Below are 109753 nucleotides of genomic sequence, written 5' to 3' on the forward strand. Positions count from 1 at the left end.
CAGCAATAACTAACTGATATAGTGTGTTTGCCTAAAATTTCAGTGCTTGGGGATGACCCATGCTTTCTCCAACTGAAATGATGGACAAATTACTGTAGTTCAAGCCCCACTGATATAATAGTCAACAGCCTGGAAAGGTCGTTTGAAATCCCCATTCAAGATAAACTACCCTTTAATTGTTCCCTGAATATAACCTGTGCATCCCTGCCTTTGTATCTTTGTACATTGCATTTCTCCCTCCTGGAATATCCTTCCCTCCCTCCTCTGCCTATTTGAATCATACCAGATCCCCCAAACACCTACTTAAAACCAGCTTTTTCTGAATGACCTATGGCTGCTCTCTGCCTACAGAAGCCTCTTCGGCCTATTAACTCTTAGGATATTTTTTCTCTGAGCCACAAATTGGATACTCAACATACACTGCCTTATTTGGTTACTCTTTCTTCCTTTCTTCTTCCTCTCCCCCCCCATCTTTGTCCCTTCCTTCCTTCCTTTCTCTTTCTGTTTCTCTAACAAATACATACACATTCACACACACATGTGATAAAGCACATATGGAAAAAAGTTAAAAATTGTTTGAATATAGGTATAGGTTTGTGGTGGTTTTAAAATACCTCCATGGATTCTTGACAGTCCTTCCAAAAAGCATAGCCTTAGGGCACCTGGGTGGCTCAGATGATTGAGCATCTGCTTTTGGCTTGGCTCATGATCTCCAGTCCTGAGATCGAGCCCCATGTCAGGTTCTGGGTCCAGTGGGGAGTCTGCTTCTCCTTCTCCCTCTGCCTCTCCTGCGCTTGCTTGCTTGCTCTCTGTACCTCTCTGTCTCAATAAATAAACTCTTTAAAAGCAAAACAAAAAGCACAGCCTGATTTCCTTCCTCTTGAGTGTGAGCTGGACTTAGTGATTCATTTTTAACAAATAGAATAGGGTGGAAATGATAGTGTGTAGACTAGACCACAGAAGGCACTGCATCTTCCATCTTGGTCTCTGTCTCTTGGATCACTCAATCTGGGGGAAGCCAGCTGCCATGTTGTGAGGACACTCAAGTGTTGCTGTGGAGAGGCCCCCGTTGTTAGGAGCTCATGCCAACTGACTCCTGTTTCTTATCTATGGTTGTATATTAAGCTAGATTCAAGTTTCTGGAGAGACTGACTCATCTTCCATTTCTCTTATCCCCAAGCCTTGCATTATACCTTGAAAAGGGTAGTTACAGAGCTTTTCACTAAAGACATTAATATTCATAGTTTGACTGACCTTGGAGGGCTAATTGTTAGGTATCATCACTAATAATAAATCCAGAGGGGAAGAAAGTTAGAAGTTAAAGGCTTCCAGACCTGAATGTATTGAAGGTTACCCTACTCTACTATAATGGCCACTGGGAAAATAAGCCCTGTGTTAAGATTGGCCTGATGTCCCATTCCCAGATCAGCTATGCTCTCTCCCTCCTTCAAATGTCCATACCTCTTTATCTGTATTTGTCCTGGATGACCTCACCCGACTTACCTTGTGTGATAGCCAGCCATGCTCCTGCTTGTCCCCCCACCCAAAATGCTCCACCATTCCAGACAGAAGATGCTAAGATCAGAGGCTACCCTCTAATTCCAAATCTCTAGCTATCCCTCCACAGTATTTTAAATGCCCTAATTCAGGACCTTATCACTTATATGGAGGACTACAAAATCTTATAACCAGCCTTCCTGCTTCTAGCCTTGTCTCTCTCTCCCTCATCTTTCAACCAGTTAGCAATACACAACATGGAATTCAATTCAAAGGGAAAACCCAATCAGGCATTCTCCTCCTAGAGAAGAAGGGGGGAGGACCTCAAAAGCTCCCCTCATCTATGGAATAAAGGCCAAGGTCCTAGGTCTGGCATGCATGGCCTAGTAAGATCTGCCCCAGCCTACCTCTATGGACCCTGCTCCTTTCGTACCAGCCCCAAACTGTATTCCAACAGGAGAGCATGGCTAGTGCATCATTATCCATGCTAGGCTGCTTCTTCCTCAGCTGTACTTCCCCACCCCCTTCTTCCCTAGTTGTCTCATTTGGCCTAGACCAGCCCAGCCTGGTCTTCCCTCTTGCCCACCCACTTTTTCCCACTTCCTTCAGGGACTGCCTTGATGACTGTCTTTGCAACATTGCATTGTGATTCGCTGATTAAGTGGAAGTTTCCTGAGAACAAGGACTGGGTTGCTGACATCTTCATATGTGCAGAACTTACCCAAGCACCCAGCATATAGAAGTACTAAAAAATTGGTGAATGGATGGATGGAGCAGGAATCGGCCTGAAACGGTGGCCTGAAGCACACCAGTTTATTACTGACCTATCTAGATGTAGCCTTGACCTAGGGAACCAATGTCTTCATTGAACCCCTCCTGGTATGATCTTGTCTTCCAGGATTAGATAGGATTAAGTTGGCTGGGGTTCAGTCCCAACTGTTATATTTAGGCATCTACTCGCCATTCATGGTGCCAGGCCCATCTTGGACAGGTGAAGACTCACTTAAATGTCACATGATGGCAGCTGACATTCACTGAGCACTTACTATGTACCAGGTACCATTCTTTTTTTTTTTTTTTTAAAGATTTTATTTATTAATGAAAGACAGAGAGAGGCAGAGACACAGAGGGAGAAGCAGGCTCCATGGAGGGAGCCCAATGTGGGACTCAATCCTGGGACTCCAGGATCACGCCCTGAGCCGAAGGCAGATATTTAAGTGCTGAGCCACCCAGGTGTCCCACCAGGTACTGTTCTAAGTGCTTTGCATTCATTCATTCATTCAACTCACACAGCAGTCTGATGGGGATGCATCCTCTTAGTATCTCCATTTTACAGATGAGGGTTAATAACTTTTCTAAGATCACGCAGCAATTAAAAATAGGATCTGCATGCAAACCCAGGCAGCCTGGCTCCAGAGACAGTCACCATTACCATCTCCTCGTGTCTGCCACGTTTTGTGTTTTCCAGGGGCCCTTCTTACATTTCATAGTTCTCTCTCCCAAGAGGGAAGGAGAGGTAAGGGCTAAGAAGAGAATGTTACTGCTTGATTTTCTATTTATTTGGTTTACCTTCATTTCCTCATGATTATCTAATGATACATACTTAGCCTAGACAAGGCCCATCTTTTCTTATTTGTCTGTACACACTTACCCATGAAGATCACTCACTTTTCTCACTCACATTCAAGTGATTAGCCAAGAACCATATGATGCAAATGGTTTTTCTCTTTGCAAGCTGTCTGTGTTTCCCAGTGCACTGAAAACCACACTACTGCTTCCTCTTTGCATTTGTAGCAAGAACACAGCTTTTGCCGCTCAGTGTCTGAGCAACTTCAGTGACACCACAAGGAAAGGTCTGTCCTGGCCCAAATGGCACACATCCCACGTGTGGCATCTTTCTTTCTTTTTCTGAGTAAGTGTCATCATTCTGCCGGTCTCTTATCCCAGGAGCTAGTCAACAGGAGGCTGTTGGGTGGCAGAGCAGGACAATTTGGTATTTACAGGAAAAACTATGCCACTCATCTCTGGTGTCGGCAATAATTTTTGACTTTCTGATAGAAGTTGCATGGTTTACCTCGGCATCCTTGAGTTCTAGGGTGGTGCAATGCTTGGTTGAGTCTGTGAACCCATGGATTTTTACAGATGTGTGTTGCTAGATCTGCCAGTTTTGCTGGCCCTGCCTCAACCTTATCTCCCTGGGCTAACCCATCGCTGGCACCAGTGAGGGCTCAGCTCCCCAGCCTGAGAGGTGACCTTGTGTTTTGTCTGATGTGTTTGCCTTGAGGATGTGGCTGGATGGAAGGGAAAGTTCTGAGAGCCCTTAGTAGTTTTAGGTTAAGCTAACAGAAGGTTCTGGATCTCCCTGGGAGCTGAATTGCGAATCAGCTTGAGGGATTGAGAAGGGCCAAGAAGATTTGCCGGACTCTGCTAAAGGGCATCCAGAGGGGTCTTAGCTGGCCCAGGAGCAGGGTGGAGGTAGACAGGAGAACACATGGCCTGGGCTAGAAATGGAATTGTTCCAGAGCAAGTAGCAGGTACTGTTTTGGTGCTGTGCACGCCTTAGCATCTGGTGAGGACTATGGATCCCACCTTAGAATAATTTTTTAAATGCCTAAAATAAAATGCATGGGATTATAGGGGAAATCCATCATACTGGAATGCAATCATCAAAATAGTTTTAAATAGTGATGTAGTCATTTATTTGCTTCTTTACAAATTCCATAACAAGATCTAGACGTGGTCTGTTAACCACCAAACTTCCAGGGAATAAGGGATATGAATCATATTTCAAGATATCTGCAACAACTATAGTGTGATGTGAAAATACCTATGGCTTTTTGTCCACAATCAGGACTGAAGGAAATACTAAATTTTCATTAAGACTAATGAAAAATAAAGATGTAGGGGGGGGGGGTTTCCCCTCTACATTTATGAGCCATAAATTCCCCTCGAATTTATGGGCCTTTTAATCCCGTGTGTGGCTCAGGTTAAGAACTTCTGTCAAGGGCAGCCCCGGTGGCGCAGCGGTTTAGCACCGCCTGCAGCCCAGGGTGTCATCCTGGAGACCCGAGATCGAGTCCCATGTCGGGCTCCCTGCATGGAGCCTGTTTCTCCCTCTGCCTGTGTCTCTGCCTCTCTCTCTCTGAATAAATAAATAAAAAATCTTAAAAAAAAAAAAAAAAAAAAGAACTTCTGTCAAGACTAAATTGAATCGGTGTGGGGACTCAAGTGACTGGAAAGGTAGGGGAACTAAACGAATTTATCATCAGCGTGGCCAGAGCTGTGGCTAACGCTAAAGAGGCGACAGCCTCCAGCCCAACATTGGCTCGAATTGAACTGGGCTTGTGTCTCAGCAGACATTAGATCATGTGAGATAAGGATCCGATCTAGGGCCTGATAGGGTGAGAAGTGGCCTGCAGGGTTAGTTAGGAGGACTGGTTAGTTGCTGGGTGAGGGATGCCCACCAGACTGGCTTGGCAAGCACTGATGGCCTGGAGGATTGGTGGGATCTTCACTGGCTGGTACATTCCTATTTGTCCTGTTCACTATTGAGTGTGAGTCTGTCTGTCTCTCTCTTTCTTTCTCTCTTTCTCTTTCTTTCTTCCTCTTTCTTTCTTCCTGTCTTTCTTTTTTTCTTTGAATATGATTCTTAAGTGCACGTGTTTTGTGTATTTGGACTGTGTGTTTGGCTTGTGTATAGGGGAAAGCAGGGTGTATTGTGCAATAAATCAGACACTGCAAAGTCTCTCTCTCTCTCTCTTTTTTTTTAATTCTGGTGAGCAGGCTAGAAGGCTTGGGTGAAGGCAAGTTGTAACCAGGTTCAAAAAAAGAAAGCTGGAAGCTTTTCCTTAACCCACATAAACAATTATCCAAACTGAGGCATGTATTTATTTCTTCTAGGTTCTGACTCACCCTAAAGCACTAATTTTGTATAGAACCACAGTTTTTATGTGAAGAGCTCATAAATCAGGAAGTGACTTGAAAGGACTTTGGAAGCCTGCTGTCTTTCCTTACAAACATGGAGGGAAATTATAAATAAGGGAGGAACTTAAATGCTGATCAATTGATGGGTTACATTGTTTAGCAAAGGTGTACTTTGTTAATTTTTTTTAAATTTTTATTTATTTATGATAATCACACAGGGAGAGAGAGAGAGGCAGAGACACAGGCAGAGGGAGAAGCAGGCTCCATGCACCAGAAGCCCGACGTGGGATTTGATCCCGGGTCTCCAGGATCGTGCCCTGGGCCAAAGGCAGGCGCCAAACTGCTGCGCCACCCAGGGATCCCAATTTTTTTTAAATAAACATAAAGACTGATTAATTTTGCTAGAACATGGTGCTGGAAGAGGTTAATATTATGGGTAAATGAGCTCTTGGACTTAGGCCTCAGCTTTGCCTTCCTGATCTGGATCTGTCACCCCTCACGCTGACTAGCTGCCCTATATGTAAAAACCACTAATGTGAGAGGGTGCTAGGGGGGACCGATTTTTTTTTTTAATTTTACCATGACTGTATTCGTAGAAGAAAATGTTTTTGGTTAGAAGCTCTCTCAGCCTTCAAGGGCATAGGGATTTTGTAAGTGTAAAGAAAGAGATGTTGCTTGTTATGTCTGTAGTTCTCCAGGTAGGTTTTGTATGAGATGGAATGATCCGAAGTTGCTATTTTTGTGGATCAAGAAAGGTCAGTTATGGGCCATTTTATATCATCCAACCTTAACAGCTTCCATTTAAATAATATAACAGTAAATTTGGCAACTATTGAGATGCTTGGGTGGCTCAGTGGTTAAGCATCTGCCTTCGGTTCAGCTCGTGTTCCCGGGGTCCTAGGATCGAGTCCTGCATTGGGCTCTCTGCACAGAGCCTGCTTCTCCCTCAGCCTATGTCTCTGCCTCTCTCTGTGTCTCTCATGAATAAATAAATAAAATCTTTAAAGAAAAAAAAAAAGAAAAGAAAAAAAGCCAGTACCACCCGAGAAAAGTGTGGCCCTGGTATGGTGTGTAGGTGCCCAGCATTGTGTCCATCAGTCAGTGAGAATTTGAGCTGCTGTGCAGAGATCTCTAACCCTCTGTCCACTGGAAGAAAAGCAACAGAACAGTCCTCTGAATTATTTTACTTCTTAGGAGGAGGAGAGATAGGTACAACATATCCCATAGGGAATATCTTGACAAAAGATGCTTCAGCATATAGTCCCAATGCATAGCCTTTTGAATTGATCTCTGTCAACCATTCCTTTCCACACCAAAAATACCTATGAAACTTCCACACTGTTGCTTTACTTCTCTGAGGAAGCAGTACCTTCCCCATCCTGTTCTTGACCTCATGCCTCTACTAGGACTTTCCTCTGTTCTTTATCCTGTTGTCATCCACATCTCCCCTCTCAGCTCCTCTTGCCATCTGCCACCCTATTCTGTTTCCCATTTCCACAAAACTTCTTGGAGTCGTTTACCCCTCCTACAGTCACTTCTTATCCTTGAAATCCTCTGCTTCTGGTCTTTTGAAACCTCTTTTCAAAGATCTCCTCCGATATCCTCCTCATCAAGCTGAAAGAACCGTCCCCCCTGCCTTTGGGTCCTTACCCTCATAGCAGCGTCCAGCAAACAGACAAGCCCTTCTGTGGAACATTTTTCCTCCTTTGGCTTCTACGCACCTGTGTCCTGGCCACTCTCCTATCTCCCTTGCTCTTCTTTCTGGGTGTTCCTTATCCTAGCCCCTAAATACAGAGACCCTCTCATAATCTCTCTTTAGCCTTCCCCCTTGTATTCCCTAACACTGCCCAGCACTGGAACTGACCTAATCCACACCCATGGCCCAGAACCCTCTGTGGTTATAAAAAGGTGCTCAGAGGAAGCAGTGAGAAACAATGGAGACAGCCAGGGATTCCACATTTGCAGATTTAGGTTCAAGACCAGCTCAACCAATTACAAGTTTGACATTGCTAAATGTGGGACTATCACAGAATTCTTAAAAAGGATTAGGCCATAGAGATTTTCAAAGGGTTGACTAGACTTGAAAGTATATATATATATATATATATATATACTTTTTAAAAAAAGATTTATTTATTTATTCATTCAGAGAGAGCGAAGAGAGGCAGAGACACAGGCAGAGGGAGAAGAAGGCTCCATGCAGGAAGCCCGATGTGGGACTCGATCCTGGGTCTCCAGGATCACACCCCGGGCTGTAGGCGGCGCTAAACCGCTGCGCCACCGGGGCTGCCCTATATATATACTTTTTAAAAAATATTATTTCCCAGTGTTTGCTGGCTGTCTTTCCTGTTTATGGTATTCAAATTTAGTATTTTCAAAAGCAAATGCAGTATCTTCTCCCTCACCCTTGAACACAGCAGTCTCTTCCTGATACCCTTCTTTCTTTTTTTTTTTAATGAGATTGTATTTATTTATATATTTATTTATTTAGAGAGTGAGTGCGAGGGTGGAGGGGCAGAGGGAGAGGGAGAGAATCCCAAGCAGACTCCAAGCCCAATGCAGACTCCATCTCTCGACTCTGAGATCATGACCTGAACTGAAAGCAAGAGTTGGCCACTTACCTGATTGAGCCCCCCAGGTGCCCCATAATATCCTTATTTCTGTTAACAATATCATTATTCTCTCAGTCAGCCTCACAAAACCTGCCATCATTTTTTATTTCTTCCCGCCTTCCCTTTCTCCATCCACCCCTTCTACTACTTCCAAGCATCTGAGACCCTGAAAAACTCTCTAGATTTTATCTCGATGGTGGCTCTTTGCATTCCGATTATGGTCATCATTTCTCTCCTGGGCTACAATGGTTTTCTGTCACATTAATTTTCCTAAGACTTTTCCAACACTTACAGTGGATTCCCCATCGCCCAATTAGTCAAGTCCAAACTTTTAAACATGACTTCATGGTTTGGGCCCCAAATTCCTATCCAGCCTTACCTCCTTCTATTCATCTTCATGTAACCCTTCCCCTAATCCAGTTTATCACTCCCTAATTGCTAAACAGGTCTTTTGATTCCTAGCCATATAATCATGTCATGAAGTCACCCCACTTAAATCATCATAATTTTTCTGATGCTCCAAATTCCACTTCTCATCCTGCCTGTCTCTTCCATAAACCTTTTGTGTTTCCCTCCCCTAAAAGTGCAATCTCTCCTTCCCTCAGATTCCTTAAAGCACTTTTATAATCTCCCTGACATGGAGATATGACCATCATCCTGCCTTACTAAAATTTTAAAATCATGAAGTCAAAGACTATCCGAAGCTCATTTTCACGTCTTAGTTTCTGAAGCATCAGAAATACAAGTTGTTGAATAAATATTTATCAAATTGGCAAATAAAGCAGTAGAAAATGGAGTGCTAGTTTTCACAATAAAATGTTTCACATGTGGTACCTATCTTTTAAAGTTATGTAAGATGTTGAACAAGTGTTTCCTAGCCACCAAAATAGCATTGTGGTCACATACCCTTAGAAATAGGTTAGTGGTACCTCAGAAACCATATTTCTATAAACATTTTTATTGTGGAATATAACACAAAGGAAAAGGTAATAAAACATAAACATGGAGATTAGCAAATAAGTAAAAAAAGTAAGAACCATGTAGTCACTATCCAGGTCAAGAAATAGAACATTGCTAGGACCCTAGAAGCACCCACCCACTGTGCTGTGTGCCCCATCCAGATTACAACCCTCCCCCCTGATGCACAATCACTGTTCTGACTCCCATGATAACCACTTCCTAGCTTTTCTTCTTTTTTAAGTGATTTTATGTTTGTATTTATTAAATAATGCAGTGTGGTTGTACCTGTATTTAAATATTTATAAAGGACTGGAATCATTCTACATATCATCAAAAAGATTCTCCGTATACTGCTTTCAACACAGTCATCCACGTTACAAACAGTTGTGATCCACTTTCATTTCTGTGTAATATTTCATTTTATGGATGTGCCACAGTTTGTTCTGCTGATGGACATACAAGCAGTCTCAAGATGGGGGATATGATGAACGGTGCTGTTGTGGGTATTCTTTCATACATAGCTTGGTGCACAGTGCACACAGTTCTCTAAGATATATATCTGAGTCTAACCAGCGTTGCCGAAAATGTTTTCAGTTGCCTCTGTTGGATAATTGTTTGGTAAGTAATAAGTTACATTTTTCCTATACATTTCCTATACATTTTTCCTATATGTGCCTCAGTATTAGAAGAGCATAATATAATTACATCACATTAACTGGGATGTATGAATCAGTTGGCGTATTTTAATTATTATTGGAAATGTGTGTGGTTGGTGGGATGTTTTTCAGTTTTGCATTAAACATTCAATAGGCCAGTTTTAGTGGGTTGCCTCAGATGACCACTCACCCTTTCTCCCCATATGTTGTAGGCCCCCCTTCTATCAGAATTTTTTCCATTCCAAAATTCCCATCCCCCACCTTATGGTCTCTGTAACATCATTTTTCCTTTTTCTCCCTTTTTTTTCCCCCTCTACTCTCCTTTACTTGCTGTTCTTGTGGGTTTGCAAAAGTCAGCAGATACCCTGCTTCTTCCCTACCTTCTTATGAGTTCTATTCTGTTCATTCCACAATACCAGCAGTTGCTCCCTGGCTGGGCTGGGGGGTGGGGGGAGGACTCTTCTGATGTCTTTCTCGTCCTCTTCCCCTTCCACTGGGCCCCAGGCCCCTAGTGAGAGATTGGGCTCACTCTCTTTGGCATCTCTGTTATTTGCTCTTTGTTCTTTCTGTGGCACAAACTAGTCTCTTATATCAGCCGGATCCATAAACACATGCCTTTCCATTTCTGCAAGCTGCTTGATTTTGAACACATACACTTCAAAGAAAATGTTGCCAATTTGATCATGTTTTCTCCTTTAAGCCTGATGCTTGAGATTTGTCTCAACAGGAGACAGTCCAGAGCAATCCCAACTGAAAACTTTCAGTCAGAGAAGAACTGAAAGGGACTCTGAGGCCAGATCCTGGTGGACTTGACTGGCTGGCTTTTACAAAGCTTTTCGATAAAGCTGTGGTGGCTCTTGAAGAAAAATGACAAAACAAAAAACCCTCCATGGTATAGAAAGGAAGTGCTGCTGTCTCTCTGGATGCTAATTTTAGCTAGTCCTGCATTTAGACCTGGCCAGGAGCTACAAATAGTTCCAGCCAACTAGCAAGACAAAGAAAGCGCAGCATCAGAGGCAGTGGGTAGATTTGTCTTCTCCGCAATCTCTGAGAGAACTGTCTGACAGGTACCCAGGAATTTGCTGAATTGTCCTAGAAAATAACATAAAAGGTGAATTTCCTTATGTAGTATTGACTTTCAAATAAGTGCCCTTAGACAACACCGGGCGCTAAGTATTAGCAGGTGTAATAGCTCTAATACTGTTGAAGCTAACCTAAGAGGCTAGGAATTATTACAGAAGTTCAAGTCCTAAAAGAGCAGTGAATTCATCAAGCGATCCCACCGTGCCTCAGCCTGAAGGAGACATCGAACATTCGAGTCAATCATAGCTAATAACCTGTGATCTCATTTACTAGAACTCTTAATACAGGGAGCTGCAGAAGGGGGGCACACTGGGGACTGGAACGCAAATCTCTTTTGATTCCCCTTTCTCTCTTTCCTCTTTGCAAGCTAAGCTCAGCCTTGGCCAGAGAGAGGTAACCATCCAGAGAGGACCGCTGTACCGGGCTGAGGGCTACCCCATCAGCATTGGCTGCAACGTAACTGGCTACCAGGGCCCTTCTGAGCAGCATTTCCAGTGGTCTGTTTACCTGCCCAAAGCCCCGACCCAAGAAGTCCAGATCGTGAGCACCGTGGATGCCACCTTCTCTTATGCAGTGTATGCGCAGCGGGTGAGAAGCAAGGGGATCTATGTGGAGAGGGTCCGGGGCAACTCGGTCTTCTTGCACATCGCAAAGCTCCAGTTGAAGGATTCTGGCGAGTATGAGTGTCACACGCCAAACACAGATGAAAGATACTACGGCAATTACAGCGCCAAGACAAGGCTAATTGGTAAGCTGCCTGCCCCCCTGTTCTTGCCAGTGTCCCCCCCACCCCAACACCTTGCAGTGTGACGTGGCTTTCCGTCGTGTCCTTGCTTTGGCAAGAGAGCCCTCATCGCCCTCTGGATATGTTGCAGATGGGGCACAAATCGGTATCTCCCATTCTCTAAATGTTCATCTTTCCAGTCACCTTTGCCCTGGGAATTTAGATGGTGTGTGTGGTCTAGGCCTGTCCACAGCTAGCCACGGGGTGATCGTAGCAACATCAGACAAAACTCTGGGAGTTCTCCCCATGTCATCTCTTCTGGAGGCAGAACGTGAACTTGGTAATATGATCAGTGGTAAGTCACTCGCTTGGAAATGATTATCCACAAACTAGTAATGTCCAACATATTTACATGGAGAGAGAGGGTCATAATCTTTGTAGTTAGCATTTTGTCCCCTTGCCTAGAATATCTTAGCACCTCTTTCTCAGTCTAGCCAACTCCTACCTATACTTGCACCCAGTTTAGGTTTTACTTCTGTGAAATCTGTCCAGATGGTCTCAGTGCATATTCCCCCTCTTTGTTTCCTCTTGATCCTCTATTCACATTGCTATTATTAGCGCTCACCCGGTTGATATGGTATTTGGCTACTTACATGACTCCTACTTCACCCCAAGGAGAACAGTTAGGAGAACATGAGAACAGTTATCTCAGCCCCAAGCACAGTGGCTAGCCCTGAGTAGCTGCTTAATAAATACTTACTGATTGAATCTAAGTGCTGCCTTCCCATAAGCTTGGGCTTGGAGGAAGAACACAATGAGATGGTAGTAGGATGGTTGTCAAAACTTTGGTGAGGGCTGCATTTTGGCTCTGAATGGCAGATTGTAAGGGATTATTGCAGAATTTTACAAAGAATCAGGTTAAGGTGTAAGGAAGTGAAGTGACTTGCTCCAATTCCTGTAGTCAAGTAGGGACAGATTTAGGATCAGAATCTAGGTCTTCTAGCTCCCAGTGCTCTTCCCTTTTAAATACTCTGTGTCTGAACAGCTAAATTGGTCACAACCTATGCTAAAAATGTAAAGTCAGGGTCAATACACCACTGAGCCATTAGTTTTGCCAAGTCCCATGGACTATGTATACAGATGCCAACATTCCTCTTGGTGGTAGGGAAAGCATATGGCTGGTTGAAAAGCAACTAAAAGTATGTGCTTTACGGACGGTGGGTCAGGGCGCCATCCTTATCCAAGGAGGCTTATCTGACAGGTTATTGGGACAGTCAGTTATCATTCCTTTGTTTCCAGTTATTCCAGATACCCTCTCTGCCACCATGAGTTCCCAGACTTTTAATAAGGAGGAGGGTGAATCATTGGAACTTACCTGTGAAGCATCCAAAGCCACAGCTCAGCACACTCACCTCTCTATCACCTGGTACCTGATGCAGGATGGAGAAAGAAGCCAAACTACCAAGATTATTTCCCTCTCCAAAGATTTCACGTTGATCCCTGGGCCCTCATATACAGAGAGGTTTGCGGCTGGTGATGTACTGCTCAACAAGCTTGGAGTCACTACCTTCAGGCTCTCCATAGGGAGGCTCCAGCCCTCAGATCAAGGTCAGCTGTTCTGTGAGGCAACTGAGTGGATTCAGGATCCAGATGAAACCTGGACTTTAATCACGAGAAAGCAGACAGCTCAAACAGCTCTGAGAATCCAACCCACAGGTAAGGATCTTCTCAAGCAATTCATACTATATTGATGGTGGGTGTTTATGGGATATCTTTTGGGTTTTTTCTAATCTTTTGTTGTGTCTAAAAAAGACATTTAGGAAGTTTGAATACATTTTGGTTTTGGCATCTGGGAAGCATAAGTAAGAAGAGGGACATTTGGTTTCAGGCCTGTCCACAGCAGGTTTCCTATGGGATAAGATCTTCTGAATGGTTAGAGATTCCACAAGTCATGCATGAAAATGTTTTGTTATCCTCCTTGCTGAGCCCTGTGTAAGCACTTTATCTGCTTTATCTACTTTATCTATATTACCTAATTTTAAGTCCTTGCTCTATAGGGCAAGTGGTCAACTCCCCATTTTTAAAACAAGGAACCTGAGCCTCAGACATGCAAAAATGCTGGTGAGAGGTAGAGCTGCTGCTCCAAGCAGGTGTGTCTCTCCAAAGCGCCCACACCACAGACACCCAGGCCTCGGAGTAGCTCCAGTTGCTAATGTGGAACTTTGTCTTACTGCCGGGATTTCCTTCCACCTGACCCCATTTCCTGCTTGGGATGGTGTTACTTTTCATGATCCATTGGCATTTTCATCAAAGCAAGTGGGAAGCCTCAGCTGCCATTCCTGGTTTCTCTACACGGGCTATGGTCCAATAGGAAGAGGTTGCAAAAACCATATATTTCCATGCTAAAAGCAGTGATCCATTGGTAGATCATTGAAGATTCTTTCTTTCTTTCTTTCTTTCTTTCTTTCTTTCTTTCTTTCTTTCTTTCTTTCTTTCTTTCTTTCTTTCTTTCTTTCTTTCTTTCTTTCTTTCTTCTTTCCTATATTTATTTGACAGAGAGCACAAGCAGGGGGAGTGGCAGGCAGAGGGAGAGCTCCCCACTGAGCAGGGAGCCTGATCTGGAGCTTGATCCCAGGACTCTGGGATCATGAGAACAATTTTTATTTAAAACAGTCTTCATTTATTCTTACTTATTTATTTCACAAAAATTCTATATATTTAAGGTGCACATAATGTTTTGATATACATAGGCATTTTGCAATGATTACCACAATCAAGCTAATGAACATATCCATCATCTCACATAGTTATTTTTTTTCACATAGTTATTTTTTGTGTGTAGTGGGTGTGTGCTTGTACGTATGGCGAGAACAGTTAAGATTTCTATTCTCAGCAAATTTCAAGAATGAAACACAGTATTATTAACTGTAGTCACCATGCTATACGTTAGATCTATAGAACTCACCTTGCGTAATGGAAACTCTGTACCCTCTGATCAATATCTCCCCCTCCCCCCTCCCCCTAATCCTGGCAACCACAATTCTACACTCTACTTTTATGAGTTCAGCAGTCTTAGATGCCACATATAAGTGAGTTCCTACAGTATTTGTCTTTCTGTGTCTGGCTTATTTCACTTAGCCTAATGTCCTTCAGGGTGATCCATGATGTTGAAATGGCAGGATTTCTTTTCTCTCATAGCTGAATAATATTTCAGTGTGCATATACCACATTTTCTACATTCACCTATTCATCAGTGGACCCTTAGGTTGTTTTCATATCTTTGCTATCATGAATAATAAACATGGGAATGCAGATATCTCTTTGAGATCCTCATTTCACTTCCTTTAGGTATCTACCCGGAAGTGGGATTGCTGGATTATATGGTAGTTCTATTTTTAATTCTTGAGGAAACACCACACAGTTTGTATAGTAAACTGTGCACATCCTCCACGTTCTCACCAACACGTTATTAATTCTTCTAACCCATGAACATGGGATATCTTTCCATTTATTTGTATCTTCTTTAATTTCTTTCATCAATATTTTACAGTTTTCAGTGTCTTTCACCTCCTTGGTTAAATTTATTTCTAAGTATTTTCTTCTTTTGGACATTATTGCAAATGAGTTTTTTTATTGAGATAAAATTAGTTTATGACATTATACAAGTTTCAGGTGTGCAACATTATAATTCGATATTTGATACACTACAAGTGATCACCACCATAAGTCTAATTACAACCCATCACCATACAGTTGAGCCCCTTCACCCATTTTGCCCATTCCCCAGCCACCTTCCCCTCTGGGAACCACCAGTCTGTTCTATGTCTCTATGAATTTATTTTTGTTTTGTTTGTTCATTTGTTTTGGTTTTTAGAGTCCACATATAAGTGAAATCATATGGTATTTGTCTTTCTTTGATTTATTTCACTTAGAATAATACCCTCGAGGCCCATCCATGTTGTTGCAAATGGCAAGATTTCCTTCTTTTTTATGGCCAAGTAGTATTCCTTTATGTGTGTGTGTTTGTGTGTGTGTGTGTGTATATATATACACATATCTATATATATACCACATTTTCTTTCTCCATTCATCCTTTGATGGACACTTACATTATTTCCATATGTTGACTATTATAAATAATGCTGCAGTGAGCATAGGGGTGCATATATCTTCTTGGTGTTTTTGTGTTCTTTGGATAAATACCCAGAAATGGAATAGCTGGATCATATGGTAGTTCTATTTTTAATTTTTTTAAAGATTTTATTTATTTAGGAGAGAGAGAGAGCATGCACACATATAGGAAGAGGAACAGAGTGGGGAGAGAAAGGGACAAGCAGACTCCAATATGGGACTCTGTCTCACAACCCTGAGCAGAAACCAAGAGTTGGACACTTAACATACTGAGCCATTCAGGTACCCTATTTTTATTTAGTTATTTATTTATTTATTTTGAGAAATCTCTATACTGTTTTCAATATTGGCTGCACCAATTTACATTCTTAGTAGCAGTGTAAAAGTGTTCCCTTGTTGCCACATCCTCTCCAACACTTTTTATTTCTTGTCTTTTGGAGAATAGCCATTCTGACAGGTGTGAGGTGATATCTGATTATGGTTTTGACTTACATTTCCCTGAAGATGAGGGGTGTTGAACATCTTTTCATGTGTCTGTTGGCCATCTGTATAGATTGTTTTCATAATGTCTTATTCCCATATTTTGTTGCTAGTATATAGAAATGCAACTGACTTTTTTTTTTTTTTTTGTATGTTGACTTTGTGTCCTGCAACTTTACTAGTATCATTAGTTTTAAGAGTTTTTTGGTGAAGTCTTTCGGGATTTCTTTATATAAGATCACATCATCTGCAAGCAGATAATTTTACTTCATTTTTCTGACTTGAATGCCCTTTATTTTTTTCCCCTAACTAATTGCTCTGGTTACGGCTTCCAGTACTATGTCAGATAGAAGTGGTAAGAGAGGACATCTTTGTCTTTTCCTGATCTTAGAGGAAAAGCTTCCAGCTTTTTATTGTGAAGTGTTATGTTAGCTGAGGACTTGTTATACATCACATCTACTTTCACTTAGGAAAATTCCACTAGATAGTCTTAGCCAAGAAAAGAGAGCAAAGAAATAATAATTTATAGCAATTCAACATATTATAAAATATTTTATATTTTTTATTAAAAAAAGATACATTATACTTCAGACTTCTATGTATACATCTTGCTTAAAGGATTGCATTCAGAAAGCTATACGCTGTTCTTTCTGAATGATTTAAAGAATAATCAAGGACATTTTTGATTCTAAGTATTTCTTTGGTTGAGCTACTCCTCAGAGCTAAACTCCCGCATGAAATTCAATCCCTCTACTGTCCTTACAGGGGGTATTATCTCTCTGTGGTTCTGAAAGGACAGAAGCTGTGGCTTCTCTAAATACCTGTGTTGCTTTTGTTTCCTAGTGAAAGATTTTCAAGTCAACATTTCCGCTGAGAGCACGTTTACTGCAGGGAAATCCTTAGAACTGGTCTGCCTGGTAGTAGGTGGTGGCTGGGACCCACAGCTTCAGGGCGTTTGGTTCTTCAATGGTAAAGAGGTGGCCCGCATGGATGCTGGGGGTGTTCTGGACCTGAAGAGAGGCTACAAAGAGAGAGCAATTCAAGGACAACTCCAGGTTTCAAAGTTAAGCCCCAAGGCTTTCTCTCTCAAGATCTTCTCTGTGGGCCCGGAGGATGAAGGAGCCTACAGATGTACTGTGGCAGAGATGGCAAGAGCTCAGATGGGTTCCTGGCAGGTGCTTCAGAGCAAGCAGTCACCAGATACCCGTGTGCATCTGAGGAAGCCAGCAGGTACGTGAAGTCAGAACAAGATATGACCGGACTGCTCTCAGCTTCCCTCCTTTGTGAGTACAGGATGCCTCCATGGACACAGTGGACTTCTCCTGAAGAGTCAGGTGTCAGCTTGATCACTTTGAGGTGGGATAGAGAAAAGCGACCAAACTAGCTGAAGACCTGAGTCTTATTCCTGGGTCCTTAAGTGGGCTGTGACCGCAGGCCCAATACTTAACTTCTTTAAATCTCAGCTGCCTCAAATATGAAATAATGATGTACAGTTAGATTGTCCTTAAATCCCTTCTTGCTATCTCAGATTCTTATTTGCGATTAGTCCTCATTTTTGTACATTGGGTTTTTCTTCAAGCAGGAAACACCTGTATTAATGAAACCCTCTGTCTTCTCTTTGTTGTCCATGTGATATGAGTACGTGAGAATGACACTTTGCCTCCTTCCTGGGGATTAGACACCTACATTATGCCTCACTGCCCCCCAAACATCTCTCAGATGCCTTTTTCCATCCTCTATTATCTTAACCTGATACAGGGGATGATAGTATGTCTTAATTCTGTATCAAAGCATGACTCAAAACAAGAAATGAAGAGGCAAATGAAAGCAAGCAGACTCTATTCCCTGCATTTTGCTGTAATGTGATATGCCTCTCCAAATGGGTCTGTGTAACTGTAGGCATGAAAGTGGAAGGCCACTGGGCTCTCATTTCAAGTTTGTGAAGGTTGAATGATCTTAAATATGTTTGAACACTCAGTGCTTTTTGTGTGAAGAGAAAACAAACAAATCTACAACTAATATTAGGATGCTCTGGGCTAGGTATTATATTCAAAGTCTAGAAAGATTAATTGCCCAAAAGCACAAAACAAAACCCAACTAAAAATATAGATATCCTTGTTTCACTTGCCCATTGGAGGCATCTTCAAAGATGGATAAATTTCCCTTTCATGTTCTTCTCTGTCACCTCATTTGCTAGCAATGAAGACACACAAGCCAGGAAGTGTGTTGGTGTTCGTTTTCACACTAAACATTTGGTCTAACTTTCTAGGATCCAGGAAGAACTATGTGGGTGGGTTTACATATTTACACAGAGCTAAATCTCTGCTTCATTCATGTCAATCTCTGCTGAAACATATCTGTAAAACTTTCTTAAATTCAGCATATGGGAATTTGTGCCAAACGGATGTAAAAGTGTTTTTTGTGTTGCACAGATCGTAAGCCTATCAGTAGTGTGGTCTTCCAAACCTAAAAATAGTTCTTTGCATAGGCTGGAGTCCAAACTGGGACTAATATGTAGAAACAGAGAAAGTTATTAGCAAATTTATTAAGGATTCTTGTGAGCATTCAGTTTTGAAAGTCAAACCAAAGTATGAGCAGAGTTTTATCATGAAATTCATATTTTATGAATATTTTAAACAGAAGGGGGTACTCACTACCACTGTGAGTGTGTAACTTATACATACTTGATAAGTGTATTACTTCTTATCAAGAGGCAGTAATGACTGTAATGAACTAAGGAAACCTCATTTTTTTTCTTAAAAAAAAAAGATTGATGTTAGTTGAAACTAACCATAATGGTTTATATTCAAGTAGTGAGATTATGAGTAATAATTTCCTCTTTATTTTCTAAACTTCAGTTATGAGTCTATTTTTAACTTGAAAAAAACTGGGATCCCTGGGTGGCGCAGCAGTTTGGCGCCTGCCTTTGGCCCAGGGCACGACCCTGGAGACCCAGGATCGAATCCCACATTGGGTTCCCGGTGCATGGAGCATGCTTCTCCCTCTGCCTGTGTCTCTGCCTCTCTCTCTCTCTCTGTGACTATCATAAATAAATAAATAAATAAATAAATAAATAAATAAATAAATAAATAAATATTAAACAAAAAAAAAGAAAAGAAAAAAACTTAAGTATAATCCTGCCTCCAATACCCAAAATTTGGAAGCAGTTTTGCATATACATATACATAGCATATATAAAATATATATTAAGTATTATTTAAAGAATTATTATTTAATTATTTAATAGTGTTATTAAATATTTTAAAATATTAAATACATACGTCAAACTTATTTCTGGACATTGACCTTCATTCTGCCTTTGTAACTTATATACATATACACATAAAGCAGAAGATAGGACTCCTTCCTCAGCAGGGGAGAACAATTTGCAAATTCATTTAGATCCTATTTAGATTTCTCATCCCAATTCGATTTTGTTTTCTCTCTTTTGTCTTTGAACTACTTCACTTTCACTAAGTGCCTATCATTACAACCAGTACTAATAGCCACCCTTTACTGGTTCTTTCCCTTTCCAGCCCAGCTAAGCCCTTTTGCATGTACTACTTTTAGTTGTCCCAACAATGCAATAAAGCGGGTGCTGTTATTACCTTCATAATATTCAGGAAAGAAAATCAAGGGTCATGGAGGACAACAGTATTGCCCAAAATAAATTCTGACACCCAGGACCTTGACCTTAAACCTAAGATGCATGAGTTACTGAGTGAGTTACACCCACTCTCTGGGTGTCCACAGAGCACCCAGGACAAAGGCTTACACAGGAAGTATCTGTTGAATGAATATTTGCACTTCTATGTGTCTTGCATTTCCCATCTGGGAGCCAGATTTTTATTTTGTAGCTTAACATTATAGTTCAGATATAAGAAGGATCTCCCATCAACCAAATACACACACACACACACACACACACACACACACACATATTTTTTAAAGATTTTATTTATTTATGAGAGACATGCACAGAGAGAGAGAGAGAGAGAGAGAGGCAGAGACACAGGCAGAGGGAGAAGCAGGCTGGACGCAGGGAGCCCGACGTGGGACTTAATCTCAGGTCTCCAGCATCACACCCCAGGCTGAAGGCGGCACTAAACTGCTGCCACCTGGGCTGTCCATATATATATGTTTATAAATATGTATTTTATATATATGAATATGTGATTTGAAAGAGTAATATATCTATATATTACTATCTATCTGTCTATAGGTAATATTTTCCACCAAGTAATTGTTTTTAATGGTAGTATTTTATTTGATGTTGTTGTTATTGTTGTTTTAAATAAACTCTACAACCAACGTGGAGCTCAAACTCATGACTCTGAGATCAAGATGCTCTAAGGACTGAGCCAGCCAGGCGCAATTGGTAGTTTTGAACAAAAATCTAATTACCAATACTCCTCCCTGTTCAAAGCACTTACTAGTTAAGGAAAGATAAGTAGGGAGAGGAACATCAATTCAAAATGTGAAAGACAAAATTCCAAAAAACTAAAAATTTAAATAAATGCTGCTTCCTTACTCTCAGGCTTGTACACCCACCCTAACTCATCTAACAAAATATTACCAGATGTCCCAACTAGATGTTCATAATGAAAGGCTGATTTAACAAATCACTAAAAATAGGCCAAATTATAAATTGTTTAGGTGTAAATAAGTTCTTCTGATATCCTTCTGCTTCCCTTTTTCCACTAGGTAAGTGTTAAGCAAATCTCTTTTCTGGGGGTGGTCCAGCAGTAAAACAGCCTGATCTGATTTATCACAAACTAGTCAAGTCCTAATTAAAGAGATATCACTGTGTTTTAGAAAAATGTTCATTTACTTGAAATACTTTTTTTCTCCTCTCAAATGTAATCCACAGCAAGGAATGTGGTCTTATTTACCAAGAGCAAGCTGCAAGCAGTGTGGGAAGGAGAGGCATTAACCCTTCTCTGCAAGGCAGATGGAGCTGAGAGTCTCTTGTCCGTGGAATGGTGGCACTTCCCACAAGGCCGGACGCAGCAAGAGTTTGTGGCTGGCATGCGGCAGGATGGCACCGTGCAGCTGGGTCCCTCCTCCAAGGGCCACGCAAGGCTGGAGAAAATAGACTGGGCCACATTCCAGCTAGAGATCAGCTCCACCACCATCACAGACAGTGGTGTGTATGAGTGCAGGGTGTCTGAGAGCACCCAGAACCTGGCCAGAGATTGGAGCTGGACTCAGAAGTTGGCAGTCACTGTCAAATCTCTGGGTAGGTGTCAAAGAAATCCTATTCTAAACTTGCATATCATTGGTACCTTCCTTTGCAGTGGGATGCAGTGGAATTTGATTGTGTGTCATCATGAAACCCCGAGTTGTGGCGTGTACACCCCAGGACACAGGGCACAGTCTCTGGCTGCTGCATCTGTCAACTAATCTCTAAAGTTTACTTACCTTGATAAGGATCATCTGTAGGGTGCCACTTGTAGGTGATATTCAAAGCTGAACACAAAAGCCTCTGACTTGAAGTAGATTTAGAGAGGACCTGTGCCCAGTGCCCCTGAGTCTCTTACATCCGGGCTTCTGTAGCTGCAGCCCTGAGATTGCAAAGTCTCTTTGAGCCTATGCAAAAGAGCGACACTGAGCCCATGAGTAGAATTGGGGGGTGGGGGGGGCAGCCACAGAGGTGGCGAGTGCCCCACCCACTCAGTAGTAGCTGCCTAAGCAGCAGGCTGGGGAAACAGAGCCTGTTTGTTGTCATTGCTGAGGATGCTCTTAGAAGAGGATCACCTTTGAAACATTGCGGGCCGGGATGCCTGGGTGGTTCAGCAGTTGAGTGTCTGCCTTTGGCTCAGGGCGTGATCCCAGGGTCCTGGAATCAAGTCTCACATCGGGCTCCCCGCAGGGAGTCTGCTTCTCCCTCTGCCTGTGTCTCTGCCTCTCTTTGTGTCTCTCATGAATAAATAAGTAAAATCTTTTTTTTTTTTTTAAAAGAAAAATTAGAGACAGAATTCAGGACAGATTGGACCGTGAGTCAACTTATACCCCCCAAATATCTGATGTTCCCAATGCATCGTTCAATGTTGAAGAGGGGGTGAGTAGGAAAACTTAGACCCGATAAACATATTGGAAATTGTCTTTCCCACTTTTTTCTGCCCCCAGAGTCGAGTTTACGTGTTAAGCTGATGAGCCGTCAACCCCAAGTGGAATTAGCCCACACCTTTGGCCTGTCCTGCATAGTGGAGGCTGACTACCCCAACCTCGGGATGCTCCTCACTGTGACGTGGCAGTTCCAGCCTGCGACATCTCAAGTCTTTCATCCACTAGTTCGAATCACCCATAATGGCACTATTGAGTGGGAGGATTTCCTATCTCAGTTCCAAAAGAAGACAAAGGTTCTACAGTCATCATTTCATTCCCAACTCCTAGTCCATGATGCCACCGAGGAGGAAGCAGGAGTTTATCAGTGTCAAGTAGAAGTCTACGTCAGAAATTCCCTCTGCACAGGCAGCCCCGCAAGGGCTTCTGCTATCTCTCACTCACTGATGATAGCCGTCAGTTTACCAGGTAAACACCACTTGAAATTAATAGCTGCTTTCGAAAACAAACCCATGTCTCTTTGGGTCAGTTATAGAATTGTTATAGAATTAAAACAGAAAATATCTCCCCCCACCATCACCATGTTTTATACTGTGTACATGTAAAACCACTATCCAGGCTGACATGAAGTTACTGTGCTTGGGAGGGCCATCCTGGTTATTAAAACACTGATCTCCTTCCACACCGACTACTAGTAACTTGCTCCATGCCCCTTCCCCCTAGTCCCCATAAGTCCCACCATCCAGCAACTGAAAGGTACCATTTGGCACAACAGGGGGCTTCTCAGGCCAGTTTTGGTGGGGAGGGAGGCATTCTTTTGGATTGGTCACTGCCTGTGCCTTACTGCCTTACCAGTCATTAAATGTTTGGAACAACTCCCCTAGTGGTATGGATAATGTAAATTCCATTAAAATACATTTATCCTCTTGGTTTAATGTGTTAATGTATAAGAGAGTACAGGATCATAGTCAAATATAGTTTACCTCATCGGTTGGTGAAAGAGCAGAGGGGAAAAAAAAAAAAACCCAAAAAACCAAGACACAACCTGGTCAAAGTCCTGCTGGCTCATGTATCTTCTTTTATCACTTCCATTCTCTTAAGACACAGTGTTCAAGAGCCTTTGAAGTCATTTCCACCTGACAGGCACCAGCGAGCAGCTTAGCTTTGGGCAAGTCACTCAATCTGGTCAACTCTAGGTACTTCTCCCTAAACTGCCACTGGCACTGTAAAGGTGGTGACATATGTAATGTGCCTAGGACAGTACCTGATGCATCCAGCGGATGCTCAGCCATGGTAGCAGCCATTATTCTCTCTGCTGCTGAGCGACACTTTTGGTAAAAGTAATGATGTCCATGTTGATTAACTTATGCCCTCATTGCCTTGTCCTTCTCGTAGTATTTGAAATTGGTGGCCCAATCTTTTCTTCTTAAAACTTCCCTTTTCCTTGGCCTCAGGACACAAGATTATATTGGTTTCCTTCCTAACACTCTAACTGCCCCTTCTCATTCCCTTCTGCAGAATTCTCCTCCTTCACAGATCCATTCCTTTGTGTTTCAGGCTCAGCTTGCTCTCTCCTAATTCTGTACAGTCTCCTGAAGTGGGCTTATTCCTCCTCCTGGTTCAGCCTATATACTGACCACTCTTAAATTCATTATCCTGAAAGGCTTCTCTTCTGATCTCCAGACTCGCTATGGAATTGCCTCCAAGGCAGAGCTACACTCACTAAGTCTGGGTGTAAATGCACCATTCTTATCCTTCCTTTTTTTTTTTTTTTAAAGATTTTATTTATTTGTTTATGAGAGACACAGAGAGAGAGGGGCAAGCAGAGACATAGGTAGAGGGAGAAGCAGGCTCCATGCAGGGAGCCCGATGTGGAACTCGATCCTGGGTCTCCAGGATCACGCCCTGGGCTGAAGGCAGATGCTCAACTGCTGAGCCACCCAGGCATCCCCATTCTTATCCTTCCAAAGCTCCTCCACCTACAGTGTTCTCCACATCCTCACAATCACCAGTGGCCTAGGTGAGAAACCACAAGGCCTGCATATCCAGCTCATCCACACTCTCATAGCATGATCTGCAAGATCCTTTATAACCTGGTATATTTGTGTCTTTCCAGCATCATCTTCTACTTTCCATCTTGAATTTGCACTCCATCCACACTGACCTATACTTGCAGGCCTTCAAACACTCTATGTTCTCTCTCACTTTCAGTCTTCAGTTCAAGTCATATGTTTTGTGTGGAACTCTTTAACCTCTCCTCCACCAGACTAATTCTTATTAACCCTTAAGACTTAGCTTAGAGATTTCTACTCTAGGAAGCCTCCTCATCCCCATCTTTGAGTTAGGCAGTCCTGCTCTGTGCTTGGACGGCCACTTCTGCATACCTCTGTCAAACTTGGAATCAGTAAGCCTCTGTGCCTGTACTAGTCTCCCCCTCTAGACTGTGAACCCACTGTTGAAGGTATCCACAGGGCAGGGAATGCTCTAGCACATAACACAGTGTGTGCTTGTTAACTATTTGTTGGAAGAAGAGGAAAGAGACCCACTGGCAACTTTAAGAAGCGTCTACAAAAGTAGAATCAGGGATGTCAGCAAGAAGTTAGAATAAGCTTTAGAAGGCAGGTTATAACATTCATCCTCCTGCTGGAGTAAAAGGAGGGTTGACTCTATACCTGTACGAGATTCCCACTATTGACTGGCTGCAAAGAGACATACAACTTTAATAGCCCACATACAGCTTCCTTTTGTTTACCTGTGTTTGAAGGCAGATACAAACAAGGACATGTCAAAGAATTGTGAATCAAGGAGTGTTCTAGAGAGTGAGCACACGACAAAGCATTAACAGGGCACTTTTTCTCACTTTGATTTATGAAATGCAACAGAAGAGAAGATGTCTGTGCTTCAAGAGTGAGGCATATCATGTGGAAGAGACTAGTTTTCTGAATGGCACTCCATCCTACCCCACATTCCCTATCCCACTCCTATGGGTAAGGGTAGAACCAGGACCAGTGCCTGGAAGATATGGAGTGGTAAAATTCAACTTGATGTCAGAAAGAATCTCTAGTGGCAGTGATGTCCAAAGATGAAATGGGCTGCTTTGTCAGTTGGTGAGCTGTTCAGAAGCTCAATGGGCAGATAGTGGGTTGCTGGGGAGGGAATTTCCACATCCAATGGACGTAGGAGGCATTGGCCTCATTGACCTCTAATGTCCCTTCTACCTTAAAATTCTATTTTCTAATGAAGTAACAAAAGTCACTGTCACCATTCATATATATATATATATATATTTTACCATTCTTTTAATTTAGAGAGCAAGCTACAAGTGAACTCAAGTAGTCAAGTCCAAGAGATCTCCATTACCTCCAACACTGTCATAGAATGTGGCATCTTGTCCCGGTCCGCTGGAGACCTTCAGTTAGCCATCGTTTGGTACTTCTCTCCCAGTTCCGCTAACACAACCTGGCTGAGGATCCTGCAGATGGACCAGACCAGTGTTGTAAAATATGGGGATGAATTTCACACCCCAGGGAGAAAACAAAAATTCTACCCTGAGAAAGTTTCCCAAGACTTGTTTCAGCTACACATTTTGAACATGGAAGACAGCGATCAAGGCAAATACCTCTGTGCTGTGGAGGAGTGGCTCTTGTCTACAAATGGAACTTGGCACAAGCTTGGAGAAAAGAAGTCTGGTCTGACAGAACTGAAACTCAGGCCCACAGGTAAACCTGGCGAGTATATTCTCACACATCTTTCTATAAGATTGCCATGGCCATCTTCTCTTAGGCAGGTCTTCTCTGCCGTGGTTATGTGAAGGTATAACTATGACCCAAGGTCATAGGAATGGTGTCCACCTACCCAAAGAATGCAGGACCTGGTTGGTCAGCAGAAGAGGCGGGAGTCACTTAAGGTGAATCAATCTGAGGCTTTAAGGAGCTTGGATGGGAACAAGATCTCTTTGATTGGTTTGCTTTTCAGCCTGGCAGCCTGGTCTATGGAGCTACCCAGGGTGTCGTATCTCTAGATCTCTGTAATAACAAGCTATGTCATTCCAGTGGGGCTCTACTGTAATTTGGCAAAGAAAGAGTAATACGAAGCATATTTCTCCCACTGTGAACAGAAACTGTACAACTCTATAGGGATGTGTGGAGAAATTGCTTTTCAACATTTGGCTTCCTAAACATAAGGCGAATAAGAGTAGTTAACTGTTGGAATGGCTTACTGAGGGAGTCTCTACTTCCTCAGGAGATCTTTAAAAATGTAATAGAAGTTCCATCCATTTGCATTGGTCTAGGTGTACTGTGGTCTCAATGTGGGCAGGGTTGATTAGATCTCTCTGTATTAGGTCACCTCCAATGTTGATGAAAATTAAGTGAATGTCACAGCTAAGGTTGGGGAACTGGCTGAGATCCAACAGTACAATGCAAATAAGTTAATCTAGTTTAGTGCTTAAAATTTTATTTTCAATGTAGCATGCGAAAATAAGATTATTATAATGAACATTGCTATGTATTAGACAATTAGAGATACAAAGAGAAATAAGGCACAGTTCTTGCCTTAAGGAGCTTACAATCTGTTGGGGGCGGCAGAGCAAAACAATAGTTTAGCATAGGTCTCTCTTTCTGCTGCTCTGGTTCCCCTTCTCCACATTCTTCAGGCCTTTCTCCCTGCTAAACATGGATGTTCCTCAGGGGCAGATTGTGGGTCCCTTTGTCTTGTTATTCTCTGCTCTCTTCAGAATTTCACACCACCTTGGTTTCAACTACCACCTTCAATGAAATAGTTCTTTATACTTCACCCCTGTCTCCTGAGCTCCAGGTCTTTCTTCCCAACTGCCTGTTGTACATTTCTGTTTGGATGCCCCCCCAAGACCCTCAGACTCAGCATGTCCCAAATTGCATTATCATCCTTGTTATCCCCCAAGACCCCTGCATACTTTTGCACTCTCTGTCTGTGGCTGGCAGCCTTTTCTCCCAGTTGGCCAAGCCAAAACTTGACAGTATATGCAGACCCCTGTAAGGAAGCAGCCACTCCTTAGCTCAACCTAGCAAGTACTTCCCACCCAGAAATGTGAGCTCAGTGATGTCTGAACTTTTAGTCTACCAAGAAGTGCTTAAAATCTTTTTTTGTGACATCATGTAATTTGAGAACGTATGCAAATAATCCATCTTCTTTTCAAATTCTGAGGGTTTCAAACAAAATAGATCTGTGGGTGGGGTATGGCTGTCTGGAGGTGGTCAGCTGTGCACCCCAGTGTAGAGAGTGAGTTAAGGAAGAGGCCCCAGAGAGAGATACCAAGAAGGAGTGGTCAGAATTGCAGGAGAGGCATTTTCTCTGACATCAAAAATGAAGAGGATTTCAAGAAGAAAATGGACTTTAGTGATAAAACCTGCAGAGAAGACAACAAAACTAGAGAGTCTCAAGCTGGGGATTGGGCCCATCCTGAGGATCTTGGCCAGAGCATGGGGATGGAATCGGAAGGCTGATTGCAGTAGAGTTGGGAGGAATTTGAGATGAGGAAACAGAGACAGTATCATATAAACTAATCTTACACATAATTTACCATGAAGGGAAGGAGAGAGTAAAAATGGTAACAACAAGAACAAAATCCAGGATCAGACAAAGTTATTCTCTTAAGGATAGATTAATAAAGGTGTTCGCAGTAGAGTTGAAAATTTAGTGTATACTATAATTTCTTTATTTTGTTAGTAACTCTGGCTTTCATTCAAAATTCTCACCTGCTGGTTAGGAGGGGATATTTTTAAAAAGTAAATGTAAAACTCTGTTTAAAACTTAGTCTAATCCCATAGTTTAAATAGTCTCTCCTTGAGTGTATCCTAACACTTGTGTAAAATGTTCAGTCTCTCAGTAGCCTCCTCTTTCCCTGTGTCTTGAACTGAGATGATATCTGGGTATATGGGAGGAAGGTAATTTGCTAAGAATGAGGGGCAATAGTTTAATACACAACTTGAGGGAAGACCAGAAGTTTTGAATGATCCCTCTGGGAAGTTGAAGGAAGAGTTGACCAGGGAGAGGTAAAGCAGCAGGGCAGAGCACCCACTGAAGCTGGGTGGTTTTGAGGGCAGGTCTGTGGGAGACAAGAGGTAAGGCTGAAGAAGGAAAATGGATTGTTTGATTCATAGCACAGAATATTCTAGCAAATGTGGAAGAAGGACAGGGGTCAAGGAAAAATGTTAAAGATGGAAGACCTGACATCTAAAGATTTTAAGATGGCATCTCCTCAGTGAAGACTAGATTTTTCGGAGGAGGTATCCAATCTAAAATCTAGATTTTTCTCTAATTTACTGCCATTTTATTTCCTAGGAAGTAAGATCCGTGTCTCCAAAGTGTACTGGCCGGGAAATGCTACCGAGCACGGAGAGGTGGCCATCCACTGCAGCATGGAGAGTTTTGGCAGTTTAGCTTCCCTGTTCTCTGTCACGTGGTACCGGAACAGGGAAAATTCTGGAAGGAAGATGCTGGTGCATCTGCAGCATGATGGCTTGCTGGAGTATGGTGAAGAGGGACTCAGGCAGCATCTGTACTGTTACCGTTCATCCCCTACAGACTTTGTCCTGAAGCTTCATCGGGTAGAGATGGAGGATGCTGGACTATACTGGTGCAGGGTGACAGAATGGCAGCTACATGGCAACCCAAGCAAGTGGGTCAACCAAGCATCAGAGGAGTCGCAGCACATGGTACTCAGGGTACTGCCTTCAGGTAACTAGGGGTTAATCTGCCATGGCTCATGGTCAGGAGAATCTTGGTCTCTCCTCTTGTGCTTTCCCTCTCAGCTATATTTTGCTGAAAACAATTCACAACCTAAAGAAAGTGACTTTGCCGTTTCTCTATTGAGAGAAATTTCTCTCTCTCTCTCTCTCTCTCTCTTTCTCTTTCAATAGAGAGAGAAATTACTCTGTTGAGAGTAATTTCCATTTCTCATTAGGACAGACAAGGTCTATGTGAGATTTTGGCATAGACATTTAAATGTCAGGGGCTTCCGACCTTCTTCCCCTGCCCTTCCCCTCCTAAGCAAAAAAGCCATCAACATTGCGTCCCTTTAAATAACAAAATAATATCAAAGCAGCATCCTTACCCCTGGGCTGATTCTCCAGTCTCAGAATACTTCAGAATGAGGGATGGGGGACAGGTGACTTTAAGGTCCATGTGGTTGAACCAGAGTCAACTACACCTAAATGTTCCCCATCTCAAAAACAAAACAAAACCTTTCTCGATGAATAAGTGCCAAGCTTCTTATCTCTCTATTATGTTCAGCAAATCAGCAAATCAGCTTTGATCATGATAGTCATTTGGTGTGCCTCTCCTACTGGCAGCTTGCAAAGCATCAAAGGGAGGGAGTGTGCCCAGTAGAACTCGTTTACAGGGTCCTGCAAGGAGGGTAGCTACTTAAAGACCTTGGCTAAAGAGTGGCCATTCCCTGTGTGGGAAAACCATCCTGCTCAGCTGAGTACGCAGCTACAGGAGGGATGTGAAACAAGTGGTTGTGAAGGAAAGGAGAGCATCCTTCCAGCCAATACAGTGCCAAGCATGTACCAGGCATTCATTAAGCATTTGTTAATGAAGGCAAAAATTTCTCTAGCCAGACCAGTAAATCTTCCCTGGTGATCAGTGTGCTATGCTGACTGATGTTGTATCCAGATCATCTCTGAGTCGCTCCTTTCTGGTGCATTGAAGGAGAGGATGAGAGGTGCACAATAAGCTGAACTTACACTGGAAGGGGATGCTGGAGACGCAGAGGTGTGGTCTGGGTGCCCCACACCAGGAAGGGGAAAAAGGATCAATGAAGGATAACATTCCTAAAACACCAGCTAGCTTTGGTGATACTCCTTCGTGGATGTGAGAGGGAGGGTGCTGCCGGGAATGGGTGGCAACTTCTCTGATGTAGGGTTAGTTGCATCCCAACCCCAGCCAGGCTTCTAGAGTGAAAGTCAGAGTTATCAGATTTTTTCCCTAGGGCCCTGACCATTCTTCAGCAGAAGGTTTCTCCCAAGTGTCCAGAGAGAATTTTTCTTCATATCAGCTTTCCTTCTATTCTGACAATAATGGGAGATCCCACAAACCTGAACATATTCTATGCATGTTTTCTCACTGGAATTCCTGGGCTCTGTGGAATCAGCAGCTTTTGTGGTAGAATAAATAGATAATACATGTTTAAAAAAGTATATATCCTGTGAATAAAAAGCACATCTCCTCTGAGACAGGTGGGATCCTTCACAGCATATCTATACTGTTCATCTTTGTGGAATCCTTATAAACCAGGTGAAAGGTTTTAAAAAAGATAAACTCTGGAAACAAAAACATTAAGAATTCAGTGGTCTTTGTATTCTTTACAGTTGAAGAAGCTTAAAAGCCTGTGCCATGATAAGTTGAGGGTTTTCATTATAAACACAGTTAAGGGGTCCCAGGTAAATCCTCCATCGTAGCATCTCACTTCCTCTACCTGGGTACTCCTTCCTGGTAGTTGTGGAGTTATGGAGGCCATGTGGGGGGATGAAAAAAAATCCCAGGGTTTGGAATCAGACAAGCCTAGGCTCAAGTTCCAGCCCTGCCACCTCCTTACAAGCTTTGAAATTATACCCTGGTCACTTAACTTCTGTGAACCTCAACTTACTCTTAAAATGAGGATCATAATACAAATGTGTATAAAGTATCTAGCGTAGTTCCTAGAATATTAGAAGTGCTCAAGAAATGTGAACTCTCTTCCCCCTTAAGCCTCCAAACATGCGTGTGCACACCTATATTTGTATACTTATAGATAAATCCATGTATGTGACAAAATACTTTATGTTGTTCAACAAGTAACTATGTGAGGATCTAAGAACATAAAAACATGTATTACAGAGTCTTTTCTCAAAGAGCTCAGATTCTGACGGGAGACAGGAAGTCCAAAACAGTAGGTATCATCAAAGAAGTAGCCTCAGGATGCAGCAGGAGGAGCAGAGACCGGGCTGGGATAAACGGCAGAGTGGAGAGGAGATCTGGGAAGTTCTCCAGAGTATGGGGCCTATGAAAAGGAAAAGAACATATTTCAGGAAAAGGAAAGACTATTGAGATGATCAGAAAAGCTGTGGTGCAAGAACGAGAGATGAAGTTAGTGAGATGCGGAGGGTACGGATGTCAAAAGTATCCTGCATGCATAGCTAAGGATGGCGATCTGATTCATGAACGTTATGGAGTGTCAGCAAACAAGTTCAAGCAGAGGAGTGACGTCATGAGATCTGCATTTAGAAAGCTCCCACTGGGAGCTTGTTAATGATGAATTGGTAGGGAGCCAGAGAAAGGAGAACTATCTGAAATTGATAGTAGGAACCCAGGTGAGACAAGATGAAGACCTGAATTAAGGCAATGCATGTGAGGACTGAGAGAACAGGAGGCATTCAGTGTTAGGAGGCATCATCTCCAGATTTAGACACTGATTAGATGTATGTGGAGGGTGCAGGAGCAGAAGGGGGGGAATCAAAGATGAACATCAGATTTCTAGCATGGGTGGATAGTGGGGCACTCACTAAATGAGGTAATATAGGGGAAAGGTCTGAAGAGGAAATTGGTTGAAATTTGAATAAGCTGGACTGGAATTGAGTTTGGAGTATGTGGGAATTATCCAGAGAGATCTACTCAATAGACCTGGAGACTTCCAAGTGAGATCTTTGCCAGAGTTGTAGATTAGAAGGTATCAGCTTATAGGCAGTAATGGTGCCCAATGAGGGATTCCTGAGATATACCACTGTTGATCAGGGGAGTGCAGAAGAAGAGCCTGTGAAGGGGAATGAAAGGAGTAGCCAGGAGGAAGAGGGAGGAGGAAAACCCAGTGTTTAGTAGTATCATAGAAACCAAAGGCAGAGAGGGTATCAAAAAGGAAGGGGAAGCAAATAGGCTCAACTATTACAAAGAAGTCAATCAGGATAAGAATGGGAAAATATCCAGTGGATTTCACACTGTAGGGCAATTGCAGACAAGCAATGAGAAAAGTCAGGCCGCAGTGAGAAAGTAGACATATCAAATACAGATTACGCTTTCAAGAGCTTTGAGGTAAAGACAAGAGAGAAAATAAATGGCAAGAAGTGTCAGTGAAGTTTTGCTTTGTTCTGTTTTTGGTTTGGAGCTGGTATATGTTTGGAGCATGGTTACATTCTGGAGGGGAGAGAGGCAGAGGAGAGGACAAAGAGGAAGATTAGAGGAAGGTAGAACAGCAGTTCAACACTTGCATCAATATATATCACCTCCTGTCTGGAAAGTTCCTTCATGTCATCCTTCTCTGGTCAATGTCTATGAATCTTTCACCTCCCAAATTAACTACCGCCTTCTCAGTGACTGACCTTATTCTCTTAGTCATCACACCTAACATCCATCAGCACAGCCAGACTGTACATTCTGAGAAGGCAAAGACTGAGTGTCTCACTCCCAGCGCAGCACCGTGCCTGGCACATAGAGATGTTCAAGGACTTACTGAATCACAGCATGGTCGCACTTCTCATAAGGACCTGCTCCATGTATTAATAAAGTCTGGGTCAAATATAACATGCTACCAATTCTCACTTCTCCAGTGGTTTTCCACCACCTGTATGTGGCACTTTCAGGTTGGGCTAGTTTAGGACTACCTAATACAACTGTGGAGCATGTGGCTCAAGTGAAGGCAGAAAAGTTAAGAGGAATTTCCCAGGGGTGGGGGTGGGGGTTGGACCTTGCATTTTCTTCTCCATCTTACTTCCTTATCTGTGACTATGCCGAGGTAGGGGCCAGAGATACCTTAGTCTTCTACCTCACCTTCAGAGCCCAGACATAAATGTCTTATTCTAGAGAATTCTCTGATTCATTAATAGGCAAGACTATAAGGCTTCCTGGGGCCTGGATTAGTTGTAATAATATGGTGCTTATTACTATTCCCCAGCTTCTATTTGGGTAAGGATGTACTTAGAAAGTGAACCTTCAAGGGAGATATGTGTCCCTATCACTGAAGTTTCTGGAGAGACGATAGAACTTATCTCTGCTACCCTAGTACCTCCAACAAAGTCTGGCAAGTAGTACATAACAAATGCTTGATGAGAGAATGAGTAAGAGAGTCTTCAGTTGAAACAGGATGCTGACAGGCATTACTCATTCTGGGATGTACTCCTATCAGGTTACCTACCCCTACTTTAAATTTCTGGGCAGGAGCCAAGTCTCTCACATGGCCACACTTGGCATAGTCTGTTGCCAAAGTTTTGGTGGGGGTGGAGGAGGAGTCGGTAGCCCCCTTATTATCCTGTATCTTTCTTCTGCTGAGGTCAGTGTTTCTGAGGTAATATCAAAAAGGAATGCTCCTCGTGGTGTGTTTGGCTGTGGGTGGAAGCAAGTTATAAACTAAACCTTGTGATGAAGTGTTCTCATTACATTTTTGGCTCTGTCTTGCAGACCTTGTACTTTGAGCATTGGGCACTTACTCGGATTGATTCAAAATGCCAAACCTTAATGGTTTTGAATGTCACTAATTCTAATCCAGATATGGGTGAGAGGCAGATGGTGGGAAATGGTGATCGTGGGATCCAGAGCTAACACTGCCCTCCCAGGAGAGGTAATTTAGAAGCACTGGAGCTGACAGTTGCTAGCTGTTGGCCAATTCAGGCCTGTGAAGAGTGCACTTTGCCATCCTTTGATGGCAGATTACTCCAAACAGAGCTGCCTCCTCCCCATTAAGATAGTCAAACTCTCTGGCAGTCCCTTTGTGCTGAAGGTAAGAGTCTCAATGGCAAAAAAAAGCCAAGTACCAGATTACTTTCCACCTTCTGTGTGCCTGCCCCATCTCCTCATTATCACACCATCATCAAACAATGGTGAGACTGAAGTGGACTCTCACCTTCCAGTTTTCTGCCACCCATGACTGGGAAGGGAAGTCAGAGTCTCCTACTAAGTAGTCATTTGACTGATCTCAGTGGATTGTCACCCAGTTGTGGCAACAGAGGGACCAGAGATTTAAGGGGGAATCTTGGCTTGTGGAAGAACATGGCCAAGCATATGGCCCCTGTGTGGGGAATCAGCTTGTTCAGTCATGTTGTCTGTCCCATCTCTTGAGAGAAAGTTGCCTAGGATTTTCCTAACTTGCTTGCTAGCATTCCAACTAATATTCATTTCTTGCTGACTCAACAAATGCACTGGGCATGTTAAATATTATACATTGTCTCATCACAACTCTAGAAATTATTCCTCATTTATTAATGAAGAAACTAATCATTAAGGAGGATAAGGACTGGTCCAATGTCAATAACAGTAAGTTGAAGAGCCCAGTGTGAACCCAGCTCTCTTCAAGATGGTAGTCAATCACTATTGTGCGTATGAGGAGTGTGAAGTGTCAAAGCCAGTACTCTTACCCACCATTCCCTACAGCTTCGTTCTCTTTCCGCATCACCATCTATACCTCCTTCTTATCTACATGCCTTCAAATATATTCAGATAAGAGTTGGGAGACCTATTGTAGTCAAGCAGGCCTTGGAAAGAGGTGTCGGGTAGGAAATGGAGAGATAGGGTGGTAAAGAATTAAAGTCTAGCTTTACCTTTGCCCACCATTTCAAAAACAAAAACCAAATTTCAGCTGGAGAATATAAATGAGACCAGAGAAAATCCAGGCCACAAACCCCTGAAGCACTTTGTGAGTCCTGTTCAGAGCTGCCAGCCTAACGCTCAGGGATGATCTTTACTCTGCTCAGTGATGATGGCAGCCACCCCTGGGTTCCTGTGGGTGGGTTTCACTCACGCATCTAATTCCTTCATCAGTTTCCACTGATGACCTATGGACAAAGTGCTAGACGAGATAAAAAGATGTGTAAGGCATTGTCCTTCAGGAGTTCACAATGTGGGAGTTGGACAAATGTTTAGATTCTTCCTTGACTTCAGCAAAGATATATTCTTCAAGGTGCAAGATGCATCAGCAATGCCCAAAATGGACTTCTTGCAGCCGAGGTTAGTGGAAATGACCTCTAAAGCCGTTTACATCTCTAAGAGTCTATAATCTCATGAAGCCCATAGCTTAACTTCTGAAGAAGAAATTGCTTATGGCATTACAATTTTCCAATAAAATCACAGCTCCTATTAGCATCTGATTTTTCAGAAGAGCCCGGGTTTCAACTATCCTGTCCTAAGTACCTGTAGTTGGAAGACTACATTTAGTCGTTGGCATTGCTCAAAGCATGTGTCTTTCTGCACAAAGAGTCTATAAACCCGGTCCTTTGACTTGTGAGTCTGGGTGCTGCTTCCTAGCTGTGGTGTTGGCAGTCCTGTCCCTTTGCTTCCCTGTCCCCATGCTGGGGAACCGCTCTGGGGCCGCAGGTGCGTGCTTGGCATGTCTGTGTGCTGACGGTGCTTCCCCACGGGCTGCAGCTGCCTGACGGTCGTGTGCCCCAGCTTGCCTTTCTATGGTATCCTCTGCCCATGTGGTTGCAGTCAGTCCGATTCACTTCAGATAGGCAGAAGTTGTCACGCACGTGTGCAGGGCACTGCAGGGGCCACGGAAACACACGACACTGTCAGGCATACTCAGGCACCTGTGATGAAATGAAGGAGATGGGTCAGGGGGAACAGAAGAGGTCTACACCCAGGGACGTGTGAAGAGAGGCTCTGGGAAGACTGTGCCTGAGGCAGGTACGATGACCTTGGGGAGGAAGTGTCTTCTGAGCCGGGTCAGAGGGACCCAGGGGATTAGGGTACAGAGAGTGTGCCTGTTGGAGGCCATGGTATGAGCAACTCAGGAAAGGAGCCCAAAGGTGGGGGGTACCCTGGAGGAGACCCATCTGGAGTGTCAGGAGGGGATGGAGCTGCTCGCTGTGGGTGTGTGTGGGTGTGTGTGTGAGTTGCATGCGTGCACGCGCACTTAAGCAGCAGTGGGAATCATCCCATTAACAATTCAGGACCCGCAGCCGAGTTGAGAACGAGGGTTGAATTCTAGATCTCTTTTCTGAAGAGAGCAGATTAAAGGAGAGGTTTGCTTTTTTTGTTTTTTTCTCTCCTGGCTGTTGGTTTTAAGTAGGTCACGGGAACCCCGGTGGTTGGAACGGGCTGGGTGAGGGCAGCCGAGGCCGGAACAGCGGCATGGCATGCGGGACCTCTGTTTGCCCCACTGCTTCCCCCTTTCTGCCCACGTGTGATTTAAAGCGCCCCCCTCCAGCTCTGCTCTCTGGCCCGCAAGGATGTTACCTGTATCGGCCTGTATCAGTACCCACCCCCCACCCCGACCGCACCTGCACCCCCCACAAGGTGTTTATCCGTTGATCAGGGCAGGTGAGCTGGAGACTCATTATCTTCTTTGTTCCCCTTTCCTTTGCAGAGCCCACATTTCCTTCCAGGGTCTGCTCGTCAACATCTTTACTCTATTTCCTGTGCGCCTGCCCCTGCGTTCTGTTCATTCTTCTGCTCATTTCCCTCCTCTGCGTGCACCAAAAGGCCCGGAAGTTGTCAGCGCTGAGCCTAAAAGCGCAGCAAGAGAAGTCTCTCTGGGTGAGCCTGAAAGGGCCTGGAGACTGGACAACCAACCGGAGGGAAGAGGAAGACAATTGAACCCGGAGAGCTGCCTGCAGCCCTGGGGAAGGTGCGGGCTTTGGAATTGGACTGAGCGGTGGCAGGTGAATGGATCCTGATTGGGTTCTTCTGAGTGTCTGTGGCCTTGGGCAAGTTACCTAGGAATCAGGGGGAATGTTTACTGGGCAAGTACCCGGGGCCCCACACCCCTGACTGTTTCTTCGTGTGTTACCCTCATCTACCCCTGGCATCGTCCCAGGAGCAAGATGATTTATCCTGTTTTTCATTTGCCCACAGAGGTTCTGGCTCCCTGTCTGTAGGGGGACAACCTCCCTCACACAGCCTCTTGGGGTGAGGGTGCTCTCTCCTCTCTCCTCTCTTCTGTCACTGATTCCTGGGAAAACTCTCCGAGTGGTCCAGTCACACTGGCTCTAGGTCATCTTTTGCCCCCCAATAAGAGGCTCAGGAAGGGGCCTGACGTCAGCGAGGCAAAAAGGAATTGGAGATATGCCCTTCATTCACATCAGATCTTTCTCCCAACGCGAGTGTGACTTCCTTCAAAGCAGAAATCTTGCCTTTCCCTCCTCCCATCTATAAGTGCTTCTCAAGAATAAGCTCTGCAGGGACGCCTGGGTGGCTCAGTGGTTGAGCGTCTGCCTTAGGCCCAGGGTGTGATCCTGGAGTCTGAGGGTCGAGTCCTACATCGGGCTCCCTGCATGGAGCCTGCTTCTCCCTCTGCCTGTGTCTCTGCCTCTCTGTGTCTCTCATGAATAAATAAATAAAAATTGTAAATAAATAAGTAAATAAATTGGAATCTCTGAGGGTGAACCCTGGCTTTAGAATATTAAAAAAAAAAAAAAAAAGGAATAGACTCTGCATAGAGGATGCCTAATCAATATTGGTCCTTTGATGAAATTATAAAGCATTTTGTAGTCTGAATCCTTTCTTTCTTTCTTTCTTTCTTTCTTTCTTTCTTTCTTTCTTTCTTTCTTTCTTTCTCTTTCTTTCTTTTCTTTCTTCTTTCTTTCTTCTCTTTTTCCTCTTTTCTCCACTATCATTAGGTCATTGTTAAGGAGAAACTTTTTACAACAGTGCTCTAATCAGCCCCCAAGACCTCCTACCTCCCCTTCCTCCCCACACCAAAAGACCCATCTGGGTCCTGGCTCTTAGCCAATGCCTTATTTTCTTTGATGTACCAGCATTAGGTAGTAGCACAGGGCCTTGTGGTAGTTCTTGGGGAGAGAAGGTGTAACAGTGCCCCTGCCCTCTCCTCCTCCAGCAGGAGCTTGGAGCTCAGGGGAAGCAGTGAGTCAAGTCTGGCTCCTCAGGGCCCCCTGTTCTCAGCCACGAGAGGTCAGGGGGTCTGAGGTTGTGGAGTGTCATGGCTTAAGGCTTTCAACAATTGTCCCCCAGGATATAACAACTGTTCCCACTGGGCCTGAGGTCTCCTCCTCTTTGTTTAAAAAGCTGCTCAGGCCTGGTGGTAGCCAGAATTAGAAATCAGTGCCACCTAACAGACTTGAGAAAACGCATCTATTTATTATCTACGTGACCAACTGTGTGGCTTTAAACCTGGTAGTTTGCATATCCAAGGAGAGCAATTTATTTTTAATTATTTTATCAAGCACACACGTCTTCTTCAAACATAATTAGTTCCTTTGCAAGGCGAGCATTGGTGGCTATGAGAACTCCCCACGTAGACCCTGTAGGTTCCTTATGTTCATCTCCCTTTATAGGCTCATTTGAAATACTCCAAGTGTTTCCTTAAATATGTCAACACATTTGTCTCTTCTCTTTCAGGTAGGGTGGCATATTTTTTAGAAAACAAAGACTTCGGCAGCCCTGGTGGCTCAGCGGTTTAGCGCTGCCTTCGGCCCAGGGCCTGATCCTGCAGACCCAGGATCGAGTCCCAGGTCCGGCTCCCTGCATGGAGCCTGATTCTTCCTCTGCCTGTGTCTCTGCCTCTCTCTCTCTCTCTCTCTCTGTGTGTGTGTGTGTCTCTCATGAATAAATAAATAAAATCTTTAAAAAACAAACAAAAAAGACTTCTTAGAATTATGTCCCCTGCCTTTTTTTTTTTTTTCCAGAAACCTGTGTTTTAATTGGGATTTGAAGGGAAGGGGAGCAGAATTGAGCCCTGTCAGATAATCAGAGCAGATTCTAGTGCTGCCCTCTGCCTGAGGTACTCTTTCCCCGACCTCTTTCCTCTCTCCTCACCTGGGTCCTACCTTTCAGCTCATAGCTCACATGCTACTTGTTGGTGTTTGAGTCCAGCATAGACATTGCACAGAGCAGACACTCAAATATCCAAGTGCCTCACCCAGAGCAGAACATGGGAATGATTATTTCCCAGTGAGCACCTCCTCATGCCCAGAACCAGGACAGATGTGAGGGGTCCAGTGATGATTCAACCAGACACAGCTCCAGTCCCCTGGGGTCATGACTTTGTTTCTTCTGGATGCTATACTTGCATACAGCATGTTAGATGTTCTAAGAAGCTACATTGCACTATGTGGCCCATTATAAATTTTTAGGCAACTAAACCCCAAAGTCATCTTTTCTCTTTTTTGAACTGAATAAAGTTTGTTTTCACCTAAGTCAGTAGACATTTTACATGAAACTTCTTCTCTTTCCAAGTATGTACTTGTTCCATTTCACTTTCTAAAGCTTAGTGGAGAACTTGGCTTTTATTCGATTTAAACTTTTCCATTCTATGTCAGCACCTGGTTTTCCTTTCAGCGTCTTGTGTTTAAAACCCCCTTGGCAACAGAACAAACCTGTCTCGGGAGTTGGCTACCTCTGGCCCACAGGCCAAATGTGGCCCATCACCTGTTTTTGAAAATATGAGTCACTGGAATACAGCCATTCCCGTTTGCCTGCATATTACCTCTGGCTGCTGTCATAATAAAACAGCAGAGGCAAGTGGTTGCCATGGAGACTGTATGCCTGGAATATTTACTATCTGGCCCTTTACAGAAAAAGTTTTCCAACCCTGCTCTGTTTCAGTGGCTAATGTTCTATTTGTCTTAGCCATGCACTGTGTTCCTGGGAAACTTGATTTGACCTATTATATCTGTATCTGTTATATACCTGATTAACTGAAGAATAATCTTAGGTCCTCCAGATTGGTGTCTAGCCCAAGCAACTGTGAAGTGCAAATCCTCTGCCACACTCCTACTAAAGATGGAAAAGTCATCACTCCAGAGGTACTCCTACTCTGTGCAGGATGAGATGATATGCAGATGAATGAGTCATGAATAGGCTGGTTTAGTTCTTTTAGCCTTTTGAGACATGAATAGGAAAACAACTGATGTATGACAGAACATGAATGCAATAGTAGAAAGTCAAGTGCCATAATACTCTCTGACAATTGCACAGAAATTGTTCATCATCTCAGAATTTCAGGGCACCCCCATGCCAAAGGGATTGTTATTCCTGTCCTGCAGGTAAGACACGGATGCTTAGAGGGATTGGGTTGATCCAGGATCATCCAGCCATATGTAGAAGAGTAAAAGCTCTGATTTAGGCCTTCTGACAGCAAATCCTAGAGTCTTCCCACCGGAGACACTATGCTCAAACTTACAGCGATGGGAACATCTAGTGATAATATCCACCTCATGTGGTTGTTATGAGGAAGGAATCAGATACTTATATGGAGATAAGTTTTAAACCATTTCAAGTCACAAGTGAATGTTGGCATAACCAAGTCTTTTTTAGGCCTCACCTGTCTATGCACATAAATTAGCATAATCAAAAATCTTTAAAGATTTTATTTATTTGAGAGAGAATGAGAGCAGGGAGAGGGGCAGAGGGAGAAGCAGATTCCCCACTGAGCACGGAGCCTGATATGGGGCTTGATCCTAGGACCCCTAGATCATGACGCTTAACTGACTGAGCCACCCAGGTGCCCAATGATAATCAAATTCTATAGACTTTCGCCCCAAGCTACTTACACAGGGTGTGGGCCATCTATAAAGCATTCTTCAAGTATTTCTGGAAATTCCATAGGATTCTGGGAATTAATATGAGTTCATAAACAAGTCCGCTCCCATATGGTTTCCTGCTGCTCTGTTCAGATCTATGGGCTCCCACAACCACTGGGATTCTGGATCCTATGATATGTCAAAGCTGGACAGTGTTCACTGGTAAGCAAGGAAAAACACCTCTCATTCTGCCCTCATATTGTACTCTGGATTGCAAACAAATCCAAAATTGCTTGTGCCCCCATATCTCCAAAAATTGTGAAAACAGGTCCTTTAACTTTTGCCGAACACTTCCTTGCTCCATAAGGTCTGGGCACCAGCCAATCTGGGCCCAGTCTGGGAGAAAGATGTCATGCTGTTTGCCTTTCCCCATGCTCAACAACTTGTACGTATTTATCCCAGGCCTCCTGTCTGCCCTGCAGTTGACTCATGCAAATTGTGCTTCCTGGGAGGCCACCCACTCATCAGACAGGTCCAGGGAAGTTTGCATTCTCTGCAGGTTCAGCTGGGACTTCCTGTCATATTGGCTATTAATTTTTACCCCGATTCAGTAAAGTGCTATGGCAATTGAGAAATCAGAGACCACTTCATAGAAGAGATGTCGTGTAAACGAAGCTTCAAAGTCAAGAAATATTTTCACAGGAAAAGCTGGGAGAGAAGTTGTTCCATGAAAAGCAGTTTTTAGAATAGCTTTGATTTGATATAAGTGTTAGATTTATAGAGGGAAGCGATGGGAGATACTAAATATGGAATGGTTAGAATGAGGAGCGGCAAGAGACTAGATCTTGAACATGCACAAAAACTTGGACTTTATTTGGTGGACAATGGTGTGAGCCATCGAATGCTATTTAGCAGGGAAGGAGCAGCTCTCCTTTAGGACAGTTGACAAAGCAGCAGGATAGATGATGGGTAGGGGTTGAGTGAGGGCTGAGGCAGTACCCAGGCAAAGCAGGGCAGCTAACTTTAGGAAACAACCTCCACTTTCCTAATTTGTGTAACAGGGATAAAACTAATTTAGCAAGGTTTGAGGACTGAAGCAAATTATCAAAAAGTTTTAAGGATTACATCAAGCTCATAGAGGTAGCTGATGTATATTTGTTAAATACAATGGCACATGTTTTTCTTTTCTTCAGTTTAATAAATATTTGTTAACCTAATTTTCTATTGGTAAGTGTAGAGGTAAGAGAGTTCTGTCTTTTCAGGATCCCTGGGTGGCTCAGTGGTTTAGTGCCTGCCTTTGGCCCAGGGCGCAATCCTGGAGTCCTGGGATCAAGTCCCGCATCAGGCTCCTGGCTTCTCCCTCTGCCTGTGTCTCTGCCTCTCTCTCTCTCTCTATGTCTATTATAAATAAATAAAATCTTTAAAAGAGAGAGAGAGAGAGTTCTGTCTTTTCACTTAGCTGGCTTTCCATTTGCCTTATCCTTTTTTTTAAGACTTTTTTTTTTTAAAGTAATCTCTACACCCAGTGTGGGGTGCGAACTCACAACCCCAAGATCAAGAGTCACCTGCTCCACTGACTGAGCCATCCAGGCTCCCTTACCTTATCTTTTTATGCTTGCTTTTGTGTTTAATTTACTTGTTAGATATTTGGAGTTCCTACCATGTCATCTTTAAATCTGAAGCTCTTTCTGGATCAGCTCTGACTTCCAATAGAGATACGTTGACTAGAAGCATAATTATCACATTAAACCATTCGCTGAGATGGAAGACTACTTTGGACAGGAGGTGTGAATAAGTTCATATGTCAGAAATAACCAGTAAATGAAAACCCAAATTCATTATGCCTTTATGGTCACAATGGTACAAGATGTTGAAAGTGTATAATTCAATTTTATATGGAGAGATAATCCATTTTCGTGGATTGAAAGCCTCAATACTGTTAAGATGTCAGTTTTCTCCAAATTGTTCTATAGAGTTGATTCAGTAGTTATCCATGGGGGAGGGAGGGCATGGTAGTTGGGCTCTCCAAAGAACATTTGGCAATTTATGGATGCATGGTTTTGTGTGGCATGGCCTGGGGAAGGGGGATTTGTGACTGGCACCTAGTGGATAGAGGCCAGGGATGCTGCTAAACATCCTCCAGTGCACAGGACAGACACCTTTCCCCATGGCATGAATTGCCTGGCCCCAAATTTCAATGGTGTTGAGGATAAGAAACTCTGATTTAACTGAATCCAAATCAAATTTGCAGGCAATTTTAATAATTGACTAGCTCATGCTAATAAATTAAAATATAAATAATCTAGGAAAGACAATATTTAAAAAGAAAAAGTTGGAGGAATCACACTCTTATGTTCCGGGACCTTGTATAAGGCTATAATAATTAAAATAGTGTGTTATAATAGGGGCAGCTGGCTGGCTCAGTCGGTGGAGCATGTGACTCTTGATCTCAAGGTTGTGAGTTTGAGCCCATGTTGGGCATGGAGATTACTTCAAAAATAAATGAATAAAGTCTGATAGTATTAAAAAAAAAAAACCCTAGTGTGTTATAGGTGCAAGTATAAACAAGGAAACCAATGGAAGAGAATAGAGTCCAGAAATACACCTGCATATGTACATTTACCTAATTTCCATTATAGGTGCCATTGCAGTGGGGAAATCATTCCTCTTCCAATAAATGGTGCTGATATAACTGGATAATAGTATGAAGAAAATGACCTTGACATCTACCTCACATTTTATACTACAAAAGAAAAAATTAATTGGACATCACTAAAATAAAACCTTTCTGTTCATCAAAGACATCATTAATAAAGTGATTACACAAGCCATAGATGGTGGGGGAGAGAGTCACAAAACATATCAAATAAAGACTTACATCCAGAATATATACAAAACTCCTATTAATCCATTAAAAAAAAAGAGAGAGAAGGAGCATGAAACTCAATTTAAAAATAGGTAAAAGACTTGAACAGAGATTTTACAAAGGAGAATTATGGGAACAGTCAGTAGTCTTATGTGTCAGTTCAGGCTTCATAAAGCATATGCCAAGATGAAGGGGTCTCCAGAGGGAAATGCCTATGAAGGAAATGGGGATGGAGCAGGAGAAGGTGGGGGGAGAGCCCTGGACTGTGGTGCAGGTTTGATATCTATAAAAGGAAACTGGGAAGGAAGAAGGATTATATAGGAAGAACTTTAAAGTCAGTGCAATTTTGAGATAATCTGGGTCAAGCTGTTGGGAGTCTCTTGAACAAATTTTGGCTGTTGGGAGGAGTTCCTCACTGGGCAGAAATGGCCTAGCTCTAGGATCTCTGCCATGCTTAGTCTTTGACTGGAAACAGCCCTGGGAAAATGTAGCCTCAGCTACATTTAGTGATTGTAGTGTAGTGTAGTGTAGCCTCAGCTACACCAATGAGCATGGTGACAGATATGAAGATCTAGCTGCTGGAAGCTGTCAGTCAGCTATGTTTCCTGCAGAAGTTTCTCTTGAAGCAAGATTTCACAGCACAGCTCTATGCCACAGCATCTGAAAAGATGCTCTGAAAAGATCATTCGTCGGCCAACTGAAAATTAAAACAATGAGCTCCCTCTATCATCATGATGATTAAAATGTAAAAGACAATATCAAATATCAAATGCAGATAAGAATGTAGAGTTACCACAACTTAATACATTATTGGTGGCAGTTTAAATCTGTTCAACTATTTTGTAAAATAGTTTGGTAGGTTCTTTTTAAGATTTTATTTATTTATTCACGAGAGACACAGAGAGAGAGAGGCAGAGACATAGGCAGAGGGAGAAGCAGCCCCCCCCCAGAGGGAACCTGATGCAGGATTCGATCCTGGGACCCCAGGAATCACGACCTGAGCCAAAGGCAGACACTCAACCACTGAGCCATCCAGGCACCCTTAGTTTGGTAATTTTTGAGAAAGTTAAACATATACCTGCCCTATGACCTAGCAATTCCCCTCCTTGCATTTACCCAAGAGAAATGAATACCTATATTCACCAAAAGACACATACCAGAATACTTACAGCCTTATCCATCATTGTTAAATCCTGGAAACAACCCTATTGTCCATTTGTAGGTGAATGGATACAGAGTTTATGTATACTGTGAAATACTACACAGTAATAAAAATGAACAAGCTACTGACATACATGACACCATAGATGAATAGCATAACATTTTTTTCATGAAAAAAGCCAGACATGAAAGGGTATGCTCTATATGATTTGGTTTCTTTGAAGTCCAAGAACCAGCAAAACGAATCTATGGTGACAAAAGTCAGAATAATCATTTCCTCTGGCAGGGGGAGTATTGGCTGGAAAGTAGTACGAAGAACCTTCTGGGGCAACCGAAATTTTTTTTATCTTTATCTAGGTGCTGGTGCTGTAGGTGTATACCTATGCAAATATCGACGAAGCTGTTTTCTTAAGATTGAGCAATTTCTATAGATAACATATAACTTAATAAATGTACAACACAAATATAATAATATATAACTTAAATAACGTATTGTGTATGAATAACCTAAACCTGAGTTTTGAAAAACAGCATCTCTTTTTCAAACCGTGTTTGAGAACCAACTAGATGACCAACGCAGAGTGAGGGATTTTAATGTAGAGGGATATAAGATTTATTTATTTGATAAACATTTTCTGATATTCTGCATGTGCCAAGACGAATGCTAGGAGCTAGGAATGCAGAAATATAATGGACATCATCCATCCCCTCTAAAAGGAAAGGAGAAATGAGTTAATGTTCACTATGTTGAACAGCCATCATGAGTTAGGAGGACTGGATCTTTATGACAAACTTCTGAAGCTGAAATTAAACCATAAACCAGGAAAAAGCAGGTAAGTATCATGTCTTAAGTATCGTGATCAGTAAGTGTCAGAGCTAGTATCTAACCCCAAGTGCATTAACTCCAAAAGCAAGGGTCTTTCTATTGTATTGTTCCTCTAGTTATAAAGACTCTACCATTTCATTTTGAGCAGAGATCTGTTCACACAAGGTGGAACGGGAGGGCCATGGAGAAAAAATAATCATAGGTGCTTGTTTTGTCACAAGCTAAGTGCCAGTTTGCTCTAAAAAGGGGAGATGAATTTGGAGTGGACAACAGGGGACCCCTTTGCACTCTGTGTCCTGATTCCCACCCATTCAACCCAATGCATGTTGATTGCCTGGCCGCTCTGTGCTACCTTATGAGGCCATTCAAATAAGCACATGAGAGCATGTTTGTCATGGGCTCTCATAAGTGAAGGCGATTGCTACAAGTTCTTGACTCTGTCTTTAGGAAATCTCTGTATTGTTTAATGGTCTGGTGGCAGCTATTTGTACCACCCTGCTGGTGGCAGAAAATTGAGGATCTTCTGTTCTTAATAACCCAAGGTGTGACCAGCCCCATTAAGATGGCGCTGATGTCAGAAAGGCCTTTATTACTCTATATGGGCCAAATCCCTTGTAGTCCTAGACCTGACAAATTGGGATGCTGTGCAAAAAAACACCACTATTAAAGCAAAACTGAGGCAGTGTTACAGGAGTCTGAAGTAGCTGGACTTAGCCTTGATACTGAAGAAGGGCTACTGGCTCTGTCCAACGGCAGGTCCTAACACACACACATGCTTTTTTTTTTTTTTAAATCCAAGTCTCGGGTTCAAATTCCTCGCTTGAAACTTTTCTTGACCTAGGGAAGGCATCCATGTAGTCTTAAGTAGAGGGCATTCAAACACAGTAAACCAAGAGACTTCCCAACTGGCAATAGCAGGCTAAATGGGGACTGTGATATTTAGTAATCCTTTCATACAAAAGAAATCGTCAGCACATGAGCCCTTGTGGAAAGTAAGAGGCAGCAAAATAAAATCAAGACCATTAAACTATCTCCTCTTAGGTTTCTCCACTTCAACTTTTTGCTCCTTTTAGGTGGCATGCCCAACAAATACATCTGGTTTCTTAATAGTCAGGAAGGTGAGCTTCAGATTTAGACTTGCCTGCATGCAAATCCTGACATCCATCACTGGCTGTGTCATCTTTGCCAGTTAATCTCCTTTTGCCCCATCTCCCTCGTCCCTAAAAAGGAAGCGATGTCCATTACTTCCTGGAGTCTGTTGGAAGGGTTAAATGAGATATGCACGTACAGGAGTTAGAATTCATGAATGTTAGGTTGTGGTCATTATCATCCTTGATAAGCTGGACATTTTAATCCTTTTTACTTCTGGAAAGAAAACCAGACACCTGCATTTTGTGTTCTAGTTCTTAACATTAATAGTGGACAGAACAGAGTATGGACATGAAATACCAGCAATGGCTTTGCTACAAAACGGGATCATTGTTTGGGTCCACAGACCAAAAGCCTAATTTACAGAAGGGTAAGTATGAAGTTGCAGGGAAGAGTCCTCATCCAAGGCAACGTGGACAGAGGAACATTTGGACAAAATTGTCTAAGTGCTTTATAGTTAAATGAAGAGCCATGGTACTTTAATTCAGGAGTTCCAAGTGAAGATATATAAATATATGAGAATTAGTGGGGAATGAAGTCACCAGAGACTCCTATCCTGAGGTACTTTATACCTGTATTAATTAGCTAATTCAATTTGCATGTAGATTCGAGTGCAAATGGCACATTTGGAAAACAAATGTTATGGTAGATAGCAAATAATTAGCTTCGGAATTTGTTTTAGTCAGCACAGGCTGCCATAACAAAATACATCAACTGGGTGGTTCAAACAACAGAACTTTAGTTTCTCACGGTTCTGGAGACTGAAAGTCCCAAATCAGATGCCAGGCAACTGGCAAGGGCCCTCTTCCCAGCTTGTAGACTGACAACTTCTCGCTACGTCCTCATATGACACACACACAGAGAAACACACTCATACAGAGGAAGAGTCTCTCTGCTATCATAAGGGCACTAATCCTGTCATGAGGGCTTCATCCTCAGGACATTATTTAACCTAATTATCTCCAGATAATGGCCCCCACCTCCAGATACCATCACATTGGGAAGTAGAGCTTCATCACATGAATTTGGGGAGACGCAATTCAGTCCATAGAAGAATTCATAGCATAATTCATGACTTGAACTGTGGTTTGCTCCCTACCTGTGTTCTTCATGCCTGTTAGCATGGTTCAGATGGAGTAAGTTATTTGATATTTCTTATTGTGCATGCACACACCCGGGCAGGGCATACAGCTTAACAGCAAAGCCACTCAAGTGGGCAGAATTTCTTTACCTACCACTTAGCCACGCTCCAGCTCTTCTTCTATCAGACAGAGGAAATTAGGAAAGTGGCAGGAATTGTATCACCCTGAAAAAAAGTGTGAGACTGGAAAGGGCATAAAAGAACCTGGGTGAGTCCTCTTCCACAGCCCTCCTTAACACTGTTTTGGTCTCCCTTGGACTGACAGAGATATGTTGAGGGTTGGCGAGAGGGGTAGTGGGGAAAGTGGGAGAAAAAGAGGAACTGGGAGGGAAGAATCAGGCAATTAGCATATGAGTGAGAAAGCAGAAATAAAAGTCAACAAACCACAGAAAGAAGACCCTCACAGCCCAGGCTCCACCCAAGCTTTTCTCATGGGCCCAGGTGCGGAAGTCCTATCCCCAGCACCAGGCACCAGCAGTGTCTGAAGGAACCTGCTGACCCGGAGAAGGAAGAGGCTGCCTGCTTAGAGGAAAGGAACTTCCAGATGCCGGGAGAGGCAGCCGGGCCCTGAGCCCTGAGGCCAGGCCTCTCTGTCTCCCGGCTACCATGGAGGACGGTAAGCTCTGTCTGCTGTGTGGAGGACTTCTGCTGAGTGAGGTGAAAGTGGTCCAGGAAACAGAGGGTGGGGAAGCTCTAAAGGAGAAGTAAAGAGCTGGGAAGAGCTCCATCTTTTGAAGGGGATGCCCTGGGCTACCCAGGAAGGCTGCCTCAGATCTTCATCAAAAGAGTTATTAACTCTGCTTCTTCTCATTGTCCGACCCTGGCAAATCCCTCACCCAGAATCCGCCAGCCTTCATCCAAATGCACGCAAAGCTGGAGAGAGAAGTGGGCAGGAGGTGGCCGATTAGATAAAAAGTGAGAGGTGACAGGCATTGCCAGGCAAGTGGACAAGACAGGAGATGGTGTGACTGAATGAATCACTAGCCTGGCGCCAGGCGAGGGCCTTTGCCCTGAGGAACCACATCCCCCTGCAGCGTCCAGGCCACTTCCTGTGCTGCTCACCAAGAACAAATCTCCCAGGTTAACCTCACTTCCTCTTCCGCTCAGCTTTGCAGGCTGGTAAACCAAGGGACACGTACAGAGCACACGTGAGCCGTAGCAAGGCTCTGGAACCAGGAGTGACGTGGCCCTCGGGGCTGACCCGGAGGGCCGTCCCTGAATCATGACACCTTGGGCACCACGTTTACCCACAGGAGGCCTCTCCAGGTTGTGCTGAAATGCTTCGCATTTCTCCTGGCTACTGGGAGGGAGTCAAAGGGAGAGGCCTTGTCAAGTGTTTGGTTGACACCGAAGTCAGGAGACAGCATTAATAGGTCAGCTGACAGGAACAAGATTCAAAGAGATCTAGACAGGTTAGAATGATGGATCTCTGCCAACAGGATGAAAGATAGAATCCAGAGTTAAGCTCGGGCAATTAGATGCATCAGGTAAAGGAGAGGCAGGTTCATGCGTGAAAGATGAATGCAGCGGTTCTGGTTGGTTGTACACTTGATATGAATGACTAGCATGACATATTCGTTAGCAAGGAGAGAGAAGTGGTTTTTTTGCTGCTTTATATTGCATGGGTATAGTGGTCATATACGAAATAAAGGAGAGAATTATCCCACAGGATTCTTCATATTGAGTTCCAGTTGAGATGCCTCAAATTAAGCAAACATTCACTGGAAAGTGCTGGTGAGGGGGTCCAGAGGGGACAGAAATGATTGCAGCAGCTGGAGCAGACTCCCCGAGGACTGGGAATTCGAGCAGGTATGGGGAGGATGAGAGAGCCGTATTCAAAAATGTGAAAGTGACATTGAAGAGAAAATTCAATGGATGATGCGGAACTCCAGATTACGAGGAAGTGGAAATTTCAGACAGAAAGGCATATTCCTCCTCAATATACGTTAGAATTAATTGCCATTTTGAGCTACTCTAATAAAGAATTTGCTGTGACTCCAAAGTCCTATGCTGAATCTGTTAGGGATGATGTGGAGGGGACTGGGTGGGCATCCTAGGTACCTTTAGGTCCCTTCCACTCTGAGGTTTCATTTATTTCACTTACCAGATATGTATTGAATTTCTACGTACCGTGGTGAGCAAGTTTCTAGGTCCTGTAGTCCCTGCTTTCTTGACACTTACACATATAATCTATGAGGGCGAGACAGACCATCAACAAGGAAACAGCAACACGCAAATGACATGTTATGCAGAAAGCAAACAGGGTGCTGAGGCAGAGAAGAGCAGGGAAGGATCTCTTTAGATTAAGTAGTCATGGAAACTCTCACTGAGGGGATACTTCAGCTGAGACCCCAAGAGCTAGGGGCGAGGCTTTTTAAAGAACTAGGAAAACACGGCAGGCAGAAAGTACAAGGTGAACAATAGACTTAAGGGGAAGACAAGCCCAGCACAGTGAGGCAAGGAGAGCAGGTCAGGATGGAGGGCACACAGGGGCGGGGAGGACAGTGCAGAAGGTGAGAGAGAGAACCAGACAGGGTCAAGGTCACATGGGCAGCCTCCCCCCGCCCCCCACCTCCCCAGCATGAGCCAGGATGAGGATTTCAACGTTTCTCGAAGTTCAGTGGAGAGCCACCAAAGCATTGTCAGCAAAGAGTAGCAGAATCTGATTCATGTTTTTAAAAGGTTAGTGAGTGGGGCACCTGGGTGGCTCAGTGGGTGAGCATCTGCCTTTGGCTCAGGGTGTGATCCCAGGGTCCTGGGATTGAGTCCTGCATCAGCTTCTCCCTTTGGCTATATCTCTGCCTCTCTCTGTGTATCTCTTATGAATAAATAAATAAAGCCTTAAAAAAAAAACTTAAAAAATAAAATAAAAGGTTAGTGAGTTCTGGAAGACCATTCTAACAGACAGAGGCTGTTCTGCTCCAGCTCCTAGGTTAACTCAGCAAGGAAATGGAAGGGGAGCTAGCCTGAAATCTGCTGGAGTTTGCTCAGCCAAGCCCAAAGCTCCCAGCACCTAGGGAGGCTCACAGCAAAAGTCTTTGGAGTGGATTCTCCATTTTCCACTTGAGAACCTGGGATCTTCCCTAGTGACATTTGTTACTCCTGAGGAAATTCAATTCAGCATGACACCAGAGCACATGCACATGGTCACCGAGGTCCTGAGACTAGGGCATCTGGAACTCGAAAAAGGCAAGGGCTTTAGGGAATGAATGAGAAGGGTCCTTGCTTTCCAATGATATTTGGAATTTGGGTAGACGATAAGGTCAGAATTAAGCAAAATAACTAGTATAGAATTAAGGAAAAAAGGGGAAAAGGTATTCTTGCTATAAGGTTTGGAATGACATACCAAAAAGTGGACAGGAGGAAAAAAGAAAATAAAAGGAAGAATGAATGATAGGAAGATCAGGGTTAAATAGCTGGATTGAGAAGCGAAGGAGTTTATGTTATTTTATTTTAAAGGTTGTATTTATTTATTCATGAGAGACACGGAGAGAGAGAGAGGCAGAGACACAAGCAGAGGGAGAAGCAGGCCCCAGGCAGGGAGCCTGACATGGGACTCGATCCTAGGATCCCAGGATCATGCCCTGGGCTGAAGGCAGGCGCTAAACCACTGAGCCACCCAGAGATCCCCCAAGAAGTGAAGGAGTTTAAGAGGTGCTGTGGTAGAGGTGTGGAGATATGGGTTCTCCAGCTGTTTTTCCACCAACAGGCTAGCAGCATTGCACACTGTACAGAAAAATGGGGAAAAAAAGAAAAGAGCTGCCAATAATCCTGCCATCTTAAATAAGCATGATTATTGTTTGGGTCATTCCTTCCTTATTTTTTCTTATGCATCTGCTCTTAATGTAAAGACATCTGGATTTTTTTTTCAATCAAAGGAGTAACACATGTGAGTTGCACAAAGTAAGAATTGCACCCATCTCCCAACCCAACCTCTCAGAGCCATAGGAATGGAACTCAACAGTGTATTAGTCTTAGAAGTTAATAGTTTCTTGTGGGGCACCTGGGTGGCTCAGTCGGTTAAGCATCTGACCCTTGGTTTTGGCTCAGGTCATGATCTCAAGGTCCCGAGATCCAGCACTGCACCCCCTCACCCCACTTCAAGCCCTGCATGGAGCCTCTCATGTAATCCTGGGCTAGCCCCATGGAGCCTGCTTAAGATTCTCTCTCTCCCTCTCCCTCTGCCCCTCCAGGCATTCCATACACTGAGGGGTTCTCCTCTCTCTCAAAAAAAAGTTAATACTTTGGTAGTTAAGTATTTTTCACATGACCCGGATCATAGTATGTATACAATTTTGTTACTTAACATTATACAAACCATTACTCTTTCTTAGATCTCCTTGGATTAATAACAATTGATGTCATTTTTACTTAAGTTTTAGTTGAAGTTCCATTCAAAGGAAAGGAACAAAGGAAAAGCCTTTCAAAACCATTGAAAAGGGGCACCTGGGTGGCTCACTCCTTGAGCGTCTGCCTTCGACTCAGGGCCTGATCCCAGGGTCCTGGGATTGAGTCCCACATATGGCTCCCCGCAAGGAGCCTGCTTCTCCTTCTGCCTGTGTCTCTGCCTCTCTTTGTGTCTCTCATTAATAAATAAATAAAATCTTAAAAAAAAATCGAAAAAGAGGAAGGTGATGGCTAATAAGCACATGAAAAGGAGCTCAACATCAAAATTCATTAGGAAATTCAAATTAAAACCCAAAGGAGAAACCACTTCACAAGTAGGAGAGTGACTATCATAAAAAAAAAAAAAAAAAAAAAAAAAAGCAGACAATAACAAGTGTTGGTGAGGATGTGCAGGGGCTGGAACCTTCGGATCCTGGCTTCTAAAAAAATAAAATGGTTCAGCCACTTTGGAAAACAGTCTGGCAATTTCTTAAAAAGTGAAACCGAAATTTACTACACAACCAGAAATTCTACTCATAGGTGTGTACCTGAGAGGAATGAAAACAAATATCCATACAAACACTTGTTAATGTTCATAACAACATCCTTCCTCATAACGCCAAAGGGAAAACAACTCAAACGTTTATCAGCTGATGAATGAATACGTTGGAATACTCTCCCCTCTAGTGCAATAAAAAGGATAAAAGATGGATACATGCTACAAAATGAAGGGACCTCAAAAGCATCTTGCCACATGAAGATAGAGGCTGTAGATTACATGCTGTCTATTCCATTTACATGAAATGTCCAGAAAAGGCAAATTTATTAAGACAGATAAGTGGTCGCTTGGCACTGGGGATATTATTATTATACACAGGTTTGAGAGAAGTTCTGGGGTGATAGAGACGTCCTAAAGCTAGATTATGGTGATGATTGCACAACTTTATACGTTTATTTAAAAAATACTGAATTGTACCCTTACCAAAAAAAAAAAAAAAAAAAGGTAGATGAAGAAGGGGTGCTTTGAACCATGTGGGGAACAATATTTGAAGACCAGGGAAATTTGGGACCTACTTGTAAAGTCTCTGGGCTTAACATAATATCATCCTGACTGTGTCTTTGTCAAAGGATGAGTTTAAAATGGTCATATCTTTGAAAGGCACAATATGAAAAGAAATTGTTACCATTACGGATCCTGAAACAAAAAGAATGAAACTGCGGGCTCGTGTTTGGTTTTTTCATGTTCATGTGCTGCCACCTTGTGATCATTTATAAAATGGCACAACTTGGTTTGCTTTTTTTAATCTTGGATTTGTTGAGCCTTGTCTGCATACCACAAATACCTGAATGCTTGGCTATGTGTAGGTTAAATATCTGAATGAATCACTGAATAATTTTTGCTTCATAAAAATACTGTAGTGGCAAGAACTGGATTGGGAATCTCAGAAAATAGCTTCCAGCCCCCAATCTGCCGGTGTCAGCTTTGTGACTTTGAGCCCGAACAAGATTAATCTGTGGGCCCTATCTGGTCCCAAAGTTCAAGTAGAGGCTCTGTGAGATGGCAGGAGCATGGCATTGGGGTAAGTTCCTAACTACTCTCAACTTTGGTATCCTACTCTTCAAAATGAGGATAAAGGAATACCCACTGCCAAGGTAGGTTTGAGAACCAAGTGTGAAAATGCATGTAAAAGCACTTATCTCAGAATACACTTCAGAAAGCATAGGCTGTGATAGTTTCCTCCAGTAATCATGTGCCTCCTGGGCAAAATCCTTTGTCAAAATCCTTTGACATTTCAAAGTAGTTACTTCTCCCCACTCCACCTCCAAAACAATAAGTAAAAACCCAGAAAGATATAAGTTTAGAAAATAAAATATGTTTCTTAGAATTGGAAAAACACATCTGAACAATTTAATTGTTAAAATAATGAGTAAAGCCAAAGACTGTACAGAAACTAGAATTTTACAAATAACTTGGAATAAAAAAAAAAAAACAAATAATTTGGAATCATCGATTATTTAAGATTGTATCTATTTATTTGAGAGAGAGACAGAGATAGAGTGTGAGCAGGGGAGGAAGCAGAGGGAAAGGGAGAAGCAGATCCTCCGCTGAGCAGGGAGCCCGAGGACATGGGATTCAGGACTCCATCCTAGGACCCTGAGATCTATAACCTGAGTCGAAGCCACTGAGCCCCCCCCCCCTCCGGCGCCCCTCACTGATTATTTTTAAACGTTACAGAGAGTGACAAGGACGTCAAGGGGTGACTGTTCTGGCTGAGCCTCCCATTGCCAGCATCTCACAGGTCCCTGATGTGTTTAACATCAGCCAGGCAGCACAATGCTGACGAGAGGAAACGGAATTTTCCCAGGAATTCAGATGAGTGTTTGCATCACTTGAAATTTTATTCCATAGATCAGAGAACCAGTCTGCATAAGAAGCCGCGCTATCTGAAAGTAACAAGTTTCTACTATTTTACTTCTTCTCCCTTTATGTTTCCTTAGGATATCAAAATATCGAAATGATCTTAGCTTTTATTTTCCAGACAGATGTTTTGGCATTACTTATACATTAAGCTTTTTGTTTGTTTTTAACAGCTTTATTGAGGGATAATTTAGATACCATAGAATTCCCTAACACATATAATTGTCTTGAGTCTCAGTAAATGTACACAGTTATGCAGCCATTAACACAATTCAGTTTTAGAACAATTGCATCATGTACTTTGCATTTGACCATCCCCACAGGGAAAGAATTTACTAGATCATTGACCTGCGGATTTAAACCGTCTAGCTCTAGAAACTGGTCTAGGCATTCCTTTTGAATAAATCAAGCATTAAGAGGAAACAAACTAAAACTCTCAAATTTACTCAAAATAGAGGTCAATGAAACACATTCTCTCCAGGGGTCTGCAAACTAATTAGAATATAAATTAAGCATATAAATTAAGAATAAAAGTTAATACACATACGCTAACGTATTTGTATATTTCAGAAAGTGTATATTATGTAATTCATTACAGTCTATGCCAATATTATGGCCACCTTTCACCCAAGGACACCCTTATTTGTTTTCTCACTCTTATAAATATGGGTAGGTGGGATAAACCGCCTGGAGCTTGAACATTTTGATCTGGCATATCCCAAATTTATGGAAGAAATATCCTCCCTTTCTGTAATTTGGCTGCACACTTAAGTGGGGTTGGACCTGAGACACTGCCTTAGATCCTGCAGAGGAAGAGCTTCTTCTTTAATAGGATATTTAAGAGGCCATGATGCTGCCTTATCTGTTTCAAAAGGCTTATTTATTCAAGAAATAAATTACCATGGTCCTCATCCTGCAGATCCAGTACTTCAGTCTACTTTCCCCAATATAGCATCTCTTAGATATGTACACAAAAATCTCTCAATGCAAGAATTATAATCTGGGTATAATAAAAATGCCTCTATTTATTTGTTTTTTTTTTGTTCTTGCCTTATCTCTAAGTTTATAGGTGTTTCAGACAGGTGGTTATGTATAGGTGAGGTCTGGAGCCAAGAACCAAGGAAGAATTCTTCAGACGTCTTTGGTGCAAAGTGGTAGTTTTATTAAAACATGGGGACAGGACCCAGGGCGGGAGGTGTGGGTGTGTGTGTGTGGGTGGGGGGTGGGGGTAGGCAGGAAGAGCTGCTGCCCCCGGCCTGTGAGAGGTGGGTGGCTGATTATATACCTAGGAGTTGGGGGATGTAAGCAAAAGGGAGATTCCAAAAGGATTTTCATACACTATGGAGGACCTACAAGATACTGGAGGCCTTGCCATTGTCAAGTTAAAGATTGCTTTTCCCTCTCGCAAGGCACCAACATTAATTAGAAACTTCCAGAAGAATGTCACAGGTATCCGATCCTGGGTGGGGGGTCGTTTGTGAGATTTCCGCTGTGCTCTGTCCTCAGCTAGCTAGCCCTGTTCCCCCATCATAAACTAGGGTCCAAAACTTTGGGTCCAAAGACATCTTTATATCTAGCCTCCCTTACAGAGTTGACTAACTCCACTTATCTTGACATTTAAATACTGTTTGTTATTTGAGTGTTCAACGCGTGCTAATCCAGCCTCCTTCGCATACTAAGTTCCTTGTGGTTAGAATAATTGTTTCAAACTTTGTGCTGTGAATCAATGGATTTTATATTTCTCTGGCGCCTCGTTCACACTGGGCAAACAAAAAGCTATTTAGTAAGTTTAATAACTTCTTTAATTAATAATGATACCTCACGTTTGTCTCCCCTGCTGTGAAGCCCCTGCCTCCCATCCTCCCCTTCACATTTATCATATAACCCGGCTTTCCTAGGCATCACAGATTTCCTGTCCTACTGTCCCATAAGAACCGCTGCACGTGCCGCACCATATGTCCGGGCATATGGTCCTCAAGAGCTGTGATATGAATCCATCTCTATTGCAATACATCTCTGATTCCTGCTCCTCTCTTTTTGCGAATAGCTCTGATCGCCATTTCAAATACGACCCCCTTTCTTTTTAATTTCAGCCTTCGTGAGCCAGGGCTGCTGCACGAAGGGGGCCTGGGGAACAGTCGGCGCTCGCAAAGCAGCAGGTGCGCGGCCCCCCGGGCACCCGTCGGTCCACGGGGCGCCCACTAATTCCGTGACCTTGGCTGAGTCACTCCTATTTCTCCGGACCTCGGCCCCCCCCCCCCCCCCCCCCCGTAACGCTGCCCATCTCGGCAGGCGGAGTCCAGAGACGAGGATGTGCGAGGACTCTGCGGAGCCGAAAGCTGCGGGGGGGGGGGGGGGGCGGGGGGTCCCCTGCATTACTCTTCTTGCCTGCTCGCCCCCAGGCTTCTGGGCTCACCGCGCAGCTCCCAGGGGCGCGCCCGGGAGCCCCCGCCCTGCACCGGCACAGCCCCTCCCCTCCCCTCCCCTCCCCAGGGACCCAGCTCACGCCCCGGCTCCGGCTCCGGCTCCGGCTCCGACAGCACCGCCAAGCTCCGGGCGCCTTCCCGGACGCGCGCTCCCTCTAGGGGCGCCCCTCGGGCTCCACTACAGACCCGGCCTCCCCCGGCCCCCCTCCCGAGCAGCCCCGCCGCCCTCCGAGAGGTCCCGCCGGCCTCAGCCACGCCCCCGCGTTTAAACCCGGCGCTTCCCGCGGAGACGGCGGAGCGAGGCCCGCGCGGTGGCTTATGGGGGGGGGGGGTCGAGCCTGCAGAAGGCGGATGCTGATTGGCTCCTGCGCGGGGAGGGCGGAGTCAAAGGCGGAAGCAGGCGTTGGGGCGGGGCTCCGCGGCGGGGGAGGCCGAAGCGCGCATGGAAGCGGTGGAGTGCCCCGAGCACGGTGAGGTCGGGGTCCTCGGAGGCTCCCCGGGGTGTGCCAGCCTAGCGCGGCGTAACCGTGGTCGCCTTGCTCTCCTTAGGGGTCGCCTGCCTTCTCAAGACCGGCGTCCGCGATGGCCCGAATAAAGGCAAGAGCTTCTACGTGTGCCCGGCCGACGCCTGCCGCTTCGTGCTGGCGGCCGCGTAAGTCTCGGGCTGGGCCTCCCGCCCGCCCGCCCGCCCGGCCCCTCCGCCCGGCGCCGCAGGCCCTGGGAGAGGTGGGGACCTGGGCTGTGCAGCCAGGGCCTCCAAGTAGTTGGATCCCAGGGCGGCGTGGTCCGTTCGGGAGGCGCACCTGCCTGCTTGCTGTGTGGCCCTGGGCAGCTTGTCCCCGTCTCTGGCCTCCATTCCCCCGCCTGTGAAACGGAGGGAGCGTCGCCTGCCTCGGGAACCTCGCGGTCCTTTCCAGCTCTGGGTTTCCTTGCACTTGTCAGGCCTCTGCTGGGGTGTTGCGTCTCCCTGCCGAGTGGCAGCTTGCAGGCCTAGTACACAGGGATTGGTCTCTGTTTTGCGCTACTTTCAGGCCAGGTCAGATTATCAGCTGCCTTCTGGAATGGGATTCTCTGGGGTCACCTGGGGGCTCAGCCAGTTAAGCATGCGGCTCTTGATCTCAGGGTTGTGAGATTGAGCCCTGCCCTGCATGCTGCTTGTGCTGGGCATGCAGCCTGCTTGGGATTCTCTCTCTCCTCTCCCGCTGCTCCCCACATGTGTGCCCTCAGGTGCGCGCGCTCTCAGGAAAACAAGGAAAAAAAAAAAAAAAGGTTCTCTCATTTAAGGGGTGAGATTGATAATCCAAAGAAACAAGCTAACTGCTCAAGGACAATCAGGTATCTGATTCAGCATTCTGGTTTTACAAAACTGGAAGCGGAGACCCAGAAATGTTAAGCATCTTCTTAAAGTGAGAAAAGTTAATACTATTAGAATAGTTAATTATATATATTAACTATTAGAATAGTTAATACTATTCTCATAAAAGTGTTAATAAGGTGAATTTTTAAACTGTCACATGAAACATTTTTCCTGCTCTCTAAATTGGGTAGAGAAACATAAGCTTTCTCCATCGGATGTAAGGCACAAAGTAGATACCAATACTAGAAAACTAGAAAATAAAGTATTTTTTGACATGTATATTGTGTTTCCGTTACATGATTTGCTTTGAAACTAAGTGAAGGAATTTGTATGCTTTTTCAGTTTTGGCAAATAAATTTTTAGAGAAAACGCATTCTTAGCCTTCTAATAAGTTGTTTTATTCGAGAGAAATTACCGGGCTCCAGCTTGGTTAAATCCGAAACAATTTTGAGAAAAGCAATGTCAAATCTTAGATAGAAGGGACAAGCTGGATAAGTTCTCAGGGTTTACTGTTTATTTCTAATTTCTAAACTGAGTTTCTTAGGTTCTGTACCTAGCTCAAGTTTCGTGAAACATGGAAGCATGTTCATATTTGTAGGAATTAAGCATTAATGGTAGCTTAAGACTCAGTTTTACGTTAAAAGAAACATACCTTTGGGGCACCTTGCTGGCTCAGTTGGTGGAACATGCAGCTCTCGATCTCAGGGTTGTGAGTTCGAGCCCCACTTCGGGTGTAGAGTTTAAAAATAAAATCTTTAAAAAAAAAAAAAAAAGACAAACTTTTATATATAGTACCATGTATACAAAGGCCCTGCTGCCAAAGTAGTACAACATAATATTTGACTTGATGACAGTTATTTGATAACCTTGACCTATTTGGTCAATATAAGCAAGACAAAGGAAGAAACAAGTGCCATAGGTCATATGAAAGTACTTTAGGCCTTCACTCAAAACTCTGTATCCTCAAATGTTACACATACGTTCTCTTATAATAAGTTGGGAAATGAGGAGTTAAAAAACATGCCAGGCATGAGGCAGGTTAGGAGAGCCTGCTTCTGAACAGATTGTAGGAAAAGGGATGATGGAAAAAACCTAGGGAAAGTTTGCAGCCAGTCTTACGTATTTCAGCTGTTCCTGGGTGGGGGGGTTTGCAACAGAGTTTGTAGAACACAGGACAGTTTTGAGCTTTTGAGTCATCAGGAAAAAGATGTATCTCTGTCATCCTGTCTTTGGGGGAGTGGGAAAAAAAATGAAAGCTCCAGACCTTTTCCCCAGAGGAATGTACATAGACCTAACAATGTTTGGGATTTACAAACCCAGTGGAAGTCATATATGCACTATTATGTTTAAAACCCATAGTTCAGGGATGCCTGGGTGGACTCTTAGTTTCAGCTCAGGTCATGATCTTAGGGTGGTACGATCAAGCCCTGGGTCAGGCTCCATACTAGGTGTGGAATATGCTGGAGATTCTTTTCCTCCCACTATGTGCCCCCTGCCCCCCGCCCCACTTGTGCACATGCGCGCGCGCTCTCTCTCTCACAGTTTAATAAATAAATAAAATAATAATAAAACCCAGAGTCTGGATTTAATTTTGGAACGTTAATTTCTGTTGTTTACTAAAGCAAAATTTCTTTTTCCCCTCCCTCTAGTATTCCTGTTTCTCATTGTTTGTTGCATGAGGACTGTGTGGTAGGGCTTCAGGGTTTGCTTCTACCCCCGGGCAAAGAAGAGTATAGGTAAGTGTCCAAAAGGAACATCTAAATGTATTTACTTCTTTCTTTACCTGGAAGAGTTACAGCCAGGTGTGTTTTCCTAGGATTGAGTATTCTGTAAAAAATCATTGTTAACAAAGAGTATTTCTGTCTGTATTGAATGTCATCTGAGCCCTTGCTCCCTCACTGCTAAGTAGCTGGTTGATCTGAGAATCTGATTAATTTCCAGATCAACTGTTCTTCCTTCTTCAGTCTCCAGCTCTTAAGTAGCCAATAACATCAGCCCACCAGCAGTCATTAACTTGCAGTGACTTGTCAATTTTTCTAGTAATAGGATGAAGAAATAAGTCTAAAAATGTCTAAAGTATGTTAAGCACTCAATAAATGTTAGTTTCCCTTTTTTTATGAAAACTCAGGTAAGGCAGGGAAATCTATGTAGGTAGCAGGTGATATTTGTCATGAGTATTGAAAGATAAGAAGGAATTCACTAGGGTTAAGAAAGAGGTCATTTTTAACAGATCCATACCCTGCATAGGGTTTAGAGTTATGAAGTGACCAGGAATCACAAGCCTTTGGTTTGGTAATAATTTAGCGTGTGTTTGAGTAGAGATTTCAGAAGATTAAGGCTGGCTAGGAAGGCAGGGGCCATTTTTGATGGTCGTTATATGATATTCTATGCAGCTCAGTATATATATTCTAGGTCAATCCCCTTACCTCTCCCCTAATATTGCCATTTAACTATCATCTTCACCATTTTTACATACCTGAATATTGCCCATACTGCTATTTTTCTTAATTGAGGTATGGATACAGTAAGATGGCAGAGAATTTAAGTGTTCAACAGTCACGTTTGAGAAATTGATATAACCATTCTTATAACCAAGCCTCAGTCAAAATATAGAGTATTACCTCATTAAGTGCCATTTGACCCCTTTCTAGTTAATCTTTCCCTTCTACCACAGGCAGTCACTATTTTTATTTATCCTTTTGTATCTGGCTTCTTTTATGTAACAGTATCCATGAAATTCATCCATATGATAGTGTGTATCAGTAATTCTTTACCACTGAGTTGACTTCCATTTTGTGAATATCACAGTTTCTTGTCCCTATTTGTCACCCGTGTTATCTTCTTTGGTGAAGTTTAAATCTGTTTAAATCCTTTGCCCTTTTTTTTTAATTGAACATTTTATTGAGGTAATTGTAGATTCTCATGCATTTATAAGAAATAGTTCAAACAGAACTCCTGTAGACTTTACCTAACAGTAACATTTTGCAAAATGTATATAAAAAGTATATAATATTATAATTAGGATATTGATTCAGTCCACTGATCTTATTTGTGAGATTAATTTTCCTTGTACTAATTTGTGTGTGTGTGTGTGTGTGTGTACGGATTTAGTTCTATACAGTTCATCATGTGTAGTTTTTTGTATGCACCAGCACAATCAAGATAAGGAACAGTTCCATCACTGGATTCTTCCACCGTGCTTCCCACTCCCTCCACCTCATCTCTGGCAACCAGAGATCTGATCTCCATTTCTGAAATTTGCCATTTCAGAAATGTGACATAAATGGAATCCTAAAATGTAACTTTGGTAGGTTTTTGCCTATCTTAAAAATTGTGTTGTCTTTTTATTATTGAATAGAAAGAGTTCTTTATATATTCACTATACAAGTTCTTTGGCAAATACATATATAATGTGTATTTTCTCCAAGTCTTTGTTTTTCAATTTCTTAACTCTCTTTTGAAAAGCAGTTTTAATTTTTATAAAGTCCAGTTTATCGTTTTTTTTTTTGTTTGTTTGTTTGTTTTTTTTTTTTTTTGTTTTTTTTGTTTTTTTTTTTTTTTTCCTTCTTAGTGGCTTTTTAGTCTGTGGTCTACTTCAGATTAATTTTGGTTATCTTATGAGATAGGAATAGTTCATTTATTTTTCCTTTTATTACTGAATGAATATTTTTCAGTTGTCTTACCACCATTTTGGAAGACTTTCGTTTCCCCATGGAAATGCTTGGCACTTTGTAAAAAATCAGTTACTGCCATGTTATGAATCTATTTTTGAACTTGCTAACCTGTTCTGTTGGTCTACTTGCCTATCCTTACACAATCACATAAGATAGTGTGAGTCTTCCAACATTCTTCTTTTTTAAGATTGGCTCTTCTAAGTCATCTGCATATAAAATGTAGCTTCAACTTCTAAATTCCCTTAGAAAAACCTTGTTAGTATTATACCGAGTCTGTATAGATCCTTTTGGGAAGAACTGACATTAATGTTAATTTTCTAGTCTATGAGCATGATGTATTTATGGCTTTAAAAATCTTTTCCAGCATTGTTGAATAGTTTTCATTATAGAGTACTGTACCTTTTTGGTTAAATTTAGTCCTCACAGAGTGTTACCGTTTTTGGTGCTATTGTAAATGGAATTTTTAAATTGTTCACTTTTTTAAAAAAAGATGTATTTGTTTATCTGAGGGAGGTAGGGGCAGAGTGAGAGAATCTTCAAGCAGACTCTGCTGAGCACAGAGCACCATGCAGGGCTCAATCTCACAACCCTGAGATCATGACCTGAGCCTAAACCAAGAGTTGGATGCTTAACCACCTGAGCAACCCAGGTACCCTGAAGTTTTTCACTTTTTGACTGTTTTTTTGCTAGTGAGTGGGGCTGATAAGCCTCTAGAGCATGAAGATAGGATATCCTGACACCTAAAATCATTTACAAACTGCTGGGGGCTCTCTACCATACAGGAAGACTTCTAGGTTGTAGGAAGCCACTGAAGGATTTTTGGTCCAATTTACATTAATAAAAGAGGAGCTCTGAAGAGCATTAGTTAGGAAGATGGTAGAGGCAAGGAGACTGCTAATACAGAAGTGCTATTAAATGTCTAGTAAATGGCACAGTCCGTATTGCTCACTGCCATATCACTCTTCTGTGATAGGTAGATGAGGCACCTGACATTTTGAGAGGTTAGGAGAGGAATCAGGTCCCACAGTTGTGGAGTCACATTGCTGGGATGCATACCTTGCTCGGTCTAGCCGATTCTAGATACATCCATTTTAGTCTCTAAGTGAAAGGTGTGCTTGGATTGAGGCATTGACAGTGGAGTTGGGTGCATTTAGAGTGTGGAAGGAAAAATCAATAAGGCAGTTTTTTGGTAGGGCATTTAAGCATGTACCTTCCTCCCTCATTTTCTTGTCAGAATAGTGATCCTGGTAGTCCTGTGTTCCCTGGGTTGTGAGGATTCAGCGAGGTCATGGGTGTGATGCCAGTGGTCTGGTGTTTGGCTCACTGTCAGTGCTCCATAGATGGTTGTTAGGTTGGGATTTATGGGTGATGATTTTACCATTAAGCAAGATAAGGAAGGAAAAGTAACATCGTCAGAGGGTTGGGATGTGTGGCCAGCACAGACACCTTTGAACCAATCATGTCTTACGTGTATTTGAAACCAGCTAGTAAAGGGAGTGCAGCTCCAAAGAAAGGTCTAAGCTGAAGATGGAATTTTGAGAACTTACCATGAACATTCTTCATACTAGGGAGATGAGGCTGAGAGTTAATAATTATTTTAAAATAGAAAAGTAGGGATCCCTGGGTGGCGCAGCGGTTTGGCGCCTGCCTTTGGCCCAGGGCGCGATCCTGGAGACCCGGGATCGAATCCCACGTCGGGCTCCCGGTGCATGGGAGCCTGCTTCTCCCTCTGCCTGTGTCTCTGCTTCTCTCTCTCTCTCTGTGTGACTATCTTAATTAAATAAAAATTAAAAAAAAAAAAAAAAAAAAAAGCAAAGTCAGAATGTTTGCCATTATTAAAAAAAAAAAAAAAAAAAAAATAGAAAAGTAAAGGGGTGCCTGGGTAGCTGGGTCAGTTAAGCATCTGACTTGATTTTGGCTCAGGTTGTGATCTCAGGGTTGTGAGATTGAGCCCCACCTTGAGCTTTTCCCAGACATGGAGCCTACTTAAGATTCTCTTTCCCTCTCTTCTGTCCCCCTCTAAAAAAAATAAAATGGAAAAGTAAAGTATGCAAATGTTTTTCTCTTAGCCTGAGTCTAGAACATTATCACTAGGAGGTACTTACTGGAAGTTTTAAAAGTTGCTTTAGGGGCAGCCCAGGTGACTCAGCAGTTTAGCGCCGCCTTCAGCTCAGAGCGTGATCCTGGAGACCCAGGATCAAGTCCCATGTAGGGGGCTCCCTGCTTGGAGCCTGCTTCTCCCTCTCTCTCTGCTTCTCTCTCTCTCTCTCTCTCTCTCTCTCTCATGAAAAAGTAAGTAAAAAATTTAAAAAGTTGCTTTAAGACAAATAAAATACAGCTATACAACACACAATAAATTAAAAACAAGTACCCTGATAGGTAGCACAGGCTGGAAATTTGAATAGAATTAGGTAAGCTGGTGGATGACTTTCTTAGCAGACAGGGCATTTAACCAGAACCCCTGTTGTCTGGAGGGAATACAACATTTCCTCCTGTAAACTGAACTTAAAGTACTCTACATTTTTTTTTTTTAAGATTTTAATTTATTCATTCATGAGAGACACACAGAGAGACAGAGAGGCAGAGACACAGGCAGAGGGAGAAGCAGGCTCTATGCAGGGAACCCAGTGTGGGACTGGATCCCGGGTCTCCAGGATCACGCCCTGGGCCAAACGCTGAGCCACCGGGGCTGCCCAGTACTCTACATCTTTGATTTTTAATTCCAGTATGTTTAAAGCTTAACCCAACTAGGAGCCAGGTGCAGCAGAGTAATGGGGGAGGGGGGAGTGTAAGCCCAGGTGAGGCTAAGATGCCCATTTTTCCTACCTTGGTGTGTGGGCGCATTGTGTGCAGTTCTCAAACCTAAACCCCAGATGGCACCACTCACCAGCATTTGGTCCTTCAGCCTTGGCTCTCTGTTTAGGGACAATAAAGAGACAGCCACTCAGTAAACCAACCTTAAGGAAGAATTCTTTCCTCCACTCAAATGAGGCAAGAGTTCTTGTTTCCTCCCCTCCTGTCCTATCCCGCCCCCCTTTGTTTTTCAACCTTTCAAGGATGTAGAATCAAAATGGATAGAAGTACTCTTTTATCTTGTAACTAGATAAAACAAGTTTTAGTTCTTTATATAACTGGTGGTTGTGGGATGTTCAAAATATTTTATTTTTAATAACCCTGGAATCTTTGCATGTCTAGCAGATTTCTTGTGTGGTTGGTTTTTGGCTAAAATTGGCGTGCAGTGTGATATAGCTCAGTGATGATTTTCTGGGCAGATGATCGACAGGAATTTGGGTATAAGCCAGGCCCGTGCAGAAGCACCCCAAGTCCTACTACCCCATGAAGAACCCTCCCAATAAAGCTAGTACATCTTGTAGGGCTTTTATACCATAGAGTATCACGCATTGTGCTGCGGGCTGGAGCTGCCGTGGCACATCACTCACGTGGGGTGTAGGTGTCTCCCACAACTGGAAGTTTACAACCTTTATGTGGTCAGATTTACTAAATCCTTTACCTCTCAGCTGCAGGACTTTAGGTCACACATAGGAAAGCCTTCTTCCCTTTAGGGTAACAAAACAAAACAAAAAACCATTCATCTCTCTTTTCTCCCCAGAACATTTATAGTTTCCTTTTTTACATTTACATTTTTGTTCCATCTTGAGTTTTTTTTTTTTTTTTTTTAAAGATTTTATTTATTTATTCATCATAGTCACAGAGAGAGAGAGAGGCAGAGACACAGACAGAGGGAGAAGCAGGCTCCATGCAGGGAGCCCGACGTGGGATTCGATCCCGGGTCTCCAGGATCGCGCCCTGGGCCAAAGGCAGGCGCCAAACCGCTGCGCCACCCAGGGATCCCCTGTTCCATCTTGAGTTTTAACGACAAAGAATGAGGTAGAAATCCAGCCTTGTGCTTTTCTAGTGCTGGAGCATATAACAAGAAGTGAACCTGCACTCCTCAGGGCCTTTGACACCACTGACATCAGAGTCAGGCACACAAAGGCTGGTGCCCAGCATGATCTGCATGTATTAGCACTAAATTGCATGTGTTCAAATGCAGGCGTTTTTATGATACAGTAAGGCCTACAGTAAGGGGTTAATGCTGGTGCAAGTTACTGAGAAAGTGTAGGAATTGAGACATGAGCTTGGCCTTGAATGACCTTTAAAATTTGGATACAATAAAAGGTAAGGAAGTATTTAGGGGCTGTAAGCCAAAGTGTGGATATAGGAATAAGGATGGTCAGAGAGAGTGGAATAGTGATTGCTATTGCTTAGCAAGCCTTTCATATGCATCATGCTTCAGTCTGAACCTTCTTTACATGTATTAATGCATGTAGTCTTCACAGTGATCATAGGAGGTAGGTACTTTTTTTTTTTTTTTTTTTTGCCATTCTACAGAAAAAGAAACTGGCACAGTCAGATGAGGTACCTGAGGATTCAGAGCTAATTCTATAGTAAGATTGGGATTCAAACTAAGGCAGGATGACTCTAGTACCCCAGAGAATCCCAGCCTGGCTGATGTGAATGTGCCTGACATTGTTAAGTCTGGATTGGACGGTCAGCCTTTAGTAAGAAGGGAGGATATGCCTTCTGGTGAAGCATTGAAGAGGTCAAGCTTCCTCTAGCCATGTTCATCAGTATTGTTTATTACTTATGTCCTGAAAAATAATATAGTGCAGAAATTACACTCTTCTTCATAATGGAACTGATATTTGCTTTCTCTGAGTATATTTCCATTGCTTCCTTTGTTGATTTGCAATTTAATAAACATAACAGACTTTATATCCTAAAAACAGAGAAGCCCACCCAGGTTGGTTTCAATAAAAATGCAAGTAAAAGCATTTTTAGCACCATGTCTAGAACATAGTAGATGCTTAGTAGTTGCATCGTAGGTATATTGTTTTCTCCCTTCTTGGTCTTCAGGTCTTGCCCTTTGGAAAGTCTGCAGTGGCTTGGGCTTTTTTAATAGATATGATTTATGAAATGTTCTTGTCAGTAAAGATTTTAAGTACTTGATACACTTGAAACAACAGCAGCAATTTATCCTTGATTCACTTTGATAAGTAATGGTATTGCCTGACAGTTGCCAATACTTTGAATTGTTACGCATTTGAAGCTTTTCAGAAATCTTATTAACACGTGTTCAATCTAATATCTTTTTGCAGTGAGACAAACTAAAGAGACCAGTAATTTTTTTTTTTTTAATTGTGAGCTAGAATGGGGGAAATTGTGAGCTTATATGAGAGGAGCTGGACCTATTTTGTTTTTAGTTTGACTTTTATGGAACACTTGTTCATTTGAGGCTTATCTTTGATTATATGTTCAGGTGAGGTAATGATGTCAGGGGATTTTGAATTAGGACTCAGACTGTCATGATTTATGTTATATATTTGAGAAGTTAGAAAAAGAGCAAGAAATTAAACTGAAAGAATGGAGAAAGAAGGGATTCATTTAGGTAAAAATGGAATTTAATGAGTTCAAAAACAGCAATAAATAAAATCCAGAAGGTAATTGACCAAGAAAAACAAAGAAGGCCCTAATACCTGATATGAGGAGTAAGGAGTTACCCTACAGATATATTAAGATTCATTGTGGCATTGTTAGTAGCACAGAATTGGAAACAACCAGATTGTCTCTCAAGAGTGTTCTGGATAAATAATAGAACTCTAAATAGTGGGAAACTGCAGCTGTAGGAAAAAAAATATATGTGTGTGTGTGTGTATATATATATGTGTGTGTGTATATATATATATTTATATATGTAGACCCTTTATATCTTTTTCTAGAAAAATCTTGAAGACTGTTTTAAAAAGCAAAGTATTTAGTAGTATGTATACTATGCTATCCATATATGTGGAAAAGGAAATTAAGATTCATTATATTGATCGGAATATACAGTTTAAAATCTCTGGAAAGGTAAACGAAGCTAATAGGCATGAGTATCGGAAGGGATGGGAATTGGGCAGATAGGGTACCATGAGAGGGTCCTTTTCATGGCCATTGTATACTTTTTGGTTGAGTTTATTAGCTAGTGAAACAAGTAAAATGATATTGGAAGCTCTTCTTTGATTATTAAATGTGTTTGAGAAATCATTTTGGGTAAGGAAGAAATCAGCTTGCTCTATTGAATTCCACAATACTTAACAATTATGTACAAAAGGCAAGGCATAGTTGGGAATAAGGAGACCATATATGGTAATAGCCTTCTAGTTGCTGAAAGTATAGTCAGCAGACAGGTAGATACGAGTATAATACGGCCAAATACAACAGAAATACAGAAACAATGCAGTGGATGAACAGGGAAGGAAATGTCTGAAAATCTTGCAAAGCAGGGATAGCTTGAACTGGATGCTGAAAGACGTAGGATTTTGACAACTGGTGATGGGGGAAGTGGTGGGCAAATAGGGATAAAGAGGACATCCTTTGGATGAAGGAAGATACACCTGCAAAATCTGGGATGCTGGAGAGCACATATGTGTTTTTGTTTGCAAATGGACCAGTGTAGCCATTTCTTTATAGTGAATGTATAGCTGTGTTTACTGGTGCAGTGACAGGCAGTCTTGTATTGGGATATATGTCTGAATGCAGTCTTTTTTTTTTTTTTTAATGGAAAATTGCAAATAAATACAAGTAGACAAGATAGAATAATGCAACCTATGAGCTTCATCAGTTACCAGTTCATGCCAATCTTATTCCCTATATACTCTACACACTCCATCCCCCAGCTCTTCCCTTATTTTGGAACAGATCCCAGATAACATCACTTCTTCTGTAAATGTTTCAGTGTATGACTCTAAGAGATAGGGATTCTCTCTTTCTTTTTAACCAGTTGGAGTATAGATTTCCAGTAGCTTCATCAATACCATAAGTAGCTTATTTTTAATAGTTTTTGTTTATTTGTTTAAATCTTTAAGATTCACAGTCGCAATTGATTGATAATGCCTTTGAAGTCTCTTGAGTTTTCTCTCCATTTTTTTCCTCCCTTGTAATTTATTTTTTGAAGGAAGGCAGTTGTTCATCATAGAGCGTTTCCCACTGTCAAGATTTTACAGATCACATCCCTGTGGCCAAGCTCTGTCTGTTCCTGTTGTTTGTATTTCCCATAAATTGGTAATTGAATCTAGGGGTTTGACCTGATCCCGGTTAGTTTCTGTTTGTTTTGATTTGGCTTAGTTTTGTTTTGCTTTACCGTATAGGTCCTATCGGGGTTTCCTGTCAGGAATACATAATGTCTGGTTATCTCTCTTTTTCTGATTTCAGCAGCCACTACTGATCATGTTTCTATTTTAGTTATTCTTTGCAGAGCAAAAAGAATAAACCTGTGTGCATCTTGGCTTCTATGATGCCTCTTTTCTTTCATTTCTTAGCCCTTATAAATACCCCATGCAGTAGAGAATTTTTAAATGGAAATATAAGAGTAATTGGTTTTGAGTGACCTTTCAAAACCAGTGTCAGATAGTTGCAAGATATGTTCTTGGATGAAAAAGAAATTTATCTCATTTTAATGGATTTCCACAGCCTTGATTATTTGTGTTTTATACTTCATTAGATTGTTCTTCCAGTGCATTAGAAGTAAGGCAGCAGGGAAGCAGTGGTGCGGAAGTATACCATGGCAGGTAGGAATTATTCCTGTCTTCAAACCTATGTAAAGACTGTTTAATCTTTGGTGTCGCCTGAAAAGACCTTGAAGTCCAGTATAAACTGGTTGGTCTTCATCATACTGTCTCTGAAAGATGGTTCTTTTCTTTAAGCAAGGTAGACCCTATAGGGTTTCTTAATTCAAAGGACTATTTGGTTATAGTGAAGATTTAATTGTTTGTCTCCTATTTCATTTAAATATTTTTCAAGGTCTTAAATGTAGTCACTGCTCTATTTAGGAAGAAATTTGGGTTTACTTGACCAACCTCAGCATCTTTTTAGACGCTGGTGTCTCCTCAATGTTGTTACAAATGGGGTGACATTCATAAGCTAGAATGCAAGAGACCGATAGATACCCAGCACATGGGGGGCTAGGGCCAGGGAAGCAGCAAGACCTTCATTGGTTGAGGCAGAGCTTAGACTTGTCACTCTGGTTTCCTACAGTGAAACTTTCATAACGCCAAACTCAAAGCAAGCATAGGACATTTTGGGGATAAATTCTCGAGACATTAGTTTTTTGTGAAAGGTATCCATTATGGCTCTTACAACTGCATACACACTTGATTTGATCACTACTTGTCCTTGAGGCCTGTGAAAGCAGTGGTCATGGGCAGAGAAGGAACCAAGCATTGAAAGTACTCTTCAGAAACTAATACTGTGTGAGTTAGGCATGTAGTCTTTCTGAGCGGCAGAAATAGTTTTGGGAATGTTCAGAAGTATTGGACTACTGTTTCCATTTCCTCTGATAAAAGGCATTCTGATATGATGCTCGCATTAATCTTATTATATTAAGATTATTTTTTTTGTCTTTTAGGAGCCTCATTCCAAAGAACGTTCTGTAACCAAGTCTCAGCGTGCCTCTGAGCTACTTCATTATTCTTCCACCCAGCAGAGGAACCCGTTCAAGGTACTTGACAAGAATCAAGAGCCATCTCTCTGGAAACAGTTCACCAAAGGTGAAGGTGAGGAAAAGATGGTGGATAAGAAGCAAAAGGAAAAGGGAGACGTACTCCTGGATCAAAAGGAGGAACGGAAGCCTGAACCCAACTGCTGTATGAAGAAAAATCTCTCATCTGGCCTGGAGGTAAAGAAAAAACAACCAGCACCTCAAGAGCAGCAGCGAGGGGAGAAAACAGAGTTGCAGCATGAAGCGAAGGAGAACAAAGGAATGCACAAAAGAAACCTTTCTGAGGTGAAATCCAAGCAGTGCCATGTTGAGGAGCTGAGAAAACCATCTGGGTCTCTTCAGGTAAAATCAAACATTGAGAGTCATCACGTCGAAAAGAAATCAGAGCCTCTGAGGGAGAAGGAAGCCAAGCCTTTGCCTAGAATTATTCACAGTCAAAACCCAGTAAGCAAGCCCCAAAAAGGGGAACATGTCAGCAAAGAACACTCCAAGAGCTGGGAGGCAAGAGAAATAAAGGCAAGCGACGACCCCAGCTCGCAGACCAACCAGCAGTCAGAGCCTTGGGATGGGCCTGCTCCCGGGGGACCAGCCGCACAGTGTGCGCCACCAGCCAAGGAGTGCTCCCTGGGACAGAGGCTGGAAGTGGCCTCCAGTCATGTTTTCACTTCCTCTAAGCCTCCTTTGTTCTTTGGCTCGACCCTGAACTCACAGAAGGAGGAGAGCCTGCCATTACCTGGTCAGGATATGCAGAGAAAAACACCTCCTGCCACAGGTGGTTCCAGGAAGGTAGAACCTTCAGACCAAGCAGCCCAACGTGTGTACCTCACAGCACAACTGAGGCAAAAGAAGGTAACTGCTGGCCTGCCATGTGCTTTGTTTTTAAGGTCAGAACATCGTTAACTATGGGCCACAAGCTAGTCACGTGTGTTAACGTGGGAAAAGTTTTGTAGGTGGGTGTTTCGCTTCTGTCTTTTCCTATGTTTATATTTTTGGGGTTAGAAAATCAGCTGGATTTAAGAAAAAAAAAATAACAAAAAAACCCTGTTTTTCACACATATACTTAAAGGAGCCTAATTTCAGAGTTTTCACATTGTAGGCTACTTTAATCTGACACTGTCTTTCTAAGAACTTGAGACGAGAGACCATCTTACAGGATCTGTTTTCCAGAGCACTCTGAAATCAGTGAACATCCAGGCTCTTCCAGACAAGGGTCAGAAGTTGCTCAAGCAAATTCAGGAGTTGGAGGAAGCCCTTGGTGCTCTTGCCCTCTCCCCAGAGCCAGGTAAAACGGGTTATGCCCCAGAACTCGGGGTTTGCAGGAACTTTACAAGAGATGTACGAGAATCCCTTTCCATAAAGAATCTGTTGATTCATCCACCTTTCCATTTGATAATCCACTTCCGAGCTTTTCAGAATGCACTTGTAATTTCTAAGAACCTCCTTCATTTCCTGTGGACTCAACTCTATCCCCATCACTTAAGAAATGTTCTGTGTTGTGGTCTTGAGGTGTCTAGCTTGTTGGAATGGTGATGACCCCACCCTCTCTTGACCTCCTCTCTCACATAGAACTTCTTTGCTGTCCTGAATTGTAGCCTATTCTTTCCTTGTTTTTGTTTTGTTTTGTTTTGTTTTGGGGCAGACACTAATGAGAAGAGTAACACTCAAGTACTGCAACAGAAAAACATCACCAAAGCTACCACTGACCCCCCTCACCTGGTGCCTCCCAAACCCCTGCAGGGTGAGGATCTCCAGCCTCTGGTTTCTCAAGGACTGAAGGCTGCCTGCCCAGTAGCTGCTGGGGGATCCAGTTGGTGCTCTGGAGGTAAGATCCAAGGGCCTGGCCCTGGTGTGAATAGCTATACCTAGTTAAATGCTGCCTAGGAGATGTCTCTGTGCCCATGTGAAGGGAGAAGCCATTCTGGAGTAGTAAATTGCCATTATAATAAAAATGCCCAGCTGAGCTTTGCACAGTGTTTCAATTTCTGTGCTTGGCTCGTTTACTGACCGTTTTCACAGGCTGTCATCAATCAGACCAATGGCTGGCACACAGCAGTCATCGTGTAAATGTTTATGAGTGAAAGCTCAAGCTTACACCACGATAAAGTAGGCTGACCAGCGGGCACATTTGCACCCCTGTGTAGGTGTTAAGGCAGAGCAGAGGAGTGACATGAGTCAAGCTGATGACCAAAGACCCACTGAGAACTGTGACACCCTATTTAAATGACTGTTTCCATCCTTAACTTTACAGAAAACTATGGTTCAGAAGTAACTGCAAATAAAGATCACAGCAGAGCCTCACAGATGTGCTGGGATGGGCTGATTTGCCGATCAGGGAACAGGACCTGGGCTCACTGGTCAGCTTGGCTGGCAGTGACTGGAAGCACTAAGGCCAGTTTTCTCCCAGCTGAAGACTGCTAGAGATATAGAAAGGGAAAAGGAGAGAAGCAAGGGAACAAAAAAGGAAGGAAAGGGAGAAAGTCAAAGAGCAGTAATTAATAGGGGATAAGAAATGGACTTGGTGCCAGATGCAGTTGAGGCTAGCCTAAAAAGGAACAGAAAATCCTGTTTCAGGGCACCTGGGGGGGGTCAGTAGATTAAGCATCTGACTCTTGATTTTGGCTCAGGTCATGATCTCAAGGTTGTGGGATTGAACCCTGTGTTGGGCTCTATGATCAGCTTAGTCTGCCCCCACTTTGCACATGCACACATGCGCACAATAGATAGATAATAAAAATAATAAATAATTTTTTAAAAGCACCTTTAAAAAGAAAAGAAAATGTGCTTTAGTAGCATGACAGTTCTGGCTGAGAACATTGCTGTTACAGCATCATTCAGTAATCATAGTGGTGACTGAGTCAACTAGACAAAAACTAAATTTTATTAGAGTCTTAAGGTAAGAAAGTAAGTAATATGTTTAGAAAGCATTTCATCAAAGCGATTTTTCATTTAAAAATACTTTAACATTTGAAATGGTTAATTGGCATCTGCCTAGAAACCTCCTTCAGGATACTTCATGCCTGAAATTGGAAGCAGTGTAGGGGCGTGAATAGTGTTCCCTATAGGATGAGTGAGCTAACAGCACCACAGTATCTCCTGGCACAGTGCAGTCAGTGTGTGACACACACATCAGGGGCTCTCTCCCCATCTATCTAAACGTCCACGGACTTCCACAATTTCAGCCTTCCCTGTTGCTGACTTCCCTTCTTTGTATCTCACCCTGAGGATCTTTTCTTCCTAAAATAATGATGACATTACCTTTTCCTCGGCTTCCGCTTCGAAACTGGGGAAAAATTAAAAAGCGTACTCAAAATACTACAAGTTATCTTTTTATTATACTTTAATTATTTTGCCCTTTATTATAGTAGGTGTGTGGTTAAATGAACAAACGGAAAATGGGGATAGAAGAGTCTATGGGGAAGGAAACTCTATGGGCAAGAATTTGTAGGCCATGCAGATGTGTTATCTGGCAAATCGTGGATTGCTGGTTCACAGCATTAGCCAGGGTGGAACACTTGTGACACCTTTAGATAACATTTAGATAACACCTTTATTCGTACACAGGCCCCATGCAACAAGATGGGCCTCATGCCACATGGAAAATCATAAGTAAAGCCATTGATGAGCTGCATGAATCACTTGAGTCTCGGCCTGGTGAGACCGCTGTGGCAGAGGATCCAGCTGGGCTGAAGGTGAGCCAGGGGAGACTCCTGGTGCGGAGTTTCCTCTAGGAGTGTCCCTGCACCACAGATGGGGAGAACCTGTGGAGCTGCCCAGCAGAGTGCCATCCTGATGGATCTTTCCTACACATGATGCTTTAGTGGCTTCCCTTGTGGTATTTTCTCCTCCTGTGTGGAGAGAGGGAGGAAAAAAAATACAAAAACCCACTTTTTTTGTTAAAGCCATAACGTTCTATAGGTGTAATAGCAATAAAAGACTCGTTTATTGAGCTTCAGTGAGTGCTACGAGGATGCAAAGGACTTGCTGCTCTTAATGAACTAGTTGGGGGCAAGTGCATATGCAACATATATGAAACATAGAAAAGTACACAAAAACAAAGGTAAAATGTGCACTATCATGGGCTGCAGACAGTATACAGCAAACAAAAGGAATTCAGAATAAGGGAAAGTCACCGTAGGTGAAGAAGTCTTTATTGCCTGCCTCCCTGTGCCTTAACAAAGTGGCAAGCCCGAAGATAGCAAGGAGGATAGAAACCAAACACTTGGGTTGGAGAGAAGATGCAGGCAGCATTACTAACAGGTGAAGATGGGGAGCAGCAGGTGACATCACTGAGCAGGGGGCCTGCCTCACGATGCAACCTGGCACAGGGGAGCAGCTCAGATAGATTCACTCAGGAGATGGGACGAGATCCCATAGAACCTTGAGCCGGGTGTTTCCTGAAGATTGTTTTTGTCATGGAGTACCAGATGAGCTGGATTAAAAGACTGGAAGGGGGTGTCCGTCAAAGAGCTGCTGAAATTTATGACTCCCGGTGCAGATTCGGGACCCTGCCTACAGAGAGAATGAGCAGAAAACATCGGAGTGGCTCAGGAGTGAAAGGGAGGTGGCCAGTTAGAGGTCTTGCTTGCAAGCAGTAGAAGCTGCCTGGCTGATTCAAGCAGACAAAGGAAGACTCCCACTTGAGGGGGTGGGGGATGCTCTTGGTAGACATGCTGGCTAGCCGGTGCAAGTCTGTCCCTGGCAGACCAGGATGTGTGGTCACCCTAGGTGAGACGTGGAGTCACGGACCTCTGAGGTGCAGTGAGCGGCCCCACGACAGCTGGAATATTGGGAGGATCACTTCTAGAAAAGGAGAGGAAAGTGTGGAGTCTGAGTAGTCAGGATCCAGCACTCATGAGGAATTTATACTCAGCTTTTGGTTCTTCCCTTTGCCAGGTCCCCTTGCTCCTGCACCAGAAGCAGGCATTGGCCTGGTTGCTATGGCGGGAAAGTCAGAAGCCACATGGTGGAATTCTGGGTGAGTCTGGTGTTATGATAGGAGCCAACATACATATATTGTTTCATTTGGTCCTGTCAGCAGCGCTGGAGTGAGCACTTTGCTGTCCCCTTTTCCAGATGAAGAAACTGAAGTGCAGGATGGTAAAGCAGCATACTCAAGAGTACATAGCTGTAGGGTCAGCCAAGTCGTGGCTACAAGCAGAAGCTGACTGACTAAGCAGAGAGACAGTTCATTCTCTGGTGGCACAGGACAGACAGTCTGAGAGATGTGGAGAGCTAGATGGGAGGCCAGACGTCTAGGAGCACGGCCAAAGCCAAGGAATAGCCTCAGTGTCTTCTGGGAACTGTCATGGCTACTTTGTTCCATGAAGCCACCCCAAAGTCAGAGACCCCTGTCTCCACTCCTTCCTGCCAAAAGGATTTCACAGGGAGCCTCTTTTCTCAAGTTGCTCACATCTTCAAAATCTTGTGTGAGTATATGTATTCTCCAGAGCCGGATCACGCTGCCAGGCCTTAGGTGTGGGGAGCCTAGAAAGAAAGTTTTCTGTGTTCTGCTTTGGAAACTCAGCAAAATAAAATTTTCCAAGGTGCTCAGCTTCTAGGAAACATGACAGATGGCCACAATGGCTAGTAAGTGGCTATGATAAGGATCCCCAGGACTAGCTCCAGGTTAGACGCTCTGCTAGGAAGATGCACAGCATGGTATCTTACTCATGGCTAGGGTTTATTACAAAATAAAAAAGTAAGATTATTTTGATTTGTTATAAGTCGCAATCTGCAAAGGGAAAAGGCACATGGAGCAAAGTTCAGAGGATACTGGGTACAAGCTTCCAGAGGCCTTTGGCAGTGAAGTCGGCCAGGGTGAGCTGTGATGGCACTTGTTAAGATGTTGCTGAGTGGGGGAGTTCAGGCCTAAAGTGTTTACTGGAAGTTGGTCACACTGGCAGCTTCAGGCCTGGTTGGTCCTGGAATCCCAGGCTTCCAGAAGGAAGGCAGATGTTAAGCAAAACCACATTGTTGTTGTTTTTTTTTAAATTTATTTTTTTATTGGTGTTCAATTTGCCAACATACAGAATAAACCATATTGTTTGTGCGTGCAGTTTAGGCGCAGTGAACCACTCTTAGAAGTTCTGGGAATGGTGGGAACCCTGCTTGAATTCGAGTTTCCAAGGCCGGCCCAGCACCCTGTCCCCAGGCCTTCCCTAGGATGTTGGTGAGGCCTGCTGTGTTAGCTCCTTGTCTACTCAAAGTAGCAGGGCCTGAATTTGAACCAGAATCCACACTGTGACATTTTACTTCTGCTTATGTCAGCGATTATTTAAACTGTTACAGTGAGGATGAGAATATTTTATAGGGTCTAAAAAATAGTAAACTAAATTAGAGGAGTCCAATGACCAGCACAATGACAGTACCTGAGAAATGTTAATTAATGTCCCTCTTTGATGAACAAGTTTAGGGAATGGAGGACTATTTTGAATTAACTCCATCTATTGGATCTTTTTGGTTTCGGGGGAGTAAAAATTTTTAAAAACTAGCCAGTATCACCAAATGAGAGACAGATACCAGTGAATGCATTAGGTAAGTAACAATACAGCCTGCAGACCAGAGTAAGGTCTAAATTATAAGTCTTGCAAAAGTCATGGTAACATGTCTTTGATCTGGATAATGAGTAGCAAGAGCTAGGGTTCATCTTCATACACAAGGTGAAGGATTTGTTAGGGTAGGAAAGAACAGTGCCTGAACCAGCAGGAGCCAAGGTATGCCAGTGATTTCTTCTCTTGAAGTGGAGGTGATTCTTTGCCCTAAGTGATAAACTATCTAACTTCCATTTTCTTTTTCCAGCGGATGATATGGGATTAGGAAAAACCCTAACAATGATTGCCCTCATCCTGACCCAGAAGAACCGAGAGAAAACCAAAGAAGAGGACAAAAACGTGGCATTGACTTGGCTTTCCAAAGATGGTATCCAAACGCCCTCATAGCCTGTTATTTCCGAAATTATCTGAGCCAGCAGAGAGTGGACATTTTTAGACTACGAAAGAATACTTTTGGTCATGTGTCATTAGTCTATTAGAGAACCAGTGTTAGACTCTTTCCTCTGGCATCATTTCTGATGCTGGATATGCTAATTACAAGTGATGATTGCCTCTTTTGCTATCAATTTAGCTTGACCTGTGATTAGAAGAAAATTTTAAAAAGAAAGCCAAGGCTTTGAAATGGCTCTTACTATTTTTGTTAATGTTGAGGACACAACTATGGGGCTGGTCCAAATTAGTTAATAATATTTTTTTTAATATTTTATTTCTTCATTCATGAGAGACACAGGCAGAGGGAGAAGCAGGCTCCCTGCTGAGCCACCCAGGCATCCCTTTTTTTTTCTTTTAAGATTTTAATTAATACTATTTTTTTAAGGAAGGTTTGTCCACCTTTGGATTTTAGCCACTATAGCAGAAGCTGTTTCCAAGTTTTCTGAAATTCTTCAGCTTTCCAAATTCTCAACAATTTCTCACTTCAACCTCTGTTTTTAAAATAAAATAGCTGTCTGTGTGCCTTAAAGGTCCGATGTGTCACGTGTTGGCAACACTGCATCACACATGAGTTGCCATGTATGCAAGGACCTTTCTCAGGTGGTTGGTGCAGATCTGGCTCTCCACTCTCAAGGCTTCTCCTGGTGGCAGCTGGATCCCGTGGCTCTGGGTGCAGTAGTGACATGCTGCATGCACACACAGAGATGGGGTGGTGGGACAGTGGTACAAACACTCTCGCTAGCTGGTTCCTGGGTAATCTTTGCTTATTTTAGGAGTTTTGTACTTCTGTTGTGAGGTGGATGTGTAATTAGGTGACGCTTTTCAGAAAAAAAAGTAATAGTACCCCCCTGTAACGAACCAGCTCAGGCTGAGGTAGGAAATGATCCTGCTTCTACCTCCTGACCACTGTTGGAAGCACATTGGTTTCTTTAGATGGAGACCACGTACTGTGCCCTTTCCTTTCCTCCTTTAGCCACTGTCTCTGACTGACCTTTGTACGGGGGAAAATAAGTGTTGTGAGTTAAAAGACCACCCCTTTAATTTCCCATTCTGTTCTATACTGTGTGTGGAAATAAGAGCAGCAGTTTGTTAAAAATATTGATTGAAGGAAGAATAGTCCAGAAAAAGAGGAGATAACTTTAAGGGTTAAAGACTGTTTAATGAGAGTAATGAGGTGTTGACTTTTTTTCCCAAGACTCCCGTGAGTTCACTTCCCGTGGCACGCTGATCATCTGTCCTGCTTCCCTGATCCATCACTGGAAAAACGAGGTGATGAAACGTGTGAGCAGCAACACACTAAGAGTCTGTCTCTATCATGGGCCCAATCGGGATCAACGTGCAAAAGTGTAAGTGCAGAAACACTGCATTCGGTGCCAGCTCTTAGCATCTTGGCTTGAGGGGTCATAATTGGCCTTCCTTGAGCTTTCCTGTAGTCAGGACTAATGATACTTGAGAAGACTAAAGGCACTTTCGCCACCCAGCATCCTTCACCTGTGCTAGGAGATGCATCTTTTTTGTTTGTTTGTTTGTTTGTTTACTTTTGTAAAAAAGATTTCATTTATTTACCCGTGAGAGACACACACAAAAAGAGGCAGAGACGCAGGCAGGCTCTCTGCAGGAAGCCCGATGTGGGACTGGATCCCAGAACCCCGGGATCACACCCTAAGCCAAAGGCAGATGCTCAACCATTGAACCACCCAGGCATCCCTAGGAGATGCTTCTCTGAAGAGAATGGTGTTCTTTTGCTGTATCCTCGTTACCATCGTCAACAAGAGCTGTCATGGGAGGTAGCCTGAGATGCCCGAGCTGTTGGTCAGGGAGCAGCAGCATTCTCTTGGCGCAAGAGGGTCTGCCACAGTTATTTCATTCTTGCTGAATTTCTGATTCCAAACTCACATTCTTTTTCCGTTCGTGTAAATTGTAACCAGCCTGGTCTTATAGAGCATCTTGGTAGAATATTAATGATTAGTTGGTATGGACTGGCTATGTTTTTCACATAGGAACCATCTACGAAGTTTTAAAATCAAGGGTTTAGATTAGACCTAACTGAATTCCTGAAGGGAGTGGATCAGGAAGCAGGAAGGAAAATGTTTCCCCAGGTGGTAATTTTAGTCCTAGCTTTGCCTTTTGGTTTTAAAGGATTTTTTTGTTTTTTAAGATTTTCTTTTTAAGGAAATCTCTATATCCAATGTAGGGCCCAAGATCAAGAGTCATATGCTCCATCTACCGAGCCAGCTGGGCGTCCCTGAAGGAATCGTTTTTTGTTCCTAATTGTGATATGATGGTCTAGGTTGAATACTTGCTGACCTAGTCAAGGAACCGAGTTGTTTCTGCTTCTAAACAATCTCCCCAATCTCTCATATTAGATATTTTATCTCCTAAAGAACAGAGTGGTAGTCTTTCGGGGTGAGTTGCAAAATTGGGGGCCATCAGTCTTCCAATACACCCATTCTCATGAATGAGGGTCACTTTAGCAGATGAAAGGTGTTAGGGCAGCAGTGACAGACCTGCGTGCCTTCTCCATCAGTGGTTAGCCTTTGTTCTAGGGAGTTTTTTTTTTTTTTTTTTTTTGAGATTTTATATATTTGAGGGAGGGAAGAGGGGAGAGAGAGAGAGAGAGAGAGAGAGGAGTGATGGGGGAGGAGCAGAGGGAGAGAGAAAGGCAGACTTCTTGCTGAGCAGGGAGCCCAACAAAGAGCTTGATCCCAGGATCCTGGGATCAGGGCCTGAGCTGAAGGCAGATAATTAAACTGACCGAGCCACCCAGGTGCCCTTGTTAGATTTATTAGAAATAAATTGCACCTTACTTGATTTGCACTTCAGTCATACCTGATTTGGTATTCAGAATGTACTACTAGTTGGCTGATTGGAATCATTCGTAATCCTTCTTCTTCGTATGATGCTAAGTCAGCATGTAGACAGTGTTCCCTCTGAATTAGACGTATCATTTTATCAAAAGTATTTATGGGCATTCTCTCAGGTGCACGATATTAAGTTTCATTGGAAAAAAGATTTTTTTATTAAGAGTCTTTACATATAAATAGTAGAGGCAAGGTAAACTCAAAGCTTACGTGTGTATATTAATACTCAAATATCAAGGCCAGGTTCATGTGTTTTCAGAAATCTGTTATAGAATGATAAGGCGAAAGATCAGATCTAGATGAACAACGCTTTGAGGGTTTCTTACTTCCCTGGGACTTCAGCATCAATCTAGCTCAAATCATTCCTACATGTTAATTCCCAGCCCTGCCCTACTTCTGTTGTTGCCAGATCAAATCCAGCTTAATATGACTACAGCCAGAGATTTTCTTTTCTGACTCATGTGCTGGGAACAGGGAGGCCGTTTAGCTCTAGTAAACAGGCTATAAAAATGATCAGAGGAAAGACATAAGGAAGCCAAGTAAGTAAAATTTACCATGTATGTGTGGATTAAGGGCATGAATTAATGAATTCTACCCACTGTCCTTCTTCTAGTCAAAGGCATTTTTATAAAGGGATCAACTCCCCCTCTCTTGTCAGTCACAATGTGGAGGGATAGTTTACTGTTTGCTTCCTGTTCTGTCTGCACAGCCTCTCTACATATGACATCGTGATCACTACCTATAACCTTCTGGCCAAGGAGATTCCCACACAGAAAGAAGAGGGAGCGATCCCCGGTGCAAACCCCAGTATGGGGAAGGTGAGTCTGGGAGCCACCAGGGAAATGGAGCAGCACCTCATAATTTAACTGGAGGCCTCCCACAGCATCACATGCAGCAAAGGTACATTCTTGTGAGGTCAGGAATGGCCTGGACATTCCACCTGTGGACACGGAAAGTGCCTTCCTCTCTTCGTTCCTATTTATTCCAGAGCTTTATCATCAGTGATGAAGGTTGAGGTCTGGCACAGTATTTAGTTGTTGTGTAGAGTGAACAGTAACTGCATAGAAGTTGTAGTGGGGCCTGTCACATGAATATGGGAAGTGCCACTTCCTGCAGTTTTTATTTTAGAGCCTTCTGGGTATACTCTTAGGGTATTTTTTTTTTTTTTTTGTAAGATTTTATGTATTTATTTGAGAGTGAGAGTGAGACCGAGAGAGCATGAGCTGGAGGAGGGTCAGAGGCAGAAGAAGCAGGCTCCAATGCAGAACTCAATCCTGGGACCCCAGGATCACGACCTGAGGCAAAGGCTCAACCCATTGAGCCACCCAGGCGCCCCTCTTAGGATATTTTTTTATATTTAACGTGAAGAGCAGCATTTTAATACTGGCATTTTTGCATCAAGCTGTTACTCCTGCCTGTCTTCCACCTCCTAGGGAAAGAGGTTGCAGTCAGGCTACCAAGGGGCCTGAGGCTAACTGATAACCAGGGAAGACTGATTGTTTGCTAGGGTGTCCAGGGTCGTCTCCATCAAATAGCATAGAGGCTTTCTGGCATCATTATCATGGGGCTTTTTCTCCTGAAAATGTGGTGCTGTTCCAAGAGCTAATCTTTTGCGTGTTATTTTTCATCAGATCTCCATATTGGGGGAAATCTCTAGAATGCTTTTCCAGTCAGACCAACTCTGATTTCCTGTCGATGATGAACTTTTCAGATTCCTCACTGGTTCCTCATTGCTTTCGGGATAAAACCGTAGTCCCTTTCCAGGATGAATCAGGCTTTTTATGACCTTGTCCTACTTGACGGGGCTCTTATCTCCTACGCCTTGGCCCTCCCTGTGGCTTCTCCCCTTCTTAGTCCCAAGAGATGTATGTCTGCCCTGCTCTGTCACACTGCTGTGCCTTTGCTCTCTCTCAGTGGAATGCTTTGCCTCTGTTCCCTTTCCAGTTTAGTTTGGGTTTTTTGTTTGTTTGTTTTACCTGCTTTAAGAATCCTTTAATCCTTTGGTTAAATGCCTCTCCTATACCTTGTACTTACTTAAGTCCTAGCACTCCACATATTCAGCACATCTTGAATATCTCCTATGTGCCAGATGCTATTTCAGATATTAGACGGCAGTGAGCCACCCTTGCTAGGCTCCTCCAGCATGTGTTGAATTATCCAGTGGTACTTAATATATCAACATCGTGCCATAATTAATCTTTCTGCTTATTTTTCTTCTTTGCTCCCTTTTGAGCTCCTTGAGGCTGGGAACTGTGCTTCATGTCTGCTTTCATATCTTACGTATAAAAGTAGACTTAGGGGCACCTGGGTGGCTCCGTGGTTTAGCGTCTGCCTTCAGCTCAGGTTGTGATCCTGGAGTCCCTCTTCTTATGTCTCTGCCTCTCCCTCTGTGTCTCTCATGAATAAATAAATAAAATATTTTTAAAAAATAAAAGTAGACTTGCAGTAAATTTGTAGTGAATTTTCGTAAATTTAGTAAATATTTTTATTGAAACGAGTGAATTTCTAGACTTGAGACATAGTGTCATCCTGACCCATGGCCGTTGCTCACTTTTGTGTTTTAACTTGAAGACTCAACGTACAATGTTTTACTCTTAAGCATCTTAAACTCAGAGATTGGGACTCTCAAGTCAACTTGTTTATTTCTACCCACTGAGAATCTCCACTTTTTGATTCTTCAGCTTAATTCTTATTTCACTGTGCCCGACCTAAGCCCTAAAACTTGATGGTTAGAGTGGATCTCAGTACTTGTTCATTGTTTCTCCTTATCTTTTTGAAGGCATGGCATTTTCCCATACAGTTGATGATTTTACTTGGGTTTCTTCCAGGATATTGCCAAAACACCTTTGCTTCGAATAGTCTGGGCTCGAATCATATTAGATGAAGCCCACTGTGTCAGGAATCCGCGAGTACAGACTTCCATGGCTGTATGCAAGCTACAAGCCCATGCCCGTTGGGCTGTCACTGGAACCCCCATTCAGAACACTTTGTTGGATATGTATTCACTGCTGAAGTGAGTAAAAACCTTCAGGATCATGGAAATATGAACCGTGTCAGTAACCCTTCATCATTATTTCCTATCTCAAGAGAAAGCTCCAAGAGTGTGCCAGATTATTTCATGTAGCGGATGGCAAGCTTCTGAACCTCTAAAGGGCAAAAGAATTCATGTTTATGAGGAAGTAATCAGTTGATTGGTAGATACAGGACTATGATCACATCGAGCCCCACTATATGGAAAGATTTAGGATGGATTAAAATGAAAGGAAACAAAAGTTCTCTTTCTTCAGTCCAGTGAATGTTTGGGGTTTTTTCCTGCTTTAAAGCATATGGCCCAAGGTTAGGCCTACTATTTATTGGAAGCAAACAGAAAAGAATGCTGATTTTAAAGCCCTTGCTTTTATTCAAGTCAGCCCATCAGAGGATAATGGAATTTCTTTGCCGGGCTTTGAAGCTTTAGGATTAAATTACAGCTATTGGTTCATATGTCCTGTTGTGATGATATGGACATCATTAATGGGAAAATTCACATTTTACAATGTGGTTTTGTTATTGAGTTAGATTCTTTTGATGTGTCTCTCAGGGCTTTGCTATGAAATTCACTGTTAAGAACTGATTGAATGACAGATGTAACAGAAAATATGAGTTGCTTCTCACCTTGTGTGTTTCTTTGGACCCTTATTTATTTTCTCCTTGCACTGTTATTTCTCTATCTTCTGTCCTGCTCTCTGTCCTCTTCCTCAACAACAAAAAAAGATTTCTTCGCTGTTCTCCATTTGATGATTTCCAACTATGGAAGAGCCAGGTTGACAATGGTTCAAAGAAAGGAGGAGAGCGGTTAAGTATTTTAACCAAGAGCCTTTTGCTGAGGAGAACAAAAGACCAGCTGGACTCCACAGGCAAGCCCTTGGTAATCATCTCATTTATACGTGTCCCTGAGGGAGGCTGAGGAAGGAGGGTGGCATGCCCTCTCCTTGGCTCAAACAGCCATCTGCTTTGCTGGGGAGCCTCCGAGTGTCCCATCTGCCTGTGAGGGGGCCCCAGGTCGTCATGTGTCACCGCAGTCCTGTTTTTAGGGCAGGTGGAAGTGCTGTCTGGGGCTTGACTAGGTTTCCAGGGTCACCTGTGGGGAACTTACTCTGTAATGCCCAGGGCATTTGTCTGACTTTGCCAAGCTGAGTTCTTCTTTTCCTCCAGGTGATGCTGCCTCAGCGTCAGTTTCACGTGCACCGCTTAAAGCTTTCTGAAGATGAGGAGAATGTTTACAGTGTCCTTTTGGCAAAATCAAGGTGTGTGCGATGAGGAAGCACCTCGCATTTATTGTTGTGTTGTTGCTGTTCTTGCTTGGAAGTGAATTAAGGGTCAAGTTTCTTCAGACAGTGTTTATTGATGAGTTGGGTATCTATGTTCCTTTCTCTGTTTGTTTTGGCTTTTAAATCTCCCTCTTTGTCTCTCTCTCCTCACCTGCACTCTGGCTCACCTCTATCTTGTATACACACTGAACCTGTTCTTCATTGGCTTCCTTGCATAGAAGCCAGACAGTGTGGTCACAGTGCATCAGGTCTGTCTGGTCCTATGGGGCCATATTGGGAAAGAACATTTCTTTGACCTTTGACCTGTTACTCAGCATCTCCTTGGAGCCTAAAAAACAAAACTCTGATCCTTGTCACCTGTTCTTTGTATTTTCTCTAAAACTCTTATCCTTCCCTAAGTTCCGGATTTAGTCTCCCGCTTGGTACCACCTCTCACTTCCAATGTGAATATGTTTCTTTTCTCTTTGTAAACCTGATGTAGTATCATATTTATTACTAAATATAAACCAATACTAATATTGATATTACATTAATATTATAAATTAATAGTAAGTTATCACACATAATATTTATAATATTAATGTTCTATTAACACATTTAAAAAATGATTTGGGAGGTACCTGGATGGCTCAGTTGGGTGAGCGTCTGCCTTCAGCTTGGGTCATAATCCCAGGGTCCTAGGATGGAGCCCCATATCTAGTTCCCTACTCAGTGGGGAGCCTGCTTCTCTCTCTCCTTCTGCCTGCTGCTCCCCCTGCTTGTGCTCTCTCTTTGTCAAATAAATAAATAAAATCTTTAGATAAATAATGATTTGGCTTTTAAAATAATTTTAATTACCTTTGGTCAGTGGTTGCCATGAGCCTGACTTTAACAAGTCTTATTCGAGTTCCTCCTGCAAGCTCAGTTAAGCAGTGACCATTGGTAAACCTCTTTTGTCTTAACAAACATCACATGTACATTTTCTCTTTTGATCTGAGGTAGGTCAGCTCTGCAGTCCTATCTAAAAGCAGGGCGTGAAGGTGGGGGCAACCTGTCTGGAAGAAGCCCTGGTAATCCATTCAGTAAAGGTAAGCAGTGGGACACTCCTAAGTACATACAAGTTATGAAACTGTGGATTTAGATCAGGTAAAATTACAGATATGGCCATTATGAGTTCTTGGTATCAGAGATTTGGCCTTAGCTAGGAACCTCAAACCAAAGTAACATAAGCCCATCTGCCTTCACCCAGACCCGGTGATAGAAACTTCTTTTAGATTACTTTTAAACTCTACATTATTAAAATGCAGCTTGGTCTGTAAAGAAAGCCAGTATTTCTTGTGGCTCACTTGGTAGAGAGGTCAGTTACAATGATGTTATTGAATCTCAGATCTAGGAAGTTCAGAACAGCCTCTTTCGGTTTGCGATCTGTCCTCGTGTTTCTGTTCTAAACCCTGTACTGTTTGCCGTGGTTTGTGTCCCTTCGTGGAAGTGGCCCAGGAGTTTGGGTCCAGTAGGCCTGGACCCTGCGTGGCAGCAGACTCCCAGAGACCCGGCACCCCCCACTTACTGTTGACCCGCTTGCTGAGACTCCGCCAATGTTGCTGCCACCTGTCTCTGCTGAAGTCGGTAAGAAGAGCCCTCAGGGTGCACCTCCAGAGTGGCTGCAAGAGAAATCGTTTCAGTCTTCCATAACTGGGGTCCAGCCTGCCGGAACAAGGGCAATGGCATCTTGGGGCCTTTCTGTTTATTGGTAGGCAGAGAAGAGGAAGCTTGTTTATTTTCCCGTGTATTAGTTTTTATTGATCTTGAGATAATTCCCATAGTGTTGAGAACAGCTTTTCTTCTTGTTGGGTTCTTTTGTACATAAACTTTATTTGAGAGTGGAAAATGTCATTTTGTTAAACCATTCATGAGTACTCTGGTATTTTAGGGTATCAGAAAGCCAATTTAGGTACTAGTTTTTTCTGCCTTCAGGCAATATTGAGGCTTTTAAGGCTAGTCATGAAAACTCAAGTATTTATACAATTGGAAAAGTGGTCTTTACATTGGAGAAAGGCACATCCATCTGTAATTAAGATGAATCTGTTACTCTTTTTGAAGAGCTGTGGTAATGTGTTTTGATTATCAATAGCTTAATTAACTGTACTGTTTAGCTGGGGAGAACAGGATGATCATGTAATCTGGCAAATCTCTTCATTCCATCGTTTGCTTTATCTTTAATCTGTTATAAAAACCTGGGATCCCTGGGTGGCGCAGCGGTTTAGCGCCTGCCTTTGGCCCAGGGCGCGATCCTGGAGACCCGGGATCGAATCCCACATCGGGCTCCCAGCGCATGGAGCCTGCTTCTCCCTCTGCCTGTGTCTCTGCCTCTCTCTCTCTCTCTCTCTCTCTCTGTAACTATCATAAAAAAAAAAAAAAAAAAAACCTGCAAGATTGGGCAGCCTGGGTGGCTTAGCGGTTTAGTGCTGCCTTCAGCCCAGGGTGTGATCCTGGAGACCCGGGATCGAGTCCCATGTCAGGCTCCCTGCATGGAGCCTGCTTCTCCTTTTGCCTGTGTCTCTGCCTCTCTCTCTCCCTGTCTCTCATGAATAAATAAATAAAATGTAAAAAAAACCTTGCAAGATTACATTTGAATCAGATTGTCTCTGAGGAGATACTGATGAATTATAAGACATTTTGCCTTGTGAGATGTTAAACAATCAGTACTTCATTGGCAAATAACATGGCTTGCTGCCTCAACTGCCCACCTGTTCTTCTGTCCCCTTCCTGTATTCTTTTCAGGCCCTGGACCCAGCAGAACTGAAAAGCGAGGGCCTAGCCCTTTCTCTGGAAGAGCAGCTCAGTGCCATGACATTGTCCGAAGTCTGTGATATGGAGCCGTCTCCCATCATTTCCCTTAATGGTGAACGTTTCAAGGCAGAGCTTTTTGACAACACAAGAGCAAGCAGCAAGGTACTTTTGTCACCTCTGTTCTGATAGAAAAACTTGGATTCGTTTTCATGTGTGGGAGTGGCACATTGGTTCAAGCACACACAGCCATTGCATGACAGGGCTAGAACTATTAGATTTGAGCTGGTCCAATACCCCTCCCAGTCTTAAATTCTAATTTTATTTCACAGATAAAACTAGTCTTACTATATAGTGGGCTTTCAGAGTGTGATTTGGGCCAGCCCCAGCAGCAAGGCAGATTTTCTGTCATGGGTCACTGGGAAAGTTGCCGATCGGGTTTACACCAACGACAGGGCCTCAGTGAGTGAGCAGTTTGTCTCAGGAAAGCTTTAAAGGAAAACCACAAAGGCTGACCCCAGAGACTGTCTGATACATCCGAGCACCAATTGCTTGGACTTGTTGAAAGTCATCCATCTGTGAGTATTATTTCCTAAATAGCCTTCTATCTTCATTAGTCATTTCGTTCTATTTTCATTAAAGCTTTTTTAAGGCTGAAGCGTTGTGGTGCAGGAAGGCTGAGGTGTGCTGTAATTTGAATCCTACCTTTTTGTTGGCTGCTTGGAGTGTATACTATTAGTCCACGTAGCCTGAGATGAGGGCTAGTCTCTTTCTCAGCTGCTGTCTGAAGCTGCCATTCCCAGGCCCAACCTCTATTCAAAGCCTTTTTTTTTTTTTTTTTTTTTTTCAAAAATGCAACTAAAATGAGGTCACTGTCAAGAGCTCAGTGTTACTTAAGAATTATTTAAGGGGGATCCCTGGGTGGCGCAGCGGTTTAGCGCCTGCCTTTGGCCCAGGGCACGATCCTGGAGACCCGGGATCGAATCCCACGTCAGGCTCCCGGTGCATGGAGCCTGCTTCTCCCTCTGCCTCTCTCTCTCTCTCTCTGTGATGTGACTATCATAAATAAATAAATTAAAAAAAAAAAGAATTGTTTAAATTTTACAAATATTTACTGAGGTCTTCACCACTAGGAACTGAGAAAAACATAGGAAGAACACCTCACGTGGACAAACTCGATGTCCTAGCACCTTCAGAGTTAGCTCTTGGGTAAAAGAGTCCTCATAATCTGTGTGCCTCACCTAATACTTGGGTAATGTTTATTCACAGGGCTTTTTAACGTCAGCCCGTTAATAGTGATTCAAACCATTTAAGGTTGTTTCTCGCAGGGAAGGAAGTTTTGGCAGCACCCTCCTAAACTCATGTAGAAGTTCCTGGAATTTGACCCCAGCTCATAGACTGTGAGGCCAGCTCCTCTCCTGCTAAAGTTTTCTCAAAATACCTACTGCCAACTTTTTTGTGGCAGTCTGAGTGTTTATCAGAACCTCAAGTCGCCAAGACACCAGGTGTTTCATTTCCTGCTTTTCTTTCTGCTTGCAAATTCAGAATGATCCAGTACTGTTCTCACTTTCTGTCCAGCACATCTGTTGAGACTGGGTGGCAGCCTCATGGGTGGTGGAGGCCTCTAGAGGTGACCACTCTACGATAGCAGGGGACATAAGTGCCAAGGGCACCTCAAAGTTCACCCAGGGCAGCTCCTTGTTTCAGTGATGAGGTGTCTGAGCTCTTAACCAGAAGTCATGAAGGGATACAGCCATGTGATTGATGGCAGAGCGTAAGAGCTCCCGTCATCTCTCAATTCCTAGTCCATTTTTCTTCCTCCTCCACCATCTTGGGGGTTAACTCCATGGCCCTTAGAGGCTTTCTAAAGGTCATCTGCATTAGCAGTTGGGAGGAATGTATCCAGCTCATGTGTTCTTACCACCCACCTGCTCCCATGTGGACTCAGATGTGCTCTGAGGGTGTTTGGTAAATACCCAGAGAGCTTTTTGGGAAGCCTTAGCAAGTGTTGCTCAGACTGGACAGGTCCTCTTCTTCAGCAGCCTTTAGGACAGGCCTTAAACTGGATAAAGCTCGTTCACTTTGTCTTTCTGCAAAAGTTTGGATAGTACCTTCTCTGGTCTGTCTACCTGCTGGATGCTAGGGGTTTGAACCAGGGATGAACCAGTCATATGTTGGCTCTGTTTCCTTGGAGCACCTCAAGTCATGATAGCAAGAGATGATCAATACACAATGTGTAGTGTGAAAAAGACCATGACAATAGAAACAGAAGGAGTGCTCAAGCTATAGGAGCAGGTGGGCAGTGGGCACCTAACCCATACTTTGGGGTTTGTGGGGACCTCCAAGAAGTGATGTTGATCTGACATGGAAGGGTGTTCTAGGCAGAGAGGACAGAGTGGACAAAGATGAGACAAAGTATGGCTTAGCAGAGGAAGGACTTTGGTATAATGAGAGCATTGTTTGGGGAGGGAGTAGTGAGATACAAGACTGGAGACATAAGCTGAGGCCGGAGCAGCACGGATCTGGTAGGTCATTGTCAGAAGCTTGGGCTCCATCCTTGGTGGGAAGGCGGTTCAGGAACTCCAGCCAGAGGAGGGAAGTGACAGCCTGGGCATCTTTGAAATAGCCCTTGGGCCACACAGAAGAGGGTGGCCTAGAGTGAGGCAAGACCAGAGGCAGAGAGCCCACTTCTGTAGTTCAAGTGAGGGATGACGGAGAAAAGCGAATTTGCTACGACTTACGTGTACCAAATAACATTTCCCAGATTTCATCTCTGTTGGTGGAATTGGAGGCAATCCGAGGAAATTCAGGGTCCCAAAAGAGGTAAATGTGTTACTTTGTTATCCAAATATTGCTTGTGATTAATCAGGAAACCTTGATATTGCTGATAATTCTCAATCTCAACTTTTTATAAATCAAGGACCTTGAATCATCCTCAGCAGAAAGCACTGAGGTGATAGCACAAATTCTCTGTGATTTGTTAAAATATTTGTGGCACCGATTGAGAAGGAAGTCCCTAGAGGATTAGAGTAAGCTAAGCATCTGGACAAGTGTTTAAAAGTAGAGAAGCAGCTAAAGAAAAGGGAATAACAGGTGCAAAAGGCAGGGGGAGGTGTGTGATCAGACAGGGAGCCCCGCAGTGCTGGGAGTGTTCTTGAGCCTGTACGATATGTTGGATCCATTTGTCATCTGTTATCCTTACTTGTGTGTTATGGACCTGCATTTGTGTATGTGAATTATTTTGATTTAATAACTTAAAATCCTAATTAAAACATAGCATGGGGCATGGGGGTGTGGGTAGAGACCTCCCAGTAGCTTGCTGTGGGTGGCAAAGGGAGGGCAGCCTGTATCCCTTTCCTGCAGGACCACAGATCTCTAGAGGAGCACCAGGTCACCAAATAACAAGAGGCTGCAGTCCTTATTTTAGGCCGGCCACCACTTTATTCTGACCTCATTTAGCCTGAGATGAATTACGCACTGGATCTGGAAACAGTTGAAGCATTCTGACCTTAAAATGTGACCTCAGTGTGTGCCTTTGCCCCACAGGGGACAGAAGGCCTTTCCTGGTCCACATTTGATAGCCGAATCTTAAGAGTGACAGGGCATTAAGACCCTGAAATGTGTTTCATCTCTTCAGGGGGGTTGATGTTTTGTTTTATCCTTACTTCCAGTGTCATTGTCTCCCAGTGGACCAGCATGCTGCAGATTGTAGCGTGGCACCTCAAGAAGCGTGGCCTGACTTATGCCACCATCAATGGCTCTGTCCGCCCCAAACAGAGAATGGACTTAGTGGAGGCATTTAACAGCTCCAGGAGTCCCCAGGTAGGAGCTGGTCCCCTCAGAGCTCTGTCATTGAGCGCGCATGGTTCTCAGTTACACAGCGAGAATTCTAGGGTAGCAGCTCAGCATGAAAACATTTGTTGCCTTGGTCCCTCCACATGCTTTTAATTTATTAGACATCTATTGGGGTACATATCAAAGTGTGCACATGCTTTAAAGAGAATAAAATACGAGGGCTAAAAGCAGGGGAAGAGCAGAGCTGGTTGGCTCAAGCTATCTTTGTAGGGGAGGCAAGCCTTTGAAGGGTAGGTGGCATTTTGATAAGAGGAAGTGTGGGGGGAGAGGTGGAGGGATGGCAAGAATGCAGAAAACACTGGTGGACAGTGGGCGGGATAATCAGGGCAGTGGGTGGGGGTGCAGAGACCAAGGGAATGGATAGAATCTGGTTAATGGAGAGCTCGTCCAGCCAGCCACCCCAAGTACTCTAAATTGTAGCATTTGTGTATTTTGGCAGGCATAGAATTCACATTCTGAGGTTAACTCACAAAAAAATACGAAGTGAGAGTTTTCTTAAAGGTGAGGCATGGGATGCTGCATCTCAAGAGTATTTTAACAGCAGAGGGATACTGGATAGGAACATGGTACTTACCTGTATTGGTCTTGGGCTCCAACTCGAGACAGAGGGAGAGCTGTATTATGAGTCAAATCTTGATAAGTGAATGCTGTTTTCTTTTTGAAGGTTATGCTAATCTCTCTCTCAGCTGGAGGTGTTGGTCTGAACCTGACTGGAGGAAACCACCTTTTTCTTCTGGATATGCACTGGTAATGATTCTGGATTTCTGTTGCATAGTCCTAGCATAGCGTGGGGGGTGGGGGGCATGGGGTAGTGGGGCCCAAATCCTTGTGTTGAGGGTGCTCTTTTTATGTTAGGCAGATGCCTCTGCTGTGTATACGTGTACAGGTGCCGTCTAAACAAGGTGTGGGGCTGTTGGAGGCCTGCATTCCTGAGCAAGCAAGGCTTCAAATGACTGCTCAAAATAGCACTCACTTATTGTTAATCTTACATCTGTTTCCATGGAAACCAGGAAGAAGGCTTTTTCTCAGGGCTCAGAACTCCATCGCTCAGTTTTTTTCCCTCTTCAGAATACCGTATTTCACACCATTTGTGGATGTTCAAGGAGATCTCAACCCTGGAAAAGGAGAAGCTTTACTCTAAAAGGAAAGGGAGAAGGAATTTTCTAGTTATGGTAGGAATACACTTAACACAAGACCCTTGGCCACGCACTGAGTATCAACATTGGGAGCATAACAGCAAATTTCCTGGAAATAAGATAACTGAGTTTGTGTGTTAGGAGGACAAGAATGTCATAATTAGTCTCAGTTTGGGGTTTTCCAATTATGCCAAGCAGAGATTGCCACACATTTGTCTGATTCTCCAGGCAGCCCAGATTGACACACACAGGCCAACCTGTTACCATCTTCTGGGAGAATGTGTTTGGGTCTTAGGACTCCCTGACAGATTTAAGGGAGGAAAGCAGAGTGGGAGTTAAATGCTGACTTCTGGGGGCGCCTGGCTGGCTCAGCCAGTAGAGCATGCAACTCTTTTTTTTTTTTTTTTTCCTTAAAGATATATTTATTCATGAGAGACACAGAGAGGCAGAGACACAGGCAGGAAAGAAGCAGGCTCTCTGCAGGGAGCCTGATGCGGGACTTGATCCCAGGACCCTGGGATCAGGACCTGAGCCAAAGGCATATGCTCAACCACTGAGCCACCCAGGCTCCCAGAGCGTGCAACTCTTTATCTCAGGGTTGTGAGTTCGAGCCCCATGTTGGGTGTGGAGATTACTTAAAAATAAAATCTTAAAAAAATAAATCAGTGCTGTTTTCTGAAATGGTGAAATGCTGTCCAAGATCTTAAAGAGGTAGGATGAGAAACTAGTTTGGAGTTGATAGCATGTAGAAAAAAGGAAAGAAATTAAGTCTCTTTAGTTGAATCTCAGAATATTAAAGTTGAGAAGGGTGTTTCCTGTCATCATTAGGCAGCCCTGGCAGAGGGATGAGGTGAGGTGACTTGCTCGAATTCATCTAACTAGTTAGGGAGTGAATTTGCACATTTGTTTCACCTGTGCTACCCAGAGTTGTTCAGCTGATGGTGGTGCTGAGTTTCCATTGGCAGACTGACCTGTGTCTTTCATTTGAGGGCAAGAAGGTGTCTGACTTTCAAGGTCAGCGTAGCCACAGACAGGGATTTATAGACTCTAAATATTTGAGGCCAGATGATACCTTTCTGACTTTGCAGGCCACAAAGGTCTCTGTCCCGGATTCTCCATTGTGGGTTTTTCATTTGTTTGCATTGTCAACCCTTGAAAACCCGTGACTGCCATTTGTAGCCCCAGAGCCATCCAGAAACAATTGCAGGCTGACTCTGCCCAGGGGACTTGCCTACCCGGTCCAGGGCATCCGCACCTTTGAGCTTTGCCTCTCTTCTAACAGGAATCCATCACTGGAGGACCAAGCCTGTGACCGAATTTACCGGGTGGGGCAGCAGAAAGATGTTGTTGTGCACAAGTGAGTAAAAGCCTGCCGGGACCTAGGCCCCTTCACAAGCTTTACTTTTGTGAAAGCCTTTCTTGGGTAGTGTTTTAATAGGATGTCAAGTATTTGGTGAGCGCTTGACTAATGATGTTCCTGAGGCCTAGCCTCCTTGGGACTCTCAGGCCAGAGAGAGCACAAAGCAATTTGGGGGTGCCCTAGGGGTTGGTTCCTGCAAGAGAAAAACAAGCTCGTGTATTAGGGCTACAGAAAGTACCCTCTTCCTCATCCTTTACTTATTAATTTTCTTTCTTTTTAACTTGTATTTTGGTGTAACTTCAGATATGTAGAAAAAGAATGTAAGTTCTTAAAAAGAATAAAATCCCCAAAAACCTTGTTTGTAAAAATAATACCAAAGTATTCTCGTGTGCCTGTACCACGTATATATGTACATGTAAACTTTTTTCTGGACCATCTGAGAGTCAGTTGCAGCCATTGTGTTCCTTTACCCTTAAATAGTTCAAGGTACCTTTCCTTAAAATAAGGACATTCTCTTAAATAAGCACAGGAAAATGCCTGAAATCAGAATGTTCACACTGATACAGTACTGTCATCTGAGCTCTGGACTTTATTCTATTTTGCCACTTGTCCCAGTGATGTCCCTTACAGCAAAGGAAAACCCTAGATCCTACATAGCATTCAATTGTCATGACTCTTCTGTCTCCTTTAATCTAGGACAATACCTTGGTCTGTCTTTGTGTTTTATGACATTGACCTTTTTGTAAGGCACAAGCAGGTGATTTTGTAGGATGTCCCCCTCTTTGGGACCTTCTTCCCTTACAAGCAACCATCAGCCTTAATGCTATAATCTGTTCCAGCAATGGACCTCTTTTTCTCCTTCCTTTTCAGGCCAGGTTTCCTGAAGAATTAGAAATTACTGATTGTCTTTTCTTGCTTACCTCTCCTTCGTTCCTTAACCTTTACAGATCCTCTACCTTTCAGGGCTGTCGTTCCACTACAGGCCATATGTGAATGCCACAGTTTGCCAAATACAGCAACCGTGCTAGTTTCCTGGTGGTTAGCTCTCCCCTCACCCTGTATGCAGCTCCCTTAATAATCCTGTCTACTCCAGGAAGTTCAAAGTCTGAACCTTCATTCCATCACGTCAGACCTAGATACCCAATCCCTGCTAGCTATCTTGAGTGTGCACATACTTGCCCATTATTCATTCACTCATGCTTTCATCTCATCCAGCTCCTAAAACTAACACCTATTGAGTATTCACTATGTAGCAAATACTATGGCATGTTCCAGGAACTCAAAATATCACAGACTGAAATGAGATACCACCTCCTATCTCTTGATGCTTCTGAACATGTGAATAGTATCCCTGTAACTAATCCTCTAGATTAGGTACAGATTAGGTTCCTCTCTTTTCCTCACTTTTCATATACCAAGTCCATTACTTTTATTTTCTAAGTGTCTCTTAAAACCGTCTCCTCCTTCCCATCCACACTACCACTTCCCTTTTTCAATCCAAATTTCTTAGCACAAGGGTGGCCCCGGTGGTGCAGTGGCTTAGCGCCGCCTGCACCCTGAGGTGTGATCCTGAAGACCTGGGATCGAGTCCCACATCAGGCTCCCTGCATAGCCCGCTTCTCCCTCTGCCTGTGTCTCTGCCTCTCTTTCTCTATGTGTCTCTCATGAATAAATAAATAAAATCTTAAAAAATAATAATAATAAATTTTTTAGCACGATATGCAAAGCCACTCATGATCTGGCTCCCACCATCCTCTTGAGCTTTTGCCATTGCTCTGCCACATGGTGGAGTCCTTTGGACTTTTTTCCTGGCCAGACTGGACAACCTGCTCTTCCTCCAACATAACCATGTTCTAAACTCAGCCATGGTTTTACCACATCCCCGTTCCCTGGGACACCCTCCATTTTATCTGGCAAATTCTTGCTCATCCCACAAGTCACACATTAGAAGTTAAGTCTTCAATGGAGCCCTGCCAGCACACTGTAGATGTTTCCTTTTACTCTCTGCACACACCGGACATATTTCTACAGCACTTTCAAGCTCATGTTATTGTTTACTTGCATGCCTCTCTTCCCATGTTCTCTTCGAGAGCATCTCTCCATCCCTACACCTAGCATAGCACATGGCATATCATAAATGCTCAGTCAATACTTGTTGCATGAGTGAATGATAAACAGTGGCATTTCTTCAGGTTGCAAAACCTGTTTTCAATGTGAATTAGCTAAGAAATAAGATGCTGTATTTAGAACAGCACACATACACCTGGCAGAAATTTGATAAGCTTTAAGGCCTTCTGACTTGATCAAGGTTGAGATTTTTGGGTGAACACTGGATGGATCTCTGCCCGTTTTTTGGAGAGGGATATTGTTTGCTTATTTTGCTATTTTTCAATTACCTTAGCTTCAGAAAGAAATGAAAGATAATTTTAGTTGTGTCATTTTAAATGGGCATGTATTTAGATCAAGGTTATTTGCGTCTCGTGAACATGGAGTTTTTAGCCAAACCTAAGAAAACTTAAGTCAGGGAAGAAATCTCATGTAAAATCTGAAGCATTAATAGAAATTTGAATATGTTATTAAACATGCTGTTTTGATTTTTTTGATTATTTGCTTATTTGTTTTTGTTTTTGTTTTGTGTGTGTGTGGTTTCTTTTTTTTTTTTTAGATTTATTTGTGAGGGAACCGTGGAAGAGAAGATCTTACACCTCCAAGAGAAAAAGAAAACTTTGGCCAAACAAGTCCTATCAGGATCTGGCACATCTGTCAAGAAGCTCACTTTGGCTGACCTCAAAGTCCTTTTTGGCATCTAACTTCCTGTTTCTAGGGCTCAGGGTAATGGCTTTGAGGGTTAGTGGTAGGGTCTGGGATAGTGACCTGCATATGGCCCTCTGAGCCCTCCTCAGCTTCTCATTTCACTGGCAGGCTCTCTAGGCCCTTCCAGGGAAGGGGGCACCGTCTTTCCCCGGAATTGGGCGCCAGTTATCCCATTAATCACTTGGTTCATAAGTCATTGTAATCAACTTATTTCAGGGCGACTGAGAAGCCAAGAAATTACTTCAGAAAAAGGGACGTGCTTAGAGTTAAATATTTTGGAAAACAACACCAGGGGAGCATTAAAAAAACTTCAGTAAAAGCTCCAAAGCCCTCTGTTGCCTTTTTCTTGTCAGCTCAGTGGGAACCAGTGTTACTGCTCTTTCCAACACTGGCTCCATGCAGTCTCTCCCTATTTGCTGCCAGGGAGGCTGCCCCTTTTGCCACGTCTTGGGGCAGGGCAGAGAGTGAGCCCCAAGGCCAGGCCTCTGCCGCTGCCTCTGACCAGACCGTTGTGGCACCCCAGCGCCATAGCAAGGAAGTGCTTCACCCATAAATAGATGTCTGGTAGGGTTTCGTTGTACCCGCCAGTATCTGCTATCATTTCACTTTGTGTTGTTCCGGCGTTTCCTGTTGCTAGAGTATCATGTGCTGCTTGTAAAATAAAATTTACTACCTGACATTTTTAAGGTTTTATTTATTTATTCATGATAAACACATAGAGAGGCAGAGACATAGGCAGAGGGAGAAGCAGGCTCCCTGCGGGGAACCCGATGCAGGACTCGATCCCAGGACCCTGGGATCACGCCCTGAACTGAAGGCAGACGCCCAACCACTGAGCCACCCAGAGGTCCCAAGACAGTGGATTCTTGAGATGGAATCTACTCCTGGTGCAGACACTTTGAAGATTGTTGAAATGATGACAGAGGATTTAGAATATCACATAAACTTTGTTGATAAAGCAGCTGCAGAGTTTGAGAAGATTGACTGTAATTTTGAAAGAAGTTCTGTTGTGGATAAAGTTAGCCAACTGCGTTCTGTGCTACAGAGAAATCCCTCATGAAAGGAAGGGTCAATCGATGTGACAACCTTCACTGTCATTTTTAAGAATTGCTGTGACCACCACCCTCATCAGTCAGCAGCCATCAACATTGAGGCAAGAGCCTTCACTGACCCCCTGAAAGTTCAGATGATGGTTAGCATTTTTAGCAATAAAAGGGTTTTTTTCAAAAATTCTATTTATTTAGAGAGAGGTCAGGCGAGTCGGAGGAGGGGCAGAGAGAGAGGGAGAGAATCTCAAGCAGACTGCACTGAGCAGGGACCCCATGCAGAGCTCCATCCCACAACCTGAGTTCACGACCCAAGCCAAAACCAAGAGTCGGATGGCCACCCAACTGACCCACCCAGGTGCCCCAGCAAATGGGAAATTTTTAAATTAAGATATATATATTATTTGTTAGACATACTAGTGTTGTACAGTTAATAGACTGTAGTATAGTGTAAGTATAATTTTTATATGCACTGGGAAACCAAGAAATTCATTTGACTCCCTTTCCTTTGATATTCACTGTAATGTGGTCTGGAAACAAACCTGCAATATCTTAGGTATGCCCTGTGTTTGCATCTTTACAAATTGACAGTATTTGTAGCACATACAAATTCAGGTCAAATTCTCTCAAGGCATCATGGTCCACATCAAGATTCCAGACCATCACAGAAGTCACAGTGAGTATTGGGGGGCCCATGATCATCCTACTAGTACAGAAGAATCTGGCTTCACCTTTGAACCCTGCTGAAAGCCACTTCATTGGGCAACTGAGACCATCAGAATAAAGCCAGGGTTCACAGGTAGCTGTTCTAAGTCACACACCCAGCTGATAGAGAACAGGGTCATATTCTACAAAGATGCATTCCTAGAGCATGAGAGAGGGTCATTCTTTGATTTAGTATTGTATCATTTAGCGTTTTTATAATCCAACAAATGTGTGCTTGACCGTGTAGCAGAGAGAATGCTGTATGTTCACTAACCCATTTCCTCTCTTGGGTCCCCAGAGAGACTACATTTCCCAGTGTTACTGCAGTTACATGGATCCATATAACTGAGTTCTAGTCCATGGAATGAGGAGAGAGGTGATGTAAGTCATTCCTTACCTCCCCTCAAACTGTGAGTGATTCATCACTGTCTCTTCCCTCATTGGCCCACTGGGTGCAAAGGAACTGATGGAAGCCTACGAGGCCCTAGAGAAGCCACTAGATTATGGATTCTTAGCCACTTTTGGGGCATAGACCCTTTCGGTGGACTAACAAGCCTCGGTTACTGAATGACAGGCACAAAGCCTGCATGTGTGTCGCCCTCCTCACCCCTGCTCACCCACATGGCGTTATCACATGATCAAGAAATAATATTTTTTTTAAGCCACTGAGATTTTGGGGTTGTTCACATAGCAGTTGGTACTTTAATACAAACTCTTGAGACTTGCATACTTTGGGAAACTTCATAGTTCCTTTTTCCCATTAGCAAGCATTTCTAAAACACATCTGCTAATTTCTGTGAGAAGGCATTGTAGTTCTCCTAGATGGAACTATTCATGCCATCCTTGAGTCAGGGTTGGGAGATGAAACCTTTAACCCAGTCACAGTATGGGTGGAGGCTCTAGAGGCTGGGTAAACAAAGGTGCTCTCTCAAGACAAGGTCTAAAGACCTACGAAGGTGACAGCATGGCCCCATCAGAAGAGTTCTCATGTAGAATTCAGTCTTCAATTGAGTTCCAAGGTTTTCTTTGCTGGGGGCATAGACTTGAAAAAGATCGTTAACTTCTCTGCCCTCTGGTTGCCCCATTTATAAAGTGGGCACTGTTTGCAGAACTCAGCAACTACAGCAAGGTCCCTGATGTGATCAGGAAATGAGATTGCAAGTTATAAGATCATCACACTAGGGCAAAGATACAGTCCCCAAATAGCAGTACCTCCCAGGCCAGCAAGGATGTACAATCCCTGGCCCTGTTCTCCGCTGATTAATAACTAGGCTAGCTATAGATTCCCCGGGCACCTCAGCTCTTTCATCTGTAAGATGTATGGATTAGCATATATCTCATGCTCCACTGGAATTTAGTAACTAGTAACAGTAAACACTACAACCTGTTTGACAAGGTGGATGTCAGTCATGTCAGGAGACAAATTATATGAACACCGTGCATTCCAAGCATTGTTTAGGAGAGAAGCACTGTTAACTTTGAGGTTCAAGCATTTTTGCTTCAGTTTGGGAGACGGATGCAGGGATTTATAACCTCTAATCTTCAGGTATTCAGAGCCCATTGACCTGTAATCTGCTCTAAGATTCTTTCTAGTCCCTTAAACAGTTTCTCTGGTGTTCTTGTTGGGATTTTAAACTGGCAGAGCCACCTGATTATGTCTTGGGTAAGTGTTCCTGTACCAGTGAGATTCTATTGAGGTGTGGATACAGAAAAAGTTGGAACCATTGTCTCAATGGGATGGAATGTACCAAACCATGGCATTCTTAAATCCTAGTCCTTGAGTGGAAATTTCTCAGGAACTAATATAAGTAGCACTCTGGCGTCTCAGGCTTATATTCATTTATCTTAGTCCATTTCTTAAGGCTGGGCATGACAGGGTGCATCCCTGCACCCGCTAGCAGCAAGCAGTATCCCACACTAGTGATCTAATGGAAGTGCTGCCATTGCCAACCAGCCTTCCAACCACCTACTGCCGGATGTTCTTATGGCTGACTGCCTTCCTTACCAGACGTGGGCAAGGACAAAATGATGTCATCAGTGCTTTTATAAGCTGTAAAGTGGCGTACAAGTGTTAGTGTTACTGCTGTGGGACTGGATCTGGGAATATGAGAGTAAGACAGCAGCATGGGTGCAGCTGAAAGACAGATGGTGAGCATCTGTCACTGAAGCGCAATACCACGGAGTACCCAATTTACAAGCGATTGCTCATATGACAGATTTGCCTTCATGGCACGCTTATAGTTTGACTTCTCTAGCAGTGTTGATCAAAAAAGGGCACTGTGAGTGCCCTGGCTGGACAGGATCCTGTACCCTTTAAAAATCCATCCAAGGCAGAGAAAGCATTTGACAAAATACAGCATCCATTCCTGATCAAAACTCTTCAGAGTGTAGGGATAGAGGGAACATTCCTCAACATCTTAAAAGCCATTTACGAAAAGCCCACAGCAAATACATTCTCAATGGGGAGCCTTTCCCCTAAGATCAGGAACAAGACAGGGATGTCCACTCTCACCACTGCTATTCAACATAGTACTGGAAGTCCTAGCCTCAGCAATCAGACAACAAAAAGACATTAAAGGCATTCAAATTGGCAAAGAAGAAGTCAAACTCTCCCTCTTTGCCAATGACATGATACTCTACATAGAAAACCCAAAAGACTCCACCCCAAGATTGCTAGAACTCATACAGCAATTTGGTAGTGTGGCAGGATACAAAATCAATGCCCAGAAATCAGTGGCATTTCTATATACTAACAATGAGACTGAAGAAAGAGAAATTAAGGAGTCAACCCCATTTACAATTGCACCCAAAAGCATAAGATCCCTAGAAATAAACCTAACCAAAGAGGTAAAAGATCTATACCCTAAAAACTATAGAACACTTCTGAAAGAAATTGAGAAAGACACAAAGAGATGGAAAAATATTCCATGCTCATGGATTGGCAGAATTAATATTGTGAAAATGTCAATGTTACCCAGGGCAATTTACACGTTTAATGCAATCCCTATCAAAATACCATGGACTTTCTTCAGAGAGTTAGAACAAATTATTTTAAAATTAGTGTGGAATCAGAAAAGACCCCGAATAGCCAGGGGAATTTTAAAAAAGAAAACCATATCTGGGGGCATCACAATGCCAGATTTCAGGTTGTACTACAAAGCTGTGGTCATCAAGACAGTGTGGTACTGGCACAAAAACAGACACATAGATCAATGGAACAGAATAGAGAACCCAGAAGTGGGCCCTGAACTTTATGGTCAACTAATATTCAATAAAGGAGGAAAGACTATCCATTGGAAGAAAGACAGTCTCTTCAATAAATGGTGCTGGGAAAATTGGACATCCACATGCAGAAGAATGAAACCAGACCACTCTCTTTCACCATACACAAAGATAAACTCAAAATGGATGAAAGATCTAAATGTGAGACAAGATTCCATCAAAATCCTAGAGAAGAACACAGGCAACACCCTTCTTGAACTCGGCCACAGTAACTTCTTGCAAGATACATCCACGAAGGCAAGAGAAACAAAAGCAAAAATGAACTATTGGGACTTCATCAAGATAAGAAGCTTTTGCACAGCAAAGAAACAGTCAACAAAACTAAAAGACAACCTACAGAATGGGAGAAGATATTTGCAAATGATGTATCAGATAAAGGGCTAGTTTCCAAGATCTATAAAGAACTTCTTAAACTCAACACCAAAGAAACAAACAATCCAATCATGAAATGGGCAAAAGACATGAAGAGAAATCTCACAGAGGAAGACATAGACATGGCCAACACGCACATGAGAAAATGCTCTGCATCACTTGCCATCAGGGAAATTCAAATCAAAACCACAATGAGATCCCACCTCACACCAGTGAGAATGGGGAAAATTAACAAGGCAGGAAACCACAAATGTTGGAGAGGATGCGGAGAAAAGGGAACCCTCTTACACTGTTGGTGGGAATGTGAACTGGTGCAGCCACTCTGGAAAACTGTGTGGAGGTTCCTCAAAGAGTTAAACATAGATCTGCCCTACGACCCAGCAATTGCACTGTTGGGGATTTACCCCAAAGATACAGATGCAATGAAACACCAGGACACCTGCACCCCAATGTTTCTAGCAGCAATGTCCACAATAGCCAAACTGTGGAAGGAGCCTCGGTATCCATCAAAAGATGAATGGATAAAGAAGATGTGGTTTATGTATACAATGGAATATTACTCAGCCATTACAAAGGATGAATACCCACCATTTGCTTCCATGTGGATGGAACTGGAGGGTATTATGCTGAGTGAAGTAACTCAATCGGAGAAGGACAAACATTGTATGTTCTCATTCATTTGGGGAATATAAATAGTGAAAGGGAATATAAGGGAAGGGAGAAGAAATGTGTGGGGAATATCAGAAAGGGAGACAGAACATAAAGACTCCTAACTCTGGGAAACGAACTAGGGGTGGTGGAAGGGGAGGAGAGTGGGGGGTGGGGGTGAATGGGTGACGGGCACTGAGGGGGGCACTTGACGGGATGAGCACTGGGTGTTACTCCGTATGTTGGTAAATTGAACACCAATAAAAAATAAATTTATTAAAAAGAAATCCCTCCAAGGATCCCTGTTGCTACGCAACCATGAACAGCAATGGGTAGGAATGCATCTTTGTAGAATATGACCCTGTTCTCTATCAGCTGGGTATGTGACTTAGAACGGCTACCTATGAACCTTGGGCTTTATTCTGATTGTCTTGGTTGCCCAATGAAGTGGCTTTCAGCAGGGTTCAGCCAGGTTCTTTTGTACTAGTAGAATGATCATGGGCCCCCCAGTACTCAGTGTGACCTCTGTGATTATCTGGAGTCTTGATGCGGACCATGATGCCTTGAGAGAATTGGGTTTACAAAGTGGGCTATTGTACTGCTCTTTGTTATCTAGCATCTTGTCCTAAGAAAAAGCAGAAAGAATTTAAAAAGCATAGCTGCAGGCACAAAGAATTATAATAGGAGCTTAGAATTGCTAAGCACGTAACCTAGATGAAAACTTTTTCAGAAATAAAAATGGTACCAGCACCAGGTACCACGAGAGTCAGTAGGTGGGGATGGAGATGGAAGTGAGGAATAGCCTGACCTGCAGCTACACAACCTTTTTCTTGCCTGGAGTCCTTTTAACCCAGAATCCTTAGCTAACCTAAGGGTTGGTAGAGATGGTGTATGAAAAGTAGGATGGGGGGGGGGGGTGGATACTTCCACTGTTCAATTGTTCATACATCAGTTCAAAAATACATATTAAGGGATCCCTGGGTGGTGCAGCGGTTTGGCGCCTCCCTTTGGCCCAGGGCGCGATCCTGGAGACCCGGGATCGAATCCCACGTCGGGCTCCCGGTGCATGGAGCCTGCTTCTCCCTCTGCCTGTGTCTCTGCCTCTCTCTCTCTCTCTCTCTGTGACTATCATAAATAAATAAATAAATAAATAATACATATTAAATGTGTCAGGCACTGCTGGGCACTAAAGGCAAAAGGGCAAGCCAACTCCCAGACCATCCCTGTCTTCCCTGAGGCTTACAGTCTCCTACAGGAGCTGGACATTAAACAAATCACAGGTGGCTGTGGGCGGACAGTGGTGTGGTAGCTGGGAGGGCTTAGAACAAGGAGCTAGAACAAGAACAAGTTAGGGGAGGCTCGAAAGTGATAGAAGGAGTTGAAGTCAATCCATAGATTGCTAACAAGGCAGACTGAAATGCATCTTTATCTGCATTCTGCCTCCGTTAGAGTCACTTCACCTACCCACCTCTTGAGGCTGACTAAGCAGGTGCACATCCTCTAGAGTAAAAGTTGAGTGATGATTGCATTGTAGAAATTAGAGCCGGTGGGCTGGTGGGGATGTTCGTGTGTGTGTGTGTGTGTGTGTGTGTGTGTGTGTGTGTCCTGTTACGGCATCCCAGAGGACAGAGGCTGTAATCTGGCTCTTTTTTTCTTGCCTGTAACACCAGAGAGAAAATTTACATCATAATGCTGCACCTTGTTGATGCTTCAGTGCTCCCGACTCAAGGGTGATTTCTGAAGCACTTTGTCACCCTGGGGACAATTCTAAGTCCTCAGATCTCTTTTTCTTCACCTTGGGAGTCTGGGGCTCTGCAGATAGATCACTCTTAACTGCCTGGTTGAATTGAATTTTGACTCCATTGGATAGCAAGCCAATGAACAGGCCAACCCCCTCCTCACAAGCTATCTTAAGGTTTATAGCCGAATTGTTACTATAAGTATTGCCAAAAGACTAGGACATTTGCCAGAACTTGGCTGTCTTACAGAACTTTTCTTTTGCAATATAACTTCATCCACAGTAGAGTTATACAATTACCCAAACCTTTTTCCAACTGAAGTAAATGAGAAGCTTTATATCCTCTATTCCGAAATCTGATTCATTAAAGGACACTTGGGGGGGAAATGATGTAATACAACAAGCTTCTTCATGGCAAAACAATTCCCTGGATGTCTGAGGTAATTGGAAAATTCAAGGCTGGTCCCTAAGGTGCATACAGTTTATCCAGCAGGTTTGAGAGGACTAGGATTTTATTTTATTTTTTTCCCCAAGTGGTATTTGGATAAATGACAAATATTGGCATTTGGGGGAAAGGAAGTCTGGCTTATAGAAACAGACACCAAGGAGATCCAAACTAAAACTTGTACCAAATTATATCTTTTTTTATTCCACAAAATGTTGATTGAACCTCTACTATGTGCCAGGAACTGTCCTACATGGAGACAAGGTAGTCAATAAATGTCCACAGAGCTGCCAGTCTCATGTGAGAGAACGAACATGAAACAAATAGAACATGTATGTGAGGTGGTGATGAAGCCGGGTAAAGGTGATATGGAGCCCTGGGGGTGGGGCATTGCTATTTTATACAAGATAGTTAGGGACCTCTTCAATAAGATGGTGTTTGACATAGGAGCAGAAACCTGAGGAGAAAGAGAAAGAATCATTAAATAATTGTGAGAAGAGCATTCCAGATGGAAGGGCAGTGATTCCAAAGGCTGCTAATGAGAGTATGTGGCAAGTTTGAGGAGTGCCAAGTCAGCTGGTTTGGCTGGAATAGAGTGACTCGGGGTCAGGGATAGGAAATGAGAGAAGAAAGGCGAAAGATTTATACGATCTGAAGAGTGGCACAGCGGTTTGGCGCCTGCCTTTGGCCCAGGGCGCGATCCTGGAGACCCGGGATCGAATCCCACATCGGGCTCCCTGCATGGAGCCCGCTTCTCCCTCTGCCTGTGTCTCTGCCTCTCTCTCTCTCTCTCTCTCTGTGACTATCATGAATAAATAAATAAAATCTTTAAAAAAAAAAAAAAGGAAGTGAGAGAAGAGCAGGGAGCTGGGGTGCGGGCTCTTGCACACTGATGTCAACACTGGCTTTGTTCTAAGATGGGAAGCCATTGGCAGGTGTCAAGCAGAAGAGTGACATGATCTGAGGTATTTCAGAAGGACCTCTCTGACTCCCAAGGGGAGAGCAGGCTGCAGGAGGGGAAGGGTGGAAGCAGGGGAGAAATCTTGGGGTCTTACAGCAGGGAAGCAGCAGTGGAGGTAGAGAGCAGTGCTCGGCAGGTGTATTTTGAAGGGACAGCCGAATGGACTCACCCATGGATTGGATGTGGTACGTGAGGGGGGACTCAAGCATGTTTGCCAAGCCATTGACTCTGTCACCTGTAAGAATGAATTTGGACTTTCCTTTTTTAAAAAAAAATTTATTCAAGAGAGAGAGAAAGAGAGAGCGTGAGAGAGCACACTAGCAGGAGTGGGAGAGGGAGAAGCAGACTCCCACTGAACAGGGAGCCCGATGCAGGATCCTGGGATCATGACCTAAGCCAAAGGCAGACACCCAACCAACGGAGCCACCCAGGCACCCCTAGACTTTCCTTTTAAAGAGGTGGAACAGACTGCAGGAGAAGCAGTTTGGTAGTGGAGGCAGGTGGGAAGTGAACCAGAGATTGGGAGTTCTGTTGTGGACATCTGAAACGTGAGGTGCCTGGGATACGTTCAAGTGGAGGTGTTAAGGGATCCCTGGGTGGCGCAGCGGTTTGGCGCCTGCCTTTGGCCCAGGGCCTGATCCTGGAGACCCGGGATCGAATCCCACGTCGGGCTCCCGGTGCATGGAGCCTGCTTCTCCCTCTGCCTGTGGCTCTGCCTCTCTCTCTCTCTCTCTCTCTCTCTCTCTCTCTCTCTGTGACTATCATAAATAAATAAAAATTACTATTAAAATGTAGCAAAACTGAAAAAAAAAAAGTGGAGGTGTTAAGTCATGGGATATACTGCTTTGGAATTTGGAGCAGGAGATAAATGTAGGAGTTTTCTGTGTCTAAATGGTATGTAGAGTCAGGAGAGGAGAAAATCATCGAGGGAGGGGGAGGATGTGGAAATGCAAGAACGGATCGCAGGGCCATCCAGTGTGTAGGACCTGGGAAGATGACAAGGAACTGCAAAGACAAGGAATCAGGAAAAATCAGTGAGACAAAACTAAGGAGAGTGATGCCGTGCAAACCAAGTGAAGAGAATGTTTCAAGGAGAGAAAAGTGATCAGCTGTGTTAAATGCTGTTGATAGAAACATCAGGAACTGATCATTGGGTTCCATAATGTGGGCATTACTGGGGACTCTGAGCAGCGGTTCCAGATGAGGAAGAAAGACTGATCGGGTCAGATCTAAGAGGGGGTGCGAGGAGAAGTAGAAATAGCAAAGAATTGTTTTTGAGATTTTTTTTTTTTAAAGGGAAACAGAAAAATGGAGTGGCTGTTGTCAGAGGGGGATGAAAAATGTTATGGACTGAATGTGTTCCCCCCAAATTCATAGGCTGAAGCCCTAACCCCCAGTGTGACAGTGTTTGGAGACAGGGCCTTTAGGGAGATACCTGAGGTCAAATGAGGTCACAGATACAGGCCCTAATGCAGTAGGACTGGTATCTTTATAAGACGAGAGGGGTGCCTGGGTGGCTCAGTTGGTTAAGTGTCTGCCTTTGGCTCAGATCATGATCCTGGAGTCCTGGGATAGAGTCCCTAGTTGGGTTCCCTGCTCAGTGGGGAGCCTGCCACTCCCTGCTACTTGTGCTCTCTCTCTCCAATAAATAAATAAAATCTTAAAAAAAAAAAAAAGAGATAAAGAGACATTCAGGATGTTGTGTCTGCACCAAGGAAAGGCCACGTGAGGATACAGAAACCAGTGGCCATCTGGAAGCCAAGGAGAGGGAGCCTTGAGAGAAACCTTCCTCTTGAACTTCCAGCCTCCAGAACTGAAACAATCTTGTGTTGTTTAAGCTCCCTCCCTCACCCCCGTCTGTGATATTTGGTCATGGCAGCCCTAGCTAATAGAAAAATCAAGGGAAATCTTTTTTTTTTTATTTTTATTTAAGAGGGGGTAATATTGTATCATGTTTATTTTCTGAAATGAGCAGTCAGTAGAGGGGGGATTTCCTGGAGCAATGTTCCTGGGTTATGGAGATGGAATGGGTTTAGCATATAAATATAGAGGTTTGTTTTGTTTTGTTTTTTAGATTTTGACAGAGCAAGTGAGAGAGAGAGCATGAACAGAGGGAAAGGCCAAGGGAGAAGCAGACTCCCCACAGAGCAAGGGGCCAGATGTGGGGCTCCATCACAGGACCCTGGGATCATGACCTGAGCCTAAAGCAGGTGCTTAACTGAGCCACCCAGGCGCCCCAGAGGTTTGCTTTTGACAGGGATGTAGGCGGATTTGTAGTTGTGGTGGGAGGGTAGGAGAATTCGTTTCTTAATCCTTTAATTTTTTTGGTGGAATAGGGGAGGCAAGATCATAAGTGGGGAGGGAGAGTTGGGTAGAAAGTGGAGTTTGAGAAGTATGATATAATTGTCTAGCAGAGTGGGGGAGCAAACACGAGAGAGATGTCAGGCAATGCCAAGAGCCCACTGAAATTAGTGGTCATAGATTTAAGTGAAGCTAAGTCCTCATGCTCTTGTGTTTTTCTTCAGGATCATCTGGTTGGATTAGATGAAGATTCAGATCCAACCAGGGGTTTTGTCACGAATGACAGGGAGACCACATGCAAGAGAGTGGTTATAATGATGGTCTGTAGGGCAGCTCAGGTGGCTCAGCGGTTTAGTGCTGCCTTCAGCCTAGGGTGTGATCCTGGAGACTGGGGATCGAGTCCCACGTCAGGCTCCCTGCATGGAGCCTGCTTCTCCCTCTGCCTGTGTCTCTGCCTCTCTCTCTGTGTCTCTCATGAATAAATAAATAAAATCTTTTTAAAAAAATGATCTGTAGAATCTGAGCTGAGAGAAGATGAAGGAAAGCACATGTGGGTATGAGGTAGTGGGATCGCTGCATCGTGGGTTTCAGGAGGAGAGTTGGATTATGATAGTGGGTGAGCTGGAAACACAGAATCTGGTGGTTGTAGGATGCTTGAAGTTGAAACTGTGCAGAGGGTGCATCTGGAATCCCCCCAGGTCTAGGGGATGACTGACTGGTTAAAGTAGGGAAAAAAGAACAGAGAATCAGCCAGGGAATTAGGAAGTGTGTGCAGATATTGAATTACTCTGAGACCATGAGGCATGCTCCTGCCATGGCAGCAAGCACAGTGCTAAAGTCTTCAAGGAATGAGGGGAAATGATGCAGGGCTGTGGAGTTGGCTGGGAGGGCAGCAAATTATAGAAAGGCATGAGCCTCAAGGCTGGCCATTTTTTTTTTTTTTAAAGAGGTAATGGTCTGGAACAGGGTTTCTCAACAGCAACACAGTTAACATTTTGGATTGGGTAATTCCTCGTTGTGGAAAGCTGTCCTGAGCGGAGCGGCGTTCCAGACTTCTACACGATAGATGCTAGTAGCACCGGCACCCAGTCATATGAAGAAAAAATGTCTCGAAGACTTGGTTAAATGTCCCTGTGGGGCGAGATCACTCTTTGCTGAGAAGCATTGATCCTAAAGTAGCAGTGATGAGCCCACAGGACACCTACCTGACCTCGGGGCCCAGTGGTTATAAGGAGTGAGGAAAAGCAAGTAGCTAACACTCTGTGACCCCAAGAGAGGGTCACAGGACCATCACTGTCTTCTGAGAAGAGCAGACTTGGGTTAGAGAGCACCCGAAGGGATTCTTCCCAGAAAAGGATGAGAGTACAGTGAATATTTTAGGATTTACAGCTATGCTGTAGCTCCCATCGATCAGCCCTAAGGAGGAAATAAATGTATTACACGATGACCTGTGTTTACTTCACTTCCTTGGGCTGACCCATCACTGCTCAGGAGTCACCTGCTTCTTAAGCGGATCTTGCAATGCAGATCTAATACACGCCAAGTTTTGCCATAGGAGAAATCCAGAGTCCCAGAAGAACACACCATGTATATCCAGCGAAGCCCTTGGCAGAGATGAGGCACCAGCCCTACATGCTTCCTCTTCCAAGAATTCTCTTCAGGCTCTCA

At 43.4% G+C, this 109753-nt stretch overlaps 2 protein-coding genes across 5 annotated transcripts; both read left to right on the forward strand.

The window, feature by feature from the left end:
- The first annotated feature begins 565 nt into the window (after positions 1-565).
- Positions 566-49686, forward strand: CD101 (CD101 molecule). 2 transcript variants are annotated; one of them, XM_049096204.1, is made up of 12 exons: positions 566-3409; positions 11100-11480; positions 12756-13172; positions 16911-17297; positions 20938-21306; positions 22197-22601; positions 25442-25852; positions 28455-28850; positions 36445-36739; positions 38436-39841; positions 44943-48317; positions 49371-49686. In XM_049096204.1, exons 1-9 carry the CDS (start codon positions 3367-3369, stop codon positions 36672-36674), a joined length of 3039 nt encoding a protein of 1012 aa, XP_048952161.1. In that variant the 5' UTR covers positions 566-3366; the 3' UTR covers positions 36675-36739; positions 38436-39841; positions 44943-48317; positions 49371-49686. The 2 variants fall into 2 exon arrangements, with proteins under 2 accessions (XP_048952161.1, XP_035556656.1); XM_035700763.2 differs by lacking the exons at positions 566-3409; positions 38436-39841; positions 44943-48317; positions 49371-49686 and adding an exon at positions 11657-11811 and having other exon boundaries at positions 11340-11480; positions 36445-37449.
- Positions 49687-57321: 7635 nt separating this feature from the next.
- On the forward strand, positions 57322-97264 carry TTF2 (transcription termination factor 2). Of its 3 annotated transcripts, XM_025453398.3 has the most exons (23): positions 57322-57402; positions 57482-57584; positions 59939-60025; positions 69507-69573; positions 70410-71351; positions 71670-71784; positions 72142-72324; positions 74064-74191; positions 75396-75477; positions 77301-77420; positions 78681-78831; positions 81056-81164; positions 83175-83359; positions 84100-84253; positions 84541-84632; positions 85638-85723; positions 86125-86261; positions 87417-87587; positions 90187-90245; positions 91094-91244; positions 91942-92024; positions 93696-93770; positions 96439-97264. In XM_025453398.3, the coding sequence occupies exons 1-23, from the start codon at positions 57375-57377 to the stop codon at positions 96581-96583; spliced, it is 3453 nt and encodes a 1150-aa protein (XP_025309183.1). In that variant the 5' UTR covers positions 57322-57374; the 3' UTR covers positions 96584-97264. The 3 variants fall into 3 exon arrangements, 2 of the variants coding, with proteins under 2 accessions (XP_025309183.1, XP_048951492.1); XM_049095535.1 differs by lacking the exon at positions 59939-60025 and having other exon boundaries at positions 57335-57402; XR_007402933.1 differs by lacking the exons at positions 90187-90245; positions 96439-97264 and having other exon boundaries at positions 57334-57402; positions 93696-93752.
- Positions 97265-109753: the final 12489 nt, after the last annotated feature.

This window comes from Canis lupus, chromosome 17 (assembly GCF_003254725.2).
Source record: "Canis lupus dingo isolate Sandy chromosome 17, ASM325472v2, whole genome shotgun sequence".
In the NCBI taxonomy this organism is placed as follows: Eukaryota; Metazoa; Chordata; class Mammalia; order Carnivora; family Canidae; genus Canis; species Canis lupus.

Bases quoted from the DNA above. Each gene is read 5' to 3' on its own strand.
- CD101 (XM_049096204.1), top strand. From the start codon at position 3,367: ATGGCACACATCCCACGTGTGGCATCTTTCTTTCTTTTTCTGA. The intron at 3,410-11,099 runs GTAAGTGTCATC...CCTCTTTGCAAG, and splicing joins ATCTTTCTTTCTTTTTCTGA to CTAAGCTCAGCCTTGGCCAG. The intron at 28,851-36,444 runs GTAACTAGGGGT...TTTCCTTTGCAG, and splicing joins ACTCAGGGTACTGCCTTCAG to AGCCCACATTTCCTTCCAGG.
- TTF2 (XM_025453398.3), top strand. From the start codon at position 57,375: ATGGAAGCGGTGGAGTGCCCCGAGCACG. The intron at 69,574-70,409 runs GTAGGAATTATT...TTTGTCTTTTAG, and splicing joins GCGGAAGTATACCATGGCAG to GAGCCTCATTCCAAAGAACG. The intron at 71,352-71,669 runs GTAACTGCTGGC...TCTGTTTTCCAG, and splicing joins CACAACTGAGGCAAAAGAAG to AGCACTCTGAAATCAGTGAA.